Source organism: Pinus tabuliformis, chromosome 5_2 (assembly GCF_031772625.1).
Source record: "Pinus tabuliformis cultivar Carrire ecotype Pingquan chromosome 5_2, CPIR1, whole genome shotgun sequence".
In the NCBI taxonomy this organism is placed as follows: domain Eukaryota; kingdom Viridiplantae; phylum Streptophyta; class Pinopsida; order Pinales; family Pinaceae; genus Pinus; species Pinus tabuliformis.
The window spans coordinates 945,515,288-945,642,526 of record NC_142306.1 but is presented as its reverse complement, the minus strand read 5'-3'; the positions used below and the strand labels follow the sequence as shown (position 1 = coordinate 945,642,526).

General features: G+C 39.5%; 1 protein-coding gene across 2 annotated transcripts; it reads left to right on the top strand.

Annotated features, from left to right (window-relative positions):
• Positions 1–8,069: 8,069 nt before the first annotated feature.
• On the top strand, positions 8,070–79,284 carry LOC149162388 (1-acyl-sn-glycerol-3-phosphate acyltransferase 2-like). 2 transcript variants are annotated; one of them, XR_016261929.1, is made up of 7 exons: positions 8,070–8,177; positions 8,275–8,433; positions 9,248–9,373; positions 9,568–9,660; positions 9,909–9,995; positions 24,899–25,057; positions 78,794–78,928. XR_016261929.1 is itself a non-coding variant. In XM_089437243.1 (6 exons), exons 1-6 carry the CDS (start codon positions 8,094–8,096, stop codon positions 79,028–79,030), a joined length of 786 nt encoding a protein of 261 aa, XP_089293369.1. In that variant the 5' UTR covers positions 8,070–8,093; the 3' UTR covers positions 79,031–79,284. The 2 variants fall into 2 exon arrangements, 1 of the variants encoding a protein (XP_089293369.1); XM_089437243.1 differs by lacking the exon at positions 24,899–25,057 and having other exon boundaries at positions 78,794–79,284.
• Positions 79,285–127,239: the final 47,955 nt, after the last annotated feature.

Sequence of the window (127,239 nt, the reverse complement as noted above, 5' to 3'; positions counted from 1 at the left end):
TTAATACCCATTAATAATTTTAATTTCTTAAGTTTAGACTTAGAGTCCCATTAAAAAATATTAATTGTTTTAATAAAATTGTTTTTGGGTGGAATTTCCCAAAATGCTTCTTGGGTTCTTTGGAATACATGTGCCCAAGCCTTCGTACAAAATTTGAGGCTTAGAGCACATTCGATGCTACCCCAAATCAACACTCCCTCTTAGCGAGGAATGTGCTCTAGCAATATATGCTGCTGCATACTACTTTGACTCTGAAGCATCGTCCTCTACCCTGCTGATGTCTGGCATGTTGTCCACCAACTATTGCGCTGCTACTGACACTGCCACTGTCAACACTGCATCCGTACTACAACTCCCTCTCAAGTGCTGCATCTGTGCTGCTGCTAGCACTGCCACTGCCAACTGCCACTACACTGCAAATTGTTGCTGCTACTCCATCAACAACGAGAACACATCCAAAATTACTGAACTAACTGTGTATAGTATGATACCATGTGAATGTTGAACCCTGACTGTTGCTAGTCTTTGCATTGACTCTCTGAATCTACTGCGCTGCTGCTGACCTCTACTTTGTGTGATCTGCACTCCTGCTGACCTATACTTTGTGTGATCTGCACTGCTGCCAACTCTGCTCTACGCTATTCAGTCCCTGGTGCTCCTAGCCACTACGACTGTCTTCCTAACACTCCTCGACACCATTCAACACTAGTCCATCTTGCTACCACAAAACTGGGCTCCCATAGCAAGGTATTGATCCAAGAGGTGGACTCCTCAAGGATCTTGCCCATCTGTAACTCTTTCGAACTACAGTTCTAAATCAGCCCACCTCCCTCTTGGAGGTATCTCAACTGTCATGGCGAACTCCTCCTCTTCGATCTTTGCGGGCACAACCTTCGGATCATGCTTCTCATCCTTGTACTTCCTCTTGAGAGGACACTGAGTAGCATAGTGACCATCTCACCACACTTGGAACACTTGATCTTCGAGACGTCCTTCTTAAGTCTCCGCTGCTTTTGTCCTTTCGATGCAAGGGTTGCATTATCCTCCTCCTCCTTAGGCTTCGACCCACTGCTGCTACTTTTGTCAAGTTTAACCTTGACTAAGTCTCTCCTCAGCTCCTCTTGTTTTAGTGTTGCCCACATCTCATCCCAATTTGGCAATATTACTCTGCCCATGATACTCTGGACAAAGACTTGCCACTCATATGAGACAGAATTGACGGCCAGTCTAACCAACTCTGAATCTTGAGGTGTATGCCCCACAATAGACAATTCATCACAGGTCTCCTTAAGCTTCGTGAGGAATGGATCTAGACGCTCTCCCTTCTGCATTTGAGCAGATCTCAGCTTCTGCTCCAAGTACATTGTCCGTTGCTCGAAAGATCCATGATATAACGTAGCCAAGGCATCCCACATCTCCTTAGCAGTTCCTCTGCTAGCGACATGACACCATGTGATCCTTTACTCCATCAAGGATCATCCTCTTGGCCATCGCCATTTTTGATCTGTACTTCTTTAATGGATCTGCATTTGCAGGGACAACCACCATGCTGTCGACATATGTCTTAAGGGCATGCTCATCTAGAAGGAATGACATTCTAGCCTTCTAGATGACATTGTTGGATGCTTCATCCAACCTATCCTGATCCCTTAAGCCACTGGTTGCCATTTCTGCCACAAATGTCGAAAATCTCCTCTCTTCTGTGTTGCTACTGGACTAGCCTATGCACTCCCTGCTGGAGCTAGTAAAACTGCTGCCCCTTGCTGCTGCTCAACTCTAGAGAATTCAAATTCCTTGGCTAGGAATTCTTGTGAAAATTCCTAGACTTGAAGGAACCCCCACTGCAACAAATCTAAATCTACTTCACTTGATTTTAATATACATTAATCAATTTATTCTTCTGAATACTGAAGCAAATTACTTCTGCAGCGTACACTAATTAAATATTTGATCTCATGAAACATAAACTAGAGCAAAGAACAAGATACATAGGACACTTGTTTTTGGACACAATAGTCCCCGGAAAAACCCATTGCGGGAAAACCGGTGTAACAACTCTGAGGGTTTATTATTATGCAGTAGAAATATTTGAATACAAATCTAAGATGCTCATCTAGCAATCCTTTACAAAGAAAATATATCTGAATGAGTTTTACCTCACTTCATCCAGCAGAATTCTGGCTAATTCGGCACAAGACTGGCTAACCCCGACTATTTCTGCGCCGGCTCAGCGTCACCTTCTCTGCCCTCTGTGTAAGAGCTCCCGACAGTTCCCACAGTTCCCGACAGTTTTGACAGTTCCCGACAGTTCTCGATTCTGCGTGATAGGCAACTTTTCGGCTCTGCGTTGGCCCTTTTGGCTTTGCATCAGTACTACGTGGGCCCAAACTGGTCCATTGTGAGCTCTTCCGACTACTGCGTTGCCTCTTTGCAAGCTCTCTTTGCCTCTCTGTTAGTATTCTCCGGAAAGTCCTCCTTCTGGATTCTCACTGCCTCTCAGCTGCAAGATCTCCCCAATCGATTTTCCTCTTGAGAACTTCTCACCTCAGAAAATCGATTTCCTCAATCTCTCTGCGTGTATTTCCAAATGAACCCCAAGCCTCCTTTTTATACTTTTCCTGTTGAGTCTTCAACGGCCGAGATTAAGTCTCTAATCAACGATTAAGATTAAAACATGACTTGATCCGCCTTCTAGATCATTCTCACCCATATTTTGATTAATACGAATTAATATTTTAGTTTCCCTAATTTTAGACTTAGGAACTCCATTAAAAATATTAATTATTTTAATAAAATACAATCGGGTGGAATTTCACCAAACGGTTCTGGGTTCTTTAGAACTCATGTGCCTTAGCCTCTCCACCAATTTTCAAGGCTAAAGCACTTCCGATGCTATCAAAAACTAACAATTCTTTGAGGAAGAAATCCCCTCAGTAATGCTTCTCCCCTTTCTTCTAACTATTTTTTGCCCAACAAACTACTTGTAGAAAAATTTGTGTCCCACCAATTCTCCTTACGCTGAGGCTTCAACGCTGCTCCTTCTGTCTAAGCAAAAACATTCAAACTGTTTTCTCTTCGTCGACTCACTCGGAGAGAGACTGCCTCGAAATTTCAGCCCTCCAGCTAGGAACTGCACAAATCCTATGGGATTTCAAACGGCTGGCTCCTGCAACTTTTCGATCTCCCTCTTCTGGTCAGCGTTGGATCCACTGGCTCTGTTCTTCTTGCTTCACCTGCAGCTCTGATACCATGTGAAAATTCCTCAACTGGAATCCCTACTGTAGCAACTAATGATATTACTCCTATTTGTTAAATTCATTTAAACAAATTACTTGTTGTTTCCTACGATAAATATCGTAATACATACACTGCAACCTTCACTTAATTAAATATTAAATGGAAACAAGAGACTGAGCAAGAAGGAAAATAAAACACAATGGACATCGTTATTTTTGGACAAATGTCCCCAGAAAAACCCAATGCAGGAAAACCGGTGCAGCAGCTTTGAGGGTTTTATATTATTAAGCAGTAGTTTTTGAATACAACTTTGGATGCCCTCCCGACAATCTTGTTATAGAGAAATACAACTAGCAGAGAGGAATTGTGAGATTACACTCTACCTGGCAAATCCTGACTGTTCCAGCAACTGAATCAACTGTCCTCGGCTACAACTACGCTGCCCCTGCGCAGTCATTGTGTGGGCCTGCATGGAGCTCTCTGAGGCTCTGCGTCAGCTCAATTGGGAAACGTCTTGTCTTCTGGACTAGTTTGTAGCCTTGCTGGCTCAGAAATGTCAACTCCTCTGCAAAACTCAGAGTTCTGCGTGGGTGACTGAGCTGCCTCTACGTGAGCACTTCTGGCTCAACGTCAAGCTCTGCGTGAGCTTTTTTGGCTTAGTGTCAACCCCTTTGGTGTCTTTGCCTCTCTTTGCTGCGTATCCTGGGCTCTAGAGAAGATACTCCAACCCAACTATCCCTACCCCTCAACTGCAAGAAATCTACTCGATCATAATTTCCTCCTAGGAACTTCTCACTTCAGAAATTCAATTTCTTGATCTCTTGGTGTGTTTTCCAAATGACCCTCAAGCTCCCTTAAATAATCTTCTTGTTGACATTCAATGGCCCAAATTAAAAGCTAATTAATGGGTAAGATTATTTTAGCTTGATCCTCATCTTCTTCTAAAAGTTACACCCACAATTAGATTAGTATCCATTAATATTTTTAATTACCTAAGTTTAGACTTAGGTTCCCATTGAAAAATATTAATTATTTTAATAAAATTGTTTTTGGGTGGAATTTTCCAAAACACTTTCTGGATTCTTTGGAATACATGTGCCCAAGCCTCCCTACAAAATTTGAGGCTTAGAGCACATCCGATGCTACCCTAAATCAACAGTGGCCACAAGAAAAATAATAGGAAGAATATCAAAAAGAAAAATATGCTTGGGACATACACATTAACACATGAGAAAAATCCTAGCATGAGCTCTACCTCACTCATTATAGCCATCACCCAGTTCTTGAGCACATGTTGCTTCTATTCATCATAAAAGGAACCCTTGCATGTCTCAATGCCAATGGGAAATGAGTTGTCTCATCATTAAGGGGTAATACAACTACTATACATCGTAGAAAGCACGCTCTAACGATTTGAGCTACAAGCAGTAATACAAAGAAAAAATCAAGCTAAAGAAAAAGGTGCACAAGAGGGGTGGAAAAACAAAGGCCGAGTTGGTAAGTCAGGCGTCCATGATTGATCCCTCCTCACATCTATACACTCAAGATGTGGATCCCCTTCATGCTGGTCTCTTTGATCATGGCACTTGGCCATGAAGTCTTCTCCCCTTCGTACCATCATTATTCACATAACACCTATCAACTGAATGGTGGACCGAGGAAATGTTACTTCCCCTTAGGGGCTGGAAACACCTAATAGAGTTGTCCTTTAGCCACTCCTACCTAGGGAGGAAACACCATTATGAGCTCAAAGCCTCAATTTTCGAAGGGAAGCTTTATTTTGAAGTACTAAATAGCCCTTTACATTCAAGCTTGGTCCACTTAGATGTAAAAATGATTATTGTACTTGATGATTGGTTGTCTTCACTAGACTTGATGTTGTAATTGTTAGGTGGTTCTGCAGCCCAGGCGTTGGGCATCTTACCCACAAGTGCCCAAGCCATTTGAGAAGCATATTGACACCCACAGGTGAAGCGTTGAGAGCCATGGGACTCCAAGCAACAACAAAGCATCACACACCCTTGGGCGCTTCTAGCACCCAAAGCATTCTGGCACTTTGCCTTGCATGATTACTTTTGGGATGATGCACTTGGATCCAACATGCCCCACACCGGCCTTATCACTTTGAGAGGGATGGCATTTGATCCAGGGCACAAATGAGGATGGTCTAAACCCTTGAGACATGGGAGGGCTAGCACCACCTTGGAAGCCCTCAACGTTGGAGCAGAGACTGGCACTATGACCATTTGGAGGCCCATGAGAACCATCCCATGGTGCACAAACTAGATTGTGGGACCACATTGAGCCATTGACAGAGATTTGAGGGCTAACCCTCAAAGGATGAATTTTAGATGCGTTTACATCAAATTTGGCACCTAGAAGCACCAATGCATGCCTATTAGAGCTCAACACATTGATGTTGTTAGCATGGGTTAATCACTTGATTTTTGGTCTGAGTTAGTGGGTTGGCTTGTAACCCAAGGTTCTATTGCAATTTAACTTGAGATTTAGGGCCTTTTAGGCTAATTAGACCTTATGCCTCATATAAATGGAGGAGAGGATCATATTGTAAATCATCATGACTTGGACTTGTGAATTTGGCATCTTTAAAGATTTCAGCCTCTTTTTCTAGTGGAAAGATGTGATCCATGGAACGAAATTTTTCTTGAGCATTTGTTCTTGTCTTTGGGGAAGTCACTTTGGATCAAGAATTGGATTGTACATTGCATATTGTCTTGTAAGTGCCATGTTTATTGCAAAATTTTGATGTCATGGATAATGTATGGAATAAATATGTGATCTAGTGTAAATTTTGTGCCCTAATTTTGTTGAATATCAATTGAATGGTAATTAGGTCATATTATTGCATGCATTACTCATAGTATGATATGTGAATGAAAATTCCCTAGGTGATTTTGTGTTAGCTTCCCAAGTGTGAAGTTTGATCCCTCACAAAAGTGATAGTTAGGGTTTTGATGCTAGGGTATCAAAACATCCTTACTCCTTCGCAAGATCAAATCAATTTTAAGAACCCATAGACTACATTGACCCTAGAGGCTAGGACTAGGCACTGGCCTTTCTTGTTGGTGATCAACTCAACCTTTTATCTATAAATTTTCTCTTTCTTGCTTTTTACCTAATTTGGCCCCATTTAAGGCCAAGTGGCCAAGCTAGGGCTTGTTGTGAATTCCTAGGGAAGAGGAATTTTTGGTGCTAGTGAGTCTAAACATTTAGAGGATAGTGGTTGCCACAAAATCACTACTTTTTGTGGGCATTCACTTCAATTTCATCCATATTTTCCTTTGCCCTAAGGTGAACCCTAGTTTGGTTTGAGCTTCAACTTGGGGGATTTCTGAGAGTTTATGTGCCTTGTCCTTGTAGAAATACGTTGTGGGATACCCTTTCTCCTTACCTTGACCTTTGGCTATCCCGACTCTCAACCTACTAATAAAGCCCTAGGTCTTGTGTCTCACAAATTCAGCCTCTTTAGGGAAAGTGAATTGCTTTTGTTTGGTGATTGGAATCTTGTACTTAAGTTGAGCCTTTCCCTTGGAAGCCTATTGGTCATCCCATCCCTTTATACTTGGAATATCCAACATAGGTGACCTTATATCGGGACCCCTCCCATTGGTGAAAGTCCATAAAGAGCAGGGACTTTGGTTGTGGTGAGAGTGGGCCATTACCCATTGTTGTCACTTGGTCTAGTGATAGCCTTGTAGGGTGTCCCTCTCCAAAGCCTGTGAGATTTTGCCGCAGCAGGACCTAGATAATCTTCTACTATATACCTTCATTTCTTTTTACCAATCCTCCCAACATCATTAAAAGAGATATTAATATAGGCATTTTAGATGATGCATACGTGGATATTTGAAAGTTACTTGAATGAATCCTCATGTGCTGTTGCCCCCCTTAATATACCTTAATTATATTATTCTAATAATGGTGATGCAAGGTTGTGTCCTTTAGCATACTCATGTCTATTAGTTAGTGTCTCTTATGTTGGGTATATGCACGTGTTGTGATTAATTATAACTTATAAGTTATCATCAATTCTGGCAAATACCGGCTTGTTCCTTTTCTTATGAGCACCTATGGTAATCTGTGACTACCGCAATGTATGTCCCAAGTATGGTATCAGAGAGTTCAAATCTTGCTGGCCCATGGCAGAAAACTTCCATTGTCCCATGGCCAGTCCTTGGCTGGCAGGCCATCTTTCAAAACACAGATTAAAACACAAACAACATTTCTTTTCCAAGAAAAACCTTGTGGGGAAATGCTGAACAGTTACCTGCATTTCGTGGATAGTCCCTAGTGTAAATCCATTGCATGATTATGATGTCTAACCCGATAGGGACATTGAGTGAGGCATGCAACAAAGGCATCCAGCCAAGGAGATTGACTTTGACACTTCATGCATGAAGCTTAAAGCTCTCGATCACTTGAGTTAGCTCACCAGGATGACACAATCAACATCATTGTAACAACCTTCAAGAAATTAGTTTTCCAAGCAGGCACTTATGAAGGACCAAATGTAAATCTTCAGGCATACTGCTGCTGTAGCTGCATACCCCGCATCCCCAAAATGACACCCACATATGGAGTGTGTAATGAAAGTGTGGGTATGTATACTTGTGCAGCACTCAGATTTACTAATGGCGAATGAGGTTACAAGTTTGTATATTTTACAACGTTCTGCATTCAGGAAGACTTATAAGTTTTTATTTGCACTCTTTCCATCTTTGATATTTTTGGTTTACATGACTTGGAATGGGTTTATAAGAAGTATATCTGTGAAAAAAGTTTCTAACATTTTCATTTTCCACTTTATCATTGTTTCCTTATTCCATGTTTAATGTATGCAGGTAATGGGATGGTCTATGTGGTTTTCAGAGTATGTATTCCTTGAGAGAAATTGGGCCAAGGATGAGGCCACATTGAAGGTATTTATTGAATTTGTTTAAGAAATGACATTAGGTGGCAGACTTGTTCAAGGTGCACTATTGACTGGAGCTAATCAAATGTAATGTGGAATCACAGTCAGGGTTAAAGAAGTTGAGAGATTTCCCTCGACCATTTTGGCTGGCACTTTTTGTAGAGGGCACACGCTTCACCAAAGCTAAGTTGCTTGCAGCTCAGGAGTATGCGGCATCTGTGGGCTTGCCAGTGCCACGGAATGTTTTGATTCCTCGCACCAAGGCAGGTGTCTTGCTTTTAAATTTCAAAGTTCAGTCCACGAGTCTCTAATGTGATAATGTGCACTTTTGGTGATTGCCACTTGTAAATACTATGGTTGTATGCTGCTTCTCCTATAACCTGTATCTAATTTCTTTCGTGGTAGATTATTTCTGTTTTAGCTGGTGTGAATTTCTTCTGAAATCAGTGATTGAACTGCATGCTTATCTTTCAGTCACATTGCTTTCCCCTTGGTCTGCAGTGGATAGTTTCATTTCCAAAATTGATATCATATATTGGAATATAAGTCCATTGTTTTACATACTACTGTCCACACCAATACAAACTTCCTTTTATCGAGGTTCTAAGGTTCATCTTTCTAACTATTTGATCCCATAACGTGTACTATGATAATTTATCTGCTTGTTACTTTCTGATAGCCATGGATGAATGATTTTTTTGAAACCAAATGTGGTTCCTTCCATGGTAGGGTGTATTTAATTTACCTGGCATGAATTCTTAATGAAACGAATTCAAGGCTTAGCTGCATGTTTGTGGTTCATCTTCACAAACTTTCCCTGTGCTTCCGAAAAACTATTGGACAGGGATGCATATTGAATTCTAATATCTGCTATAATACCTGGCTTGAGACATTTTCATCTGCCCTTAAGGTTTCACTGTTTAGTGTATGCTTGTGCCTTTATGGTTGTCTGAAAATCAGAATACCATTTTGTTTTCCATTTATCTGAAAGATACTAGACATTTTATGTTTTTGACATTATGTATAAGTGGACTGACTTGGTACTATTGTGTAAATGGTGTTTTCTTTTTGATTCAGGGTTTTGTTGCAGCTGTTAGCAACTTGCGCTCATTTGTTCCAGCCATATATGATGTTACTGTTGCAGTTCCTAAAGATGAGCCTTCTCCAACAATGCTGCGGCTTTTGAAACGTCAACCATCGGTGGTAGGATATTCTACACTTCAACGTATTACATTTTATGAGATGTTCTATATGCTGTCATGTTTCAAACATGCTATTAATTTATGGCTATCTTTTTTATATGGTCCGAGGTATCCGTACTCCATATGTAATGTAATATTTCATGGTGTTTCCCTTTATGTGTTAATCATCCTTCATGAACTGTATTTCTTGGGCAGTTGCATGTCCATATCAAGCGACATTGCATGACTGATTTGCCTGATACGGACGATGGAGTGGCACAGTGGTGCAAAGACACATTTGTTTCTAAGGTGCGTTAGACAAACTTCCCTAATACATGTATATGGCTGGAAATGTTGTCAAAGTAATGAAAAGCAGAAACGTACTTACTAAAGGCCACATTGAAATGAATTTCTTAAACCCCAAAAGAGAGGGAAAACAGTAATACAATAATATTTGTTAATCTTGTTGGACTTTAGCATGTATTCCATAACTTCAGCTAGTTTCTGACTAGCATTGGTGCAACCTAATATCCATGGTTATTGGTGTTGATGAGCAGGATGGTCTGTTAGATAAACACCAAAGTGACAACACATTTGGAGAGCATCTCCATCAACCCATACAACGGCCTCTGAAGCCACTACTGGTAACATAAGATTTACTGCATCTTTTGCCTATCTGTCAAGCTATTAAATGGTTTCTTTTGTATGTCATTTTGACAAGAAATCATGACTTACTGAACTACCTTTTAGTCTGTTTAATATTTTAAGCATGACTGCTAGAAATGAACACAAGAATATAGAGAAGACCCTCTAGGTAGGGTAACAACAAGAAATACTCATGGAAGAAATCACTCCACTCATACAATCTCCAGCATATACAATACTATGATTCTCTCATGAGCATTATCGGGGGTTTATGCCAGCTACTTCACAAGTCTAGTGGGCCTACTTTTTACCCACCGACTATCCAGTGGGCCTTATTCCATGATTATGGCCACATTACATTAATTATCTCCCTTAGGTACCACACAGGCTTACACTTCATGAGTCAGCTTTCCTGCCAGCATACTACCTTGCTCTCAGTTCCTAGATGGTCGCATGCTAATGATTTAGGGCTGCTGGTGGCCCATGAGGCAAAGTAGTAGCGATTTAGGCATAAGCTGTCCAATGCAGGCATTAAGCTGTCTGAGGAGGAAGATGTTCTTACCTGGGGTGGGTGCATGATAGATGGGCAAATATCGGCAAAGGAAACCTATAATTACATCTCTCAGGGACGTAGGCTCCCTAATGGTGGTTCTTGGGTGACAAAAATGTGGAAATGGGAGGTTCCCCTTAAGCTAAAATGTTTTATGTGGCTGGTATTCCACAATAAGATTCTTACTTAGGAGAACCTCACAAAAAGAGGTTTTGAGGGCCTGGTATGTGCTCATTATGTGGCGGAGCAAATGAAGTAACAATTCACCTCTTCTTGTATCACCCATTTACTGCATCTACCTGGCAGGAGGTATTAAGATTCTTCAAGATTTAGTTTGTTCTGGACTGCTCCTCAATTGATGCATGTCTTTCTCAATGGATGACGGATCTCAAAGAATATAGTACTCTCCCTTTCTACCTATGCCGGGGGATTTGGATGTGTCATAATGAAAAAATATTTGACCAATCCCCTCCAGATGTGAGGCAAACAGGGCTGAAGATATTGGCCTTCTTTTAGGAGATAAGGCCTAGGAGGCCTAAGGAGTAGGGAAAAATCGTATCTACAAAGAAATTGGGTCAACAAAGCCAATAGGTTTTTTTGACAGAGCTTGATCTGACGGGGAATGTGGATGTGGTGCCTACACTGTTCTGCAGCAGGGTCAATCCTATTGTTTTAGCTGGTCTGGGGGGCCTGGAACTAATAGTAGAGCGGAAATGCTTGCACTATGGGGTGTCTTACAATGTGCCAAATGGATGGAAATTGAAGAGATTGTGATTGCTGGGATTCTAAATCTGTGATTGAGTGGGCTCAGGGTCTCTAATTTTGGGGTTCCCTCTCTCTTCCACTGGATGACCCAAATTTGGGCTTGGTGGCTTCATTTAGTCACATTTCCTTCACCCACATCTATTGGGAATAGAATAGTGAGGCCGACCTCCTTTCCAAAAGAGGCCATCTGGCACGCTCGGGTGTCATCAGTTACTCGACTCCTGTTCATGGTGTGCCTTGTTGCTCTGACAGTTTCATGTTTTAGAGGCAGGGGTAGCCTTTACATCTCCATTTTGGCTGACTTTTATTTCGGTTTTGGCTGTCACATAAATGAAGCGCATAGAAGCATCTGTTTCCAGGTTCTGGTAGTTATATTAGTCTACGTTTTGTGATTAAGATCTGTAGCTCCCTTTGTCGTTTAGTCATGGTTTCTGACGCTGTGATCTCTGTTTTTTTTGTGATCTTTGTTTTTCTTTGGCGTGATATGTTAAATGAGGGATCATTTTGTCCTCTCTGCTGAGAGACTTTCTGAATTAAGCTACAATGTAACCTCCTTTTGTTTTAAGTAATGAAAGCCAAGCTGTTTTTTTGTTTTGAAAAAAAAGTTTCCTCCCTAGGTACTGCTGTCCACGAAATTGCACTCCCAGAAATGTGGGAAAAATCCTCAACCCCACAAGGTGTGTGCTTTGTGGCAACGCTCAAAGAAGGGGTTGTCACCTGATCCCAACTCTCTCTGTTTAGCCTCTCTCGTAGCTAAGACAAGGGGGGGTGGTCCGTAAGGAAAATTCTAAAGGAAAACTTGCTAATGTTAACAAGGTCTAGGAGATAATTAATAAATTAACTAGGCAGACTTGAAATATAACTTGAAAAGTAAAGAAATTAATTAGCAAGTATAAATGTTTATGAGCATATAAACGTCAACAAATGTAAATAAATCAATTATATTCAACAAGATATCTTGCAAGACAAGTTATGATTAGACCAGTGCCAAATATACTTGCAAGAAATATATGCTCAAAATGAAATTATGATACTTGAAATGAACTATAGCCTTTTTCAAGTTACAAGTTGCAAAGATGGAAAGTTGCAAAGGAAGTGTTATTGGATCAAAACCACAATAGATTATATACATATTAGAGATATGAGAAACAAGATTTAAATAGAGCTTGCAAGAGAATAAAGCTTGTACTTAGAAAAAAGATGCTCAAATATGATATAACATTTAAAGAACAATTAGCATGAGCATGAAAATGAAATAAACAAGTACAAGAATATTAAATGAGATGCTTGCAAGTAAATGATAAGCTCACAATCCAAATTGTACAATAACCAAATATGTGCAAAATAAAACGAAGTTATATGTGAGTGTGTGAAGTTAAGTGTTCTTGGTAAATTTTATTATATGCCTAGTCTAAAGTTTGACTTCCCTGCAATTCCTTCAGCTTGGTAAGGACTCATAGGTAGTTGCAAGAAGGCTAGGATGAGGAACCAACGACTTCATTAATGATATCCACCCAGAACTTCAAGACAACCTGCATGCCTTTGTTCTTACAAGGGACCTAGCCACGCAAGAGAACAGCGAGGTCATGCGTTTTAACTTTTAACCATTCATCCAAACTCAAATCTAGGGAGATTGAATGATAATTGAGGAAGTTTCTTAAATGTCTATCAACCAAGCTTATGCTTGGAGGTAAATTTTAGAGACCCAAAAAATGTAATTGAGATGCTAAGTTAATACAATTGCTTCAAATGCAATTGGAAATTAAAGTGAGATGTTTCAAATGTGAAATATCTTAAGAATATCAATAGAGAAATACCATTCCACTTTAATGATCAAATTAGCGATTAGTAAATTGAGCACAAATTATGATATCAATGTGAGATTAACTTTATACTAATGATCAATGAATCAAGCGAAAATCAAGCAATGAAGCAAATACGAATTAGATCAAGAAACTACTGAAAAATGCAAATTAGATCAAGTAGAAAATGAAACTACTTAATGAAGCAAAAGCGAGTTAGTCTAAATCAATGATGAGTGATTAAAACTACTTGCAAAAATGAAATTAGAGATTAGATCTAGCAATTAGATTATGTACTGAGCAAGAACTAAACTAAGCTAACAATGCAAAGTAAGCAAGGAAACTAGCTAAATGCAAAACAAGAAGCAATCATCCAAGGGATCCTCCTACCTAGTGAGGAGACGAGATACAAAGGGGAAAAACCCCAAGCTCCCTCCAAGAAGAATATTCTCTTTTTATTAATATAGGTGAAACCTCTTAGGGAGAAGTGAGGGTTTTGGATCTTGAGGAGGGTTTACAAAAATAGAGCTTCAAGAGCCAGTACCCTTCCTTAAGATATCAAGAATGCAAATAAGAAATATTTACAATGATTATGGCGAACTTTACAATGGAGATTTCCTTAATGACCAATTCGTTTCCTCCAAGAGATTTTCGCTCAAGCCTTTGACATCCAAGAGAAGGAAAAAATAATTGCACAAGAGGTGTTATCACTTAGAAGGTTTTCTTGGCTGCAACAGAAGACTTCCTAAGGTAACCTTTGCACCAATCTGGTAGATTGAAGGCTAGCCCCTTCAATCCAGAGAGGGGTCTCTCTGACAACCTAATCACCAAGGTTAACAGTTGGCTGTGTTTTTAAACAATGGCTAGATCTTCAGTAGGGTTGGGTTGGAAATAGGGTTTGGTTGGGATGAATCAATTAATCCATTGGGCAATGGGGTCAACAAATCACGTTTTAAATGCAATTACCAAGACATTGACTGTATGAATCAAGATGGACAGAGGCAGGGTAGATGACAAACTATAGACCTATTGAAACATCATTTGGATGGTAGTAGAATAAAGAGATAACAATCCACTACAGCAGGGCATGAGCCATGAATCCTGCAAGCTTTAGAAGAAAGAGTGCAGATGTTTAAAATATATGAACCAGAGCATTAAAATAATGAATTCTGTCATATACCTTATTTAAACATCAGAAGACAAACCATAAATGGGCATCACATAGAGAGGAAAACTGTCACTAAAGAAACACTGACTGAGTACACCATCACAAGAATCACTGTATCATTGATCATAATATTCTAGTCATCTTGGTACTTGTAATAATTAGGTAATTTGATAAACACACAGCAAAAATACCTCTTTTGTTTAGAATCCAACCATTTTTCCTTTTTTTTTTCTGATATATTATATTGGAAAATTACATAAAGTTTCCAGATCCACAATAGCTGGGAGAATTAACTATCAAATATTACAATATCTCCATAAAATAATTTACAAAATATAAATTTAATTCCTATTATTCTAGCTATCTGAATTTCAACTTGACATTGTAAACATTGACCAAAGCATCTATGAAATTGTTATACGAGTTCTCTGCTGCTTCTCTGGAAAGGATGATGAGTCACATTGCTATAATCTGGGAGCTGGAACTGTCACTGGTTTTTAGGATCATCTGTCATCTGTGTATGACTGCTTTCATTCCCCAAAATCTGAACTACATGCTTGATTGTTGATCAATCCTTTACCTGAGAATGGTGAATAAAATCTCCTGCTAATCCCTTTAAAATGGAGCTTGATTACCCAACTGCTGATTTCATGCTTTCAAATACTTTGCCAACTGTACCCTGCTTTTATGAATCTTAATACCAATGCTGATGTTTTACCTCGAATATTCAACTGTTGATTTAGATTAGATTTATCTTTTGCTTTGAGGGTTGACATTTTTTAGGACCAGTTGACCATTGGTTGTAGAATCTCAAACAAAGCAGGTGTATGCCCAATAAATTTTCATGAATCAACATCACTCCAAGAATAGATCTTGTAACTTGGGCATTTTTGTCTCTGTTTCTGTGTGTTCCTTCCTTATGGTCATTTGGGCATATGAAACCCTCCAATGGATTTCTTCAAGGCTGCATTCAAATTGTTGCGTGCATTTTTGCTTGGAGCTATTGAATTATCCTTTTGAGATGCATATGTTTCATATGAATATCTCTTTCGGACATGGAATATGGAAAAAAATAAATTTCCACAAGGTACTGTTCAATGAAGCTGGCAGCAACAGTGATAGTGCTTTTAGTTTCGCCGTGATGTCATGGCATGTGAAAAATCCACAACCCGAATCCTTACTGCAGCAACTGATGATATTACTCCTATTTGTTAAATTCCTTTAAACAAATTACTTGCAGTTTCCTACTGCAAATATCGTAATACATACACTGCAGCCTTTACTTAATTGAATTATATGTGGAAACAAGAGACTGAGCAAGAAAGAAAATACAACACAAATGAAACCATAATTTTTGGACAAATGTCCCCGGAAAAACCCAATGCGGGAAAACTGGTGCAACAGTTTTGAGAGTTTATTATTATTAAGCAGTAGTTCTAACTTCTAATTACAACTCTGGATGCTCTTATGACAATCCAGTTACAGAGAAAAAGACACTAGCAGAAAACTTAGTGATATTACCTCACTTTACCAACTAAATCTTGGCTGATTCGGTAGCTGAACTAACTATCCCCGGCTGCAACTGCGCTGCCCCTTCACAGTAACTGTGTGGGCCTACGTGGAGTTCTCTAAGGCTCTGTGTCAGCTCTCCGCTGAGTCTCCTTGCCTCCTGGAGCTCTGACGTCAACCCTCCCGCCTGATCCGACAACTCCCCGACAAGTTTTGGACTTTTGCTGGAAGACAACTTTGCCTCTGCGCTGGCCCTTTTGGCTTTGCGTGGGCCCTCCTTGCCCAACATCAGTCCTTCTTGGGTCTGCGCTGCCTCCACTTGTGCTTCTCTGCCTCTTTGCTGAGTATTCGGGGTTCCAGAGAAGATACTACAACCCAACTATCCCTACCCCTCAACTACGAGAAATCTCCTCGATCAGAATTTCCTCCTGAGAACTTATCACTTCAGAAATTCGATCTCTTGATCTCGCAGTGTGTTTTCCAAATGACCCACAAGCTTCCTTAAATAATCTTCTCGTTGACGTTCAATGATCCAGATTAAAAGCTAATCAATTTTTAGCTTGATCCTCGTCTTCTTCTAGAAGTTACACCCACAATTAGATTAATACCCATTAATATTTTTAATTTCCTAAGTTTAGACTTAGGGGCCCATTAAAAAATATTAATTATTTTAATAAAATTGTTTTTGGGTGGAATTTCCCAAAACGCTTTCTCGGTTCTTTAGAATACATGTGCCCAAGCCTCCCTACAAAATTTGAGGCCTAGAGCACATCTGATGCTATCCCAAATCAACACTCCCTCTTAGCGAGGAATGTGCTCTAGCAATATACGCTGCTGCATACCACTCTGAGTTTGAAGCGTTGTCCTCTGCGCTGCTGATGTTTGACATGCTGTCTGCCAACTACTGCGTTGTTGCTGCAACTGTACTGCTGCTGACACTGCCACTGTCAACACTGCATCCATACTATAACTCACTCTCAAGTGCTACATCTGTGCTGCTGCTAGCACTGCCACTGTAGTGCAAACTGTTGATGCTACTTTATCAGCAACAGAAAAACATCCAAAATTACTAAACTAATTGTGTTCAGTATGATACCACGTGAATGCTGGAGCCTGACTGCTACCAGTCTCTGCACTCACCCTCTGAATCTATTGCGCTGATGCTGACCTCTGCTCTGTGCCATCTGCACTGCTGCTAACTTTGCTCTTCGTTGTTTAGTCTTTGGCACTTCTAGCCATTGCAACTGTCTCTTCGACACTCCTTGGCACCATCTGACACTAGTCCATCCTGCTACCTCTGATCTGGGCTCTCGTAGCAAGGAATTGATCCAAGAGGTTGGCTCCTCAAGGATTTTGCACATCTGTAGCTCTTTTGAGCTACAACTCCAAATCAACTCTCGGCTGTCATGGCGAACTCCTCTTCCTTGATCTTCGTGGGCGCAGCCTTCTAATCGTACTTCTCATCCTTGTCCTTCTTCTTGAGAGGACACTAAGTAGCGTAGTGATCCATCTCACCACACCTGGAACACTTGATCTTTGAGACATCCTTCTTACGACTTTGCTGCTCCTGCTGTCCCTTCGATGCAAGGGCTGCATTATCCTCCTCCTCCTTGGGCTTCGACCCACTGTTGCTACTTCCGTCAAGTTTAACCTTGACTAAGTCTCTCCTCAGCTCCTCTTGTTTTAGAGCTGCCCACATCTCATCCCAATTCAGCAAGGCTGCTCTGCCCAGGATACTCTGGACAAAGACTTTCCACTCATCTGAGATAAAATTGAGGGCCAGTGTAACCAACTCTGAATCTTGAGGTGTATGCCCCGCAATAGACAATTCATCACGGGTCTCCTTAAGCTTTGTGAGGAACAGATCCATACGCTCCCCCTTCTGCATCTGAGCAGATCTCAACTTTTGCTCCAAGTACATCTTTCACTGCTCGGAAGATCCCTGATATAACGTAAACAATGTGTCCCACATCTTGTTAGCAGTCCCTCTGATAGTGATGTGACAGACCACATGATCCTTCACTCCGTCGAGGATCATTCTTTTTTCCTTTGCCATTTCAGCTCGGTACTTCTTCAATAGATCTGCATCTGCAGGGACAACCACCACATTGTCGACGTATGTCTTGAGGGCATGCTCATCTAGAAGGAACGACATTCTTGCCTTCCAGATGACGTAATTGGATGCCCTATCCAACCTATCTTGACCCCTCAAGCCACTGGTTGCCATTTCTGCCACAAATGTAGAAAGTCGAATGACCTCCTCTCTCCTCTGTGCTGCTGCTAGGCTAGCCTATGCACTCCTTGCTGGAGCTAGTAAAATTGCTGCCCCTTGTTGCTGCCCAACTCTAGAGAATTCGAATTCCTTGGCTCGGAATTCTCTGAGAAAGAAATTCCCTCAGCTGTGCTTCTCCTCTTTCTTTTAACAATTTTCTGCCCAACAAACTGCCAACAGAAAAATATGCATCCCACCAGGTCTCCTCACGCTGAGGCTTTAGCACTACTCCCTCTGCCCTGACAACAAATCGAACTAGGGGTCCTCCTCTCCGTCAACTCAGTCGAAGAGAGACTGCCTTAAAATTTCAGCCCTCCGGCTAAGAATTGCGCAAACCCTTTGGGGTTTCAAATTGATGCCTCCTGCAGCTTTTCAATCTCCCTCTTCTGCTTAGCGCTGGGCTCTCTGTCACTGCTCTTCTTGTTCCACCTGCAGCTTTGATACCATGTGAAAATTCCACAACCGGAACCCTTACTGCAACAACTGATGATATTACTCCTATTTGTTAAATTCCTTTAAACAAATTACTTGCGGTTTCCTACGACAAATATCATAATACATACACTACAACCTTCACTTAATTAAATTATATGCGGAAACAAGAGACTGAGCAAGAAAGAAAATACAACACAAATGACACTTTTATTTTTGGACAAATGTCCCCGGAAAAACCCAATGCGGGAAAACCAGTGCAACAGTTCTGAGGGTTTATTATTATTAAGTAGGAATACAACTCTGGATGCTCTTCCGGCAATCTAGTTACAGAGAAAAAGACACTGGCAGAAAACTTAGTGAGATTACCTCACTTCACCAACTAAATCCTGACTGATCCGACAATTGAACTGACTATCCCTGACTACAACTACGTTGCCCCTTCGCAGTAACTGCATGGGCCTACGTGGAGATCTCTGAGGCTTTGCGTCAACTTTGTGCTTGGTCTCCTTGCCACAAGGAACTCTGACGTCAACCCTCCCAACTGATTCGGTAGCTCCCTGACGAGTTTCAGACTTCTGTTGGAAGACAACTCTACCTCTGTGCTGGCCCTTCGAGCTCTGCATCAAGCACTGCGTGGGCCCTCCTGGCCTAGCGTCACTCCTTCCTGGGTTTGCGCTGCTTCCACTGGTGCTTCTCTGCCTCTCTGTCGAGTATTCGAGGTTCCAGAGAAGATACTTCAACCCAACTATCCCTTCCCCTCAACTGCAAGAAATCTCCTCGATCAAAATTTCCTCTTGAGAACTGTGAAAATTCCTAGTGTTAAGGAACCCCTACTGCAGCAAAAAGTGAATTTACTTCTCCTACTTGATTTTAATAATAATCAAGTTATTTTCTGAATACTGAAGCAAATTACTTATGCAACCTACACTACTTTAAATTTGATTACATGAAACAGAAAATTGAGCCAAGAACAAGATACATAGGAGAGTTATTTTTGGACAAAATAGTCCCCGGACAAACCCAATGCAGGAAAACCGGTGTAGCAGCTCTGAGGGTTTTCTATTATTAAGCAGTAATTCTGAATACAAATGTTGGTTTCCCTCCCGGCAAACCGGTGACAGAGAAAATACAATGGTGGAAAACTGAGTGAGTTTTACCTCACTTCACCTGGCAGATTCCGACTGATCTGGCAACAAAACTGGCTAACCTTGGCTACCTCTATGCTGGCCCTGCGTAGGCCCTACATCAGCCTTATAGGCTCTGTTTCAGCTTTGCGTTGTTTCATCTGCCTACTGCGTCAACCTTCCCAACTGTTCCAGTAGTTCCCCAACAATTTCGACTTTCTGCATGGAGGATAGCTTCTGCTTCTGCGCTGGCCCTTCTGGGTCTGCGTGGGCCCAGATTGGCCCATCGCCAGTTCTCTTAGCTGCCGCGCTACCTCCAATAGCTTCTCTCTGCCTCTTTGTTAGTACTCCCGAACTATCCCTGCCACTCTATTGCAGAATGCTCACCTAGTTCGAATTTCTTAGCTTCGTAGCCCCAGAAATCGAACTCCAGATCAATTCCTTCTCTCCGTGTGTATTTCTAAATGAACCCCAATCCTCCTTCTTATACTTTTGTCATTGAGACTTTAACGACCGAGATTAAGTCTCTAATCAACGGCTAAGATTAAAACATGACTTGCTCTGCCTTCTAGATCATTCTTACCCATATTTTGATTAATACCTATTAATATTTTAATTTTCCTAAGTTTAGACTTAGGAACCCCATTAAAAATATTAATTATTTTAATAAAATACAATCCGGGTGGAATTTCACCAAACAGTTTTTGGGTCCTTTAGAACTCATGTGCCTTAGCCTCTCCACCAATTTTCATGGCTAGAGCACATCTGGTGCTACCAAAAACTAACAAGAACTTCTCACTTTAGAAATTCGATCTCTTGGTCTCTCAGTTTGTTTTTCAAATGACCCTTATGCTTCCTTAAATAATCTTCTCGTTGACATTCAACGACTCTGATTAAAAGCTAATCAATGGATAAGATCATTTTAGCTTGATCCTCGTCTTCTTCTAGAAGTTACAGCCACAATTAGATTAATACCCATTAATATTTTTAATTCCTAAGTTTAAACTTTAGACTAAGGGTCCCATTAAAAAGTATTAATTATTTTAATAAAATTGTTTTTGGGTGGAATATTCCAAAACACTTTTTGGGTTCCTTGGAATACATGTGCCCAAGCCTGCCTGCAAAATTTGAGGCCTAGAGCACATCTGATGCTACCCCAAATCAACATGGCAATGGTCCAACTATTATCACTGAAGAAGTCTTTATAGAATCTCGAAATTAGTCACAAAGAAATCAAGTTAACTTTGAATCCTTGAGAATAATGTGGTAACTATTTCTAGCTAATGCATTAATGCACTTGCCAAGCGTTGTGAGGGAGATCACCAACATTATTCGAATCATATTCAAAATCACTATGTGCCTTGAATACTACCAAACCAAAGTATGCCACCAAGAAGGGAAACTGCCATTTGACTGGGTTTTTGTGGCATTTTATTGCATTGAGGAGCTCTTTCTCGACAATTAGTGCCATAATCTGTCACCTAGTTCTCAACAACTGGCATCTTTCATGAGCTTATTTCTATGGTATTCACTCTTGTAGCTGGGCACGGGAGGATTTGACCAAATTTCCTTTGGTGCTAAATTTTGACATTTGCAGACAACTTTAAAACTAAATGAAGACTCTTTATAATGTAGGCCTTCATATAAGAAGGAAATTGAAAAGAAAATGATGATGTAGACAATTTCCAATCTTGAAACCTATCAATAATTGCCACAGTCCGTTGACTATTCAACACGAAATTTGATTTTGAACTTAAACTCTGTGTTTGGCAGCGTGCATTTCTTCTTTGTTTCGGGTGCTGATTTTTTGTTCTGTGTTTATTTGTGGGATATATCCCACATTGCTAGGAGTAAAATACCTTTTATTGTTTATATATGCCTAAACTTCCAACATTTCTTGATGCGTTGTGCTAATGCTATGCCCCTTGTGGGCTTCTCCCTTGGCTTGTAAATGTTGTGTTGATGTTTGGCTTGGCTTGTAGCTTGTGGACTTTAGTCGATAATTGGTGGAGTTTGGCAATGAAATATAATAGTTGGAGATTGGCCCTAAGGAGCCAATAATTTTTACTGAAACTTATAATAAGCCCGTCAAAACCCGAGAGCAAAGATTGAAGACCAAAATGGCTTTTAAAGCAATTTTCTTTTTGTATGCCAACTTAGACAACTTGCCAAAACATGTAGCTTTTGTCTTTTAATCATCCTGGTTCCAACATTAGCAAAAGTGGTGCTACGAAAATGAAAACATCCCTGGCACTACAAAATCAACCCTTTAGGAGTGCTATGAAAATGCCAAAACTTCAGGTGCTACGAAAATAATTTGGCAACACCCACGAGGCTACATAAAATTTATATAGTGCTAACAAGAGGGAGAGAAACCCTCTTCTTTGCTAGCGACCAAGAGTATAGACGACTTCAAAAAATATATATCTGTGGATTTTGAATTCTTCAAATTGAAACCCCTTCAAATCGTTTTTTAAAACCCTTAAGTCCTTGAGATTCCACAAGGGATCTGCACAAGCCACCAAGAGGATGCTTAGATCTGAAGTAATAGAAATCGGATCACAATATAATAAGAATATACAATTATTAATACACATTGCAAACCTTAAGAGTATAAGGACAACTCTGCTCTTGGGCAAACAAGAAATAAGCTCTTAAATAGCTAGATCAAATAAGTAAAAACACATCAATAAATAAGTAGATCTTAAAATTTATGATGTTTGCAAGCTATGGCAAGGAAACTCCCTCTTAAAAAATCGCTTGATAAGTATTTGAGAGAAATCAATGTGGGTTCTTCCACTTCTATCCCTTGAGAGTTGGTTCGTTCAACCAAAAACTTACCCAATGCTCAAGATCTAATTCAGAAAATTATAGATCTCTACACACTTCAAAAGATATTGTTAGATCCACAAGGGATTGGACTACACAAGGAAAAAAAGACTAAGGGTTCAACGAAAAACCCACCAACACTTCTAGATTTAGAGTGGTCCTCCAATCCAGAAATTTAAACAAGATACCTTGTATAAATTAATCTAAAAAATGGCATATGAAACTAGCAAATTATAGATCAAATCGTGTTAGAGCATTAAGTACAAATAAACCAGAAAAATATTACCATATAAGTGAAAGAATAACACCATGAAGCATGTGACCCAAAGTCTTTCTTTATTAGATCAGAAAAAATCCAGTACAAAAATGCCGCAGAGCTTCGCTTAGTCTAGTAGCTCGATTTTTCTATGTTACAAATGAGAGAGAGAAGGCTCTCTTAAATAGAAAAACTTAATCTCCAAGTGATCCCATGCTAGGACATCTTTATCCCAAGGAAAAAAGTTAAAACGTTTAGATTTCTCCAAAAAGTTCGTAGCCCTTGATTGCTTGCACAGATCTCCATGAGGGATAGTCATTTGGTACAAATCGTAAATGGTTGGAGTGGAAATTAAGTGCTGGAGTAGTGGGAGAACCTTCTTGAATTTATTCCAAATTAAAACTTAACCAAAACCCCATTACTTCTTTGGAACTTGAATTATCCTCCTCTTGAAATGTGTTTTTTTGGACCATTTGTTGTAGCTGAGACCATCAAATTCCTTTTGGGGGACATTTTCCTTGATTAGTGGAGATTCAAATCACCTTTTGATTTGACTTCACTTCTTGGGAAAGTCCACTTTATTTTTTTTATCATTTTCCTTTTGGAGAGAATTTTATTTTTTTCCCATTTTTAATTTCCGGCTAATTATTTGCCAGTTTTTGTCAAAAATTAAAAAATAAGGTTTTGAGGGGTAAATAATTTTTTTTCCACCCTCAAAGTGTGCCTAAATAGAAATTTGAGGTATAGAGATATAATTTTGAGTATTGATGCCCCCTACAACTTCTATAAACAACACTTACTAGATCATTATCAAATTTACGTAGAAAATACCTGTCAGCGGGAAATTTTAACAATTAAAATTTGACACTTAGACTCAACCAAATTCCACGAAACTTTAGAGATGATCTAGTATGGTAACATACATGGACTCTAGACACTAGGACTTACCTAAAACTCTACCATCAAGCCGCACTCAACTTTGGGGTATATCTGGGAGAAAATTGATTATAAGTGTTGAAAAACACAAATAATGAACCAAGGAAAAAAAACTCCCTAGAGTGAACTCACTTGCTAGTATAGTCATAAGCTACCTAGAGGCTAGCCCTTTTATATGACTCTTTTTTCCATCGTAGTAGAATTATTTTTACATTATCTCTGTAGGGATGCGGAATCTGTACAACAAACCATTGAGAAGAAGAAGAAGAAAGCTCTAGAATTATGACTGTTCTGATGATGCTAGAGTGCTCTGAGGTGTGCTTTGATCATGGAACCTTTGACAAGTCTTCAAGTACATTTGAGATTTTTTAGGTACCTAATATTACATTAATTATACTCACTAGGCATTGTTCTCTGTCTTGGATATAAGGGCCATTCTTATCATTTGTTGAGGAGGCCAATCCTTCAAAATGAATAAAATGATTGCACGGCTAGAATGGAGGAGTTAAGAAAATTGTTCTAAATTATTGGCTATATAATCATGTTCAATGGTTGGACAGATGAGAAGGGGAGTGCCTTTAAATTTCTTTAGTTGATTGTCTGAAGGGGACAATGTTTAATAAATATGCTGATGCATCTTCACTGCTAAACATACCACACTGTTATGTAGCTTGTTTGATGGAGTTCATCTTGGAGATATGTGTGGAGCATATTGTGCAACTCATAACAGATAATGTTTCTAATTATTTGGCAATTTACAAAATGTTAATGGACAAACACTCGTTGTTTTGGACTTCATGTGCATTCATCAATGTTGTTGGATATTGACAATGTTTAATTTGTCAAGGAGATGATCAATGAGTCTAAGGGCATCACTAAATTCACATAGCGGTACCTCAACACTTGGCCCCATTAGGTGTTAGTGTTTATAGCTCAGACATGTATTTCCATGAGGGTGTCTACTTATGGAAATCATCTTTAAATATATCCTATTCTTTTTCTAGAAGTTCACTTTATTAATTAATTAATAAAGCGGACACTTTTTATTATTATAAATTAAACTAATTAAAGTGGGTCTCTTAATGATTCAATTAAAAGAGAGCCATTCATCTCACGATTAGATCTTAACCATTGACAAAGAAAGAGAGAGCAAATGACAAAGACACACAAATAACATTAATTTTACAAATCATGTGAGTGAAAGAGAAAATGATAGATCTGATTTTCAGCCATTGACAATGAGTTTTCACTTTCAGTAGTAGTTCAACAAGGAGAAGGCAGCCAATCAGCAGCGGGGAGAAGAGAATTTGTACAACCTAGCGATGTAGGTGGCACAACCGTTCGTATGGTTTTAGTACAGCCATACGAGTTGCAAAGCAGACTATCTTGATTTCCATTTGGACTAAATTTTTCAGGTTTGCTATTTGTTTGATTAATTTGTCAGAGCCATTTTTCCTGTAAGGGAGCTCTTGTAAGTAAGTTTTGATGATATTTTAAAATGGTCAATGATCTAGAAGAGCAGAAATAATTTTGCATTGCGTGTGATAGCTTTTTGTTGACAAAATTGGTACCAAGAAAGTGTTTCCTAGGCATTTATCCTTTTGTCCTAGGGAGACACATTAATAACCTTTTTTGTCATGTGACATGATGTGTTATATTAATGTCATGGAGTAAAGTCACTTTATGAGGTGGTACATGTGCTAGGTACCTTTTATTTAAGTCACTTTATGTTTTAAATGCGACTTTATGGAAAAACATGTACAAAGTGACTTTTAATATAAAGTGATTTTTTTATATTTTAAAAGTTACTTTATGAGAGAAAAAGTGCACATGGTACAAATTGTTAAAAAGATGACTAGGAGTTCTTTAAGTGAGGGGGACTACATAAGAGAGGGGGTCAAGTGGGGGACTTCAGCTCAAGCATTGATCTCATGGGATGAGATTTAATCTCAGCCCTTGATCATTAGGTTTAGATTTCCCCTCTCTATGAGAAGAAAAGAAGGAAAAGGAAAGGGTTTTTGCATTCATTCTCATGTGTGATATTGAGAAGAGAAAGGAGAGCGTAGGAGGAGCTCGAGTGAGAGCGAGGCAGAGTTTGATTGCAGGGAAAGGAGGAGCGTATAACAAGAGGGAACCTGAGTTTTTAGCTGACTGTACAACACACAGTCCAAGAATTCATGACAGTTCCCTGGCTGAGATTTGAGGAGGTTCCAGACCAGTTTTAGAGTGATTTGCAGGATGGTTTTTTAAGGGAGAGTCTGCACTGTTTTGTGAGAGAGACTGAGAGTGATTCTTAGTGTAAATCAAGGGTGAAGGGGGCTGTTCGAAACCCTTGATTTTTTTGCCAAAATTACAAGAAGATTCAGGCCGAGTTGTAAGGAATGGATTGTTCAGATTTGTTAAAAGGCTGAGTGTGATTTTCAGCACAAATCTTGTGGAGGAATAGGGCAGTTTGAAGCCCTCATTATATTGGTGTTTACACAGGATTGCAGGCCTGATTTTTTGAGACAGTTATAGCAAAAATTTCAGGCTAGGATATTGATCTGTGTTTGCTGTGATATCTGGCTGAGTTTTAGGCTAGAAGGCAGCATTGATTGGTTGGATAGCTGAGTGTGAGACTCCTTGTTTTTCTAGCTGTGAAGAGAGGCTGTTCTATTCACTGTTATTCTGCCATAGTCACAGTGACACGGCTGAGATTTAAGGATAACTGATCTGCATACCTTTTGTGATTAGAAACACGATTTCTAAGGCTGAAAAGGTCTTGCATCCCAAGGCTGTTAAGAGAAGACTGTGGTGCAAAATTCTGGGCATATTTTTCTCAATTTGGCTCAATTATCTAGACTCTATTAGGTGATAGAAAGCACGGAATTCTAGACAAATCAGATCTTTGTTTTATGACTGTGTGGAGGCTTGAATTTCTGTTTCTACCGGAGCAGTAATATCTCCAAGGAAAAGGTAGATAAGTAGTTTTATTCCTGCTGCGTAATATATTCCTTAAGAGCAATCAAAATCCTCCTTGAAGACTAGTTTTCCCCCTGTGGGGTTTTCCAGGGTCATTTGACCAAAGATAATTGTGTAAAATGTCTATTTTTTGAGTGTGTGTGCTTGCAAATTATTTATTGTATCAACTGAAATCAAAATGGTAGAGGTAGCTCTATAATGTTTCCTTTAAATTTGTAAAAGTTTTATATCAGACCATATTAGTTTGGGACTGTGGGCAATAAACTGATGCAAAATAAATTGAAACTGTGACGGCTACAGTACAATAATTTTTCTACATGGTATCAAAGCTTGGAAAGCTCTAGATCTGAGAAAGTAGCCTTCAAATCTGAGGAAAAACCTTCAGCTCATAGAAAAAATCCAGCAAACATCCTCTGCTAGAACAATGAAAAGACAAGCCTAAAACACATTCAGAGACCCAAAAGATTGTTGGTTGAGAGGGAGGAGTTTACAATAATCAGAGATTTGAGATTTTGTGTTGGTTTAGAGGGTCATGGTGACTGGTATAAGGGTGAAGGACATATTGATAGGGGCATAAAACTTTGGCCCCTAGCAGGAGAGGATGATGCTTTTGTTTGAGGAGTTGGAGGTATGGGACATTGTGGAGAATGTCGTGCAACCTCCTACAAATCTTGTTCAGTTGAGTGAGTTCAACAAGAAGAATGTAAAAACAAAGAGAATCATTCTCGATGCCATCATAGACAACCTATTCCCTCATGTGACCGGGATGAGGTATGCCTACGAGATGTGGGAGTCCATTGTCAGACTAGACTAGAGCTCCAATGAGAATAAGAGGATGGTGTTGAGAGAGAAACTAAGAAGTACCAAGATGACCAAGATCGACACTGTGACCTCATAGCTCACTAAGATCTCTTAGGTGAGAGATGAGTTGGCTGCCATGGGAGAGGCTATCCCTGAGAACCAGTTGGTTAGGATTGCACAAGATGGTTTCACCCAACAATGGGATGGATTCATATATGTCATTGTGGCCAGAGAGTATTTTCTAGATTGGAGGAGGCTGTGGGATGATTTCATCCAAGAGGAGGCCTGGAGGAGTGCCATAAGTGGTTAGCCAGAGTGTTGGGAGAGACAAGGAGGAAAATGTTTCCCTTGCGACTAAGGGAAAGAAGAAGAAGCAAGGGTCCACCAGTGGGGCCAAGCAACAGAAGGAGAAAGAGAAGTCCAAGAAGGATATGAGCAAAATGAGATGCTTTGCTTGTGGGAAGATGGGTCACTATGCTTTTAAGTGTCCCATGAAGAAGGGGAAGAAGAAGGATTTGGCAACATCAACTGAGGTGGAGGAGTTTGCCTCTAGGTTTACTGTTTGATACAAAGTTTGCGTTGGTGGTGAGCCTAGCCATTAGTCCTATATCCAAGAGTGTCTGGTTATATACAATGGAGTATCCTGCCATATGACTGGAGTGAAAGAACACTTTGTGAGTCTTATAGAGGGTGTAGAATTTGAGGTGGTGCTTAGAGATGATACCAGGGTCAGATTGGCAGGTGTGGGGACTGTATCCTTTCAGAGGGAGTAATTTCCACCTCTGAATGTGACGGAGGTCCTATATGTATCAGGGATGAGGAGGAACTTGATATTGGTTACTTGTATTGAGGACAGGGGATATGTTGTGGCGTTCGGGGATGGACAAGTGTGGATGTATCTCGTGGGATCTAGGATGGCATTTGCTAGAGTGATTGGGGTTCATGAGCGAAGACTTTAAAGGTTCATGTTTCAGCCTGCCAGGACCATGAAGAGGTCACATGAGGGTGATTGTGTAGAGCAGTAGGCTCCTAGGCAAGGGAGCACGCTGTAGGTTTTAGGGTTCATTGCTACAGGTTCACACAGGTAAGGAGTATTATTGGCTTCTAGGATGACAGGATATCAGAGTGTAGGATCTCAAAGTGAAGGAACTCTGAGTATAGGATTACTACAGGCGATAGGGGCATTTTCATCTAGGCCACAGGTGTCAAGGGGTGGAGATGAGGCTCCCACAATTGTGTAGGAGACTTCTTCAGGGTGGAGGAAGGAAATAAGGCTTTATGGTACCTTGAAGGAAGCACATGAGTCAGTGAGGGAGAGCAGACTACTAGAGATGTTGCGTGGTGATGTAGCGAGAGTAGTGGGTGACAAGATGGTATTGTTACACTCAAATTGTCAAAGTTTTTGGGAAGCGGAAGTACCAACTTTTTCAACAAGGATTGGATCACATATCAACAATCCATGTGTCATGGTCATCCCATTTTGCAAGTTATATATTGTAAATGATCTTCGTAAACCTTGAGTCTATGTAACAACCTAGGTAAGCCTATAATTTGATGACAAATTCCATCCTAGGAGGTTTTTTAACCTCACTGATTACTTGTGTTTTTCAACACGGCTAATCAGAATAATTTTTTCCCTCCAACTTAAACCCCCAAAAATACGGTGAAATTTATTGTCGAATTATTAGGTAAATCCTAGTGTTTTAGTTGAGTCTGATGTAAAAGTGGTTTGGGAATAATTTAAGCTAATTGGCTAAATTATTTTATTCCAAGTCATTTGGTTTAGTAGATCATATTTTGTCGCAGATGGGTTGTGTGTCTTGAGGGTCTAAGACGAATTTGTATTCCTTCTTTGAGTCTTGTAAATGAAAAATCATATGTATTTAGAGGGTTGGAAAATTAATTAATCCCCTCATGTGTAAATTAATTAATATTTCTGGCAAAATAAAATTAAGTCCTAAGCTAGAAAATTAATTAATTAGATTAAATTTAAGTTGTCTTACGAAAATAAATTCTCCAAATGGAAAAATTCGTGGGTCTTAAAAGAGTCAATTTTTAAAGGTCCTCCACTAAGGGAATATCGTATTTTTCAAGAAAATTTGGATTCTTGAACCTTGGTGGTTAAGTCAAAGTCAAATTTTTGAGGAAATTAACTCAAAATAATTAATTTTGAGCTAATTAAAATGGAATTAAATGATAAATTCGAAAATTCCTCAAAAATAAAAAATCAAGGGCTAAGATTAAAAGGTCTTGAAGTGTTTATCAACGGTCAAGATTATTTTGATGAGGATCAAAGAAACTAGCCATTATTTTTCTATTTGGAGGATTTATCTATAAATTAGAGAGTCAGTTGAGTCTCTAGTCATCTTGATCTCTGGCTAGAAAATTTTTGCTGATGCATCTTTGTAATTATCGTCCCATTGGGAACTATTTTTTCAATCATAATAAAGCCTTTGGGGTGAAAATCAAGGTAGGGTCCCCCCCCCAAACACAAATTTGCTCCCAATTTGCGCTCCCTTTAAAAAAATTTCGCTTCTTGTTTTTGAGGGAGCGAGGACCCGTCAGGAGCGAGGAGCCGTTGGGAGCGATTGCTCCTTGACCGCTCGCCTTTGCTCTATAAGCGATTTTTTAATAGGGGGAGTGGTCGGGGAGCGATCACTCCCGACCGCTCCCCCTCTTAAAAAAGCACTCCTATCGACGCCGAAAAAGGCCGTGTGACCGAGAGAGGGAGGCAACGACCAACAGACAGAGAGGGAGAGGAAAGGGAGGGAAGGGAAGGGGAAAAAGGTTTAAAAGATCCTCTCCCCTCCCATTATTCACCCATTTGTCTAAGTTGGAGAGAGCAAGAGAGAGTTTGGAGCTTGGAGAGAGCAAGAGAGAGGAGCTTGGAGGAGCTTGCAAGGGAAATTGGAGCTTGGTATTGAAGGCCAAAGAGGTAGGATCTACACTCTAATCTAGTATTTTTGTTTTTTTATGTTCATTGCTATTTTTTTCTCTTTCAACCATTCCCATTCCTTCATTTTTTGCAAACTCAAAACTTCAAACATCATGGCTATATGGTTTGGCATTTTCTTCTTGTTGGTTCCTCTTTTGGTTATTATGGTGTTGGAGAGTAGAAGGAGGGTTGATCATGATGAAAAAGAGGATGAAGAAATGGGTTATAATGGATTTGATGAAAACCGTGGAGAGGAGTACCTTGGTAAGGACGAAGAGAGTGGACATGATGAGGCCCCAAAAACTAAACAAGACCAAATCCCATTATGGAAATGTGTTAGTAGACTTGAGGCAGGGAAAGGGGGTGAACCAATAAATTTACATGAAACCATTGCAACAAAACTTACATAGGTTCATACACCCGTGCCAGAAGGCACCTCTGTGGGAAAAGGCCATGGGATGGAGATAAACCTGTAACCACTCAAATCAACAAGGGACCTAAAGGGTTTCTTAAGAGGGCAACTGCTAGGTTAAGGGCAACGGTGGAGGCTTAGCCCACTGTCACCATAGCTAAGTCTCTCCTTAAGATAATGTCGGCCTATCTTCACGATCTCATGTCGGCCTGAAAGACAAGCATTATTCACTATATATATAGAATAACCTCACCTCATAATCGTCAAGCAATTCAGACATCTTTGATCTGAAACAATACGAATCTCAAAGTGAAGAAGATAAGGGTATTATAGTGAAGAAGGAAGGTGACTACATGTGCATAAATGTCTTAAGGGTTCTCGGGCTAAGTTTGTCATGTAAGCGAAGGATCAAAGTCTATTCTAAGACAGTGGCAACTATAGTTAAGGGTTATATCAAGCATTGAATGGTGATAGAAGAAGACCGAAGATAGAGAGGCTATCTTGGACTAAAAAGATCAGTGAAGGCCGAGGACCGTGTCTAGGGTTGCAAAAGAAAAAGGAGATTGAGACTCTCTTAGTGACAGTGTGATAACAGTGCGGAGAAGGAAGGACTGAAGAGAAATAGTGTGAAGGAGGAAGACTGTGAAGGCCGAAGAGTGCAAGAGATAGTGACAAGTGTCTTGAAGAATAATTGAGTCAAGTATTTTGTCAAGGGTCTTGGTATTCGTCAACAAAAGAATTTATAAGAAGAGATTGAAGGGTTTTCCTCTCAAGAGGAGAGGTTTTGGCCCTGTCAGAAAGCCAACATCGTGCGTTCTTGTCTCTTTGTTTTGGTAGCTATTTGATGAAGTAAGAAATACACACACTAATGATATCAAGAAAAGATTGTGCTAATAAGCTAAAGATGAAATACCTCACAAATAGTTATCATGCCAAGAAGAATCACATAAACTACACTTGCCCTAGATTCTTCAACATGGTATCAGAGCTAAGGTTTTGAAGTCAAAGAAAGGGTAGTAAAAAGAGACATCAAAGCAAAGTTTAAGGGTTGAAGGATCAAGTCTACAACAACAAAGACTTTTTGCCTATACAACCTTCAATAGTCTATACTACTCGCATTCTTGGTACTATTGAGATCTCGGTGCCACAATAGGATTAAGCAACCTCGATCAAAGAATAAAGTTTTGATCACAAGTACAAAACTCCCATTCTTTCGGATAAATGAAGTGGTTTAGAATCTCAGATAAGGACAACAGTCCTATGTTTCTCGGATGGACATCATGATCTTTGTCTCGGCATACCTAACGCAATCATGTGTGATGTGGAGGATCCATGTGATCTCATAGTTACATAGTTACAGTCTCATGAGGAGGATCTCAATGTGGTATACATCCAAAACATAGTCATGACCTCGACATAGTTGCAATCACGATGAAGACCTTAGTACAACTATCATATATATACCTTAGAATGGATATCTCATAGTTGTAACAAAGATATTGGTGAAGATGTAGCATTGGTGCAACAATGATGAAGATCTCAATGAAGGTGCAGTCATGGTGCAACAGTAATGAAGATCTCTGTGGTGCAGTAGTGATGGCCTCAATGGTGGAGCAATAATGATGATCTCAACAGTGACAAAGAAGATGAATTGAGAAGGTCATGAAGTAGTTTCGGTGATGTCAAGACCACTAATTTCATGGTGCTAAAAGGTCTCCAAGGAAGTCGTGATGAAAGGATACTAATGATGGGCAGCTCAAGCAAAAGAAGCACCAAGGTGAAGATCTCCTCTTCACACACCAAGTAAGTATCTTTCAATTTTATAATAAGATTTGGTTAAATGATTTTATTCTTGCAAGGGGATTTATAAATTGATTAGATAATCAAAAGTCCTTGCATGGAATAAGGAGGATTGTCATAATCCTTCTAGAAAAGAGAAATCATTGATATCTATGAAAAAGGTCTATGAAGGTCAAGCATTGTTTGAATCCATCAAGAGATTCATAGGATTCATATAATATCACTCAAAAGTCCTCTCATACCAAAATAACAAAAGAGGGGACATAAAGAGAGATATATGAAATGCTAGATATACTTGGAAATTAAAGTAAGGAAGGTTACTTAGACCTCCACAATAGTAAAGGTATCAAAAAATGAAGGAATAACTTCATGAAGATCTAGGAAAGTCGATAAGCAGGTAGTCATCATTGATGAGCAAGGTAACAAATATCAATGAACAAAGAAGGTTACCTCACCTGACAATTTGTGGTCTCTATGCTAGATAGAGAAAGACAAGTTGCAGTCTATAGTATTAAAGGATAAAAGAATTCAACCATGTGCAGAAAGGAAAGGCAATGTTGGTCCTCAAGCAATGACAAAAGTAAGTATAGCTAAGATTCAATGCTATAGAAAGATTTTGGAAGCTCATATCACTGAAAGATGGAGAAAGTTGAAGAAAAGGGCCAAGGAAAGAGGGAGTAGCAAATCTCTCCTATGAGTAAGATAGTATCCCTCACAAAAGGGTCCTATCATAAGCTCCTAAATCTTGTGTTATAAGATATGACAATGATAATAAGATGCATCATGGCATCATGGAAGCATTAGAAACAAGAGCTCGTAACATCTCCATAAGGATCATGAAGGACAAAAATCCATGTAAGACAACATGTAGGATATATAGCTCTTGGGAACCTTAGTAGACATTGAAGGAAAGAAAGGAGTCATCTAAGGCTCATCATACATCAAGTCAAAAAGGAAACATCTGCCAGTTGGGGATATACAAGATCCTCAAAATTCTCTAATGGAATCCTCATCATAGGGTTCACTAATCTAGAGAGGAAGCAAGTGTTTCAACAAGAACTCCAACGTATGGAATCCATGAGATGATGATATGACATGAAGTAGATCAAGGGATTGAAGATCTTTTCAATCAAGGAAGCTGCTGGAAGAAGCCTCGATGACCTGAAGGTAAAATAAGGTATGTATGCTTGTGTTTAATATTATAATGTCATGTCGTATGGTTGCAGGTAATATGGATCTTTGCTTCTATCTTAAGAAGCATGATCAAGAGAAAAATGATCTCTTCCTCTGAAAAGATGCAGGAAGGCATAAGTCACACTAGATGAAATCAACATAATATGTCCTCATATGAAGTATGAGGTGGTTGACTACAATAAAAAAACTCTGATTGAAAGCTATGGAATGTGTGAGGAAGGAAGAGATCGTGAGATATGAAACCATGATGAAGGCAATCAATATCCAAAAGACCAAGAAGATTTGACTAGAAAATCTCCCAGAAAGATATGAAATCTCTTATGAAAGCCTGAAAAGAATGAAGACCCTTGATAATGGATATATTTGGGAGATGTGACAATATGTGTGCAGGATGCTGATACCTACAAGAAGATGTCATGATGAAAAGCCATCTCGTAAGGTATGATTTAATTTAATATGGTGTTTTGATTTCTTGAATAATATCTGGATGAGTTCATGTAGGGCTACTAGAACAAGACTTGTAAGTACAAGTACAACCAACATTCATGCGACCAATGGAAACTCGTGAAAGAAGCATGGAGAGAAAAAGAAGTATCCATATGAAGAAAGTTCCAGATGTATGCCAAGAAGGCCACTTTCCATGAAGAAACGAATGACATGATGAAATGAGGAGAGTGATTGATAGTTGTTGCCCTACAAGGAAGAAGCTCAACTAAATTTCACGACATCAAGGAGATCGAGCAACTTAAGAACCCACGAAGAAGAAGCTGCTAATGTATAAAAGGAGTTCCTAGCTAAGAGGGAGCTCTGACAGGTCCCTGATCAAGAGGGAGTTTGAATTAGATCACCGCTGATTACAAAGGAGTGACAATGGTGTTTTTCCATTTCATGTGTCATGCACTAGACCAGGACTAACAACTGCAAGTTTGGATGAAGGCCATGAATGGAAATGTAGACACATGATAGACACAACATTCTTGTCCTCACTCGAGAAGAAAGAATGGGAGGATTGGGTAATCGTCTGACATCTGATACTCTTTGAGGATGTGTAGGGCATCCAAGATAAAAGTAGGCAAGAGGACCGATATTCTTTGAGGGTTGGGAACCCAAGACAAGAATAGTCCTAGAAGGTCATACTCAGTGAACACCCGGGTGGGTATGTACCTTGAGAGACAATGACTAAGGTGTCTTTAAGTCATTGGTCTCGCCAACATTGTGTGCTCTGATCTATTGAGAGATAGAGCTATTAGTCAAGGCCTTGCTATGTGACAATGTTGGTTACAATGATGCTATATAGATGGGTTACTAGTCCGACTCTTCTTATAAGATCTCTTCAGTATTGAGAATATCCATGTACCATTTACGAATACCTCCCTAGTTAAGAGGGCGTGTTGAAGAAAGGTGTAACTAGCTTCGGTTTTCATAGTGACTTATAATTAGGATTTCATGTAAAGAAGAAACAAATGTATTTATTGTATTCCTTGCATCATGGGTTTCATGAGCAAGAAGTGTTTTTCATAGGTCAAAGACTTCTTCTTGATGTCTTTAGGTTTTGTTGTCTTGTTACACTCCAAGACATTGTCACTATCTCTCTTGCAGTCGGCTAAAGGAAGGACAATATTCTCCTGAAGGTAATGTTGGCCTTGTTGTCGCAGAAAGTGTCTAGGAACCGCGACAACGCTCAAAGTAAGGGCTGCCACTCTAATCTTTACTCACTCTGTTTAGACTTTCTCCTAGACAAGTTAAGGGGGGTAGTCCCTAGGGGTAAATGAATGAAGGAAACCTGTGGAACATAGGCACTAGGAGACTTAAGGCTGAATAACTTAATGAAAATGAGACAAGTTCTGATTAACTGAGATGAAAAAGACACAACCACAAGATAGAAATGATTTTTAGACCAGTGCCTTAGATGTCCAATTAACCACGAACCTACTTGAAGAAACACAATCAAGCTATTCAAAAGAAACAACGATCTTAACATGCAAAATAGTATAGTAGTTAAATTCCAAAAGATCTAAATACCATGAAGAACCATGAAATTCAAATGCTAGGCAATTCACAATCCTAGAATTTAAATGATTTTTCTTTAATGACTCAGATCTAGAAAAAATTGTCATTCTCCTATAATCAATCTTTAGAGATGATTTAAAAAATAGGAAGCGTGTTTAACTATAGATAAATTAAAATATCGATACCACACAATTTTCCTTTTAAATTTTACCTTTAACACAAAAACGACACCAAGAAGGAACTTTAGATTAACAATTTAATTATTCCTTAGGCAATTTTTAATGTGCTTAAGCTTATGAAGCAAATTTAATGTGGCAATTAAATTTTTTAATGTGACCAAAGATAAAAATCAAAAGACCTTAATTAAATTTAAATTTTTAATGGGCTGTAGGCCACATAAAAATTTAATTTTTTAAATGTGAAAGCTTAGATTCCCCTTTTGATCTATTTCATTCAATTTCAAAGTCACCAAAAAAAATTTTAAATTTTAATTTTGTTTTAGATTCTTAATGTTTTTTTTAAATATTTTTTAAATGAAATAAAAAATGAAAATAAAAAAATCAAAACAGAGTCATAAGTAAAAATAAAAATGCAAAAAGGTAAAAACGAAAAACAAAATAAAATTAATAAAAAAATCGAAAAAACAACCAAAACAAAAAATTGAATTTTAAATTAAAATGAATCTAACCAAAGTTTAAAAAAATGAAATGAATTTTATTAAAAAGAAGAGCTAACCCTAATGCATACTCGATGATAAAGCAATTAATTTTTTCTTTTGAAATTTGCAGCAAATCAAAAACCTTAGGCAACATATTGAAAACACCAGGCAACATATTGAAAACACCAGGCAACAGAGAAATGGTAGCCCAGAAAACTAGAAAAAATTTCTAGAAAAATTTGATTAAAATGTTGAATCCTTTTGCTTCATATTTATCCTTGAAACACTTGTAAAATTTCTAGATTTAAAATTTTAAAACCCTTGGACTGTAAAAAATTTGAATAATATCCCTGCAAAGTGATATTGAGGCCAGATCAACCCTCCAGGGCCTAGATCTAGCTTCAAACAAAAATTTTCCTTCAGATCTGCAACTGCAAAAAAGAAAAACAAAACACCTATAAACGATATATATAATGATGAAATCAAAAACCCCAAAAACCCAGTGAAATAATTACAATAATTACAAATTGAAGGCTCTAAGTAGTTAGATCTATCATTATGCTACACAGAAATTAAAAGATTTTTTAAATTTTAAAGGAGGTGCTAATTCAAAACCCTCATGCATCAATAAATCAAAAAGTCTTATGATAAGCCAGGGATTAATTTCGTTGGGCTCTTCAAAAAATACGGATCGAGAGTTGGCTGATCTAACTGAAAACTTCTCCTAACGCTCGAGGATCTAAAATCAAGATTTCCCTGCAAAACTCAATCCAGCCATAAAAAATAGAGTGGAAAAATAATAATAAAATTCAGACAAATAAAGATAGCTGCTATTATGTTCAAAATTTAAATTATTATTCAAACTCCAAAGATTGAGCAAGATACCTACATTGAATCACTCTTCAGAAGCTATCATCAATGGCTTTAGAAAAAATTATGCATGAAAACAACACATCTTACAGTATTCCCATGAAGAGTAACACTAGCAGAAATTAACCCCAAAGTCTTTCTTTATTATCCAGAAAAAAGATTACATAAGAGCTTCTTGCTAAGCACACGACTCAAAGATCCGATAGATCGATTGACAAATGACCTCCTATTTAAAGATAAATCCTCCAATGATTGTTCGAGTGATCCTCGTCAAAGTAATCTCGACCATTGGTGAAGATCAAAATTTCTTTTAATATCATTCGTTGAAATATTTAATTTTTTAGGAAATTCGAAATTTTCATTTAAATGCATTTTAATTAACTCAAAAATTAAATTTTTGAGTTAATTTCCCCAAAATTTTGACTTTGACTTAACCCCAAGGATCATAGGGTTAAAATTTATCAAAATAATTAATTTACCTTAGTGCCGGGACCTTTTAAAATTTAATTTTTTAAGACCGACGAATTTTGCCTATGGAGAATTTAAATTTACGTAGGACCTAGAATTAATTAAATTTTTGGCTTAGGATTTTAATTAATTTTTGGCCAGAAAATTTAATTAATTAACCTATGAGGGGATAAATTATTTTTCCAACTCTCAAGACACTTTACATCATGATTTTCATATTTTTACATCATAAGGGGGAAAAACCATTTGTAATAAACCCTCACAGATTACCCACTTCTGCGACACAAATATAATCCAACAGACCAAGTAATCTGTAATAAAATAATCTAACCAAATAGTTAGGATTATTCCCAAATTACATTTACATAGACTCGATTTAGAAAAACTAGGACTCACCTAAGATCTTAGCGACAAAATCCATTCCAGCTTTGGGATAAGACTGGAGGGGAAAACTCTGCGGACCATCCGAGAATGGATCGGTGAGACAAAAAACCTCCTAGAATGGAGATCATCACTAGAAAGGTAGGTTTACTTAGGTTGTTACATACATGACACCGTTCTGCTGAGATTATTTACATCATATACATGCAGAATGAGTTTACATTATAACATGATGATCAAGCTGATGATGATAATTAGATGACATAGACACATTGATTAGGCGATATCCCTTTTGCAAAAGACGACGTGTACTGCTATGGGGTCATTGACACGGAGTGGTCAATAGGCCTATCTCCAGGATCTCATGTCGACCTAAAAGACAAACATAAGTCACTATATATATAGAGTAACCTCACCTCATAATCATCAAGCAATTCAGACATCTCTCATCTGAAACAATACGAATTTCAGAGTGAAGAAGATAAGGCTATTACAGTGAAGAAGGAAGGTGACTATAGGTGCGTAAATGTCTTAATGGTTCTCGGGCTAAGTCTGTCATCGAAGCAAAGGATCAAAGTGTGTTCTAAGACAGTGGCAACTACAGTTAAGGGCTATATTGAGCGTTGAATGGTGATAGAAGAAAACCGAAGATAGAGAGGCTATGTTGGACCGAAAAGATCAGTGAAGGCCGAGGACTGTGTCTAGGGTTGCAAATGAAAAAAGAGACCGAGACTCTCCTAGTGACAGTGTGATAACAGTGCAAAGAAGGACTGAAGAGAAATAGTGCAAAGGAGGAAGACTCTGAAGGACGAAGAGTGCAATAGATAGTGACAAGTGTCTTGAAGAAGAATTGAGTCAAGTATTTTGTCAAGGGTCTTGGTATTTGTCAATAAAAGAATCTATAAGAAGAGATTGAAGGGTTTTCCTCTCAAGAGGAGAGGTTTTGGCCCTGGCAGAAAGCCAACATCGTGTGTTCTTGTCTCTTTGTTTTGGTAGCTATTTGATGAAGTAAGAAATACACACACTAATGATATCAAGAAAAGATTGTGCTTATAAGCTAAAGATTAAATACCTCACAAATAGTTATCTTGCTAAGAAGAATCACTAAACTACATTTTACCTAGATTCCTCAAAGGCGGTTAGCCAAGTACCTTATTAGGTGGTTTCAACACTTAGAGGGAATAGTATGTCCAAGGTACATTGCTCTAATGGGGGTGGCAAGTGACAAACAAGTGAGATGGAATAGGGACTTGTTGGAAATACTGAGAGGGGGGTGAATCGGTATTCCTTAGCAATTATCACTTTCAAATCTTTTCAGAGCATTAGTTAGTCTTCAATTATTATTAATGTTTATGCAGTGATAACAGTGAATAAAAGAACACAGTAGGCACAAGAATTTTAGGTGGAAAACCCCCTTTGGGCCAAAAACCACCGAATGCTTTTCTAATAAATTCTTTAATCTTCAGCCCCAACTGAAATGAAAGCACCAACTCTCTAGAAATCTAGAAAAGAATTCTTCTCCAGCTCCCACTGGAAGGACGCCCCAACGCCCTGGTTTCTTCAGTAATCAACTAAATGGATGCCCAAACACCCTAGCGGGCCACAACTCGCCCTAGCACCACCCTACCACCCTGAAGTGTTCACAGGCCCCAACTTGTAGGTGAATTTATACCCCTGCCTAGCACCTCCCTGCCACCCTATAATGACAAAAATTAAATACCAAAGTGTGGATTCCCGTATCAGGGACAATGATCCACGATAGAATATGATTTACAATGATTTTGACCGAATACCCAATCACACTATTACCTGCAACCCAACCATGACATCATCCCAATAGAGACTCCTATGCCTCCCAATAATGCCTTTTCGACTCTAGGCAGATTGACTCTTTTACAATAATGACTCTTCTAATGATGACACTTTTACAAATGACCCTTTACAACCTTACAATGATGACCCTTGGCCTTGACACTTCTTCACAATATACAGATGGCTGTCATGTCTTCAAAGGATGTCCTTCTACAATGCTCCCTTTGATTTGATACTTCTGCTCTTGATATCTTGCTTGAAGTTGTACTTGAATCTTCTTCTACCTTCATGCAAAATTTGCTTAGTGAAACCAATCCCAAAACAAAACAAAATACCCTTCAACTTACCTCTGTCTGCAAAACACATGTAAGTGCATAATAATGAATAAATACAAATTAAAATTACAATGTGTACCTGAAGTGTGCTTGTCACTTTTGTTGTTGACTTGTTGCAGCAGTAGACAAAGACTCCTACTCTTGATATAGGCCTGGACTCTATGCAAGACTATATCCAAAACTGACCTAAATATATATACAATAAAAACTGATGACAGACCCTAGACTTGTGATGGACCAAGTTCCAAGTACAACAACAAAGACCATTCTATCAACTATGACAAGACAAGTAACATGAACTTACAACATCATATAGATTTAGCAGACTTGGTGTAGCATCAAGAATATGTGGCATCAAATGTGTAGTATCAAGAATATGACATCCGAAATGTGGTATCAAAACTAACTGTGACATATAGAGACATAGAGATATAACCGAGACCCTGTATGTAGTTACGTTGTCCTGCAAAAACATGTGTCAGAGATGATACTCATATTTCAAATGTAAATACTAATCATACATACCTTGTTGTAGGAGACTTATCCTTGACTGTTGATGTGTGGTCCTTACTGCAGTGATCCTTGAATGCATGCTTTTTCGTGCATTCTAGGAGCTCGATATTCAACCTGTTGTATCTATGTAGTTTTAGGTCTCTAGGGTCTGAAATTTCGTCCTATGGTAGCCTTCTGAGTCCTCTTTCCAACCCCACAGGTCTGATCAAGATTGCATTTTTTAAGAAAGAGTTATGGCCAATTTCCCACGATGACCTGATTATAGATTGGTTCAGTAGAGAGAACTTGTACGAAGTGCCATGTGTCACTGTTGCGACCTTTGGCCCTGAAAACGCTACTCAACAAACTACAGTTCGTCCTCTTTCTGTGACTATTTACGAAATTTGAATCCAATGCTCAGAGAGAAAGTTATGACGATTTTCCCAATGTCACCTGTTTGACATGGAATTCAGGAGCTTGTAAAAGCCCTAACTTCCTCGGATCATATCTCTGAAAATATAGCGAACCAAGATCTGAAATTCGGTCACGAGGTTCATCAAGATTTCAGCTCAAATGGGTTTTAATTTCAGCTTCTGAAGCTTCGCAGAAAAAAAGTTATAGCGAAAATTCCACGATGACCTATTTGAAGCCACAAAATCCCTACTAGAGGAGGATATGAGGGTCATTATTTATATGAATGTCTTGAGTTGAGAGGGTCCTCAACAAGTGAACGTTGGAGGGATTTTAGGAGCAATTTGTTTTATTATTAATTATTGACTATTCAATGACCACAACCAATTATGAGTGCCATGCCACAACCCATAGGGTTTTAGCCCACTAACTAGGGTTACTAACTTCAAACATGAATATCTCTCAAACTATGAAGAATTACTTGGTGTGCCATATATCAATGGAAACATCTCGACGAGTAGAATCCATCTAGAAGATCCTTGACTCAGAATAGAGTAAGTTGTCAAGTCAAAATGCCCATGCAAGATCGGGGTAGACCCTGGTGCTGCTTGGGTTGACATCAATGACAACCATTGATCAACAATCTCTCCCTTTGGCATTGATGTTAACACAAGTACTCCCCCTACGATCATGACACCTTTTCCTATTGCCTTCTCTCCCCCTTTGTCATCAATGGCAAAGGGTAACTCCCCCTGACAAACAACCATCCTGCGGACCTGTACACACCTCCACTTCCCCTTTTTACTTGAGTAGATAAGAGAAAGAGTCTAATGAAAACTTGGAAGAATCCCAAGCTTTTGGAGAAGATACTCAAATGCTTCTCGAGGTAATGGTTTGGTAAAGATGTCAGCAATTTGTTCCTTTGTGCCAACATATTCAAGCTTGATATTCTTTTCAACGACCTGCTCTCTAACGAAATGATATTTAATCGAAATGTGTTTCGTTTTGGAATGCATCACTGGATTCTTGGAGATACTGATGGCGCTGGTGTTATCGCAAAAGATGGGAATAGGATCATCGAACTTGACTTAAAGATCTTGCAAAGTTTGCTTCATCCAAAAAACTTGAGTACAACAAGCTGCTACTGCGACATATTCTACTTCTGCTATGGATAACGAGATTGAAGACTGCTTTTTACTTAACCATGAAACAAGACAACCACCTAGATAGAACGCTGCTCCACTGGTACTCTTACGATCATCAACACTTCTTGCCCAATTTGCATCTGTATAAGTTTGGATGACCAGATTATTTCCTTTGGGATACCATAGACCATATTTTGCTGTGCCCTTAAGATACCGAAGAATCCTTTTGACGACAATAATATGAGATTCTTTTGGCGCTGCTTGGAATCTTGCTACTTGTCCAACTGCCTACATCACATCAGGCCGGGAGGCTATCACATATAAGAGACTACCAATCATGGATCTGTACAACCTTTGGTCCACATCCTTTGACGAATTTTCTAAGCTTAACTTGCAACTTGTTACCATGGGGGTAAGGACTGACTTGTAATCTTCCATCTGGAATTTCTTGAGCATTTCTTTGATGTACTTGGTTTGATATATGAATGTTCCTTTATCCCACTGAGAAATCTAAAGCCCTAAAAAGTATTTCAGTTCGCCAATCATAGACATTTCAAACTCACTTTGCATTTTTGTGGCAAAGTCTTTACTTAATCTATCATCACTGCTTCCAAAGATTATATCATCCACATATACTTCGATAATTGTTAGGTTATCTCGATCCACTTTGACATAAAGATTGTTGTCAGTGCTTCCTTTCTTGAATCCCTGTTGATGTAGATATCCGTCAAGACGAGCATACCAAGCCCTAGGAGTTTGCTTGAGACCATATAGAGCCTTCTTTAATCTGCGGATGTAGTCTTCGTTGTCAGAGAGCAGAAAACCTTTGGGTTGTTCAATGTAAACTTCTTCCGCCAATTCACCATTTAGAAAAGCTAACTTAACATCCATTTGGTAGACCTTGATTCTTCTTGAGCAAGAATAAGCGAGAAACATCCCGATAGCTTCCATTCTAGCAACGGGAGCAAATGTTTCTTCAAAATCGATTCCTTCAACCTGTGCATATCATTTGCAGACTAATCTTGCCTTTTTCCTAGTAACCTGTAATCCTTCAACTGTTTTGCTTCCCTTGAACTTGTAATGAAATTGCCATCTTTTTCAAACTACCTTCCTGTCAATCGTAGACTTGTGCCATATACTGCTGCATAGACTCCTCCTCTACAAACATTAAGGAGTCAACAAGTCAGATTGTTCAAAATAGTGAGTCACCTAATGGGCCATCTTGACTTGAGACGTTATCTGAAGCAACTGTTAATTCCTCATGACCTTTTTGCTTTTACAAATCCTGAAAGCATAACTGCGGAAACCTTGTTATTTGCTTTGTCTTCCTGTACCTGTTTCCTTTTCCAAACCTTCTTATTCCTACAATCTTGAGCCATGTGCCCATAGTTATGACACTTGAAGCATTCAATGTTGTCCATAGGTGATTCCATCTGATATCTGCAACCGTGAGCGCTATGGCCATAGTTATGGCATTTGAAACATTCAATGTTTGGCCCATCTAGCACGTATTCTCTTCTGACAAAATCATCGTGGAACCTGTCTCGTGATCCTGCAAACTTGCTTCTAGGGTTTTGCAGATAATTATTGTACTTGTCAAAAACTTCACAATCCCTAGCCTTATGTCCAAAATTGTTACATTTGTAACATTTGACATCATCTCTCAAATGATCAAATTTGTTGATATTATGTTGAGTTCTGGAATATCCATTTCTGAAGGATCTCCTGGAATTATATTCATTCCAAACATACATGTGACATTCTGCAGCTCTATGTCCAAACCTTCCACATGAATAACAATGACCATAAAAGATAGGTTTGTACCCGGGAGGAAATCTTCTTCAAGGAATTGTCTTTCAAGGTTCTTCCTGCGAGTCTTGATCTCTTGATTTAGCTGAGAGATCTATTTGCTTGGTAGATTTTGCATATCCATCTTCTTTAATTGTCATAGAAGGACTCAACTTTTCGAATTTTTCTTTGTAACCAAGACCAGTCTTGTCACTGTATGATCGTTGGTTGCTAATGAGTTCATCCAAAGTCTTTGAATTGTTGGCGTAGTTTTGAAAAGTTTTTCCATTTTTTACTTTCTTTCTTCCAATGCTTCTCTTTCCTTCTTGTTTTCCTTTAATTCTTTTCTGAGAGATTATTCAATTTGCTTTACTCTTCAACCTTGATTTTAAGGTTGAGGACATGTTCTCTTTTTGTCTTCAATTCATCTTCAAGAGTGTTGACATGCTTCTTCTCGACTTTGAGCTCTTTGATAACCCTGATCACTTCATTTTGAAATTCAACCTCAGTCATTTCTTCTTCTTCGTCTCCTTATTTGTTAGGTACTTCTTGCTTATTGTGCTTGGCCATAAACAATACTCTTCTGTTGAATTCTTCTTCGTTATCATTGTCTTCTTCGGATGAAGAACTATCTTCTTTGGTGAAGAAACTTTTCTTAAACCATTTCTTCTTGCCTTGCTTGTTGAACTTCCTAGGACCTTTCTTTCCATTCGTAACAACCTCATTTTTGTGAGGACATTTGGCTGCAAAATGCCCAACCTCACCACAATCAAAACATATTAATGGAAGTTTACCTTTGAATTTTCCCGTACCTGTTCTCATTTTCCGCGTGAAGTAGGCGAATTCTTTATCTGAGAGTTCTTCTTCCTCTTCTTCCTTTTCTTCATCCTTACAATGACAAGTTTTTTCTTTCTGAGTCTGCTTGTCCTTAATATTCTTATTGGATGCGGCAAACACTGTTTCTAAGTGAGATGTGCCATCCTCTTCTTCAATCCTCATTTCATATGCCGTAAGAATTCCATGCAATTCATCTATGCTGAGATTGGTCAGATTCGATCTATCTTCCAAGACATATACCTTAGGGTTAAATCTTGCTGGCAAGGTTTTGAGGATCTTTCGAACAACAATTTTCGTTTCAATAGGTTCTCCCAAACCTTCCAATGTATTTGTTGTTTCATCAACATGTTGAAAGTATGTAGCAATATCTTCATCTTCCCTCATTTTTAGTTGCTCAAATTTTGCCCTGAAAATTTGAAGCTTTGCTTCTTTCACCTTTGAGTCACCTGCATATATATTTTCAAGCTTGCCCCATACCTCTTTAGCAGTTTTGTAACTCAATACCTTAAGATAAACAGATTCGATAAGCCCACTGATAATAAGATCTTTAGCCTTTGCATCATATACCATATTTTTCTTACCCTGTTCATCCTGGGTCAGTGTGAAGCCTTTGTCAACGATTTCCCATACTTTGTATCCTTGCACCAATAAATGACCCTGCATTCTTCCACTCCAAAGTCAATAGTTATTTCCATTGAACAAAGGAACTTTATTCTTAGCACACTCCATGATCTCCTTCCAATTGTTAGATTGTTATTGAAGGAACCAAGCTCTGATACCAATTGTTGGAAATACTGAGGGGGGTGAATCAGTATTCCTTAGGAATTAGCACTTTTAAAACTTTTCAGAGCATTAGTTAATTTTCAATTATTATTAATGTTTATGTAGTGATAACAATAAATAAAAGAACACAGTAGGCACAAGAATTTTAGGTGGAAAACCCCCTCCAGGCCAAAAACCACCAAACGCTTTTCTAATAAATTATTTAATCTTCAACCCCAATTGAATTGAAAGCAACAACTCTCTAGAATTCTAGAAAAACATTCTTCTCCATCTCCCACTGGAAGGACACCCCAATGCCCTAGTTTCTTCAGTAATCAACTGAATGGATGCCCCAACACGTTAGCGAGCCACAACTTGCCCTAGTACCACCCTACCACCCTGAAGTGTTCATAGGCCCCAACCTGTAGGTGACTTCATACACCTGCTTAGCACCTCCCTGCCATCCTATAATGACAAAAATTAAATACAAAAGTGTGGACTCCCGTACCAGGGACAATGATCCATGATACAATATGATTTACAATGATTTTGTCCGAACACCCAATCACACTATGACTTGCAACCTAACCATGGCATCATCCCAACAGAGACTCCTATACCTCCCAATAATGCCTTTTCGACTCTAGGCAGATTGACACTTTTACAATAATGACTCTTCCAATGATGACACTTTTACAAATGACTCTTTTACAACTTTACAATGATGACTCTTGGCCTTAACACTTCTTCACAGTGTACGAATGGCTGTCGTGTCTTCAAAAGATGTCTTGCTGCGATGCTTCCTTTGATTTGATACTTCTGCTCTTGAATTCTTGCTTGAAGTTGTACTTGAATCTTCTTCTACTTGCATGCAAAATTTGCTCGGCGAAACCAATCCCAAAACAAAACAAAATACCCTTCAACTTACCTTTGCTTGCAAAACACATGTAAGTGCATAATAATGAATAAATACAAATTAAAATTACAATGCATACCTGAAGTGTGCTTGTCATTTTTGTTGTTGACTTGTTGCAGCAGTAAACAAAGACTCCCACTCTTGATATAGGTCTAGACTCTATGCAAGACTATATCCAAAACTGAACTAAAGATATATACAATAAAAACTGATGACAAACCCTAGACTTGTGATGGACCAAGTTCTAAGTACAACAATAGAGACCATTCTATCAACTATGACAAGACAAGTAACATGAACTTACAAGATCATATAGATCTAGCAGACTTGGTGTAGCATCAAATGTGTAGTATTAAGAATAGGACATTCAAAATGTGGTATCAAAACTAACTGTGACATATAGAGACATAGAGATATAACCGAGACCCTATATGTCCTTACGTTGTTCTGCAAAAACATATGTTAGAGATGATACTCATATTTCAAATGTAAACACTAATCATACATACCTTGTTGTAGGAGACTTACCCTTGACTATTGATGTGTGGTCCTTACTGCAGTGATCCTTGAATGCATGCTTTTTCTTGTATTCTAGGAGCTCGATATTGAACCTGTTGTCTATGTAATTTCGGATCTCTAGGGTCTGAAATTTTGTCCTGTGGTAGCCCTCTGAGTCCTCTTTCTAACCCCACAGGTTTGATCAATATTGAATTTTTCAAGAAAGAGTTATGGCCAATCTCCTACGATGACCTGATTATAGATTGGTTTAGTAGAGAGAACTTGTACGAAGTGCCACGTGTCACTGTTGCGACCTTCGGCTCTGAAAACGCTACTCAACAAACTACAATCTGTCCTCTTTCTGTGACTATTTATGAAATTCGAATCCAATGCTTAGAGGGAAAGTTATGACGATTTTCCCAACGTCACCTGTTTGACATGGAATTCAGGAGCCTGCAAAAACCCTAACTTCCTCATATCATAACTCTGAATATATTGTGAACCAAGATCTGAAATTCGGTCATGAGGTTCATCAAGATTTCGGCTCAAATGGGTTTTAATTTTAGCTTCTGAAGCTTCGCAGAAAAAATGTTATAGCGAAAATGCCACAATGACCTGTTTGAAGCCACAAAATCCCCATTAGAGAAGGATGTGAGGGTCATTATTTATATGAATGTCTTGAGTTGAGAGGGTCCTCAACAAGTGAACGTTGGAGGGATTTTAGGAGCAATTTATTTATTTATTAATTATTGACTATTCAATGACCACAACCAATTATGAGTGCCATGCCACAACCCCATAGGGTTTTAGCCCACTAACTGGGGTTATTAACTTCAAACATGAATATCTCTCAAATCGTGAAGAATTACTTGGCGTGCCATATATCAATAGAAACATCTCGACAAGTAGAATCCATCTAGAAGATCTTTGACTCAGAATAGAGTAAGTTGTCGAGTCAAAATTCCCATGCAAGATCGGGGTAGCCCCTGGTGTTGCTTGGGTTGACATCAATGACAACCATTGATCAACAGGAATGAGAAGTGCAGCCTGGGCCACATAATGGGGTAAAGGGTAGCTAGATAAGGGGAAGCCCACACCTAGGTATGTAATGTATAGAAGGGAGCAGTCGTGGTACATGAGGTGCCCTGACCTTGATTTTCCACCCTTCTTTATATGCCTTTTGCCTTTCATGAATTTTCTTCAATTAACTGCTCGAGGCTCAAAGGACAAGAGCATGATGTGTAGGATATAGTAGTGATTACCCCTTTCAAGGTAGGGCGGTTCATTGCCCTCTAGGGGTTGAGACAATCATGGGTTTTTGGATGATAAAGGAGGCTCTCTTGAATCCTCCAAGACTGACAATGTTGTTGAGCAGCAACTTGATTGCTTGGATAGATTTGGACGTGTAAAATCTTATCAATAATTTGATAACAAGATTCCACATCTTGAAGGGGGGATTCCTATATTGGATCAATATGTGGAATCTTCTTTTGAAGCACTCTCCCCCCCACTTGAAGCTCCAGCCACTGATGACACTTTGAGTGATGCGATTGACAGAATTGGGAGACTAAATCTTGATTCAACCCCAACTCAGTGAACTGAGCAGCTTGGGCCATCTAAGAATGGAGGTGATGTAGACGATTTTGATTCACTGGTTGATATGGATGTCTTATGATTGTGATTTGAATTTGTCTACAGATTTTGAACCAACTTCCTTCAAAGAAGCTGCTTCTCATGATGAATGGAAAGAAGCGATGTAGAAAGAATATGATGCCTTGATAAAGAATAGCACCTGGACGCTGGTTGATCCTTCATTGGGAACCAAACCAATAGGCTACAAGTGGGTCTACGAGAATAGGTATAAAGATGATGGCTCACTTGACAAGCACAAAGCCAGGTCTGTGGCAAAAGGTTTTGCACAAAAGGAAGGGGTCGACTATGAGGAGACTTTTGCCCCCACAACAAAATGGGCTACATTCCAGACACTCTTTGCTTTGGCAACATTCAATGGTTGGAAAGTCCATCAAATGGATGTAAAAACTGCTTTCTTAAATGGAGATCTGAAAGAGAATGTTTTTATGTCCCAACCAGAAGGATTTGTCGTGAAGGGTCAGGGACATAAAATATGCAAGCTTGTAAAATCCTTGTATGACCTTAAGCAAGCTTCGCGAGCCTGGTATGAGAAGTTAACTGAGCATCTTCTGAAACTCAACTTCAAACATTATGATCTTGATGATGCAACTTTGTTTGTTCAAAAATTTGGCAAAACAATTGTATATCTTGTGGTGTATGTAGATGACCTTTTGATGACAGAGAACAGTGAGAGCTACATTGCATCCATAAAGAAGGAATTGAGGAAAGGTTTTGGAATGATAGACTTGGGTTATGTTCACTACTATCTTGGTATTGAAGTAACTCAACATCTGAAGTTTATATTCCTCTCTCAGAAGAAGTACATTGGAGATCTGTTGAATAGGTTTGGCATGGCTGAGTGCAATCCTTTGACTACTCCAATGGAACATAACTTAAAGCTCACATCCATTGAAGGAAAAGAATTTGAGGATGCTACAAAGTATAAACAACTTGTAAAAAGTCTCAACTACTTGACTATTACCAGACTAGACATTTAATTTGTTGTTGGAATCCTCTCCAGGTTTATGCAAAAGCCTTGTGAGGAACATTGGTTTGCTGTGAAAAGAGTTCTAAAGTACTTGAAGGGAACTCAAGACTTTGGACTTAAGTATACACAGGTGGGCGACTTCAGCTTGATTGGATACTCTGATTCAGACTTCGATGGAGATAAAGAAACTGGGGTATCTACTTCAAGTTATGTTATGAGTCTTGAATCAGGAGCTGTCTCTTAGGGGTCACGCAAACAATCACTCCCATCAGATTCCACAACTAAGGCAGAATATGTGGCAACTGTTGAAGCAACAAAGGAAATTGTGTGGCTCAGGAAAATTCTGGAAGATTTGCAGGAGAAACAAGTGCATTCAACTCCTCTCATGATTAACAACACTTCGGCAATAAAGTTGGCCAAGAACCCAAAGTTCCATGATCGAACGAAGCACATCAATACAAAATACCATCTGATTCGACATCATGTTAAGGCCAAGACAATCCATGTACGCCATTGTTCCACAAATGAATAGATTGCGGACATCTTCACTAAAGTGCTTGGAAGAGAAAAGTTTCAATGATTCAGAATGATGCTTGGACTCACCAACATCCCTTTAGATTAAGGGGGAGAATGTTGACACCTAACCTTTGGGATTAGGTGAATCCATGTAAATAAGTGTCTCTCTCTCCATGTATATATCTATGATCAATATCAAAGCAAAATCACAATTCGCTTTGAGGAGTTATCTCTTGGTCTGATAATATGATATCACTTTCATAACAATGTTTACGATTGGCACTCCAATATATTCAAGGTTAATTTTCTGCAATAATTTTGAGCAAGCTAAGGCTGATTTGTGTCATGCATAACACACTTTATTGCCTTACATCTTCATGTATTGACCCTCTTAGATCCATGCCTCTTCGACTCCATTTTACCTAAAATTCAATGGGCATTGTTCTTGAGATTTTTCGTCATCTTTTGGGATTTCACATCATTCATTCCTCCACCTATGCTACAACCATTTGGTTTTGCTTGGTCTTACTTTTTACTAAATCACTTTGTTCCTCCATGTTATAGCCTTAGCAATCCTTTTCTTAAGGAAGCCCCTCGAGTTGGAGAAGAGCCAACAAAATGTTAAAGGAAGAGCTACTATGGTGACTAAAGAGGACAAGACTAGCTCCTTGATGCTTGGGACGTTATATCATATAAGGTGTTAGATTTATTCTAACAGAAGGTATACTAGAAACACCATCACATATTTTTTTTTGTAGAATCAAAATATTTAGTTCCTTTGGGGTAATGAAAAATTTCAGACTGATCCTCCTTATCATCAAAGCTTCATCACATGGTTCATCTTCAACACAATGGTGTTAGGCCCCTGGGCTTGAGCGCACACGAACGCGTATGCCCAAGTGGCAAAAAGCCAAATTCGTGCGAAGGCGAGTCGTGCTAAGGCGAGTCATTTGATGGGTCGTGTGAGGATGAGATGTGCATGATGGGACCACTTGAGACATGTGATACAATGGACTTGCGATGCACGATGGGACCACCCAAACAAAGGGGCACTTGCGTAACCAATGGTGTGGAAACCCAACCAAAAACAAGGGTGCCCGCCCCATGAGGAGTGCACCTAGCGAGAAAATTGAGCCAATGTATGCGACATGCGACAGGGCAATCGCGAATGATTGAGGGCGTTGGCCCAAGTAATGTGATGCATGAAAGGGTGTTTTGGCTGCACGACAAAGGTCAGCCTGTGCATGAGTTATGAGTCGGCTTGATTGAGGACACACCTGTTCGAACGACGTGGTTATGTATATGAACGGAGAAGGGTGGAACGATGGAAGGCAACTGAGCAACTTGGATCCACCAAACAAGAAGAACAACCGCAAAATTAAGGGCGCTGAACAAAGAGAGCTATAGGTCAAGCAAAAGGAATGAGTTGAGGTCTATGAGGCTTGCTGGACAAGCCAAGTGAGGACATGCGAAGTTTTTGGTCTGCAATCTTTGTGGCGATTTTTGTATAGGCCGAAGGGCCGAGATTCTGTTGTGTTCTGGTTATTTGGTTGTCAGTTAAGTGCGTGTGTGCGAGCTGAAGGGATGCACACGAATTAGGCTTTAGTGAGTTGAGGCAATGAACCACTGGGGGTTTGGCCCAACCAAGTGTGTAAATCTGAAGTTGAATTTTGATTAGATGTTTAATAGAAGTGTGGGGAGACTTGGTTTGGGAGTTCCCCCTCCCTTTGTAAATTGTGTTCCTATTTATATTGTTGTTGTACACTGTTTTATATTGAAGTTATATTGTGAAGTTGTTTACTGTCGAAGTTTACATTGTTGAATTCTATACGATTATGAAGTAAAGTGAAGTATGAATGTGAATGAAGTAAAATTGTAAAAGAATCTAAAGTGTTGGAATTCTTTGAAGTGCTATTGTACTGGAATTAGATGGATTACTAAATCTGCAAGTAAGATCACTGGTTCGCATGCAGGGTACATAGGCTAGATGCATAGTCCAGGTGTTAGTAAGCCCAAGTTGGTTAAGTCATTGGGAAGAAAACACACTGGTGCTACACACCTTAGGGAACTTAGGAACCTTAAAGTTAGAGGTGCCCCCTAGAGGCATGACAGTTGGTATCAGAGAATGAAGATGTTGAGTGCAGAGAGACAATTGCCATTGTGATAGTTGGTATGAGAGCATACCATGACCAAACTTGTTGACGCAGGTATGGAGGCCGCTCGACAAGACATGACAAACAAGACGTTGGAAGACTTGGAGTGCTAAGACCTTTCCTTAAAGGAGATCATTTGAGTGATTTCTAAGGATGATGATCGAATGCAGGAGAAGGTCAGGACTATGAGTGAAGTCTACACAAAAGGAGTTTGAGAGTTTGAGCGCATTGTTGATGTTGTCAGGCATGACCAAATTGAAGAGGGTGTGTATAGATGATTAGGCAGGTTGGAGGATGTTGATTTCTGGTAACATTGGATGTGCTCTAAGTCTCAAATTTTGTAGAGAGGCTTAGACACATGCATTCTCCAATACCCAAAAATTGTTGTGGGAAATTCCACCCGGAGGCAGTTTTATTAAAATAATTAATTATTTTTAATGGGACCCTAAGTCTAAACTAAGGAAAATAAAATAATTAATGGGTATTAATCTAAATTGTGGGTGTAAGTTCTAGAAGAAGGCGGAGATCAAGTCAATATGATCCTAGCCATTGATTAGAATCTAATCTAGGTTGTTGATTGATCAACGAGAGGATTATAAGAGAAGGCTTGCTGGGCAGTTGGAGAACACATTGAGTAAGTTCAAAAGATCGAATTTCTGAAGCAGAGCAAGTGCCGGAGAGAGATTCGAAGTGAGCTTTTTGTAGTGAGGGGAAGGGGTAGTATCTGAAGTGAAATATTTCCTAGTTGGAGGATACTCAACAGAGAAGGTAGAGGGAGATCCAACAGTGGCAACGTTGAGCCAAAGGGGTTGATGCTGAGGGAGCGCAAAAGTCAAGAGGGAGTCCGAAATTTGCGGTGGGAATTCAAGTTTCAGAAGCTGAGAGCTGGGGTGCGAGACTGGGAGGCAAAAATCGAACCACCTATGCAGCAAATCGACCAGCCTAGAGGATTGACACTGTCCCCAGTGAGCTTGACGCTGGGTTGACGCAAACATTGCACAGAGGCATCCAGAAAAGCTGGGGGCACTTATTTTGGGGCTGGATCAACCAAGATTTTCCAGTGATCTTGTGAGGTAATCTCACAAAGCTCTCTATCAGGTTTATTCTTTGTAACTGGATTGCTGGGAAGGCTTCCATAGATGTATTCGGATTTTACTACTGCATAATAATAAAGCCCTTAGATTTGCTGCGTCAGTTTTCCCACATTGGGTTTTTCCAGGACATTTGTCCAAAAATAACGGTGTTATTGTGTTGTATTTTCTTTCTTGCTCAGTCTCTTGTTTCCACATATAAATTAATTAAGTGAAGGCTGCAGTGTATGTATTTCAATATTTGCCATAGGAAACTGCAAATAACTTGTTCATGTAAATCTAACAAGTAGGAGAAATATCATCAGTTGCTGCAGTAGGGATTCTGGTTTAGGAATTTTCACAGAGGAGGCCGTGAGACACCTTTCGTCCTTGTTGGATGACATCACAGTTTTGAAGAAGGCTGTTGGGTAGGGTTTGTTTGGCAATCCTGTCCATATGAAAATCAAGGAATCAAAATCGTATGATGGTGCGAGGAACACAAAGATATTGGGCAACTTTCTTTGGGAAATGGAGTAGTACTTTGTTCAATTAGGGGTGACTTCTGATGAAGCGAAGAGAAGGATTGTTGTATTGTACTTGACGAAGGATTCAAATATGTAGTGAAGACGTGTAGAGTAGATTGCTTTGAGGAATGCGGCTGAGGACATAATTACATGGGAGAAGATAAGGAAGTGATGATAGCTCATTTGGACCGCAAGATGAGAATTGAAGTGCGAGAACGAGATTGATACGATTAAGAAAATAGGGAGCCTGCAAGCATACATTCAGGAGTATTCAAGTTTGATGTTGGAGCTTCTGGATATGGTTGAGAGAGACAGGTTGTTTAACTTTGTGATTAGATTGCAACTGTGGGCACAAGTTGATGAAGTAAAGAGGCAGAAGGTTCAATCTCTTGAAGAAGCCATTGTTGTTGCTAACAAGCTCCTGGATTACCATGCAAGGAAGACAAAAGGATGAGAGTAGGGCGAGGATAAAGGGAAAGAGAAGTCTTCAAAGGAAGATGGAACGAAGTCGGGTGAATTTCCGAAGGGGAAGAAGCCGCTTGTATGTTGGCTATGTTATGGAGAGCACATGGCGAAGCATTGCCCCTTAAAGTAGAAGGCCGCAACATTGCAATAAGTCGAGAAGAACGAGAGAGAACAAGATTCACATGGATTTGTTGGAGTCATGCTTGTTTTGGGAGTTGCTACTGTGAAGGAGGCTAACTCGAAACATGATTCGAGAATCATTAAGGAAAATGTAGCTAGGAGGTTGGGGTTGAAGTATGTCTCTACCCATGCATCTTTTCAAAGCAGTGAATTCAAAAGGACGCAAAATCCTTGGGATCGTGGTGGATGTTCTGGGGAAGATTAGTAGTTGGAAAGGGATGGTTGACTTCGTGATCATTGGGATGGATGAGTATGAGGTTGTACTTGGCATAGAGTTTATGGTTCAGCAGGAGATGTTGAAAAGTGTAACTAGGTTTGGTCTTCATAATGACATGTAATTGTGATTTTTGAAAAGAAGAAAATAAAATTATTTTGTAATGCTTGCTTCATTGGTTTCATGAGCAAGAAATTTTATTTTTAGATGGCTCCCATTGAGAGCCTTAGAATTTTTCATTAAAGTCAAAAGAGTCAATGTCATGTATGGAGACCCTTTCTTGGGCATGTTACAATTGTATACTAATCTATAAGATTGTCAAATAGCCCTCCAAGACAAGCACTTGTTTCTCCTCTACAAGTCGGCTTCAAGATGAAGTAACAAACTCATGTCAGCTCACCTATTTGGAGGCACACCGGTTCGAGAACACATGTCAGCTCACCTATTTGGAGGCACACCGGTTCGAGAACACATGTCAGCTTATTTATATGGATCAACAACTATATATACATGGCTGGGGTCTTCACATTTCCACAGTTCAAAAGTTCGAATATCTCTGAGATTTTCAGATGACCAAGAATAGTGACAAGTTTGGATTTGGATAGGAGACTGCTGTAATGGGTTCGGATTTCAGAGTAAGCACAGTTTGGGGTCATAAGAGAGAGACACAATTTCGGACAAGGATATCACTATTGTTTGGATATCATTACATTCATTAATTTCAGATTTTTGTGAGAGAGTCTCAGTGCTATGAAGGAAGCCTCAAATTAGTGCTATAATGAAGACCACATATTCGATGTTACCTCAGAAGATACGTTTTGATCCTCATAGTGTTATTACAGTATTGTGAACTCGGCACTTCTACAATGTTAATGGTTCAATGTAATCACAATAAGAAGGATGCATTACATTTAGAAGTAATGGATCTATCACAGTTCGAAGGGTGACCATCACAGAAGTAAGGTCTTGGGAATATGACTACGAGAAGGTCTCACAGTGTTGGAAAATCAAAGATATTATATTAGGGTTTTTTTCTCCTTTCTTGATAATTACTTGTGAGTGTGTTGGCTTCTTTTACTTCTTTATTATCTTATCTTTCATCAAGCAATTATACATACATGAAGATCACAAAACAAGAGACACAAAATATAGGCACATGGCAGGGAAAAACCCCCCTTGAGGGGAAACTCAGTCAAGATAATTCTTCCTTTCAATATTATTCTTTGAGACTCTTCACCCTAGACCAAGAGAAGACTTTTACTCCACACCATGTCAGCCTCCAAGATCTTCGACCCCTTCTAGCAACTTCGACTAGGTAGCAGTTTCCAGCAACATGCAGTTTTCGACAACAACAAAACCCTAGGAGACTTCGATCTCCCAAACCAAACCGCGAAACAGAGAAAGAGAGACACCAAAATCTCAATTTTCTTCTTCTCTAGAGACTCTCCCAAACTCGCACTCCTTTTCTCCTTTCGGTAGTAGACTTTGCACTTCCCAGCTCTTCTAGAGATATCAAATTGCTTGAGAGAGTGAGTGCTCCAAATGACTTCAACCTCCTTCAATATATAGGCTTCTTGTGGGTCGAATGGGGGTCTTTAGGCCGACTTGATCTTCCTTAGGCCGACATGATGTGGAGGACACATAATTCATATTTGACTTGATACAAAACCTTTTTACATGATCCGAAAGCCCAAGAAGGGTCTCTTCGAATGTACAATGACTCTATAAACTCAATATTAATCCTAAGAGTCCATAGTGGGGACTTCGACTAATATAATGATGACCCAAGCATGAAACCCATGCTTTAATAAGTCATTGTTACAATAATCAAAATTCTTCTTTTGACAAGTACATTTACATAGTGACTTAAGTACATTATTGAAGACCGAACATAGTTACTTTTTCTAACACTCCCTCTTAACTAGGGAGGTATTCATAATGTACAAATACAATGGAATCTCAAACTATATGAAAACATGAAGAACCATTAGGCACCACAATGCCATGGACTAGATTCCTGAGCAGGGAAATCTATCTAACCAATCACTCAACAATTTAGGTGCCACAATGCCATGGACTAGATTCCTGAGCAGGGCAATCTATTCGACCAGTCACTCAACAATTTAGGCACCGCAATGCCATGGACTAGAACCTTGACCAGGGCAATCTATCCAACCAGTCACTCAACAATTTAGGCACTATAATGCCATGGACTAGATTCTTGACTAGGGTAATCTATCCAGGTGGGACTAAGGTGGACTCAAGCTTTCAGCCCCTCTAGGTACCATCAAGCTTACTTGCTAACCACCAACCCAAACATATAGGCGTGTATCCAAAACTGAGCTCAATAAACAACACCACCTTTACAATTTTGGGATTGATGACATCAACACATAGTGCCAACCTAATGTCTCCCCAAGGAATGCTTCACTCACAAAGCCTCAACAAATCTATTCTATTTCTTTATCATCAATACAATCACCAATATCTACCAAACCCAGTAGGTTCCTTAGATATTCGAACTTCTTATTAGGAATATCCTTTGTCAGTATGTCTGCTACCTGTTCGCCTATCGGAATATATTCTAACTTCACGATCCCATCCTACACCATGTTGCTAATAAAGTGGAACTTATTATTGACATGTTTCGTCCTCGAATGAAACACGGGATCTCCAGACATCTTGATACAACTTTGATTATCACAGTTAATCACAGTAGGACCCAAAGACTTTTTGAACAAGTCTGTCAGAAGCTTCCTTAACCAAACAACCTCTTTTCCTACTTCACATGCAGCCACATATTCTGCCTCGACACTACTCAATGCAACGGGATCTTGCTTCCTACTCATCCATGAGATCATAGTAGCTCCCAGACTAAAGCATCCTCCGGTAGTGCTCCTTCCATTGGTCTCACTGCCATGCCAATCAAATTCTGTGAAGGCAATTAGCTTGACTTCCTTACTATCATACTTTAGGCAGTTATGTATAGTGCCACAAAGATACCTCAATATATGTTTGGCAGCTATTCAGTGATCATGACGAGGATCCAACTGAAACTGACTAAGAATGTTCACTGCAAAGCATATATCTGGCCTAGTATTTACCAGATACATCAGGGAACCAACCAACTGATGATATGAGGTAGGATCCACGAGACTTGAGTTGGAGCTCCTCAACTTCTTGAGGTTGGTGATCATAGGAGTAACCATCGTCTTGGAGTTCATCATCCCAAATTTTTGCAATAACTCGATGATGTACTTTCCTTGCCCCAAATATATCTCCCTAGGTCTCTACCATACTTATAGACCTAGGTTGTAATGCATCAGTCCTAGATCCTTCATCTCAAATTCTGCTTCCAACATTTTCTTGCATTCTTGAATTCTTCGTTCAACACCGGTGATGAATAGATCATCCACATATAGTAGAATAATGATTGGCTCATTATTCACAACCTTAATATATAGATTTGGATCAACAATACTCTTCACGGACCCAATTCTGAGAAGATATACATCCATTCTTGCATACCATGCCCTTGGTGCTTGCTCCAAGCCATATAGAGCCTTCTTGAGTCTACAAACATGAGAGTCCTTGCTATTCACTTCAAGTCCTTCAGGTTGTTTGATGTACACTTCCTCATCAATGGTCCCATTCAAAAATGCGGTGTTAACATCCATTTGATGGATATTCCACCCCATTATAGCAGCCAATGAAACCAATGATCTAATGGTAGTGTACCTTGCAGTAGGTGCAAATGTTTCTTCATAGTCAATGCCTTCATTTTGAGAGAGACCCCTTGCAACGAACCTTGCTTTGTACTTGTCTATATTTCCATCAATAACATGTTTGATCTTATAGATCCACTTGGATGTGACTATCGATTTGTCACTAGGTCTAGATACGATTTCCCAAACCTCATTCTTCATGATGGATTGATATTTTTCCTGCATAGCTTTCTTCCAAACCTATTCATGCTCAACTTCCTTGAATGTAGATGGTTCGTCTTGAATCAACTTTGTCATATATGTGGCATAACCAGAATACCTTTTTGGTTTCTTACTTTCCCTAGAGGACCCTTTCGTAGCTCCATGTCCTTCAACGTCTTCTAATGTAGCTCTCAACCGAGTTGGCCTCTTCCTTGTGGTTGGGACGACCACCGATTGAATAGGCTCACCTAGTCCTTCTTCTTCATCATTTGTAGTAGAGTTCTCATGAACTTCATCTTCTTCAAATACGGGAACTTGTTCGTCATCAGAATCAATAGGAATATCCTGTGATTTCGTGTAAGCTTGATTTTCATCAAACATGACATCCCTGCTTACTTCAATGTATCTTCCCTCCTTTATGTATATTCTATATTCTTTTGAGGAAAGACTATAACCAACGAATATTCCCTTGATGCTTGTCGAGTCCAATTTCTTTCGCCTATCTTTCGGAACATGGACATATGCTGGACTTCCAAATATGCGGAAATGATCTACACTCTGTTGATTTGGGGTAGCATCAAATGTGCTCTAGCCACAAAATTTGGTGGAGAGGTTGGGGCACATGAGATCTCCAATACCTAGAAAGGGTTTGGGCAGATTCTAAACAGATCAGGAGATATTAAAATAATTAATATTTTTAATGGAGTCCCTAAGTCTAAACTTAGGGAAAATAATATTAATGTGTATTAATAAGAATCTGTGTTAGAGTGGTCCAAAAGACATGGATCAAGCCAGATCTAATCTTAGCCATTGATTAGGGACTTAATCTCGAATGTTAGATGTCAACAGGAAAAGTATAAGAGGAGGCTTGAGGGTCACTTGGACAACACACCAGAGTGATCAGTCATTCTATTCTCTAGAGCGGGGTTTGCTAAGAGAGATAGAATCAGTGATCGGAGAGCAGCTGAGGAGCATTGATTACAAAGAGGCAAAGATAGTGTCGGGAGAGCAGTAGAACAGCCAGAGAGAGAGACGCAGGAGAAGCTAGTGCTCACGTAGAGCCACGCAGACCACCAAAGAGGCCAACGTAGCTGACGTAAAGGCTCAGAGAGCTGACGCAGGGCCTCCTGGGGTTGATGCAGGCCAAGATAGGCTGACGCAGGGCTAGCGCTGGGCTAGGCGAGGCTGACGCAGTGCGAACTTTCTCGTTTCTACAACTTACTCGTTTCTTAGTTCGCTTTTAACAAGAATTCTTTATACTTAGAGCACTTGCTTCATAGCATCTATTGCGACTGGCCTCACCACGGACGTTCTTCAAGCAGCTTTACGCATGCTCTCTCGAAGCCTTATTGATACTTCTAAGCAATACAAATACTTGTCAAAACGACTTCAGATAGAATGAGAAAACACCAAGCTTTATTGGTATCCAGAATAAAACACTCAAAGCCTTGTCTTGAATTATACAATCTGAAAACACTCTTACACACAATACTCAATATTTGTCTCCCAAACCAACTGTGTCCATTAATGACACTTGAGATTCCTTATATAACTTAACTGGATATGCTAAATCTATTAACACGACAAGTGATAAAACATAAAGCGGAAATAATTGCGGGTCCTGTCGGATCTTTCTAATCCAGACGGTGTCTGCTCAATATTCGGAGTACAATAATTTAAACAAAAAAACAAACTACCATGGTCCTTTAGGGCTCCTGTCACTGTCAAAGTCATCTTCGGATGAGAATCTATTGGCTAAATCAGTTTCTTCCATCAACTTTAAGTACTCTAATTCCCAAATACTGCTGTCCTGGTTCTAGGCATCTTGGTACATATCTAGAAAAACAGTAGGTTTCGCTTTCTCTTTACCTTTTGCTGTTGCTGATGTCGTTGCTGTAGCTTTGCTTTTTCCTGTTGGAGATGCTTTTCTTGTAGAAGACTATCCGATTTCTATTTTCACTTTATCTTTAATCACATGAAGATTCTTTTGTTGTGGTGTAAACATCACATCTTTCTTAGTCCATCGGCTGGTAAAAGAGATAGGATTTATCTCGATGTCAAGAAAAGAATCTTTATAAGATTTTTCAAAAGCTGGTACTGGTTGGACAGCTAACTCGATTCCATCTAAAAGCTCCCACTTGAAGATTTGAAACATGTTTGCAGAGGTCTCAATGGCGTGTTGTATCCAAAGGTGGCAATTGTCATTAACATAATTTTTTTCTTGCCATCTTGACTCAAAAATCATTGATGTGCAAACTCTGTTGGATAGCATAATACTGACAATGCAGACTACATCAGTATTCCAATTTCCTGAAATCACACTGATAGTGATTAATCCTTTCTGATTTATTATGAATTTCAAAATTTTCTTCTCTCCTTGTAACTCATCGATTTTTTGCAAAATCTGCTTCTTTTCTAACAATTTTATTTTTCCAAATTCTTTAAGCTAATGAGTTACTTGTTTGATATGTTCTCCATTTTTTGCAAAAGCAGTGGTTCCTAGATCTTCATAACAAAAAACTTGAGCAAAAGGGTTAGGAGAAATACTCTCTCTGAATTTAAGACTCTGGTAGTCCCATGGAGAGGAAAATGTCCTTAAATACTGTAATGACCTTTGAACACATTTGGATGTTCTGATTGTTCTCCTTTTTCTGCAAAATCCTTCCTGAATTTCCCAATCAGCAAAATCTTCAAAAATTTCATACTGGGGAAAGGTATCAGTACCTACATAATTTTCAACATACCTCTGCAGATATGCTGCTTCAAGCTCATCTAGAATATCTGGAATTCTCAATGTCTAGAGATACCTTTCAATTTCATTCTTGATCTGTATTTCTTCTAAATCTAATATTTTAGCCCCAGTAAAAATGGCTAAGGAAAAATCCACGCTTCCAGTCAACTGATAATAATTCAAAATTTTCAGCATCCATATCATATCATCAGTATATTGGCTAGACCATATATCATCTAGGCTTTTGAAATAAATCTTAACCTTCATGTTGGGTAAAGGATAGATTTTTACCAGTTCTGCATCCAAGCCTAAATTTATACCAACATTTTTTGATTGCCAAGCCTGGCATTTTTGGATCCATTGGTTCGTTCTTAGTCTCAGTCCAACAACCTTTTTTATCTCTTCTGCTAAATGACTGAGATGACTTTCTAAGATTTTAAATCTATGTACAAAAGTACTATAATCATCATCAACTGGACTCTTACCAGGAATTGCAAATAATTCAATCTTCTCCTACTGGATAAAAGCTTTGTTCATATCACGGGTTAAAGAGTCAGCTAAATAGTTTGAAATTCTAGGCACCCATTCAACATCAAACTCATATTGCTGGAACCATATCTGCCATGACAACAATCTACCTCTTGCAAGCTGCCTGGAGATCTTTGCAGATAAGAAATATTTAAAATTCATAGAGTTTGTTTTAATCAAAAACTTCACTGGTGCCAGATATAACTCAAATCGTTGAATACCATTAAAAATTGCTAATGTCTCCTTTTCAGCTATGAAATAGTTTTTCTGATGAGGAAGAAACTCACCAGAGGCATATGCACACAAATTTTCTCCTTCATTCTCCTTTCTTTCAAATAAAACTGCTCCCCAGAATTTGTCAGAAGCATCGGTTTGTAAAATTAAAAGACCATTACCTGGAGGTTGCAATTTTGGCAGTTGCTGGCATTCTTCTTTCAAAAGTTTGACTGCCTTTGTAGCTTCTTCAGACCATCCTGTTTGCAAATGTCTTCGAATTGGAGCTGTTTTGGCCGACATTCTGGGAATGTATTTATGGACATAATTCAAGACACCTAAAAATCTTTGAATAGATTTTGTGTCTGGTAAAACATCAGGAAATTGAGACAACTTCGTCAACACATGGGGTTGCATTTGTATTTGTCCATTTAAAACATTAATCCCCAAAAAATCTATACTCTCTTGGAAGAGTACCATTTTCTTTTCTGATAATACAATGCCATGATCCTGCACTTCTTTTAGAAAAATTTCTAAATGCTGCAAGTGAGTATGTAGATCAGGACTATGTACAAGAATAGCATCAATATAAGTAACAATGAAATCATATTTGCCAAAGATAAAATCCATTCTTCGTTGGAAGAATGCTGGAGCATTCTTTAGACCAAATGGAACTACCTTCCATTGATAGAAACCTGCTAGGCATGTGAAGCCAGTGTTGTGTCTATCTTCTTCTATTTGGATTTGATAATATCCAGATTTCATGTCAAATTTGCTAAAAATCTTACTATTCTGGATCTTTTGCATGACTGTTTCTTGTCTTGGCAAAGGATAGTTAAAACTCTGGGTTATAACATTCAAAGGTTTATAGTTGATAACCATTCTAGCTTTACCTCTGACAATTTTTGCATGATTTCTAACCAGAAAAGCCGAACAAGAATAATGAGAAGTACTTGGTTCAATTAACTTTAAACTCAACAACTCATCTATCTGTTTTTTCACTTCTTGCTCATCATTAGGAGTACAAGGAATTAGCTTACCTTTGACTCCATTGTCATGCAGAGTTACTATTGCTTGTTTGGGACTTTCCACCTCCCAGAATTGCTGAGGATTATTGGAACAACTTTTCAGCAATCTTTCATAAACAGAACTTTGTTCTACTGGCCAAATTGGATTTGTATATGCCTTTTGCTTGTTCTTTGACTCTATTCTTTCTTCATATCTCTGTAACACTTCCTGCCAATTGTTAGAGTCTTTCTGTGGCCTTCTGGTTCCTGCTTTCTTTTGACTATTTTCTTTTCTAGCCTCTGAATTGGCTATTGTCAATCTTGGAATAGAAATAGCTTTCTTCTTCAAATTTATTATCAGCTTGTCTTCACTTATAGTCACCTGCAACACAGAATTTATAAAAGACATTCCTAAAAATAAACTTGCAAAGGGATCATAATGCTGAATGGCAGAAATCTTGACAATATTCCCCCCAACTTTTAATGAAACATTATCAACATAATAAGTCAAGTTTACTGATCCTCCAACTGTTTCTGACACTAAAATGTTTTGCAATGGTTTCCAGAGACCTTTAAACAGAGATGGTCTTGCTAAGTTATTAGATCCACCAGTATCAATAAAAGCATCAACATTAATCCATTGACCTTTAACCTGTACCTCAACTGGAATGTATAACAGGTTATTTGTTCTGACCATCTTTTTTAATAGATTTTGTTCTGCTGCTTGATCATATTCTGGAACAGCTAAAGATGTAGAAGCCACTGTATTCTTCTCATATGGACAAAAAGAATTTAATTTCTTTAAAGGTGCAACTGGCTGCTTACCTTTATCTGTTTGGAAATCTTTCGGCTTTGATTTTGAAACCACTGAAATTGTTTCATCTGTATCACTTTCACTGTCATTAGTTTCATCAGTAACTTCAGTAGCACTATCTTCAAAATCATCGCTGTAATGCAATTCTTTTCTTCAGAGAAATCATCTTCTTCATCTGAACAATATTTACATATATTCATTTTTTGTACAGTATCAATACACGATTCTTCATCAGAAGCATCTGTCAAAATATATACATCAGACACTTCATCATCATAACAAACAATAGACCAATCATCTTTAAAATCTTCTATCTCGAATTAATTTACTTGAAGAGCTGTTGGGACACTTTTTTGCAAAATGTCCTTCCTGTTTACAGATAAAACAACAATTGTTATTTCTTGGTCCTCTCCGTTTTTTCAAAAATTTAAATTTTCGAAAAGGCTTCTTAGGATTTGAAACTCTTTTGGGTTTGTATCTTCAATACTTTCTTGATCTTTTCTTTTTCTTGAAAGGTGTGCATGGCAGAATAGCTCTGCAAACATCTGAACTTGGGGCTATATCATGAGCTTTCTTTTGCCAGCATAAGTATTTCACCTTTTCTGAGCATCTAAATAAAAGACCAACCCAATAGATTTGATCTATCTTTTTACTCTGTACATCTATATCCTTCATTATTAAATCTCCTAAGTTACCTGGAAGCTTGGATAAAAATGCTACCTTTTGAGCAGTATCATTTGACAGATTAGCTTTAAAGACTTTTGCCATAAAGTCTTTTCCAAACTGATCAAGAAATTTTAAGTCTTTTAACTCCATCCGACTTAGATCAATTATAATCTATTTTTTCTCGTCAACAGGTTCAGGAACAAATTGAGTTTTCAATAAAAGTTCTAAAGTAGACAAACTTGCTTCCATGATTGCTCTCCGTTCCTCATCTGATGGTCCCATCCACCAATCATAGACAATTCTTGTCATACGCTTTTCTGCTAGGACCACTATAGAAACATTATCCAACTTTGTAGTAACTTGCATCTGATACAAGGCACCAATCCAAATTCTGATTGATTCACCTGGGTTTGAAGATTTATCTAAATCTAACACATAACCACTTGTGTTAGCTGCATATAAATCTTCTTCAATTCTTGGATATTTTGAAATTTCTTTAACAAAATGAGCTTTATTTTGATTTTGAATAGATGGCAAAATAAATGATGGAAACTTTGAAGTTGCCATTTCTAAAGTCATTACTTCGTTCTTTGAAGAAAAAGGCTTTTCAGACTTATAAACATTTCCTTTTCCTTTTGCTATCTTTAATGGTTCTTCAGAGACTTTAGAACTGGGTTCTTCAACATTGGTTGCTGAGACTGCTTCTTCTGTTTCTGCTTCTTCTTCTTGATCCCAAAAATTAGGTGCACTCATATCCACTGTAAACTTGGGACCTCGAGCTTCTTTTGTCTTCTTTCTTTCTCTTCTTTTTCTCCTTTCTTCTTTCTCAGCTCATTCTTCTTGCTGCTCTTCATACAACAACTTGATATTAGCGTTTATCAATTTAGATTGTCTACCTAGATCATCCAACACTTCTTCTGCATGCGAGCACCATGTGGTCAGATAGTTTCCTATCTGATATACCTAATCAAGATCATTTGTGTTGTTTGAATTATGCTCTAACAAGGGAGCACAATTAGCTCTGGTAGGTGGTTGTTTGGACTGAGAAGAGGAAGTACATAATTTTGTTTTTGGCGGCCATTTCCCCCCTTTTACAAAGCGGCGATTGGCATATTGAAATTCTTCCATAGGTGGAAAATGGGAAGTAGATGTTCTGAACATTTTATTAACTGCAAAGAAAGGTTTGGCTTCTGGTATATACAACTCATTAGACTGAATAGTAGGATTATTATGTACAACTTCAGTAAAAGCTTTCTGATTGCTTGTAGAAGCTTGACTAGATGTTCTATCAGGACTGACTGGTAATACATGTCTTTTTGGTCTGAAAATAGGTCTAGGTATGGATGATTTATTTGGCATGATACTTACACGACTGTCACTGACAGACATTCTTCTTGTTTTATGCTTCGGTTTTACTGCATCTTCTAAAGACTTGTATTGAAAATACCAATCATTTGGAAGAGATTCCTGATCATATGAAACACCTTCAACTTGTGCATTACTCACACCAACAGTCACACAGTCTTTCAAGACAGGTTGTTTCAGCTTTGGATGAACAGAGTTTGTTAACTGAAATGAAGTTTGAACTAACACAGACAAGAATTCACTATCTTCCATCATTTGTAACCCTTGGACTCCAACCATTAACTTCCAACAATCTTTTAGATGGACATCTATGAGACTGATTGCATAGTCAGGGAAGGCCATGCTATGTAAAAATGTTGGTTGATATGATGCTATACAAATGGGTTACCAATCCGACTCTTCTTATGAGAAATTCTTTAGTTTGAGAATAACCAAGTGCCATTATGAATACCTCCCTAGTTAAGAGGAAGTGTTGAAAAGTGTAACTAGGTTCGGTCTTCATAATGAGATGTAATTGTGATTTTTGAAAAGAAGAAAAATAAAATTATTTTGTAATGCTTGCTTCATGGGTTTCATGAGCAAGAAATTTTATTTTTAGATGGCTCCATTGAGAGTCTTAGGATTTGTCATTAAAGTCAAAAGAGTCAATGTCATGTATGGAGAGCCCTTCTTTGGCATGTTACAATTGTATACTAGCCTATAAGATTGTCAAATAGCCCTCTAAGACAAGCAGTTGTTTGTTCTCTGCAAGTCGACTTCAAGATGAAGTAACAAACTCATGTCAGCTTACCTATTTGGAGACACACCGGTTCGAGATCACAGGTCGACTTATTTATATGGATCAACAACTATATACATGGCTGGGGTCTTTGAATTTCCACAGTTCAGAAGTTCAGATATCTTTGAGATTTTCAGATGACCAAGAATAGTGACAAGTTCGGATTCAGATAGGAGACTGCTGTAATGGGTTCGGATTTCAAAATAAGCACATTTTGGGGCATAATAGAGAGACATAGTTTCAGACAAGGATATCACTATAGTTTAGATATCATTACAGTCATTGATTTCATATTTCCGTGAGAGAGTCTCGGTGCTATGAATTAAGACTCGGATCAATGCTATAATGAAGTCGACATATTTAGTGCTACCTTAGAAGATATGTTTCGGTCCACACAGTGTTATTACAGTGTTGTGAACTTTGTACTTCTACAGTGTTAAGGGTTCAATGTAATCACAATAAGAAGGATGCCATTACAATTACAAGTAATAGATGATAGATCTATCACAGTTCAAAGGATGACCATCACAAAAGTAAGGTCTCGGGAATATGACAGCAAGAAGGTCTCACAGTAAAGGAGATTTCGATGTGGAGACAGTGATAAGATCTCGATGATAACTATGTCCTGATGCAAAGAAGATCGAAGCGGAAGAGGAGTCAAGAAGAAGAGAAGACAGTCAAGAGAACTAGTGTCTTGGTCTTGGAGTGGCTAATAGGTCAAGGGTCTTGGTCTCGGTATTTGTCAATTGGAATCTCGATGAGAATAATTTGTGCAGGTTTTCCTCTCAAAGAGTGAGAGGTTTTGGCATTGGCTCATAGCCTACATTCTGTGTCTCTTGTCTATCTTGTTTGTGCATCTTGCTTATTCATTGGTAGCTTTTTGATGAAGAAGAACATTAATAAGTTAAGTAAAGAAGATCCTAATCTAAAGAAGTAAAAAGCACTCACAAGCAGTTACTAATCGAAGAGAAATCACCTAAGAAGGATGCCCTAGATTTCTCAACATGAGGCTGTGCCAATACCGCATATGGGGAAACTGTTCATTCACGCATGAGTGGAGGAGCTTGTGATTGTTCCTATCGTAGGAGCCATGGCGAGAGAGTGCAGGATCATAACCATTTGTGTGGAGGCAGGACAACAGGATGATGAGGTTCATGACAGGTTGGATCGTGTAGAGTCCATGCTCATAGAACATTTGGAGTTGATTAAGGCATTGTCATATGGCGTTCTAAGTTTGTCAGGTAGGCCAAATATGATGGATGTAGAGACGTGCACAAGTGAGTGCAAGGGCGTTGAGGAAGAGAAGGTTGATGCCCAAACTTCTACCGATGAAGAATGTAGAAGAGATGATGATCGTGAGGAGTATATGAGGATATTAGACCAGAAAGATGTTGACAGATGGATTGAGATGTTGGAGCAGGACGAGGATGTTGATGGATGAGTGTCTGTGGACTAGGTCGAGACCGTGGAGACATGATATCTGCTAGGCTGTCTGCGCTGTCATTTGTTCGTCCTAGGCGCTCCAACAAACTCCTCTGCATCTCTCAATGTATGACGAGCCTCTCTACTGGCTCGACCACTAGTAGTGGGAGGTTCTACCAACTCCTCATCCTGCGCCTACTTCTCCGTCTCCTGAGATCTCACTGGATTCCCTGCTCCTGAGGAAATACTAATATTGGTTATTGTATTGGATACCTGTGACTGTCCCTTTGGTGGTCCCACTGGCTGCCCCTGTTGCTGGACCAATGGAGCTTCAACTGGTTGATCCTAATCACTTGCAGGCATCTCACGAGATCTCTTGAAAGCTCGATCTTCCATGAACTTTACATCCTGTCTTACAACAATCTTCCTATTGCTAGGAATGTAGACCCTGTATGCCTTGGAGGTCTTCACTATACTCAGAGAAAACCCCTTCTCTGTAGTTTGATCCAATTTGGTGCGCTTCTCATCTGGCACGTGGAAGCTGCCAAAGATCCTAAAGTGACTAACTTCTAGCTTCTTCCCTGTGAAGACCCCTTCTAGTGTTTTCTTCCCCAATGCTCTATGAAAAGTCGGGTTCTGAAAATATACTATTGTGTTACATGCCTCTGCCCATAGAAACTTGGGCAAATCCTGGTCATATAACATTGCTTTTGCAGCCCCAACTATGGTTATGTTTTCTTTCTCCGCTACCCCATTCTGCTGTGGATTATATGGAGCTGTTCATTCTCTTCTGTTGCCTTCCTTCACACAAAAATCTGTGAAGTCTTTATCAATATACTCTCAACCATTATTTGAGCGAAGCACCTTGATCTTCTTCGTTGTTGCATTCTCCGGGAGGGCCTTAAACTTCTTGAAATGATCGAAGACCTCATCTTTGGTCTTCAAGAAGTAGATCCAGGTTTTCTTGGAATGATCATCAATAAAGGTGATGAAGTATTCGACACCATTGAGAGATCTAGTGGACATTGGGCCACAAATATCTGAATGTATAAGTCTTAACATGCCATCTGCTCTGCTGTCACTTCTTGGGAATGTTGCCTTAGCATACATCCCAAATACGCATCCTTTGCACACATCATCATGTTTCGTGTCAAGTTTTGGAACACCTGTTACTGTTTCCATGAGCATCTCGAATGTTCCATGGTGTAGATTTCCCATTGTCCTATGCCATAACTCATTTAGATCCTGCCCACTGCTACTGTCATTGCTTGTTAGTGTCATTGGAGAGTTGAGTTGCAACCTGTACAATCCGTTGCTTCGAACTCCAATCTGTCTTACCTTCTTCCAACTTGAGTGTTTGAAAAACACTTTCTTCCATATGAAGTGGATATCATATCCCTTATAGTGAAAATCGATGGTACCTCTCCCTACTGGAGTACACTTCGTTTTGCTTCCCGTAGTAATTTGGAAGTCCATCTTCTCCTCCTTGTATCTAGATAAATATTCTCCAACTCTTGTCATATGAGTTGATGTGCTGTTGTCTATATACCCGACACCTTGTGAAGCTAATCCCGATAAGCAAGCAAAATTGTCCTCTACCCTAGAAGACAAATCTGAAGCCTCCTAAATGTCAATTTTGTTCATGGTCATACTGAAGAATTTATGGTTTGTTATTCCTCTTTCCACTTGATGTTGATTCCACAATTTCAAACTGCTGCAAAACCCTCTACGTCCAACCAGAAATCTGCACAGCGAAAAATTGAGCTCTTGTTGCCCCCTTTGCCTGCTGGAATCACTGTCTTGGGATTCTTCCCAACAATTCGTAGTGCCTAGCAAGGCACTGTGCAGTACTACAAAATTTTGATCTTGCTGCTCCCTTTGAACAACAAAATTTTCCTCTTCACTTATGAGCTTCCCAGCTGATCACTTACACTCTGATACCATGTGAAAATTTCATCTATTGCAATAACTGAAAATTATTCTCCTAACTGTAAATTTAATTATGCAGAGTATTTGCTATGGCAAACAATGAATAAATCACTATTGCGAATTTCACCATAAAAATATTATGGAAAATAAAGTACTGGAAACTGAGAAATTCTAGCACACACAAGAATTTAGACAGTTATTTTTGGACAATTGTCCCCGGAAAAACCCAATGTGGGAAAACTGGTGTAGTAGATGAGGGTTTTATTAATAATCTTCAGCAATAATTCTGAGTACAATAATTTAGATGCTCTACTAGCAATCTAATTTGAGGAAAATACTGGCAAGATTATCGAGAGAATTTTCTCACCCCACAGCTAATTTCTGCCCCTGAAATTGCCTCCCTAGCCATGCGCTGAACCTTCTGCATCAACCTCTTCGCAGTGCTTGCGCAAAAACTCTGGGGATTTCGGCCTTCCTCTTACTGCCTCTTCTAGGACTCGAATACTTCCTCGTGGAATGTTGTTGACCTCCTCTACCACTTGCTACTCACCCTCTAGCTCTATCTTCTTTGTTGAGTGTCTGCTACTGAGAAAATCGAATTGCTTGGGCAACTTAGTGTCTACATTCGTGTGTTCTCCATCTATCCATTGACTTCTTCTTATAATCCTCCATTAGACCACCAACGACCAAGATTAAAACATAATCGATAGCCCAAATTAATTCCCTGTGGATCTGTGTGAGTTTCTAGATGATTCTCACCTTATCTCAATTAATACTGATCACTTAACCATATTCCCTAAGTTTAGACTTAGGAAATAATTAAAAAACGACTAATAATCTAATTGGGACACTTCTAGGTGGAATTTCCAGAAACAATTTATGGGTTTTGGAGATCTCATGTATTCTAGCCTCTCCAAATTTCGTGGCTAGAACACATTCGATGCTACAGAAACTAACAACATGCATTCTCGTGGAATTGATGTTATGACATGATCTCATGTATTTTAGCCTCTCCAAATTTCGTGGCTAGAACACATTCGATGCTATAGAAACTAACAACATGCATTCTTGTGGAATTGATGTTATGACAGGATTAGATACCTGGTTAGTTGATTGCATGAGGGGATCCGACGCATGTCATTCTCACAGATTATGATACATGTGGTCGCATGGGATATGTTAGAGGTGATATTCTTCCATAATATTAAAGGAAGTTGTACAACTGTCGCTTCGTGACGATTGGAGGTCTTGGTGAAGAAGTTTGCTGAGGGTGTTGTTGTAGAGGATGACAACTGTTTTAGAGTGGGGGAGGATGTCAGGTACTTGGGCTTGAGCGTGCATGAAGGGTCGCACCCAAATGGCGAAAAATCGAAATTGTATGGTCGGTCGTGCAAAGGCCAGTCGTGTGGTGGTTCGTGCGAGGACAAGTTGTGCATGACTAGACTGTCCGATACATGCGATGCACGACGAGACCACCTAAATGAAAGCGCAGCCGCCAAGTCGAGGGTGTGGATGCCCACCCGAAGATAAGGGCGTCTGCTTGACGATCTAGCGTGCCCAACGAACGGACCGAGCCGATGTATGCAACATGTGATTGGGCAATGGAAAATGATTGAGGATGTCAGCCCAAGTCGTGCAATGCATGAAAGGGCATTTCGACTACATGAAGAAGGTCAGCCTGTGTATGAATTATGAGTCAGCCTGATTGAGGACTCCTCGTTTGAAAGACATGGTCGTGTATATAAACGAAGAAGGGTGGAATGAGGGAAGGAAACTAAGCAACTTCGATCAATTGAGCAAGAAGAACAATCACAGAAGCAAGGGAGTCGAATGAAGAGAGTCGTAGGTCAGGTAAAGAGGAATGAGCCAAGGTCTATGAGGCAGATGTGAAAATTTTCAAGTTTGTGATCTTTGTGGCGATTTATGTACAAGTTGAAGGGCCGAGATTTTGTTGGGTTTTGGTATTTAGTTTTTGGTTAAGTGTGTGTGTGTGAGCTGAAGGGCTGCACATGCATTGGGCTTTGGTGAGTGAAGGTACCGAACCACTAGGGGTTCGACCCAATGAAATGTTTGTAAAAATGACGTTGAATTTTTATCAGATGTTTAATAGAAGTGTGGGGAGACTTGGTTTGGGAGTTCCCCCTCCCTTTGTAAATTGCGTTGTTGTTTATATTGTTGTTGTACACTTTTTTAGATTGAAGCCATATTGCAAAGCTGTTTATTGTCAAGGTTTACATTGCTGAACTGTATACAAAGTAAAGTGAAGTATTATGGTGAATGAAGTCAAGTTGTAGAAGAGGTTGAGTGTTGGAATTCTTTGAAGGGCTATTGTATTGGACTTAGATGGATTACTAATTCAACAAGATATATGGTTCACATACAGGGTATATAGGCTAGAAGTGTAGTTTGGGCGTTAGTAAGTCCAAGGTGATTAAGCCATTGGGAATAAATAAAACACGATGGTGCCACACACCTCGGGAGACTCCAGAAAATTAAGGTCGGAGGTGCACCCTGGGGGCGTGACAACTAAGAATCCCCTATATTTGCATAATCATCTTCACAATAAGTTATAATGTTTCCCTATATTAGATTATCACTAAGATAAGTTTCCAAGCTTGGAAAGAATAATAGCATTTTCTAAATATTGTTATGGATATCTTAGAAGGAAACCAAAATCAGAATGAAAAGCATGAAAATAGTAATCTAAGGCGTTAGCCTCTTCTTCTGTAAATATGGATTAGTTTTTGCACATGATTTAGAAAACTTGTTGTTCAACTCACAAACTATGTCAAATTCCCTTTGGATGGTATTAGTGAAATCTGCAAGCAATGACTAATACTATTCATCACATCATTTGGATCTAAAAGCATGCATAGAGACTACTTTTTTTATGGTACTAGTGCAATTTGCAAGCAAATTCCAGTGCTTATCATCACATGATTTGGATCTAGAAAGCATGTACAGGCAATAAGAGTAGATATACTTACAGTGGCCAAATTTCTAAACTATGTTTGTGCTTCACCTACCAAATTTTGTACAAACAATTTCATCTTAACATTTATCATTCCTAACCTCAAGATTTTCAACAAAGGTGACAAACTTTAACAAATATCTTCTGCTAGTAGTTGTACCATCCCCTTCAAAATGTAGGATATACTTCTAAAACTTATCAAGGAGTGCATGTCTACCCTATAATGGCAATAAACTCAAGAGGCACATATGCCTAGCGCATATATGAGGAGACATCAACCAAAGAAGTTTAACCAGAGACTTTGAAGATAAAGCTAACATAAAAGGAATTGTAAATAAAAATAAAGATAAAATTTCCTTATGGGAACCTTTGCTTCATGCCTATCGAGTTAGTTCCTATCAATTGGGGCCTCTATGTGAAATTTAAAAATACAAATAAAATTGCTTACATTAATCTGCGTAGCTGTATTACAAATCAAGAAAGATTGGCTAAGGAACTGGGCAATGGTGCCAAGTTGTTATCGCCTAGAACTTCCCGCCTTGCAAACAATGAAGTGAGTCCAAGTAACACTATGAAACAAGCCATTGTCACCTCACTTATTTCCTCACATTTTGAAGTTAGTGCTTGCTAACTTCAGAGGGGCATCTGTGACAACCCTTCTTACTAATCCCTCTTGTAAATATTGTTATGAATTGTAATTCATGTAAATAATGTAGAAATGTAACACATTGACTGGTCGAAGGAAGTGGACACGGATTCAGAGGATTGAGGAGGAGGAGTTGCTTGTAAACCCAAGACATTGTATTTATTAAACCACATATCTCCTTGATGGATTTATGGCATTGTTGGTGCAACATTGAATTTAGGGAATGGGCTCCTTGATTAAAGGACAAGCATTTACTCTTGGTTCTTGTAGAGACTTGGGTGTGGTCAACATGAATGGGTACATACGAGGAGGAAAGAGCCTGATGGGCGACAATGGTGGAGAGGAGAGTGATTTGGGAGGAGGCATCATTCTGTCAAGCAGATAGATTGCTGAGTAGACAAGTAAGAGAGAGCTCATTGGAAAAATAATGTAGAGCATGAGTAGGTAGTGGATGTGAATATGGTAGGAAGAGGCAACATGTGAAATCATGTGTTTTGCTTTAGGGATTGTATTCCCTGTGTTGGCTGAGGCTTGTGAGGGTGCCTGTGAATTGATTGGCAAAAGAGAGTTCAATGGAGTTGTGACACTCAAGTGTTGGTTGGGGTTGATAAACCAATCGAGTGCTTGCATTGGGATACTATTTGGGGTTGATAAACTTCTGGAATTAGTTGCAAGGTTTGATAAAACTCTGAGCTGTGTCACAAGGTTCGTCAAACTTCAACCTTGAGGTTTGAATTTTGGCGAACCTAATTTTTTTTTGAAGTTCAACGAACCTCATCGAACCTCATAGCCATTGACCAAGTCCATAGATCAAAATTCATAACCTCATGTCACAACTCAAGCTTGTATTCTATCTTTGTAATTTTCAGGTTCATGATAGCATTTTTTATGTTTATTGATGTTGATATCTTACTATTTTATCCTATATTTCATTTTAAATTTAATATATGTATATATATAGAAAATGTATATAGACGAAGCTAATGGCGAACCTCATCCGAACCTCATAAAAAAATTCGAGCTCAAATTGAACCTAATCATTGTCGAACTCGAACTCGAAACCGAACCATGTGACTTAGCCCCTGAGTGGCTAGCCTTGGGGCTAATAAACCACTTAGGTTCTTGCTCAGTAAGTTGATAAATCTCTTGGAATAGGACTCTTTACTCCTGCAATATTAATCCAATTGATAAACCTCCCTTTATGTATATATATTCCTTCTCCTAGAACTGTGTTGAAACTCACTAAGCATTGGATGAACCCTAGTGGTCTATTTTCTACTGAACAGAGAGTCATTGTGATGTTACTTTTGGGGGTTGTTGAGAAATCACCTGAGAAATGGACTCTACTTCTTAACATTTGTTGATTGGTTGGGGTGAGAGAACTCTTGAGCAATTACCTCCTTAGACTTTGAATCCGGCTTGGGGATGGTTAGCTGCAAGAAAGATTGCAGTGTAGATGGCCTATGGTTGGGTGGAGAGTTGAAGCCCCTCCCTTAGGTGCTAGTCATTAAGTTATACAGATAAGTGTATCTACTTGTATTTCTATTGCATTATGAATGTTGAACATTATTGTTATGGATTATAGCAATGAATGTATTAGCATTGCTTATGGAGGAATTGTGTTATTCTTGGTTGCTTGTGATGGGATACATGTGTGATTGCTCTCATGGTTTGGAAGGGGTTGCGGGTCCTTGTGACCGTTGATAAACTCCTGAATGCATGGTCACTTACCTAGTATGTATGGTTAAATTATTGAGTTTAGTTGATTGTCATTGTGTGTAATTTTTATTGTTGATACGCATGAATGTTCTGAATGGTTGTTATGTATAGATTGGTGAATGTCTATGGTTGTTGTGTGTAAGGCATGCCATATCAATGAGTCTGATAGAGCCTATGGTGATGCACGCTGAAGGTATATTCCTTGCTATAGCTATGCTTAATGCTTAGAGTGTTGGTGTAGGGTGTGGGATTTATCCTTGTTAAGCTATTGGTGTAGAGCATCGCTAGTCACCTAGGGTGCCTTTGTAAGCCATTGAAGTCCTTAAGTCTCTAAGTTTGGTTTTCACTGAACGACGTGCTTGCAATAAGGATGAATAAGTCTTGGCAGTCTTGCAACAATGTCAGAGCTTGTGTAGGCTGAGCAATGTCCACTGGGAGACAAAGACATTTATGTCCTGGGGAACGAAGATGTGCCTCTGTGAGATGGGAAACTGGGGGCACAGACCGGGAAAGGTTCTCTCACGTGTTGTTAACATTCATGTCGTGCCACGCCAAGGATGCTAAGAGACTTCGGGGAGAAGTGGATGTGGTTGATAGAGGGCGTAGGACAACAAATGCTCGTCATCTGCCACCAAAATGTCTGGCATGCTGTGGGAGATAGACGAGGGTTGACTCCTTTTGTGAGTGCATTGGCTCTGTTGATGGAGGTTGGGACAAAGTGTCCTTTCATCATTAAACAAGAAAGTGTAGTTGTGCACGATGGTTTGAGACCCAATGGGGCCCAGGGATTACGCTGAGGTGGTAAGTGCTATGAAGGACATGAACGACGTGTACCTATGACATGGCACTCTATCAAAGTGACATGTGAAAGGCAGATATGGCCGCTTTTTGATAGCCAAGTGCCAGGTTTTGAATGACACATGGCATCACTAGAGGATGCCACATGGATGGGTGACATCACCATAATGTCATCATGATGGCAGCAGGGGCACTATGAATTGGGTAATGTGGGGGTTAAGTTAACATGGCATTAAAGACACATGGTGGAGGTATTGTGTAGTGCTTGTTGATCCAACAACTCTGGTTGCATATCGAGCTCGAACATACACGGGTGTTATTGTTAATGCCCTATCTATCACCCAATACGATTGAACACTTTTGAATTAACGAGAGTGGCGGATGTGGTTCACGTCGAGCACAAAACTAATTGAAGTTTAAGCTGTAAGAGTTACACTATGCATCCAACGGTTTGTATTGTTTCATTGGACATATGATATTCACCTGGTTATGACTGCGGAAGTTTGTGGTGCAAGTCTACTGCGGGGCACAGATTAGAAAGAAGCCATGAGACTGTAATTATCCTTGCCAAATGATGTGAAAGAGTGTGGCACACTGTGGAGGTTGAATGGAGTGCCATTTGAAAGAAATGGCATAGGGAGCAGTGACATTAAGGTGCTATGACGCGACAGGTGCCAGTATGGGTTCATATGAGAAAGCAGTGTCATATGAGTGCCATGCAGCAAATCCTTGCTGATGTGGCAAGGGTTACAGGGTCCAAACTTCAAATGGGCATAACTTCTAATCCAGAGGTCGAATTGAGATAGAGTTTAATGGCCGGAAAGCTCCCAACGAGCTGAATGTGATGGGGTTATCCAAAATGAGTGCCACACACTTTGGATGAGAAGGAATTTGTAATCCCATCTTCAATGAGACCATGGAGATCAGGTTAATTGAAGGTAACACTTGCCACTAGGCTTGGGAACTCTAAGGGGGTGAGAGGGAGAGTTACAATATCCTTAAATGATTTAGGGAGTCAATACTTGAAATAGAAATGATTAATGACATCTTAAATAAAATAAAATCATGCTGCTCTGTTATAAATATGCATCTACATTAAAAAACAACACTGGAAATTGCCAAAAAATTGGAGATATTCACGGAAATGATGTAGAATTTTGTATAATGTTTGGGCATCCAACCCCATTCAAACCTATGCTAAACCCCTAAATAAAGTATAGAAACAGCAATTACAACAGGCTGTAAGGATGGCTTTGAAGGATGTAAATGCTAATTAAAATGTTTTTTGTATTTCTTGGTGTTTTTATGCATTCCTAGTGCACACAAATTGAGAAAGATGTATAGCTTTTGTGTCTGCACAAAAATTGAGAAAACAGAAAAATAATCTCGCCATTATATGACAGAAACTTACTTAACAGGAAACTAAAATGCCTAATCTATATGCCCTATATGGGCAGGCTACACGGAAATTGAGAAAATTATTATTTTTCTATGGTGATGATTAAATAGTTTGAGTAAATCAACTAGTGCCTTTTATGGAGTCGAATATGAATGACAGAAAAGCAAGCAGGGTAAACAAAATGATTTGATTCCTACTGCTCAAGTTGTATCAATAACAGACTCAAGAACATGATTTAAGAGAAATAGATATTCTTACCGACAAAACACGTGATAGTCACCACGAAAGTATTTGAATGTCTTTATTTTCAAGGTTTGTAAACTTGTAGGACAAACAAAGTCCTTGGCAGGTCAAGGCACACCAATATCTCTCTGAGATCTTGGGGAAGCCAAGATGTACAACTCCTAGAGGTGGGATAATTAATCACACTTGTTGCTACCTACTAGTGCTCCTTTCCTTTGCTAATACAAATATTATATATAACACTGTTCTTTTTAGAAAAATGATTCAGAGCGAGCTTCCACAACCAGATTAAAGTTAGGCTCATTGTACCTAGTTGATATACAAATCAGAGAACAAAATCACAGTTTCCTATCGAATGAAAAATTGTCACATCTATTGCACTTGTGCTACATAAATTGGAACAAGCATTTTGTGGCTAAGAGAGAAGCCAAACAGCGCATGGCTGGGACAATATGCTACTCAATGGTCAGCTTATTTCAGGAATAACCTTTGGAGATATGATGCTTAAAGATGGGGTAGATGCTTTTGGGACCAGACATGTAGACCTGGTGTGCTTTGTTGACATGAAAGCAGACTTGACATAATGTCCTCTCGCATTAAATTATTTCTGACCTTCCATTGTGCTTTGATTTTTTTGTTACATGAAACAGAACAAGATCAATAAAATTTGGTTTTACAGGAAATAATCTCCACTTTCCTTTTTTAATCTATTTTTTTTGTATCGTTGTGACATTTTATTACAAAAGTCAACTTTGGAAAAACTTTCAGGTGGTATTGGGATGGTCTTCTCTTTTATCACTGCCTACATACAAGCTATTAAGGCATCTTCTAAGCTCTTGGCAAGGTTCTCTTTGGTTGACAGTGGGTTTTATATTGACAACATTAGTGATGAACGTCTTTATACGCTTCAGCCAGTCGGAGCATTCTACTCCAGCAAAGGTTGTTCCAGCCAAAGAAAGCAATGGGAGATTGTTGCCCAATGGTAAGGAGGACAAAGACCTCTGAGTAAGACACTGGATGAAATGATTTGTACGTTTGGAATCTTTGGGTAGTGGACCGTGATATTTTCGATTCAAAAGTCATTTTTTTCTCTCAGATTGTTTATAGTCAATTTCAGTGTAATCTTCCGGTAGGCTACTGAACTATCCAGGAGCAAGTTACAAGGGATATATGATGTTGATTAGATATATCATGCATTATTTTACTTTGTAAACTGAATGGTCCATGTGTTGTAAATTATTTACAGGGACATTCTATAATCATTTATGTTGGCTTTGATTTCTCACGTCAAGAATTGTGTAACATAGTCAGTAATTCACATGTCACAAATTAAGGTCATTTAAATATTGAAGCTGATCATCATCTTCATATGATGGTTTCATTTTGGAAACACATAGCAAGAATTTGTGCGAGTTAGGCTTTTAAATTTAAATGGGGAATTAGATTCAGCCAGCGTCGCACCCCTCTTAAATATTCATGTGCTCATTGGTGTATCAAAATCCACATACATCTAGTAGGGGAGAAACGGAAGCATGATATGTCTTCATAACTACTTCGAAATGACATGTGATAGAGCATAAATGGATTTACATGCCACGTCCAAAAGGAACTCTATAGAGCCCCACAGTAATATGATTTCTCGTAGTACCATTAGTGTTGAAAATTGTATAATGCCTTTGCTAACTATCAAGGTTAATCCTCATTTAGGTTTCTGAAACTTTGTCAAACTGGTTTGTTCCATTTTTCTTGTTTTTGTTCCATCTTTATCTTGTAGCAAATGAAACCTAAGTCTTGGAAACTTTCCAAAATGATTTAATATTAATAAGATTTAAATATTCATTATTATTCATTTTGTAGAATACATACAACTCACATACTAAATATGTCATATGTATAAATAAAATGTTACAACAAGAAATATTGTATTTCACTTCAATAAAATGGTATAATAAATATCTTATTCACTCCATTCCACGGTGTAGGTGAAACTTTTCAATCAAAAGCTTGAATTTCAACACACACAATTCAATTCAGAAGATTTCACAATGTTGTATTACTAATTTTGTTGCCTAAGATATTGTGACCTAATAATTATGCAAGTCTTTACTTTCCCAAAGCTCTCATAACTCTCTTTACTTTCCAAAAGCTCTCTTCACTCTCAAATATCTATATGAATAGATAAATCTTGTAAAGTAAACTTGGCTTTAAACTACCTATGAGATATAGAAAAATTGGTGATAGGGTGTTCTATAAAGGCACTCCTTATGTGAAGGTTGTTGGCATTGAGAATTAGGGTAGGGCAACATTTAATTCAATTCTCTTTACTTGATTACTACTTGTGTAACTCTTCTTAGATTATCTTTGTCCATTATTGTTATTTATGTGCAATACATCAAATAGCAGTCAAACAAGAAGAACATTGACACAGTGATTAGGCTACAAGTTAGGGCTAAAACCCCTCCTCTTGAAGGGAAAACCTGCAAACCTCTTCTCATAGATTCTTCACCAAATGAGTACAAAGACCATGACCAACCTAAGACCAATGCTGCCTCACCTAGACCAAGACACAATCATCCTCCTTCCTTGATTCTTATGTCATCATCACGCCGCACCATGTCTCATCACTAATCATCATACTGAAGCACCATCATCACGGGTCATCATGTACCATTGAGCACCATACTGATCATCATCGAGCCCTTATCATATAGATTGAGATCTTATCCATACTGAACTATGCCATGTCAACTATATCTTATCTGCATCACTATGTTACCCATCCAAAGTTGCAGCACTGTGACTTCCATTTGAAATTGCAGCATTGTGATCTATCCGAAGTTGCAACACTGTCCTTTCTTTGTGATCCGAACCTGATTTGCCCATCCGAGAATCACAGAAGGAGGTCCAAACTTCTTGCTGTGTTATCCGAGCTCCTGTGGTAACCCTTCCTATAATAACCTCTGAAAAACTCAGAGAAACTGCGAGCTTTCTATATTTTGACAGCGAGGGTATACACTCCCTTATATAGTTGTTGGGTCATACATTTGAGTCGACCTGAACTATTGAACCAACATGTCTATATATGCAAGCTAACATGTCACATTTGAGCATATATATATATATATATATAGGAGCCGACGTGGAGCTTCTTTCTGCACATGTTGACGCTGACTTAAGGATGACTGTGCTTGTCTATTCTGGAGGAGTTATACAAGTGTAACAACACTTCATATACATGACTCTAAATTATACATTTATGACAAGATGACAAATCCCTAAAGACATTTATCATGATAGTAAAATGTAGATAGAACATAAACATAAATCATAGAAAACAAGCCAAGACAAGAGGACACAAGATGTGGCGCCAGCCCAGGACAAACCCCAATGTGGGGAAACCTTTGATCAATTCTTCTTATGTTCTTCAATAGTTCAACAGAGAGAGAGATAATACATATACATCAAAAGTCAACATTTTGACTTGTCAAAATAAGAGCAAAGATTTTCTCTAAGAAGATGACACATGAGGTAGCAGACCTGAACCATGCTGCACCCATCATTGTGTTGCACCCATCATACCATGTCCATCATCACTGTGTTGCACTCATCATCGCCATGCTGCACCCAACAGTGTGTTGCTTCAACCATGCTGCATCCAACAATGTGCTGCATTCATTATCACCATGCTGCACTCAACAATGTGCTGCATCCATTATCACAATGCTGCACTCTATGATGTGCTGCATTCATTATCACCGTGCTACATCCATCATGCTGCACTTATCATTATGCTGCACCCAACATACTTATGCTGCACTTATCATTATGCTGCACCCAACATACTTATGCTGCACTTATTATGCTGCATCATGCCGCACTTACATTGTGCTGCATCCATCATCACGATGTCACCTACATCATCACTATATGCATACTGCAATACATCCCACATTCCATCTGGTCTTCATACAGTCCTTCAATGAACGCACCATTATAGGATTGCTTACTACATTAGTTGTCTGACTTGATAATGCAGCCCTTAGACAACCCTTGAAAACCTTTGCTACTAGCTATGGCCTGTGGCCTAGCTCAACGACAAGATAAGCATATGGACAACGAATAACATTATCACTAGCTATCAGTGCTTATTGATTTACATATGCTATTCAGTGTTTCAACATATAACAAAGACTTCATTACTTGACCAAAGCATACAATATAAAACCCCTTGCTGCTGCGTCTAAGGTGATAAACAACAGCTAGGGCAGCTCTGTAGCTGTGTATTAGGGCTTATATTGGCTGAGTATAAAACTCCTCTTAGTTGCGTATTAGGGCCACCTTAGGACAACAAATATGGAGCTCCTTGCTTGATAGCGAAGAGCCCTCATTCTTATCTGCGGCTAGGATATAGGACTGTGTCTAACTGTGCAAGAAGAGGACTACAACGAGGGCTCTTTTGGAGCATTCTATGGCAGTGTATAAAGGCTTCCTTAAAGCTCCTCCTCGTTGCATAGAAGGTTCTCCTTTAGGACAACGTAGAGACCTTCCTTAAACTCCTCCATGACCGTGTTAAGGTTACTTCATTGACTGCGTTAGGACTTTCATATTAGGGCATCATAGAGCCTATCTTCATAACTGTGTTAGGCCTTCATCTCCATGCCGACGTTAGGAGCTAGGGCATCTTCTTCTAGGGTAGCGTATACTCTTAGGGACTCTTCCTTCCACTAAAACCCAAACAAGTGGAGAGGAAGAGATCACAAGAGGTGTGATTGTGTGTCTCAAATGACTTGCAATCCTCTTCTATTTATTGTGCAACGATGAGGATAAGTGGGGGTAATTTGGTTGCTGGCCGACCTTGACAAATTGTCCCATAACACAAATAAATTCATGTTTTCATGAATACATGTCGGAATCAAATGATCTTTAAATCAATCCTACACTTCTCGACGAGAGGAATCCAAGAAAAATATCCACTGCAATGAATAAGAAGACCCACATGGAGTTTGGCCCTAGTTGCGAATTTTAACACTCCCTCTCAACTAGGGAGAACTCCATTTGCTAATCCATCTGCCAGACTGTACTATCTCTGCGATCAGTGCCCTGCATTGCTTTATTCTACTGAACTATGACGAAGAAGAAGCGATTGAGAATGTATCATACCATCCTCTACTGACCTGAAGTCAGTCCCATATAAAAGAGAGTGTCTCATACCACTCTTACTGATCCGAAATCAATTCCAAATAAAGAGTGTATCATACCACTCTTATTGATATGAAATTAGTTCCAAAAGAGAGTGGGTTATATCACACTTACTGACCCAAAGTTAGTTCCAATTGATCCCAAATCTCATACTGCTCTTATTGATCCGAAATCAATTCCAAATAAAGAGTGTATCATACCACTCTTACTAATCCGAAATCAGTTCCAAAAGAGAGTGGGTTATATCACTCTTACTGATCCAAAGTTAGTTCCAATTGATCCCAGATCAATATCATCCTAGCATAGGGAGTACGGTAGTTACACGATGCGTCCATCGGTACTACTATGGTCCCTATCCTCATTTCCCTACTCATTGGCCAGATGAGAGGTACTTCCCATGAGTCCCAGACTGCATGGGTAGGATGTCTTAGCAGGAGAAGGATGAACCACTCATCCTGCCTACATGTCACCAGGGGTATCCCAGGGGAAGGCTTAAACACTCACCCTATCCACAACAAATCACTAGGTGAAGGTTGAACCATCCACCCTATGAATGTGTCTCAGCAGGAGAAGGATGAACCACTCATCCTGCCTACATAGCCGACCATTAGGGGAAGATTGAACCACTCACCCTATGGTTGCTCATCGCTCCAAGATGTACCCCCAAGCCCCCCTGGAGCTCCCAGAGCTCAATGTCCTTATCATACATGACCCTGAGGGGAGTCTCTCCACGACTCCTAGTCGTTCTTGTAAAGTCAAGAATTTGACCTTTTCGAGGGGCTTCGACAGAATATCAGTGACCTGCACATCAGTCCCAATATGATGGAGCCTTCTTGCTCCTCGATGTACCATATCCCAGATAAAGTGGTACTTGATGTCTATATCCTTGGAGCGATCATAGAACACGAGATTCCTCAACAATTTAATCCCCCTCTAGTTGTCACAGAAGATCAAGATGGTATCCAACATGTGTCCAAACAACTCACTGAAGAGCTTCCTCAACCAGGCAGCTTCACACGAGGTCATACTCGCAACTATGTATTTGGTCTCAGCGGTGCTCAAAGCAACCGATTTCTGCTTCCTGATAATCGAGGATATCGAAGTAGAATCCAAAGAGAATCAACACCCATAAGCGCTCTTGCGATCCTCCACACCGTTTGCCCAATTAGCATAGGAATAACCATGCAACTTCATATTTCTGGCAGTGTATCTCAATCCATGAGAGATTGTGCCCTGAAGATATCTCAAATGATTCTTGGCATTAATCCAGTGAGGCTCAACCATATATGAGCTCAACAAGCTAACTGCAAAACATATATCCAGACGGGAGCTCATCAAGAACATCGATGCTAGTACGAGTTTATGAAACTTAGAGGCATTTCCCAAATTAGGTCTGACATCACTACCGCATAACTTCTTAAAGTTAGGCTTCATCGAGGCAGTTACGGGCTTGCAGGTCATCATTCCAAATCTGGAATCCAACTCCCTCTTACTTTTGCAAATGAGATGGTTTGCACCTGTTAGAAAGTGGTCGACCTCATAAGGTGCCAGTATGAGAGGTCTATCATCCACAACCTTCAAGCAATGGTTTTGGATCAGCTTCACTCCTAGTGAATTTCAGCTTCATCAACTAGCTATCAATCCTCTCATATCAAGTCCGGGGTGTTTGCTCTAAATCATAGAGAGATTTCTTCAACCTACATACATGAGATTCCTGATCATGAATCTCAAATCCGTTGGGTTGTTCCAAATCTGCGGACTTGCTACATGAGGGGAATGGTTCCCTTGTAAGTTTTCCTTCGGTACATCTTGTACATGTACCCCCATGCTCTTCTTGAATTCAAGCATCCCTTTCACCATCTGACTCACATCGGGTAGGGACCCATAATGAGCAGACCTCCGGTGCTATAGAAGAGATGTGTCAACTGACATGGTCCCCAATGGACTCCCTGCAACTTGATACAAATTGCCAACCTTGAACCCAAGAGTAGAAGTATCATGAAAATTCATTTTTCAAACACATACCTTTTCGTCGATGAATGCCACCTTGAAACCTTTGACTTCCATTGCCGAAATGGACACTAGGTTCTTCTAGAGATCAAGTACATAAAGAACTTCTGTAAATGAATTGTGCTACCCTCATTCAATTGGAGGGTAGCATTCCCTACATCCTTTCCAGGATAGGTGGCATTGTCTCCAAGAATAATCTCAATGATTGTTTCCTTCTCAATTAGATTAGAGAGCACTTCCCTGTGTTTGGTGAAGTGCCTTGAAGCACCACTATCAATATACCACTTTTCCAAAGTGTCTAGAGGAGAGGTAGTGAAGAGGGCTGATATAAGATGATACTCCTCTTGCTTACCTGAAACAACATTTAATTCTTCATACTTGGAGATCTTTGCTTCCTTGAAGAGTCGGCAATTTCCTTGATGACTTGCATTCCTTTTTCCTTTGCCATTGTACCTGTCATTCCTTCGATCATTGAAGATGCCCCTAAAATGATTGTTAACATCATCAAGTGATGTGTCCCTTCTATTCGGACACTCCTTCGCATAATGGCCAAACTCATTGCAAGCGAGGCATCTTCCTTTCCTTCCACCCTTAGATCTAGACTTCCCATTGAAGTGACCTTTAGGTAGGCCACTAGATGCGTCCGCTGCACCACTTTGATAATCTTCTTTTCTCTGACTTCACCCTTGGTTAATTTGAAGTGGAATGAGGAACCTATTGAGCCTTTTGACCTTGTTCAACAGTCTTCGGTGATTGCTCTTTCACTCTTGCTTGGGCTTTGTCTTCACCTCTACTCTGATACCATGTTAATTTTAGGTATGTTTTATGCTTAGAGCAAATTTACTTCAATTTTCCATATTAGCTCAACATCAATTCCAGATTAGCAATCACATTTAGCATGATAGTAAAATGTAGATAGAACATAAACATAAATCACAAAAAACAAGCCAAGACAAGAGGACACAAGATGTGGTGCCAACAAGGGACAAACCCCAATGTGGGGAAACCCTTGATCAATTCTTCTTATGTTCTTTAATAGTTCAACAGAGAGAGAGAGATAGTACATATACATCAAAAGTCAACATTTTGACTTTTCAAAATAAGAGAAGAGATCTTCTCTAAGAAGATGACACATGAGGTAGCAATCTGAACCATGCTATACCCATCATACCATGTCCATCATCACTGTGATGCACCATGCTGCATCCATCATCACTGTGTTGCACCTCAACACTACGCTGCACTCATCATCACCATGCTACACCCAACAATGTGCTGCATCAACCATGCTGCATCCAACAGTGTGCTGCATTCATTATCACCACGTTGCACTCAATAGTGTGTTGCATTCATTATCACCATGCTGCACTCAACAGTGTGCTGTGTTCATTATCACCATGCTGCATCCATCATGCTGCACTTATCATTATGCTGCACCCAACATACTTATGGTGCACTTCATTACACCATGCTACACTTATCATTATGCTGCACCCAACATACTCATGCTGCACTTCATTACACCATGCTACACTATGCTGCACCCATCATGCTGCACTTACATCATGATGCATCCATCATCACACTGTTACCTACATCATCACTATATGCATATTGCAATACATTCCACAATCCATCTGGCCTTCATACAATCCTTCAATGAACACAACATTATAGGACTGCTTACTACACTAGCTGTCTGACTTGATAATGCATCCCTTAGGCAACCCTCGAAAACCTTTGTTGTTAGCTATGGCCTGTGTTCTAGCTCAGCAGCAAGATAAGCATATGGAGAACGAACAATATTATCACTAGCTGTCAGTGCTTCTGATTTACATATGCTATTAAGCTTTTCAACATATAACAACGGCTTCATTACTTGACCAAAGCATACAATATAAGACCCCTTCTTGTTGCTGCATCTAAGGCGATAAACAATAGCTAGGGAAGCTCTGTAGCTGTGGATTAGGGCCTTCATTTAGGGCCTATACTAGATGAGTATAAAAATCCTCTTAGTTGCGTATTAGGGCCACCTTAGGACAATGAATATGGATCTCCTTCCTGGACAATGAAGAACCCTCATTCTTATCTGCGGCTAGGGTATAGGACTGCATCTAACTGTGTGAGAAGAGGACTACAGCTAGGCCTCTTTTGGAGCATTCTATGGTAGTGTATAAAGGCTTCCTTAAAGCTCCTCCTTGTTGCATAGAAGGTTCTCCTTTAGGACAACGTAGAGACCTTCCTTAGACTCCTCCATGACCATGTTAAAGTTACTTCCTTGACTGCGTTAGGAATTTCATATTAGGGCAACATAGAGCATATCTTCCAAACTGTGTTAGGCCTTCATCTTCATGCCAGTGTTAGGAGCTAGGGCATCTTCTTCTAGGGCAACGTATACTCTTAGGGACTCTTCCTTCCACTAAAACCCAAACAAGTGGAGAGGAGGAGATCACAAGAGGTGTGAGTGTGTGTCTCAAATGACTTGCAACCCTCTTCTATTTATAGTGCAACGATGAGGATAAGTGGGGATAATTTGTTTGCTGATCGACCTTGACAAATTGTCCCATAACACAAATAAATTCATATCTCCATGAATACATGTCAGAATTGGATGATCTTTAGATCAATCCTACGCTTCTCGACGAGAGGAATCCAAGAAAAATATCAGTTGCCATGAATAAGAAGACCCACATGGAGTTTGGCCCTAGTTGCCAATTTTAACAGTTCAAAACCTCATGGGTACAAAAAATCTAGTCATGTTAAAGGTTGGTGTGGCTCGGGGTGGATGCGATCCTTGGATGATTTGACAGCTTAAATGCTAATGGATCGTGGTTTCTTACCAAAAGGCTAGTCCCACAAGTCACAAAAAAACTAGGAAAAAAACATAAATGTTATTAAACATTATTTTCCTTATCATGCTCACATGCTTAAATTAGTGAATAGTCTCATTTTTCTGCTGTGACCTTGCCTCTTGGCACCACACAATACCCAGTTCTTGCCTCCCAGGACCGTTGCACTACACAGTTTCTATGCTCAAGCCTTGGCCTTTACTCCCATAATTGTGCAATTTTTTCTCCCAGCTCATCCTTGAGCTCTTGAATTGCGCAATGGGCCAAATTATTTTGTCTCCCAGAACCGTGCAATGTGCTCGCCCAATGCTCATCCCCTCATCCTATCACACTGAACCTCAGAATTGCGCAGTTTGTTCCCTCAACCTAGCCTGAACTGCGCACTGCATAGTCTGAAGACTCAAGGCTCCCCTTGAATGCTTGAACTGCACAACTATGCAGTGGCTGAGCCCCTTTCCCAACTCTCCATCCAGCGTCGGCTCAATCAATGGATCTATATGTACAATCTTAGACTATGGGGTTTCAGAGTGATGTTGTTTTGTCATGAGTGAATTGCATACACAAGTACCTTATTATGGCGAGATGATGAAGAAGGAGATGAAGGAGCAAAACACGCTGAAAGACCATCTTGTCGTTGAGTACACAAGCTAATCAATCAAGAGAAAGTAAAGGGACACTGGTTTGCGATTACCATTCAAGACTTGAGATCATTGGAGATCCCTTATCACGAAGCCATACGAAGGTGAAAAGAAGAGCATTTTCAAGTAGACTTGCAACACACAGTAGCAGCAGTGGCTTGACATTGCCACATCATCAAGCAGTCTATGTCATCAGTTTCATGTCATGAGTTGTCAAATGCCACACCATTGTGGTTAATGGTGTAAATTGTGTTTCGAAAATGTATTGTGAAGTGGAAGTCCAAAGGACATGTATGGGATATGAAGTCATGTAAAGTTGAAAAGTCATAGGAAGTCAAACAGTCACGAGGGTAGATGGAGAATCATAAGGAAGGTGAAGCATCACTTCCTTGTTATATATAGACCCTCATTGTAAGAGCAAATGACTTTCTGCCTTGGCTCCTCCCGCAAGGCATTAAAGAGAGAAGCTAGTTCTTTTGAGGAGCAACGAGTGGCTCCAATGCTCCACTATTGGAGCTAGTGATGTTCATTGTATACACATGTATTGGAAATTTTACTTAATATAAGAAGTATTATGGGCCAATACGTTCTTCATGCATGGATTATGGATATTTTTAAGACTATTATGTGAGTGTTTATAATTCATGTTTGCTTTCATCTGTGCTAAAGTAGTTGAACTATTTCAGTTTTTTTCGGTACTTATCATAATAAGAATGTGTTGTAATTGCTATTAACATTGTCGCATCCTTGTGGACTACTCCGCTAGATATTAGACAGATGTTCCTCATTACATTGGTTGCACCCACTGTCACATATTTGTGGACTATTCCACTTGATGTTGTACAAATTCTTCTTGTTCATGTGTCTCTACTAGGGTGGTACTACGACCTCTCTCTTAGAGGTTCACTTTTCCTCCCCTCTGTAGTGAAAGAACTTTGACACATATACGATCGAGCATTCACTAGGAACACCCCCCTTTCTTTTCGAAGGCACATTTTCATACCTCTCTCTTGCTGATAGTTAGAGGCAAGGAATATCTTTAAGATAATTGGAAACTAAGCCATATTTTGGATGGGGCTCCTATCCCAAACAATGTGAAGTCTAATTAGGACCACATATCGGGGAGACCCCTTGAATGTTGGCGAGTCCAACACCATCAACATTTCTGGCGTTAGAAGGAGGGAAGGCAAATTTTTATAGCTTATAACCTCACCAAACTTAATCTTACTTCCTGTAGACAAGGCAGTAACATTCCCAACAACTCCCCTGCGCCCATTCCTAAAGTTGGTAATTCTTCTTTGCCTGGAACTGCGCAAGCTTCTCATGTTTCCTACGATCAGATCTGGGCCATCTGCCCCATCACCCGAAAGTTTGCGAGAGATATGGATTGATATGGAGCGTAGAAACTCTTCCATATTTTCCATAGAAGAGCCAAACCACCTCCACTAGGATAGTGGTCTCAATGGTTGAGGAATTGGTTCTCGCCACCATTGAAGAGTTAGCATATTCTGAAGAAAACATAGAAAAACCAGAACAACCTCCAACCTCCAACAGTGGTGATGGTGATAACCATAGTATTCAAAACCAGCGTAGCGAACCGATTATTGATCTAATCGGCTGGTTAGCAGGCCCACCGGTTGGAACCGGTCAAGAAACCCAGTTAGACACCCTGTTTGGCCAAAAATTGGAGCTAATCGGTCCTAACCGGTTGGTTTGTGGTCAAACCGGACGGTTTATTTCTAGGGCAAGTATAACCCCCACAAAATGCATTTTTGTGAGTTTTGAATCTATTTTGAGGGAAATTTGGGGTTGTTTTCCTCCAAAAATAGTCCCTCCAAGAAAAACATGCCTACCCTCTCATTTTCCTGACACATTTCAACCCTAACAATGTTGGCAATTAATGGTAATGTTAAATTCTTAAAGTAAAAGTGACATTTCCTTTAATTTTCATTTTCATCTTTTTACTTAAATTTTTAACATTACCATGAAATGACTTAGGATGTTTGAGAGTGGTTTCGACCTCATTGGATTTCATATGGAGAAACTAGAATTTTAGATTTCACTCAAAATTCAACAGACTTAGTGGTTTTCAGGATTTCATGGTTTGGGGGTAAACAATAAATGCAATCGGAGCTCCAAATGATGAGAAAAACTCCTGATCTAGATCCCATTTTGTTGGACGATATTGATCCAACATCAGAATGGGTGGAGGAGATTGAAGAACCTGTGTTTGAGGCTGATTTTGATATCGACATGGCTTTAGCGGGGGATGAAGAAGATTATGTGGTGGCACCAGAACCACGATTAGTAGTGGCATCAAGAAAAGGCAAAGAACCAATGGAAGGCACTAGTCATGCAGGTCGACAAACTCGTGCTTCCATTAGGTCCACTTCTATTGTTATTGGTGGCATTGATACTGAGGTTGCAGATCAGGCTGAGGCATCCTTAGACTCTGAACTAGATGATGTCTATGTAGCTCCTGATGATGATCTTGTGGCTAGTAGTGGTGATGAACTTGATGATTGATCATGTGTACACTGTAGACTTGTAGTAGGCCTCATAACTTGCAGTGTTGTTTTTGGACTTTATAGGCCATTTAGAGCCTCATTGCTTATGTATTTTGCTATTTTGTTGATGATATGTATTGCACTCAGTGCCATTTTGACATATTCACCTTTACATGGTATATAAATGAGCAAACTTTGCATATTTTGTCTCTATTGGCTTGGAATCATGGTTTTAAATCTTAAAAATAGTTTTGTTTCATTAAAAATTAATTATTTAATGTATTTTTTTAAAACTGGTTTGTTTAGACCAAACCAGTCCCGGTTAGACCGGTTCCGGTCAGTAAACCGGTTCATTAGGTGGACCAGTCTGGTCTCTGGTTCCAGTTTTAAAAACTATGGTGATAACGTAGTGCTCTCAAATGATACTTTTCGCGGGTTAGGCGATGAAGAAGAAGAAGAAGAAGAAAACCAATCAGATTCTGACGAAGAAGGGGAAAAATGACGAAAACATGGTAGACCAAGATCTGGAATGGATGAATCATGGCCCACTTGGACTGTTAGGTGTGTTACGCAAGATGCTGAGGGACCCGAAGAAGCTATTAACGAAGTATGACCCTGACAAAGAAATAAAGGCGGGGGACCATCTAGACAACTTCTACCTACATTTGCAAACACTTGAGGTACGTTATGATCATGTTGCATGTAGATTGTTTCCGTGTACCTTAGATGGCAGGGCAGTTGTATGGTATCATAGCCTTCCTTTGAACTCGATCCAAAACTGGAGGGTTTTAAGAAATTATTTTTTGAGAAATTTGCTGGTGATAAAACCCCCGTCATGCTTTTGAAAGAGCTGGGCAGTCTCAAGATGGAGCAGCAAGAGAAGGTGAAAGATTTCATTCAGAGGTTTAGCAGTATCTTGAACATATTTCTGCCAAACACAAAACCTCATGAATCTATCATGATTGGCTATTTCACATCTACCTTACCATCAAGCATTGCACAGTTCGTGAAAATAACTGCGGAACCAACTTTTGCTGAAACTTTTGAAGAGGCGATCACGGTTGAGAAGGACCTGTGTGTGATTGGAGTCATCGCAAATGATCAAGTAACAAAGGACTCCAAAGATGCGGGGAAAGGTCTCAGGCCTCCATAAGCAAGGCCAAAGAAAAAGAAGCAATTGATCTTTAGAGCTTGATCCGCACTATCAAATCTTTGTCCAATGAGTTGGTAGAATTGAATCAAAGGTCAAGCGAGACCACTGTGAGAAATAGGCCTCCCAAGTTCAACTTCCTGAGAAGGACTTCCAACTTTGGGAGCAGCAATAGCCAGACAACCAAGTTTGTGCAAAGCTCGAACATTGTGATGAATATTGAAAGTATGGGCATGGATCAATACTGTTTATTTCATCAAGAATACCATTCAGAGAAAACATGCCCACATTAGAACCACAACATAAACGCTTTGGCTGTGCACTTTATTGACACAGTGCTTACCGACAAGCAGACTGATCTTGTGAAAGAAAAGGAAGATATTGTTGTGGCAGAAGAGACTCCAAGCACAGGGCATGTAGTGAACACATTCAGTTACATACTCGCATCTGGAAAGAGCAATGCCAGAAAACAACCACTGAGTGATCACCCGTCCGAGAAGAAAACCACTCATTATAACTTAAGAAGCCAAGGGCGAGCTCCTACACAAGAGTTGACGAAGCAGAAACTGAAGGAACATTTGTTAAGGAAGATCAATACGCATGTCAACTCAACATAGAACACTCATAAAAACTCTGGAAATGGAGTCACATCGAAAAACACTTCCGCAAGCAGCAAAAGTAAGCCTATCACTCCAGAAGTAGCGGACAAGCCTACTCCCCCAAACACTTAAGAGATCTTTCCCGTATTGGATTACAACATAGTCGATGAAATGAAGAAGGCTTGCGCGAATATCTCATTGTTCAAATTAAGAAAGATCACGAGCTAGCGGGACATGCTCCTACGCACACTTGGACAGCATGTCTCAGGTAACGATGATTATTCACAAAAGGGAGTTGAATCTGGTAAGTCCTCTAGTTCCCTGGAGTCTATACTTAATGCTTTCACATTTGATGTAAATACACTTGCCATATTTTTCTATTGACATTTGAAATTTTCAATTATAATTTACACAATTGCTTAGTTGATTCTAGTGCATCGGTAAACGTAATGCCCTATATGTTGTAAAGAAAATCAACGCAAAATGGGATAAAATGGATGCATAGATCATTCAGCTGGACAAGACTCTTGTCCATGCAAATGGTGAACTAAAAAATGTGCTTATTAGTTTATCATCTGATCACCAAGTTCACCAATGTATAAACATAGTAATTGTGGACATTCCAGAAGCATATGGTGTGTTATTGGGCAGAGACTGTAGGTTTTAACCCTGTACAGAAATTACCTGCAAACGAATTCTTAAAAACAGAAAATATATAATGGCGAGAACATAAAACAAGTATACACAAAGATTTTCCTCTGGATCCCAAAACTGAGACTATTAGATTGATTTTTCATTATGTCCTTTCAATGCTACAATACACATATATACATGCTGAAGCATTCATAAACCCCAATCCATTATACCTGGATTAGAACGTAAACGTAGTTCCCTTGACCAGATCTACAAAATATCATGGGAAGAAAACTGTCATGCCCAAAACCATGGGTAGGTCTGCCCACCATCCTTGGGTCCGCATATATATAGGAAAAAAAAATTCCACGCCGCTGCCCTAGACCCCGTGTAGGGGGGTTACCGCCTCCTTGTAAACCCCCCCGACAAGGGCGACTGTCACCCCCCTTATGAACCCCCTGTTGCGCCCAACGCAACGAACAATGGGGTATATTGAACCCCTCATGCATGCAACTAGTCGTGGAAAGAATATAACACACACCTAATAGAGACTGGTCCAACAAGTTGCAAGGATACTTTGTAATAGACTGGTCACATTTGTGGCTTCCGTATAAGGGAAAAAGCAATCAGGTTCGGGTGAACTCCGAGCGGTACATGAAACACACGATAACTCCCTTAGAGGGCGAGAATGAGCCAATGGATTTCGCTGACTGCATCTTTGGCAATTGCTTTTTGGAAATTGAACTGGGGTGTTATCTTGCTCAGCCATCCCCAATCTCACCAAACACACAGTTGGAGTCCTTCCTAGTCCAACTGGTGAAAATGATATTTGTACAGTTAGTAGTAATACTAATAATACTACTAGTGTAGTATGCAGCCCTTGTACATATGATATGTGGACTTTGTATTTTGATGGTTCCAAAACGTAGGAGGGATCTAGAGATGGTTGTGTTTTAATAGACCCGCAATAGAGAAAAAAATTGATATCTAGTTGCTTGGAATTCGAATGCATGAAAAACACTGCATAATACAAAGCACTCATCTTGGGTTTGCAAAGAGCCATCGACCTCAACGTTGTAGTTCTCAAAGCAATAGGTGACTCAGAAATTATTGTACGACAGGTACGTGATACCATATATTGTGTGTCACCTCATCTCAAAAGTTACCAACAAGAGGTATGGCGTTTGATTTCGTATTTCCAAGCTTTTAGTAGTATCTCCGTTCCTAGAATGCATAACGTAGCTGCGGATGTGTTGGCAAATGCTGCTGCTAGGTTGTCACCGCTTAAGGACGGTTTTTTTGTAGAAATTCTTTATAAGCCATCCGTCCCTGATAATATTATTAATTTACATATTTTCAATGATGACCAACAAATATTGCATTTTATGGTGAACACCGATGTATTCAAAGATGCAACGATCGATAAAGACGAGCATGAGAAGGCATTACAAGATACAATTAGCACAAGCAAAGGAAACCTCATGCCAAAAGGTGTGGTATCATTAGAAAAGCTACATGACTTGCAGAATCGCTTCTGAGGGCGAGTCAATGCAAAGACCCATACCTCAACGCTATCACATGAGCAAATAAATATGGGAACAAAAAATTATCCAAAGTATGTCAATCTTGGTACTTGTTGCACACCATAGGAGCAAGAAGCTTTTATTCGCTTATTCAAGCACTGTCGAGATGTATTCGTGTGGATGTATGATGAGCTCAAAACTTATGACATGCAAATTGTCTAGAATGTAATTCCAATCAAAGAAGGCCAAGCCTTTCCAACAAAAGTTGTGGAAGGTACATCCTACGCTTGAGCCTCTTATTGAAAAGGAGTTAAGGAAGATGATGGATGCTCAGATCATATATAAAGTGTTCCATTCTACCTGGGTATCGAACTTGGTCCCAATAAGGAAGAATTAGGACAAAGACAACTACCTTGTGCCGTCTATGGAGCAGATACTGCAAACAATATCAGGGTCAAAAATGAATTCTTTATTGGATGGGTATTCATGATACAATCAGGTTCTAGTCTTAGAGCCTGACAGACTTCAAACAACATTCCACACTAATTGGGGTACGTTCGCATTCAAGAGAATGCCATTTGGGTTGATTAATATCGGTGCAACTTTAATGACCAAATGTCGTATATGCATCATAAATATTTAAAATGCTTCATAGACAAAGACATCCATCATAGGATAGTAATTGTAAATTGTATATTGTATAAAGAATTGATGTAGGATGATAGAAATGAGAATGAGAGACTTGTATATATAGCCAGCTAAGTACCCTTTCACTAATGGTTATGTCCTTAGGGATATACCTTTTCATTAATTGCTAACTAATTAATCATTAATCTTATTTGTTGTCTTTTACATTATTTGTGTTTAATTTAATATAAATTTAGTTTATTACATTGCCTTCCCCTTCAAAAAGATTTGTCCTCAAAGCTTACTAATGGCAAATCGGATCTCTTCTTTCGTTTGGAATATTTTCTCATTTATGAACATTCATCTTTGTTGATACAAGATGATATGATGTTCTGAGCGATAGACATAAATGTCGTACTGAAAACGGATCAGACCATCCTAGATTAATCTTCTGGGAAATATTCTGATTCTTGGAGATGTGCGATGGATAGTTATCGTATGACTAGATTGAGCTCACTTCAGAATTATTCAAAACATAAGTTTGTTGTTTATGTTCTGCGTGATATAGACTTGTAGATTGATTAAGGTGTCTACTCTTGTGATTCAGATTTAGATAAGGAATTTTTCTTTTTTAAAATTCCTTAAACATTTTTATGGTAGTTCCCTGATTTCCATCAGGCATTGTTGTTGTTGACTTAACTACTAAATGCTTATTTTGGGTGTCCTCTATTTGAACAACGACCTCTTAGTACGTTTTTACTTCAATATGGTTTGGATTTGCTTGAACTACGAGATTAGTGGTATTGATGTTTGTTTCTTCATTTTGGACTACTACATCTGGAGATTTTGATGCTTCCTTTGTGACAAGTTCTTTGAACCTATTCGTTAATGATTTATTTTCGTCCTTAAGTTTTTTAATATATTTGAGCAGATTTTGATTACGATTTTTGAGAAGTAAGCATTCCTCATTCTCTGAGTCAACTTTATTTTGGCCTTCACGCTTCTCGTCTTTTAAACACTTGATTTGTTATACTAATGTTTGGCTGGGGCTCTTTAAACGCAAATTTTCTTTTTCTTGTTCTGATAAGCACTTCGTGGATTGATTGGACAAAGTGTGGTGGTCTTCCTTGATGATTTCACAACGTTTTCTAAGAAGAGATCCGACCACATATGCCATTTGTTGAAGTTTCTAAGTTTCCTTAGTTAGAAACCCTTCATGCACTTTATCTGATTTATTCCTACCTACTTGTTATTTTTCCTTAAAAAATTATTTACAAACTAAATATTGAAAATAAACACCAGTGCATGCTCAACATATTACAAATCAACAACTAAAAGAAACAAGAACAAACACACCATATGGCACCATTATTTTTGGACTAATGTCCCTGGAAAAACCCAATGCGGGAAAACTGGTGCAACTATCTGAGGGTTTTCTTATTAAGCAATATCAAAGTACAATCTGGGTGCCGAAACTGGCCTACCCAATAGAGAATTTCCTTAGCAGTAATGCCTCTCAGTTTCTGACAAATCTATTGGCTGAAACCCCAGAGAATCCTTCTGGTAGCTACTTAGCACAAATTTGCCCCAAAAACCCTAGCGTCAGCCTCTCTCTGCACTTCGTTAGCCCCTCTCTGCCTCACGCTAGCCCTACGTCACCCTGGATCAGTCTGCATTAGCCCTGGGAGGTCCTGCGTCAGCCCTCTGGCCCTCTGTGTCAGCAACGCTAACCTCTTTGAGGCTCTGCACAGTTCCCGCTTCCCTCTGCGTGAGCCCTGGCTGGATTTGCATCACTCTCCTTGGCTACTGCGCTGCTCTCCCATCTCTATCTCTTTGTACTCAAATGCCTCTCAGCTGCATCTCCCGATCACTAATTCTATCTCTCTTAGCAAACCTCGCTTTAAAGAATAGAATGACTGATCACTTTGGTATATTCTCCAAGTGACCCTCAAGCCTCTTCTTATAATTTTCTTGTTGACATATCAACGGTCGAGATTAAGTCCCTAATCAACGACTAAGATTAGTTCTGGCTTGATCCATGTCTTTTGGACCATTCTAACATAGATTCACATTAATACACATTAATATTTTATTTTCCCTAAGTTTAGACTTAGGGGCTCCATTAGAAATATTAATTATTTCAATATCTCCTGAACTATTTAAAATCTGCCCAAACACTTTCTGGGTATTGGAGATCTCATGTGCCCCAGCCTCTTGACCAAATTTCGTGGCTAGAGCACATCCGATGCTACCCCAAATCAACAATCCCTCTTAGCGAGGACTGTGCTCTAGCAATACTCTTCACTGAGTATTACTCTGATCATCTGGCATCGGTACCTGTGCTGATGCTAGACCTTCCTGCCCAACATCCTCTGCATTGCTGCATCCTGTACTGCTGCCCATGGTTCTGCCACTTCCGCTGCTGCATCTGTATGATAACTCCCTTTGCAATTATGCTGCTGCTAGTCCTTCCTCCCAGCACTGCATCTGCATTGCACCTCCTCTCATCATGTTGCTTCGTGTTTTCCACTACTGCACTGCAACTCAGTTACTGAGAAGTAAGTAACTGATCTCCCAACTGACCTCCTTGTTGGGCTAAAAACACCCTCTGATGCTGAAGCTCCCTCTGTCGTTGACAAGTGCTCCCTCTCTCTAACGTCTGCGCTGCTGCAACAACTCCCTACATCTTGCACTGTTGCACACCTCTCTGTGCTTTCCTGCACTGGTGCAACACTCCCATGCCTCTCGCACTGCTGCAGCTTGCTAGCTCTGTGTTGTCTCAGGACTCCTGCACTATAGCTCTCTCTGCCACTCCATCCGCATCCGTCTCCACCCACTCAGCCAGTCCTACTACTCCTCGTCAGGGCTCCCATAGCAAGGTCTAATCCACCCAAGTGGTGCGTGTGCACTCATGGCATAATCATTATCTGTCAAAACTTCCTTCTCTATCTGTGTTGGCACTGCCTTAGTTTCGGAAGACTCTCCCTTACTCTTCCTTCTTGGACATTGGGTCGCATAATGACCCAGCGCCCCACAGTGGAAGCACTTGATCTTGGAGAGATCTTTCTTCTTCTGCTTCTCTTGCTTTCCCTTAGATTCTAGGGCCACATCTTCCTCCTCCTGCTTGACTTTGATCCCCTTGCTGCTGCTACCTGTCTTCGACTGCCGTCTGATCTCTTCCTAGCGAAGAGCTGCCCACATCTCGTCCCACGGTGGAAGTGTCCCTCTGCCTAGTATACTCTGGACAAACACTTCCCAGTCTTCTGAGACAACATTCAGGGCTTTCCTCACCATTAGCTCTTGATCCGGTGTCGCTCCTATAGCAGTCAACTAGTCTTGGATCTCATTCAGTCCTCCGAGGAAGGTGTTAATCGATTGCCGTTTTTTCATCTGATATGACCTCATATGATTCTCCAGTAGCGTTCTTCTCTGCACAGAAGTATGCTGATACAACTTCTTGAGAGCCTCCCACATCTCAAATGCCGTTTCTTTCTCGGCTATATGTGGTACCACATGATCCTTGACCCCGTCAAGGATAATGCACTTGGCCATTGCCATCGCCTCCTCATGCCTATCATTATCATTGGGGTCGATTGTGTTTCAGGGAAAACTAGTGTCGATTCGAACTGCTAGTCATACTAAGACGGGTAGCTATCTTAGAAACAAACAATGAAAGCTTTTCAAGAGTTCCTTTAAGTGTGATGGCTGGAAGAGAAGAAAAGAGGACCAACCTAGATCTTCTGCTTTGATCCTAGCTTGATTTCTCCTTTCCTTGACAGAATTTGCCACTCCTCTCCTACTTGTCCCGCTTCAAAGAGTACCTATAGAGTCAAAGTAACAACAAACTATCAAAGCATCTCTATCTAAAACATCATAAACAATGCAGAATCAAAAACACATTGACCATACAATTGCATTCATAAACAAGATTCACAAATACACGATTATATGGAGGAAAACTCAAAGAACTTTATTAATAGTAATGTAAGAGAGGATTACAACCCAGCTGTCTGATCTAGCATCATCCTCCTAGTTGTAGAAGCCCTCTTCACCTCATGAACAAGAAAATCATCCAACAATGCAATGTCTCTTCTCACCAACAAACCAACAACGCTTCCTTACAAAATACAGAATTCCAGCCTCTAGATATCTCAGATGAGGGATCCATTTATAGATGTCTTGCAAGGGTGTGAGTCAGCTCTGGGTTTTTGATTAGTGTCATTCCACTGATAGTTTTTGGTTCCACTTGGAGATTTCGATGATCTCTTACTCATCCCTGGGCGAATTCAGAGAGGCAAGTGTCATAGGAGAAGTTTCTGGAAGATTCCATGATCATCCACCTTGCAAACTATCTTTGTCGTTTGTCTATTCTCGCTCATCGCACCCCACAGAAGGCCATTTCAGTATGCATCGCACCTGGCCAGTTAGGTAGTCAGTATGCATCGCACCTTGCCCATGTAGCAGTCTGTATGGTCTAGTTTTGGCTAGTTCTGAGTAGTTTTTCAAGTAGAACCTTCGGGAAATGATGTAATCCACTGACCATGATCCTTTAGGGTATGAAACAACACTTTTAGGGACTTAAGGAGCTATTAATTTATGGACATATGAGTCTGTGGTTGCAGTGCCCAAATATGTCTATAACAGTTGCCCCCTAAAGCATCAAGTTGTAAATCTTCCGATGTCGGGTGAAATGATTTATTCATGAGGATCCGAGGTATTCGTACTGGAAGGTGACCTGTATAAGATATAATACAATACATCATCCTCATATTATTTTCATGATCTAGCTGAGGCGGGCATTCCCATGCTCAGCTTTATAAATTCATTTTCATGTACATAGGACAGACAAGCGTCTGCTGTTGCAGACTAGTGATTCTTCACATGAAGAGTCATCTTCCCTGGCTTAGATGAATATTTGTGCAGCTTCTGCGTACAATTGATGTTTTTATTTTCCTGAATATATCGCAACCCGGATGGATGAAACTAGATCCGGGGCCTTCAAAACTCGTCCAATCTTCGCCCGATGTACAAGTCGATCCATGTGAAAAGATGTTTTGAAGTCGAACATGGAAAGACATCGCTTGATTACCAGCCAATGATGTAAGCTGTTAACAGATGCGAGAGAAGTCACCGATAATGATGATGACCCTCAAGGTACTACAGTACAATTCACGTGGTGTGAATATATGAGCCGATGTGGAACACCACGCAAAGTCTTTCGGTCGAAGGTCATTGATGTAACCCTGTCATCGGAAGTGAGAAACTTGCCATTGAGGCATGCAAGCTTCAAAGTACTGAAAGGGTTGTTTCTAAGTCAACTTCTTGGATAATGAGTTGATGTCGACAAGAAGTGACTTGTCGTAGGAGGGCCTTGATGTATCCCACATCTACGACGTGAAACAGAGCAAATGATTTTTGTGGAGGTGAAAACATTCTGATGATACGAGGTTCAGGAATGGCGGCCATGAAAAATGAAGAGTGGATGTTGTAGTGGATGAGGCATTTGTTGGATGGTGAATTCTCTGAATGACTTCTCTTGAACATATTGGCGACATTGATATGGATTGGTAGCATTAACCCCATGGATAACACGACGGACCAATGGTGATGGTGAACGGAAAAACCGAACCCAACTCAATCACGATGATGGAGTAAAAGTGTCATGTTCAAAAGCAACTTGCTACCAATAGAGTTCTTCAAGTTTTCTTCCCATTTTTCCCTAGTCATCGCTGACCAGTACTTCTTTATTTTTGACAAGCTTGAGGAGGATAACATATGCTTGGTCTATAATTTGCCTGCCCTTCGGGCAAATCTGTCGCTTTGTGTTTAGCGAGCCTAGCGTCAGTGAGACTCGTTCTTGTTTGGGTGGACAAGTTTGTCGCTATTGTTTTAACGAGTTTAACGACAAATATAACTCGGTCCTTTTCATGTTTAGAGAGTTTGAAAATGGACGAAAAGGAGACTCCAACAGTCCTTTTTCGTGGCATAATCCCTTAAGTCTGAAAACGTGTAAAATAATACGAAAGGGATGACTTTTCGATAGTTTTAATGAGCCGACAAAGACAAGCGCTCGATCTTTTTGTTTAATAATCCCTCAAGTCCAAAAAGATTAAAATATATTAGAGGGATGGCATTCCCCTTACTTTAACGAGCTGGAAAGGGCAATAGCTCGACAATCTTTTTATATTTAACGAGTCTAAAAAGAGTTTCAAAGAGGCTCAGTTTTTAGGAACGAGTGGTATTTCTGGGTAGCTGCTGGTTCCATGTAAGTTTGGAACTTCTCAAAACATGGTAGTGTGAAGAGGGTGGCAATCAGAGTCACTCGTCGCAAATGTTCCTCAAAAGGGTAAACAATCAAGTGGAAGCGTATGGTCTGTCGAATGAAATGGAGGTGATGGAAGGAACACAACCAAAGTTCAAAAGGGCAGATAGCAAAGCGATCACAAAAGGTTATTTACCAAAGGCGGGTTTATTTTTAATGAGCTTGAACCTTGTGCCAACATGTGCTTAGTGCAGGTTGATTTTTTAACGAGCTTGAACCTTACGGGAACATTGCTCTTACTAGGCTTTGATAATGTCTCTTGGTAGATTTATTTTTTAATGAGCTTGAACACTACTATAACATGTGCTCATTGCCTTTTTATGCAAGCTAGAAACGACCGAGCTACGAGGTTAAAGGGTTGAGAACCTACAAACTAAGAAAAATCAAAGGTCGCTTTTCACTTGCATGCAAAGGTTTGCATGCCCCCAGGTCTTTCAGTAAAGGAGAGTTTCCAGGTTACCAAATGGAAGTTCCTGCGGTTAGGCAGGATTTTTTTTCGTCGGGAGACAAAAACTCTTCCTTTGCTTTGTCCATCGAAATAGACAAAGGTGATTACTGTGATCTTCTAATCACATAACGTACGAAGGTGAATGCTGTGAGCTTCCATTCACAATCGTACAAAGGAAATAATTGTGTCAAACTGATTACATAACCTATACGAGAATGTTATTCGGTCCAAGTATTATAATCTTTCAAGAAAATCTCTCTTTTCCTCTGGGTTCGCCTGCGAAAGCAGACTAGGGTGCATGCCCCTTAATCTTCATCACACTTACTGAACTACTTGCGGTAATTATGTGGGTGGAACGAATGTTGAAGAGACATTGTTGATGCGAAGAGACCGTTTAGGGATGATGGTTGATTCATAGTTGTGTTTGAGCCAAGAAATGAAAGCTGGTCGACAAGTTGCACCAGTCTGCCTTCATGTGGAAAACACATCACTCGAAAGAATGTGGAAACGATAGCTTCCATGCTATATATGTAATCACGTCCAAGGAGTAGATTGTAATCTAGTGGACCTTGGACTACCATCACGTTCAAATGAACGGTTTTCTTTCTCAAAGTTATCGGTAACTTTGGAAGGATCCCTAATGGTCGACTGGTTCCTTTGTTGAAGCCCGACAAATTTTGTTTCTCAAGCAAAAGCGATGGTGAACCAAGCGCTTTCCAAGCAGTTGAGGAAAGGATACTCACCGAAGCCCCTTCATCTATGATAGTGCCAGACACAATCATTTTGTAAACTTGTACTATGATTCGGAATGGTACATTAGATGGAAGGCAAGGTTTCGCTAGTTGATTCCAATCAAAGAAAATGACTAGACTGCTTGGAGGAGGTACCAGATAAATGTCTGGATAAGTTTCATGAACTGGGGGGGTCTCTTCCTGTTGTGAAGGAATGGGTGGATTGCCCCCAAGTTCATTAGACTCGGCATAGACAAAAAGAATTTGAACGGTGTCGTTCTCATCCTCTTTGGAGACTATATCATCTGAAGGTGATTTTCTGAAGGCAAGATGGGTCGACTGCCATCTCGACCAGTTGACTTTGATCTAGTATGGACTCAGAAGGTTCACTTTCAATGATAGGCGATTCGATTGACAATTGAGTTATGTCAATCGGGTTTTCAACTAGCGAAGGACTTGGCAAGAGTTTCTTGTATCCAGGTGGAATTTGTTGCGGTGAAGCAGGCCGGTTATCCAAAATGCTTTTGGCTTCGTATAGAAAAGGACAACGGTGAAGAGTATGATCACCTTCACATAACCTGCATGGAACTCTGACTTTTCCTTTCTGTCTATTGACTTCGTTTTCACTAGTTGATGGTGCGTTGTCAACCTGACTGTCAGGGGTTGATGACACCGAATGGTGCAAACAGGGTGACCATTCTCTTAAGATCTGCGGGATGCAAGGGCAATCTTGATGGTAATGTCTCTCCTTGCAAATTATGCATGGATTTTTTGGTTTGGAAACTTTAGTGTGCAGATTTTCGCCAGATGATGCATTAGTGTTCCCTTGTTTAGCTGGCTTCTTCTTCTTCTCCTTCCCTTTCTTTTTCTTCTCAGCTACTTGGTTTTTAGTGTCACTAGTTTCACCAAGCGAAGAGGAAGAATGGGAAGGAGAAACAAACGAAGTAGAAGGCGAAGGGGTAACTTCAGTATCATCTGGTTGCTTATTAGATTATTGAGGAATTGCGGTGTTTTGAACAACAGAGGTCAAGAAAAGCCATATTGGCAGGCTGATTGTGATTTCCGCTAGGGACAATGTAGCCATATATGGAGAACCAATATCTCCCCAAGAGGAGAAAGGACTAGGATTCCCTCCGAGAGGGATTCCTTGATTGGTAGATTCCATTATCTCAACCTCAGATCAACGAAGGAATAGGGATGTTATTCTGTTTAAAATAAATTTTAAAGACACTTTGACGCAACTTGCTTTTTCAATTTTTAAGAGTCGAGAAATAACTAAAGGTGACTCTAGTCGCCTTCGATTTTTAATGAGGCTGAAGTGACAAGTGCTCAGATGGACCTTTTCTTTTAAGGATTCGAAAAGGAATGAAAGTGACTGCTCTGGAAGTCTAGACAGAAGGTTTACCAAACCGATTGTAAAACTGCAAAATACACCTTGGTGATAAATGATATAGAAATTACCAAGGACTTATGTACGACAGTCAATCTTCCCGAACGTTGTGTTCAGTGCATTACGATCGATAGGGCTGCAGACACGGCTTCCTAAGAATAAAGGATATTAGCCTATTGTGGTCTCCCGATATATACTCGATGGTACAGGGAGCACAATTCCGTACTGACACTTGTCGTATCAAAGAGGAGGAATCACCCAACCTTTGATGAAAACAATAGTTACCAGGTTTTACGACGCCGATACATGTCTCTAGCCTAGACTTCTAGATGTGTTGCGTTAGGTTCCAAAGCATTTTTATGTTCATTGAGATTTATTTTAGAGTTGATCTTGCTTAGAAGTTTGTCTTTCAAGGTTCACTGTGTGATGTAGATGTGAAATTCCTAAATATGCAATCTAAAATGAGAAACAGTTGTTTATGTTATTTTAGCAGTGAAAATCCTAGCTATAATGGAAAGAAGATTATGATTTTCTTTCAGCAGAGAGCATAGAGCACACACTAAATGCACTTTCCTAAATCAAATTTCGCAAGCAGTCAAAATGCAGATGCACATGCATGTATTTTTTTTCCTCTTTCTTAATGTGTGAATGCCAAAAAGAAAGCTAAGTAGAGATCTGAACTATTTTCTTTCAAAGCGACAGTGCTAACAATTTTCTTTCAAAATGAAAGGAAGACTAAGACGACACTTTTCGATTTCGAATTTAATATTGTTTTCGACACTTGAAATACTAATAATTTCAAAATCAAATACAATGACAAAAGTACAATCAACTATCTAGAAGAGGAATACTTTACGACACTCTTCTTTTGATTCAAAATGACAATTATGACACTTGCATAAAAAATGACAGTTCGATTAGGCTACTTTCGACAAAGGAAGAATGTAAATGATTGACAAATACACAAAAACATTTACAATTCCTAGCTGATGGAGGCTGAAATATGTAAAGGAAGAAGGTTTCAGCAAGAAGGTACTGATCATGAACAACAAAACCACTGAATAAAGCTGAAAATAAGGAGGGAAAACCAAATTTCAGAGAAGAAAACAACATCACTCAATCATCGCACCTGCAACACAGGGAAACAGGGATGCATCTCACCTACAACACATGGGAGGCGCGATGCATCCAGGTTGCACAGTTACAGATAGTGCGATGGGCCAGGGAGCGAAGACGAGCTTGGTTTTTGCTCAAAACTTGTAGCTAAGTTCAACGATTTGGGCTAAGTAAAGATGGACAATAATAACAAAGCATAAGGGTAAGATCTGATGAGGTTCTGAGCTACCACAAGGGCATTTAGGATGCTTTGTAAGTCGGATGTTTAGTTCATAAAACAACCCAGAGATTGACTGAAGCAGCATTTATCTACTTCTCAATTGCATAGAAAATGTGTTTCGAAGGCTAGTTGGCTAAGTTCAGGCTCCGTCTGTAGTTTATAAATCAAACAATAAACAAACAAAAACAAACTATTCGTTCCCCAGTGGAGTTTCCATTTTGTTTCAGGGAAAACTAGTGTCGATTCGAACTGCTAGTCCCACTAAGACGGGTAGCTATCTTAGAAACAAACAATGAAAGCTTTTCAAGAGTTCCTTTAAGTGTGATAGATGGAAGAGAAGAAAAGAGGACCAACCTGGATCTTTCGCTTTGATCCTAGCTTGATTTCTCCTTTCTTTGATAGAATTTGCCACTCTCCTACTTGTCCCGCTTCAAAGAGTACCTGTAGAGTCAAAGTAACAACAAACTATCAAAGCATCTCTATCTAAAACATCATAAACAATGCAGAATCAGAAACACATTGACCATACAATTGCATTCATAAACAAGATTCACAAATACACGATTATATGGAGGAAAACTCAAAGAACTTTATTAATAGTAATGTAAGAGAGGATTACAACCCAGCTGTCTGATCTAGCATCATCCTCCCAGTTGTAGAAGCCCTCTTCACCTCATGAACAAGCAAATCACCCAACAATGCAATGTCTCTTCTCACCAACAAACCAACAGCACTTCCTTACAAAATACAGAATTCCAGCCTCTAGATCTCTCAGATGAGGGATCCATTTATAGATGTCTTGCAAGGGTGTAAGCCAGCTCTGGGTTTTTGATTAGTGTCATTCCACTGATAGTTCTTGGTTCCACTTGGAGATTTCAATGATCTCTTACTCATCCCTGGGCGAATTTAGAGAGGCAAGTGTCATAGGAGAAGTCTTTGGAAGATTCCACGATCATCCACCTTGCAAACTGTCTCTGCCATTTGTCTATTCTCGCTCATCGCACCCCATAGAAGGCCATTTTAGTATGCATCGCACCTGGCCAGTTAGGCAGTCAGTATGCATCGCACCTTACCCATGGAGCAGTCCGTATGGTCCAGTTTTGGCTAATTCTGAGTAGTTTTTCAGGTGGAACTTCTGGGAAATGATGTAATCAGCTGACCATGATCCTTTAGCATATTAAACAACACTTTTATGGACTTAAGGAGCCCTTAGTTTATGGACATATGAGTCTGGGGTTGCAGTGCCCAAATATGTCTATAATAGACTGGGACAACTATTACCTTCAAGGCGAAGTTCTTCACACGATTCCTGTCAAGCACTGATAAGATTTTGGGCTTCCAGACTGTGAAGTTCGATGCTCCGTCTGGTCTATCCTGGTCTCTTACCATGTAATGCCATGATGCTCCTCTACTTCCCCCCTGTAAGTTCTTTGTTCGACTCCTCTGAGTCTCTACTTCCCATTTGGAATTTCTCTTCTGGACTCCCTTTGAGTCCTGATTTCCCTCCTGGAAATCCTTTTGTCGCTTGTCGAGATGCCCACTACTCTGATCGTCTTGTGCAACTGCACTGCTCATCTAGGTTCCTCGGCTAGAGACTCTAGGTAACAACTACTCCGGCCCTTCTCTGTCAGGTACTGTTCTGACTACAATACCTCACCAGCTCCACTCTGCAATATTCCTGCAGCGTTCTAGACCCCAGCAGCTGCCTCTCTATGAACTGCGTCAGACCCTCTCTACGGCACGCTGGCCTTGCGTCACCCCAGATGGGTCTACATCAGCCCTGGGATGCCCTGCATTAGCCCTCTGGCCCTTTGCGTCAGCAATGTTGACCTTTCTGAGGCTCTGCGCAACTCTCGACTTCCTATGTGTGGCTCTGGCTGGCTCTGCGTCACACTTCTTGGCTTCTCCGCTACTAGAAACAACTTCTGTCACCTCGGGATATCTGTTTTCTGTTGCTATTGCTCTGCTCGACTGATATCTCTTAGTCCTCTTGTGATATGCAATCACCCTTTGATACCATGTTGAAGTTTCTATGTTTCTTTAGTTAGAAACCCTTCATGCACTTTATCTGATTTATTCCTACCTACTTGTTATTTTTCCTTAACAAGTTATTTACAAAGTAAATACTGAAAATAAACCCCAGTGCATGCTCAACATATAACAGATTAGCAACTAAAAGAAACAAGAGTAAACACACCATATGACACCATTATTTTTGGACTAATGTCCTCGGAAAAACCCAATGCGGGAAAACCGGTGCAACTATCTGAGGGTTTTCTTATTAAGAAATATCAAAGTATAATCTGGGTGCCAAAACTGGCCTACCGAACAGAGAATTTCTTTAGCAGTAATGCCTCTTAGTTTCTAAGAAATCCATTGGCTAAAACTCCGGAGAATCCTTCCAGTAGCTACTCAGCACAAATATGCCCCAGAAACCCCAGCGTTAGCCTCTCTCTAGACTGCATCAGCCCCTCTCTGCCTCACGTTGGCCCTGTGTTACCCCAGTTGGGTCTGCGTCAGCCTTGCGAGGCCCTGCGTTAGCCCCCTGGCCCTTTGCGTCAGCAACGCTGGCCTCTCTGAGGCTCTGCACAGCTCTCGACTGCCTCTGCGTGGCACTGCGTGAGCCCTGGCTAGCTCTGCGTCATTCTCCTTGGCTACTGCGCTGCTCTCCCAACACTATCTTTGCCTCTCTATCTCTCTATACTCAAATTCCCCTCAGCTACATATCCCGATCACTAATTCTATCTCTCTTAGCAAACCCCACTCTAGAGAATAGAATGACTGATCACTCTGGTGTATTCTCCAAGTGACCCTCAAGCCTCTTCTTATACTTTTCTTGTTGACATATCAATGACCAAGATTAAGTCCCTAATCAACGACTAAGATTAGATTTGGCTTGATCCATGTCTTTTGGAGCATTCTATCATAGATTCATATTAATACACATTAATATTTTATTTTCCCTAAGTTTAGACTTAGGGACTCCATTAGAAATATTAATTATTTTAATATCTCCTGAACTGTTTAGAATCTACCCAAACCCTTTCTGGGTATTGGAGATCTCATGTGCTCCAGCCTCTCCACCAAATTTCGTGGCTAGAGCACATTCAATGCTACCCCAAATCAACACCATTTGTGGAAAATTTTCGAGTGATGTCGCAAGTACAAGATATCCCTTAATCCCAAGAAGAGTATTTTCGCAGTGTCTGAGGGTAACCTCTTGGGCCACATCATTATAAAAGTGAGATTAAAGTAGACCTGGAGAGGGTCAAAGCAATCACGAAAATTCCCTTCCTGGTGAATAAGAAAGCTATGCAGTCCTTGGAAAATAAACTTCCTCCATAAGTTCATCTCCAATTATGCTCAGATTGTAAAGCCAACATAGGAGATGGTAAAAAAGGATGTGGTCTACATATGGGATAGAAAAGGACATGTTTTCCCGTATTTCAACAACCCATATTTCAACAAATATTTTCTGAAACTTCTCTCGTCATTGTGCTTACGCAAAAGGATGATCAGAACAATGAGCGACCAATATCTTTTGTGAGTGCTAGTCTCCAAGGACTTGAACTCAACTATCCTGCCATTGATAAACAAGCTTACGCAGTATACAAAGCGGTGAAGCACTTTTGGCCCTATCTTTTGAAAGATCACTGTATTATCTTTATTCTGCACCCAATGGTCAGATCATTGTTTGTTCAACAAGCGCTAGGTGAGAGAAGAGAAAATTAGATGACTGGGTTACAAGAGTATGATTTAGAGCTCAAACCAATTCACACAATCAAGGGTCGCGATCCATGTCGACTAGCAGCAAAAGTAGTGGATGCAAAAGAAGAAGAACGTCCTTCTAGATGGGAACAAGAAATCAAAATGTACAATGTAGAGCAAACTGATCCCACTATTATCACAAAATCTTTGTACACAGATGTGCTTATTGTTAACAACATTTGATTCATACCTGGAGTTCCTTGCTTTCTTGGAGGGTTGACCACTTCCTTGGTTTCCCACATTCCTCTTTCCTTTGCCATTGAACCTACCATATCTTGTGTCCCATTATCAATTCTTAAAATGTTGATCCTCCTCTCGGTTTGATTTTCAATCAAGGCTTTGAAGTGACAGAACATGGAGAAGACTTCATCCTTCTTTTTCAAGAAGTATATCCAAGTCTTCCGAGAATAATCATATGTAAAAGTGAAATAATATAGATATCCTCCCAACGAGTTCATGGGCATCATACCAGATATTTCAAAGTGAACCAACTGCAAAATATCTGAGGTCTTCATATGGCTTGAGGGGAATGATCCTTTTTTGAGCTTTGCTTCAGCACATCCCGGACATACACCTTCATGCTCTACTTTGAACTCAGGCATCCCTGTCACCATCCATTTCACATCGGGTAGAGCGTTATAATGAAGGTGTGCAAATCTCTGGTGCCATAGTTCAGATTGTAGAGATGTGTTGCAAGACATGACTCCCAACGAACTTCCTCCAACTTGATATAAAGAGTCAACCCGGAACTAAAGAGTGAAAGCATATTTAAAATTCTTTTTCCACACACGTACCTTGCCATCGATGAAGGCCACCTTGTAGCCTTTGTCTTCCACTGCTGAAATGGATGCTAGATTCTTATTGAGATCAGGTACATATAAGACTACTTGTAAATGAATTGTGTTTACCTGATTTAATTGAAGAGTAACATTCCCTACACCCTTGACGAGATAGGTGGAATTGTCTCCAAGAATAATCTCCAAGTTTGTCTCCTTCTCTATCAGATTAGAGAGAGCTTCGTTGTAGCCAGTGAAGTGCCTTGAGGCACCGCTATCAATAAGCCAATTTCTCAATGAGTCTGGAGGAGAGGTAGTGGAGAGGGCCGATATCAAATAATATTCATCTTGCTTATTGTTAACAACATTTGATTCAAACATGGAGTTCCTTGCTTTCTTGGAGGGTTGACCACCTCCTTGATTTCCGGCATTACTCTTTCCTTTTCCATTGAACTTGCCATTCCTTTGATTGTGGTTGGAGTTTCCCCTGGAGTGATTTTGATCATCATCATGTGATGTGTCCTTTCTATTTGGACACTCCCTCGCATAGTGGCCAAATTTATTGCAAGCGAAACGTCTTCCCTTCCTTCCACTCTTCGATTCGGGCTTTCTTTTGAAATGACCTTTAGACCCAGTATTATTTCTCCTTTTTGCATGAGAGGAGAAAGAAGTGGGGTTTCCTTTTCTTGAAGGCATTTCTTGCTCCACCATCCTTGTCTCTTCTTGAATGCATCTTGCCATTAGTTCTTCAAATCCCGAAATTTGATCATTGTTGAGAAGAGTGGTTCTAAATATATACCATTTGGATGGGAGCCCTCCAAGGGTAGTGATAGTTAGTTCCCTGTTAGGAATGACTTCTCCAATCGATAGGAGATCATTCTTGATCTCAGTGATCCTTAAGAAGTACGATTGAATATCTTCGTCCTTGCCCTTCTTAATATCCTTCAACTTATTTTTGAGGAACAAAACTTGATTTGCATCACTAAATTTAAACAAGCTTTCCAACCTATCGTAGATCTCCTTGGAGGTGTTCAACTCGGAAATGTAGGCCACTAGACACTTGTTAATTGAGTCTTGGATGATCTTCTTCGCTTGGAGGTGTTCAACTCGGAAATGTAGGCCACTAGACACTTGTTAATTGAGTCTTGGATGATCTTCTTCGCTTTGACTTCACCCTTAGTGTACTTGTTCTTTGTAGCAGTTGATGCATTTGATGGAGGCTCTATAATTCTTCCCCTCACATAGTCCAACACTTCTTGCTCTTCCAATGTAAGATCAAGAGACATCTTCCATCCATGATAGTCAAACTTCTCACGGAGCTTGACTTTGACCGGGAAGTGCGATGAGGAACCCATGAAACCCTTTTTATTTTTTCCACTGTGTTCAATTATTTCTCTTGCTCTTGTTTGGGCTTTGTCTTCACCTCAACTCTGATTCCATGTTAAATTATGGTATGTTCTATGCCTAAGAGAAATTTACTTCAAATTTTCTTATTAGCCCAATATCAATACATGATAGTAAAATGCAGATAGAACATAAATGTAAACAATAGAAGACAAGCCAAGACAAGAGACACAAGATGTGGCACTAGCCAGGGACAAACCCCAATGTGGGGAAACCCTTTGATCAATTCTTCTATATTCTTCAATAATTCAGTAGAGAGAGAGAGAGAGATAGTACAATTACACAATTCTGTAATATTATGATAGTAGTAACTAAACCTTAACCAACAAGGTCAAAATTGGTCAAACAACTCCCAAATGACCTCAAGTCAACCTTGGAGAACTCAGCCTCCAAGAACAATAATAAGCAACCCAAAACAGTCAACGAAAGTTGGTCAAACAACTATAAACACATCTGCAGTTTTGCGGTCAACCCTAACTAGTCAACATTAGTCAAATCCATGGTCAAACAGAGGTCATCGTTTGTTGTCCTAAATTGCGGTTTGCATGGAAGAGGCTCCCAACACTAATCCACAGTCAAAGGAACCCTTACGTTGGTCAACATTGCTGAAACAATCCTCCTGCTCCTCGATCAACCCAAGTCAACGCTGCCAAAACAGAACTGCGTCCTCCTTCTTCCCATGTGAGAGAGCGCTGCTCCTCCTACGCATACACAAACAAGTTAGGAGAGAGAAGAGACGAGAAGATGAGATGAGTGGTGTAATGCCATAAGGTATCCTCCTTTTATATGCCACGTTGAGGATAAATTGGGGGTGTGAAACACTGTTTTGCTTGCTGGCCGACCTTGACAAATTGTCAAGAAATACAAATAAATTCATATCTCCATGAATACATGTCAGAATCGGATGATCGTTAGATCAATCCTACACCTCTTGATGAGAGGAATCCATGAAAAATATCAGCTGCCATAAATTAGGAGACCCACATGGAGTTTGGCCCTAGTTGCCAATTTTAACATTATTGGAGAAATATTTTTGCATTCATCAAAGCAACACCACTATATTCTCACTACTACAGACTACTTTACGCAGTGGACATAAGAAATTCCTCTTAAATATGTGATCAATAAGTCATGAATTTCCTTCAGCAGAATGTCATTTCCAGGTTTGACATTCCTACTTCACTTGTTTTTGATAATGTAACATACTTCTCATCGCTAAAACCTTATGATTTTGCATTATAAAATGGAATTGTATTGAAACATTCAGCTAATTATCATAGGGTAATGGTTTAGTTGAGTCCGCGAATAAGAACCTTATCTGTATCATAAAAAAGACCATATTCTCTGAACATAGGAATTGACACTCCTCTTTGGTAAATGCTTTATGGGCTGACCAAGTCATGCCAAAGCCCTCTATGAACACCTCCCCTTACTTTCTGATCTATTCAAAAGAAGCAATCCTCCCTCCTAACATTTACTTTCCCTCCCTCCAGCTTTCACAAGAATCCCAAGGCAAAGCATGCTTATTAGTGTAGCGTAGGATGGACACTCTTCACAAGTTGCAGGAAGAAAGGTTGAAAGCAAAAGAAATATTTTCACTCCATTAGAACGGTATCAAGTGGTGGTTTGACAAGAATTTTGTAGAGAATAATAGCTTTAGTGTGGGTGACTTAGTCTTGAACTGGGAAAAAGCCCACGAGGACAAAAGAAAACACACCAAGTTTCAATCCCTGTGGATTGGACCATTCACATGTCATGAAAAGTTTGGCCAACAGACGTATTTTCTTCAATCACCATTCAAGACTTGAGATTATTGAAGATCCCTTATCACCAAGCCATGCAGAGGTGAAAAGAAGAGCATTCTCAAGTAGACCTACAATGCACAATAGGAGAAGTGGCTTGACATTGCCACATCATCAAGCAATCCATGTCAGCAGTGTCATGTCATGTCATGTCATGAGTTGACACATGCCACACCATTATGGTTAATGATGTAAATTATGTTTTGAAAATGTATTGTGAAGTGGAATTCCAAAGGACATGTATGGAATATGAAGAGTCATGTAAAGTTGAAAAGTTATAGGAAGTCAAACAATCATGAGGGCAGATGAAGAGTCATAAGGAAGGTGAATCATCACTTCCTCATTGTTATATATACACCCTCATTGTAAGAGCAAATGACTTTTCACCTTGGCTCCTTTCGTAAGGCATTAGAGAGAGAAGTTAGTTCTTTTGAGGAGCAAGGAGTGGCTCCAACACTCCACTATTGGAACTAGTGATGTTCATTGTATACATGAGTCTTGGAACTTTTACTTAATATAAGAAGCCTTATCATCCAACACGTTCTTCATGCATGGGTTATGGATATTTGTAAGACTATTCTGTGAATGTTTGTAATTCATGTTTGCTTTCATCTATGCTAAAGTAGTTGAACTATTTTGGTTATTTTGGTACTTATCATAATAAGAATGTGTCGTAATTGTTATTATCTTTGTCGCATCCTTATGGACTTCTTTGTTGGATATTAGACAGATCTTCCTCATTACATTGGTGGCACCGATCGTCACATCTCTATGGACTATTTCGCTTGATGTTGTATGGATCCTTCTTGTTCATGTGTGTATCTACTAGGGTGGTACTACCACCTCTCTCTTAGAGGCTCACTTTTCCTCCCCTCTGTAGTGAAATAACTTTGATACATATACGATCGAACATTCACCAGGCACACCCCGCTTGCTTTTCGAAGACACATTTGCATTCCTCTCTCTCGCTGACAGTTAGAGCCAAGGCATATCTTTAAGATAAATGGAAACCGAACCATATTCCAGATGGGGCTCCTATCCCAAACAGTGTGAGGTCTAATTAGGACCACATATCAGGGAGACCCCTTGAATGTTGGCAGGTCTAGCACCGTCAACAAGAGGTCATAGGGTTAACCTAATATAATTTTCCAAAACTAAAATAACAATTGCTATGCTACCCAATAGCCAAACCGTTGGCCAACATCCATTGAGGTCGGGGGTTCAAATCTTGACAACTCCCATATGTCAAATTTGTCAGTTCTTTTTGAAAATTTTGGGCCTTTCGAAGGCTACCATATGGTAGCCTCTGATTTTCCGATGTCACTTCCAACCCAATCAACACATGTCAATGCTACATCATTCGTTGCTAATTAGATGCCACCTCAGTGCATAGTCACATGCCACATGTCACCTACCCAATTCCAAATGACGTACCACATGTCATAACATCACTACTATATGTTAGTTGTACTGCCACATCAACATACTACTTTTCCTTCCACTTCAACTTCATGGTTTGCCAAGTCAATGCCATTTTTTTGCCACACCAGCTATGTACTGCCATGTGTCATCCCAATGTGTTACCACATCATTGTATGGACCTGCCACATTAGCTTCTGTACAGTGCCACATGGCACTTCTTGGTGCTACCATGTGGTAGCCCTACAAACTCCCTTTTTGTTGTTTGGCATGAATTTTAGATTGCTGTAACTTTTTCATCTAGTCTGTTTGACATGATTCAAGTTGCATTGGAATCATCTCGTCGAGCTCTTCGACATGGTGTTATTTCCATAAGGTTTTAAGCACTTTTAGTTTTGAGGCTTTTTGGGATCCTCCCAAATCATTCCTCCCCACTGAGAGACTTTTGGACCCCCAAAAGGATTTTACTAATATACCAAGTGTGAGAACTACCTCAAAACTTGTTCAATATCTGTTCACCCTATTTTGTGCACCTGGCTCACCACAATCAACTACATAGTAACTATGACAACTGAAAGCATATTGCTAACTAGTTGCATTTTCCCACATTTATTTGCATTCCTTACTCTAGCCACTACCCATGAAATACACATTCGCAACATTAACAAATAAAAAGATGTCAATGAAAATGAACTAATAACATGGTTCATCCTCTTAGCAAGTTCCCATGACACAATCTCATGTTGCAGTGCCAATGTTCCCTAAAACACAACATAATGAGGTTTACATACAACCACTTCATTTCCATGCTTTAGATCACATTATTTATCCATATTTTTATATATGAGTGAAAAGGTTTTGTCCGCGTTAACAAAACTCTTCAACTACCCTGTGGTTACCAGCAAAGAATCATCCTTCATGTGATGAGCTCGAACGATGTACTCGATTATGTCCTTGAAATGGTGATACTTGTTTTCCTTCCTGAAGTAGATAGCCTTCCTGTCAAACAAGGAATTCCAAGAACAATTCCACAAATATCCAATATAACCACATCTAGTTCAAATTCAACCACAAATTTAGATGTGATAGCAAACTTGACCTTACACTTTTCAGTTACTTGCAACTTAGTATTGGTACATACCCATCTGAAAAGATAAGTTTTAGGATGCAATGTTTTTTCCAATTTTAGCTTCTTAACAATTTCCTCGGATATCATATTGGCTTGAGAACCAGGGTCAAACAAGGTATCTACTTTTACATGTTTGGTTACCACCTTGATGCGAAAAGGTTCAATTCTTTATCTTGCAGAAATAGAAGGCGAAATAGAAGAACCATAACCAACATGTGAAAATGATATACCTTTCAAACCCATGTGATTCCAGATCATGTTGGGTTGCTTTTACTACCTTTTGCTTGCCCTTCTTATCTCAGAACCACTTGGGCCTCAATTCTAGACGCAATTTCCAACAATGATCATGAACTTGCCACTCTTTATTGAAATGGGTACAAGAATTTTTTTTGTCACCCTTCGTCATGAAAGTTGTTCTCTTTGGTTGACTCGTTTCCATTACCTTTGTCTTTGTTCCACTGAATGGCTTCCATGGAGACTCCACCACCCCGTTTCTCTACTTCAATGTAGGTCGCTTATACACACACTTCATCAAGTATAGATGGAACTTACAAAAGAATATTATTATGAATATAAGCATGCAAACTACCAATGTATTTAAGGAGAGTCTCTTGCCAATGTTTAGTGGAAAATTTAAAGCCAACGCCTTTTTTCCTAAAATCCCCACTAAAGTTTTGCACGCTTTGGCCTTTACGCTACCATAGAGTTTTTTTATTTTATAATGTCCTTCTGGTTATGTGCCAAGGGATAGAATTCCTTTTTCAATGCTGAAGTAAATTCAATCCACAAGGAAAGAGTTTTTCTTTCCCGAGGCCTAGTTTCCCACTATATTAGCATGATACCTTCCAATCAAAGAGAGGCTAATTCAATTTTTACCTCATCATCAAGAATTTGTTGCACATAGTAAAATACTTCCATTTAGAGAATTTAAGTATCAAGTTTTTCATGATTGAGCTTGTTGATTTTTCAAGTTTTTTCTTAATTTCATCATTACTTCCAATGATATCTTAATTAATTCTTCATGTTTCACATTCATCATTAAGAAATTATACATATAAAATCTTAATAAAAAATAAATAATGACAGTAGGATCATGAAGAGAGAACCAAACACAAGAGACAAAAATTTTTCCTTGGGAAAACCCAACAACCTTTTCTTAGATAAATTATTCAATTTAACAAGAGATGCAATATGAGTTTTCCAATCAAATAAAGTCAAATTTCCCACTTAATAAGCGCAAGTCAAACTTGGTCAAACAAAGATATTTTTTTCCCTCATGTAACAATTGGTCAAAGTTTGGTCAAATAGGATGAATTTTGGCCTCTGGAACTGCCTCAAGAAATCATTCAACCTGTGGTCAACTTGACCAAAAAAACTTACTGAATGCTGGTCAATGTGAGTCAAACTTCAAGTCAAAATTGTTTGGTCCTCTCTCTCTCTCTCTCCTTCACACATCTGGACAAAAAAATAGAAGAATTTGAGTGAAACGAATTGCTCTAAGTGAGGGAGGTTGAATGCATATTTATAGTGGTTGGAAGAGCTTGAATAGGTGTTACTCTTGTTCGGGGCTGACTTGACTTAATGTTTGGCTGAATTTACTTTTGGAGGTGTTTAAATTCAAATTTAAAATTCCAAATTTCTTCTTTTATAGTTTATGGTCCGACTTTGAGTAGTTGATAATATAGTTTATGGTCCGACTTTGAGTAGTTGATAATACCAACTGTAGCTACCCCAAAAATCAACACTCCTTAGCTAGGGAGGTATTCACCTTGACTTCTTCTTCAAATGTTTTATTGTTGGAAAAATTCTCCATCCCAAGAAAATATTGAATGATATAGTTATGTTGATGTATCCATCCACTTCATGTTCTCTACCAGAACCACATGGAAAACATCCTGCATTAGTATCATGTAAAGGAATCTAGTCACCCACTATACACATCCCCTTTGCAAATGGATCAAGTCACCCACTAGCCAAATAAATTTTGGCCTTTTGGGGTCAAGACTAGTACCGCATCACCAATTATCCAAGTCGTCACCTAATACCTAGTCAACACTTGTGACCTATGGCGAAACCCTAAACTATTACCATTCCTACATGTTAATTGAATGGTAAAAAACCTTCCTGATGCTAAGGGAACTAACTCTACCCACTAGAAAAATAATCATTGGAAATATGGTTAGGTAACCCTTGACTAGGGAGCATTCTACGCCTTGATGCTCTTTGGTCCATTCTCTCTAACCACATTACATGGCCCCTGGTCAATACCCTTTACTTGTCAATATATTGACCTAGGAAGAATGCCTACCCCTTGATGTTACAACATCAACACTCCCTTTAACTAAGGGAAGCATTCTCAACCATTCAGGGCTTCTCCTTGAAGTATTCAAAGTCCATCCCGGGACAGAGGCTTTGTGAGAATGTCAACAATCTACTTGTCTGTTGAAATGCATAGGATCCTCACTGCTCCTTTCTGTACCATGACCTAGATGTGGTGGTACCATAATCTTTATGTGCTTTGACATGTCATGATGGTCGTATCCTACACTCGATAAAAAAATCATGTGAGTATCAATACTGCTTCACAACTTGCCAAACAAGACACAATATACTCAGCCTCAAGAGTCCTAAGTGTGATAGATGTCTTCTTCCTACCCAAGAAAAATCCAAACTAAACCATCATTCTGATTTGTTATTCATGTCTTTAGCACTCTCTGCCCAATCTGAATTTGGATATCCCTACAGTTGTATTTCATCATTTTAGAAATGTACCATGTTGGTACCTCAAGACATGTGCCACATGCCTCGACTCAACCATAAAATGAACAGATTCACTGGATCCATCATCACCACCGTTGCTTGACACTAAAGAAGATCTTGTTGTAGCAATTATGGTTACTCCCTCTACCACTTAGCTTTTTCATATTAATTACCATGGGAGTGGTCATGGACTAGTTTTCCATCATCCCAAATCTCTAAAGAATCATTATAATATGATTCCTTTGACAAAAGAAGATCTTATTTGGCTTCTTCCAAACTTCTAGTCCCAAGAAGTAACGTATCCAACCAATATCTTTCATCCAAAACTCAGAGGTCAACTCCCTTTGACACTGAAGTAGGGCTTGATTGATCCCTCTATCACAAAAGCAAATATTCCTGCCACTGTTGCTACCTCTGTCATGTTAGTCCTTCTACTCCCATCAGAAACAAGTCATATAATAACAAGATCCACCAAGACTCATCAGATATCCGTACAACCGAGAATATCATACCCAAGGTTTGTACAAAGCCTTCTTTAGTCTATAAACATGAGATTCCCTCTCATGTACCTTGTATTCTTGAGGTAGCTCTGTGTACACTTATTATTCCTCAATTAATCCATTGAGAAAAAATGGTCTCCACATCCAACTGATCTAATTTCCACCCCAAAAAAAATCATTCTAATAGAAGTGTACCTGACAGCTGAAGCACATGATTCCTTATAGTCCTCTCCCTCTTCCTGGGAGAATCCTTGCTTTGTACTTCTCTATGTTGACACCACTATTCAATTTCCATAGAGATCAACACAATGACATCCTTCATGTTGGCATTATGGCTAATGTGTTGTCAATGATGGCAACCTACTTGATAAAGATGCACTTGATGTCAACAATGTGATAATATGATGATTGTGGAACTCATGTAGATTGGTATAGATGCTACAGAGGATATGTACAGAGAAATGACAACTTAGTGGAGTTTGAGAAATTGTATGTGGTTCCTATGAAGAAGGGTTGCATACATATGCAGGTCCTATGAGTCAAAATCGTGTACATAATCCGAACCATGGAAGTTGGATGCCAGGGGTCATTACCATGGTAGTGCCCCATAGTAATTGGTGCGACAATGTTCATTTTATTCCATAAAAAAATACTAATGGCATTACCAAATGATTTACCTAAGGTATTGGCTAAGGCAAGAGCTATATAAGGAGATGAAGATCAAGGTGTTATGTGTGCAAATGAATGAGGTGTTCATATGAGATTTGATCTGAAATAGGTGTGCACTAGAGAGCAAGAAGAAGACTGATATCTAAAAGATTTGAATACATGATGAAATATATGATTGATTGATTGACTTATTAAGTAGCTAACAATGCTATATCTATGGTCATAATGATGTTGTGATATGAATGTATGACAATGAAGTTTGTGAAATGTGAATTATGTTTGCAATGAAAGGTTTCAGATCTGTATGTAGGTTTTCTTTAGGATAATCACGTGCATGCGCAGATCTGTTTCTTCTAATTCACGTATATATTATGAGATTTGTTTATTCAGTATGTTGAGATCTATACACAGGTGTTATGCATGATAGTCACATACATACGCTGATATGTTTTGTGGATGTCGTGTATATGAACTAGGGTTTCAGTTGCTACTTGATGTTGACAGTTGATGATGTCTGTTCTATTTGATGTTGTTTTTCGATGATGTCTTAATCATGTTGATCTTTGTTTGGTAGTGTTTATTGAGTTGAATTTGTTTTGAATTGAAATATTGATCAGTATAATGATGCAGAAGTGTGACTGGGTATGGTTCAATGATCTGTGAATGGTTAAGTACTTGATTAAGAGGTTGATTTAGTGTGACAGTGATTTAGTTTAGTGTTTAGTGATTTGAGATATGTACACAAATTGTATGCAATGGAAGTGCCTATATATGCAGGTTCTCTTCAGAACAATAGCGTATGCATTCTGAAGTAAATTTGATTAGGGTTTGCAGTGATAACACTTGGTTCCTATGATGACTAACAATGTATGGCTTGGTATATTAATGAATGGATGGGCTTTGGTATGATTTGGTTATGGTGATTCATTGTGGTATCTTGGTATCTTCGCTGATTGGATGAATTGATTCAGTGTTTGGTTTCAGAGTTGTTACTTGGTATTGAGCATAATATTGGGTGTGGGTCCAGTGTGAAAACATGATGAAAGGTGCCTACATGTTTTGATGTTTTGATGTTTTGAGTCAAGTGGATTAGGTATGAAATATTATGAAATGTGGTCCATTAAGAGATGTTGAGGGTTGGAGCCTTCAATGAGGGAGTCATAGCTTCCTTCCAGTGGTAGCTGGTAAATTTTTTCAAAGGGTAGGTGCTCCCTTTCTGTAGGAGCCGGTAAACGAGATAAGGGGGTTGTAGCTCCCTTCTACTGGGTGCTAGAGAACAAATGGATGTTGTAGCCTCCTGCAGGTGGGTGCCTACGTGCTGGTAAGAGTTTGCGCCAATACAAAATGTAATGAAGGTTTTATTTATAATAAAATAAGAATATAGACACTACAAAAGAGGTGGTTTTCTCCCAAATTGGGTTTCCACCTAAAATCCTGGTGTTCTATGTGTGTTGCTTATGTGCTATGATTTATCTATTATTTACTGCATACTAAAATGTTAATGAATTAATAATGCGATGATTAAGCTAACTAACTGATGGAAGCTATCCCACCCCCTGGGAGTATTTTTCCTAACACTTCAAACTTGTTGGCCTGCGTGCATCCTCTGAATTAGGATGTCTTCTGGTCATCAGGGATGATGTCAGTACAATTTCTCCCTCTGAAACACAAATTAATGATCCTAGGAGAATCCTCTTACCATAAACATTGCTTTGTTCTTCCAATGCTTCCATCTATTGCATGAATCCTAGATGACTTCATGATGTACTTGCAACCCTCATTAGAAGGTCATGGAAGAAACAATTATAAACTAGAAAAATAAACAAGGAAAAGAGGATAACTAATATTAAATCAATAATATCATGGAATAGGTAGATGTACAATACTTATCTTTTGTGGATTGAAGGAAATTGTTAACATCCTCTTGATATTTTCCTTGTAGAATTCATTGAAATCCATCTGCAAACACATCATCATCATTCTGATCACTGTGTTTCTTTCCTTTCCTTCCTTACATGAGCTAGGGTTTCTTCTTTTAGTAGAAACATAAATTTAGGTCTAGCTTTAGCATTTTACCCATAAACCCTAGGGATTTCTTACCTAAACCTTCTACTCTGCTAATGTCTACAAACCATATGACTTCCAAATGTAAACTTTGTCATGTGCTAATTGGAATGTGTTGCTTTATAGGTGAAGAACCCTTTCTCCTCTGTTTCAATCTATAACACCAAGGACCAAGCAATGACACCCTACTTCCAACAACGTATCTCAACCAATGCAATCATAACCGCAATAGTACAATACTAGCAGCATATGAAAGCCATATTTTGCGTACTTGATAAGGGCCCCTGCAATATTCATATTCATCGACAAGTGAACACATGTTTTCATTAACATTCATATTGCTATTGTGGGCATCAATTGTTGGTTCTCAAGTGATAATGAAATATGACAGAGATTTGATGCTACACTTCAACCTTGGACCACTTGCATCCTTGGCATAAGTTCAAGAATACAACCTAGTCAATTGAATCATAAGACTTTTGGCCATTGATTTTTCCCTACAATAAGGTAATATTGATGGCCCAACATACTTTTTTCCTACAACTAAGTCAATAGGTATTGTTTTAGGGTTTCACAAACCCTTAATCAAGTCTTATCCTTCAGGTCTTCTAGGTTTTTACAAAACCCTAAGTCTATTAGTTCTTCCAAGAATGAGAGAGCCTTTCATGTTAAATTATGTTATGTTCTATGCTTAAGAGCAATTTACTTCAAATCTTCTTATTAGCCCAATGCCAATTTCTAGTATAGAAATCACATTAACATGATAGTAAAATGCTGATAGAACATAAATGAAAACAACAGAAGACAAGCCAAGACAAGAGACACAAGATGTGGCACCAGCCAGGGACAAACCCCAATGCGGGGAAACCCTTAGATCAATTCTTCTATATTTTTCAATAATTCAACAGAGAGAGATAGTACACTATCACAAATCTGTGATTTACAACAACAGTAATGAAACCCATGATCAACAATGACAACGCTGATCAATCAGCTCTTAAATGTCCTCAAGACAACCTAGGAGAACTCAGCCTCCAACAACAATAGATAACAACCCAAAACAGTGAATGGAAGGCGGTCAAAACAACAGTCAATGCTACAACAATACTGTAGTCAACCCTAACCAGTCAACGTTGTCCCAAAGATGTCCTCCAACAGGTCAACGCATACTGTCCAGCGATGCGGCTAGCCTAGGAGAGGCTTCCCACACAAATCCGCAGTCAAGTGGGCCTATACATTGGTAAACACAGTCGTTTACTACCCAAACAAAGTTGTTGTACTTTCCTGCGTCCTCCTATAGCTGCTCTAACTTTGTCCTCTTTCTTCTTCCCACGTGAGAGAGAGTCTTCTTCCTCCTTCGCATACCCAAGAGACAAGGAGAGAGAAGAGATGTGGAGATGAGATGAGTGTGATAATGCTTCAAGGTCTCCTCTACTTATATGCCACATTGAGGTTCAGCTGGGGGTGTGCAACACCATTTTACTTGTTGGCCGACCTTGACAAATTGTCAAGAAATACAAATAAATTCATATCTCCATGAATACATGTTGGAATCAAATGATCGTTAGATCAATCCTACACCTCTTTACGAGAGGAATCTAAGAAAAATATCAGCTACCATAAATAAGATGACCCACATGGAGTTTGGCCCTAATTGCCAATTTTAACACTCCCTCTCAACTAGGGAGAACTCCATCTGCTAATCCATTTGTCTGTTGGTACTATCTCTGCCATCAAATGCACTGCCTTGCATTGCTTGGCTCTGCTGAACTATGAAGAAGAAGAAATGATCGAGAATGTATCATACCATCCTCTACTGACCTGAAGTCAATCCCAGATAAAAGAGAGTGCCCAATAACACTCTTACTGACTTGAAGTCAGTCCCAATGAAGAGAGTGTGTCATACACTTACTGACCTGAAGTCAGTTCAAAAAGAGAGTGAGTTATATCACTCTTACTGACCCGAAGTCAGTTCCAATTGATCCCATATCAATGTCATCCTAGCATAGGGAGTACGGTAGATACACGATGCGTCCATTGGTACTACTATGGTCCCTATCCTCATTTCCCTACTCACTAGCTAGATGAGAGGTAAGAAGGATGAACCACTCATCCTGCCTACATGTCACCACTGGGTATCACAGGGGAAGGTTGAATCATTTACCCTGTACATAGCACACCACTAGGGGAGGGTGAGTCACCCTATGGTCGCTCGTCGCTCCAAGAAGTACCCCAAGCCTTCCAAAGCTCCCAGAGCTCAATTTATGCATCATACAGGACCCTCATAAGAGGGTCTGTCAATGACTCCTAGTCATTCTCGAAAAGTCAAGAATTTGACCTTTCCTAGGGGCTTCGTCAGAATGTTGGTGACTTGCTCATCAGTCCCAATATGATGGAGCCTTATAGCTCCTTGTTGTACCATGTCCCAGATAAAGTGGTACCTGATATCGATGTGTTGGGAGTGATCATGAAATACAAGATTCTCAGATAAACGAATCCCACTCTGGTTGTTGCAGAGGATCACGGTAGTATCCAACGTATGTCCAAACAGCTCACTGAAGAGCTTCCTCAACTAGACAGGCTCACAGGAGGCCATACTTGCAACAATGTACTCTGCCTCAGTGGTGCTCAAAGCCACCGACTTCTGTTTCCTACTCATCCAGGATATTGAGGCAGAGCGCAAAGAGAAATGGCACCGAAATTCTCTTTCGGTCCACCACTCTGCCTATCCAATCAACATCGGAATATCCATGTAGCCTCACATCTCCGATAGTGTATCTCAACTCATGAGTGATTTTGCCTCGAAGATATCTCAGTAGCTTCTTGGCACCAATCCAATGTGAGCGATGAGTCTCAACCATATATTGGCTCAACGTGTTGACTGCAAAACATATATCCAAATGAGAGTTCACCAAGAACATTAATGCTCCTATGAGTTGACAATACTCAGAAGCATTACCCAATACAGGTTCTGTAACACTACCGCATAACTTCTTGAAGTTAAGCTCCATTGGGGTATTCATGGGCTTGCAGTCCACCATACCAAATCTCTCCAAAATATTCACCACGTATTTTCCTTGAGATAGGAAAATTTCTCCTGGCTTTTGCCAGATCTCCAGCCCTAGGAAATAGTGCACCAGTCCTAGGTACTTCATCTTAAATTCGGAAGCCAACTTCCTCTTACATTTTTGAATGAGAGGGTCTGCACCTGTCAGAAAGAGGTCGTCAACATACAATACCAGTATTAGAGGCTTATCATCCTCAACCTTAAAGTAAAGGTTTGGATCGACTTCACTCCTAGTGAATCCCAACTTCATGGAGTAGCTATTGATCCTTTCATGCCAAGCTTGGGGTGCTTACTTCAACACATAGAGGGCTTTATTTAGCCTGCATACGTGAGATTCCCGATTATGAATCTCAAACCCCTCTGGTTGTTCCACATAGACTTCTTCTTTAATTGAACCATGCAAGAACGTGGTCTTGACATCCATCTGATGTAGGTTCCATCCTTGCGAAGTGGCAAGGGCTATGATCGAGTGGATGGTGGCGTATCGGTAAACTGGTGCAAATATCTCATCATAATCTACAACTTCCTTTTGAGAGAAGCCTCGAGCAACAAAACGAACCTTGTACTTTTCAACACTTCCATCAGCTCCATGCTTGATTTTGTAAAGCCACTTCGAGGTGACAACTGTTTTGTCCTGGGGTCTGGGAACCACATCCCAGACATCATTCTTCATGATGGACTCATATTCCTCATTCATAGCATCCTTCCATACTTGATGCTTCACAACTTCTTTGAATGATGAAGGCTCATTTTGAATGATGGTGCTCATAATGGTCAAGTATCCCTGATACCTGGTCGGCTTCTTACTTTCACGGAAAGTCCCTTTAGGTGCAATATGTCTCTCAACATCTTCAAGAGTCCCCCTAAGCCATGACGACCTATTCCTAGAAGAGGAAGGCTCTTGTGGAGGGAGGTCAATAAGATCCATAGGTTCTTCCACATCGGGCATCGTCTCATCTTCTTTCTCATCTAGCTTCATGGTGTCAGCTTCTTTATCTTTCCTTAGAATAGGAAGATTTTCAACCTTGCTAAGAGCCATATCTTTGTCAAAGGTGACATCATGACTTATCTCGACTTCCCTTTGACCAACCACATAGATTTTGTAGCCCTTAGAATTTTCACTATAGCCCACGAAGATTCCCTTCTTTCCATATGCACCCAATTTGTTTCTTTTCTCTTTCGGCACATGAAAATATACATGACTTCCAAAAATTCTAAAATGAGAGACATTAGGGTTCTTACCAGTGAACATTTCTTCGGGAATCTTGGAATCCAATGCTTGACAAGGGCATCATTTTTGAACATATACAGTGGTATTCGCAACTTAGACCCATAGAAACTTCAGAAGCCTTTGATCATGGAGCATGGAACAAACAACATCCATAATCATACAATTCTTCCTTTTCGCCACACAATTCTACTCAGAATTGTATGGTGTTGTGGTCTCCCTCTTAATGCCAGCTTCTTTGCAAAAGTCATGGAACTCATTGAATTCTTGGAGGATTGACCACTTCCTTCACGATCTCCTTTTGGTTCCCCTATGCATATGGATCTCAGATTGCTTCTCAATCTGTTATCATTGAATACTCTCGAATACTTTCTGCAGTTATGGGTTGCACCACTATTAATCCATCACAATGAATGACTATCTACACATATCCTATTCTTTGTCATATAGTCATCGTCCAAACTATAGTAGAGGGGGGGCACACTCGATGAGTGTTTGGTCCAACAAATTTCTCTTATTTGATGAGGAGATATTCATGACCTAAGTTTACAGTGAATTGCAGGCCCTTTTTGTTTTCCCATTTCACATATAATGACTTGCATGATCCACACATTATGCAATATATTTTTTCTTCACAACAAAATAACCATTGAGTGTAGACACCTT

Excerpts from the sequence above, each read along its gene's own strand:
- LOC149162388 (XM_089437243.1), top strand. The coding sequence starts at position 8,094 with ATGCAGGTAATGGGATGGTCTATGTGGTTTTCAGAGTATGTATTCCTT. Across the intron at positions 9,374-9,567 it reads TGAAACGTCAACCATCGGTG|TTGCATGTCCATATCAAGCG; the intron begins GTAGGATATTCT and ends TTTCTTGGGCAG. Across the intron at positions 9,996-78,793 it reads GGCCTCTGAAGCCACTACTG|GTGGTATTGGGATGGTCTTC; the intron begins GTAACATAAGAT and ends AAAAACTTTCAG.